General features: G+C 38.6%; 3 protein-coding genes across 12 annotated transcripts; 1 reads left to right on the forward strand and 2 right to left on the reverse strand.

The window, feature by feature from the left end:
- The first annotated feature begins 48913 nt into the window (after nt 1-48913).
- SNN (stannin) lies at nt 48914-59002 on the forward strand. 2 transcript variants are annotated; one of them, XR_013957099.1, is made up of 4 exons: nt 48914-48931; nt 49787-49915; nt 56224-56912; nt 58917-58936. XR_013957099.1 is itself a non-coding variant. In XM_080620083.1 (3 exons), the coding sequence occupies exon 3, from the start codon at nt 56304-56306 to the stop codon at nt 56565-56567; it is 264 nt and encodes an 87-aa protein (XP_080476209.1). In that variant the 5' UTR covers nt 48914-48931; nt 49787-49915; nt 56224-56303; the 3' UTR covers nt 56568-59002. The 2 variants fall into 2 exon arrangements, 1 of the variants encoding a protein (XP_080476209.1); XM_080620083.1 differs by having other exon boundaries at nt 56224-59002.
- A 10-nt stretch (nt 59003-59012) lies between these two features.
- Nucleotides 59013-91115, reverse strand: TXNDC11 (thioredoxin domain containing 11; the record flags this gene model as incomplete). 2 transcript variants are annotated; one of them, XM_080620081.1, is made up of 13 exons in its annotated part: nt 90910-91115; nt 86667-86741; nt 86167-86383; nt 85314-85411; nt 83204-83333; nt 75838-75931; nt 74503-74615; nt 73143-73343; nt 69816-70599; nt 67258-67403; nt 65943-66052; nt 63928-64008; nt 59013-59634 (listed from the first exon to the last, which is right to left on the reverse strand). In XM_080620081.1, the coding sequence occupies exons 1-13, from the start codon at nt 91053-91055 to the stop codon at nt 59013-59015; spliced, it is 2817 nt and encodes a 938-aa protein (XP_080476207.1). In that variant the 5' UTR covers nt 91056-91115. The 2 variants fall into 2 exon arrangements, with proteins under 2 accessions (XP_080476207.1, XP_080476208.1); XM_080620082.1 differs by lacking the exon at nt 86667-86741.
- A 475-nt stretch (nt 91116-91590) lies between these two features.
- ZC3H7A (zinc finger CCCH-type containing 7A) lies at nt 91591-121524 on the reverse strand. Of its 8 annotated transcripts, none has more exons than XM_080619674.1 (23): nt 121341-121524; nt 114751-114854; nt 113545-113584; nt 112506-112703; nt 111793-111951; nt 110044-110124; nt 109922-109963; nt 109109-109136; nt 108337-108611; nt 106374-106581; nt 105345-105409; nt 104399-104591; nt 102550-102711; nt 101375-101571; nt 101045-101142; nt 99907-100088; nt 97902-97978; nt 97231-97364; nt 96774-96879; nt 96156-96264; nt 95330-95463; nt 94855-95018; nt 91591-93543 (listed from the first exon to the last, which is right to left on the reverse strand). In XM_080619674.1, exons 2-23 carry the CDS (start codon nt 114816-114818, stop codon nt 93354-93356), a joined length of 2910 nt encoding a protein of 969 aa, XP_080475800.1. In that variant the 5' UTR covers nt 114819-114854; nt 121341-121524; the 3' UTR covers nt 91591-93353. The 8 variants fall into 8 exon arrangements, 6 of the variants coding, with proteins under 6 accessions (XP_080475800.1, XP_080475799.1, XP_080475797.1 ...); XM_080619673.1 differs by lacking the exon at nt 121341-121524 and adding an exon at nt 121109-121333; XM_080619671.1 differs by lacking the exon at nt 121341-121524 and adding an exon at nt 121053-121141.
- Nucleotides 121525-121896: the final 372 nt, after the last annotated feature.

Genomic DNA, 121896 nt, shown 5'->3' on the forward strand with positions numbered 1-121896 from the left:
CTCCCTCTGACTCTCCAAATACTGGAATTAATGTTGCTCTCAGCTGTATCTGTTCAGTTTCCACATATTAGTGCTGCAGTTAGATCTGCAAGGGCCTTGTTTTGCTCCACTGAAATCAATGCTAAAACAGCAATTTAGTTCAATGATGATGCACACTTAAATAGGCACTCAATCTTTGCTACCTAGTGAAGAGAAAGGCTAGGAAACAGGGTCATGCAGCTCCTGGCTAGCTATCTATGTATGAGCTCCTGCATGACTGCTCCGGTCTTCAGCTTGATGCTATAATGGCAAGAGTATTAGCAAAGAGATGATATTAGAGACAGCTTGCCTCAGAGTTTCTTCAAAATGCCTTGAAAACATCACTGAAGAACTCCTATTCCTTGCATTTTGCTGTTAAACGTACTCAGATATCATCCTATCCTTGGGTTTGCAGAGCTGCTTTTTAATCTCTTGCTGTAGAAGATGCTTTAGAAACCTTTTACTAAGTATAGGTAAAGTTGACAGACCTTCCCCTCTCTCTCTCCTTTAATTCTGTTTTATTCTGACAAAGTACTTTCAGTGCCTGTCAGGGCAAAAATCCTCACACTGTGAAAACCACCAAAATAAGCAGAACAGAATGTTAATGGAATCTTAAAGAGATAAAATCTTGGGAGCACAGTATTATGCTACACTAGTTGCTAGTTTCTCATGCTTCAGAAGTTACTTCATTGCCACAGAACTACTCAGGATTCGTTTCCTTGAGAAATAACCAAATCTACAGTTACAGCCAGTACCAGACTTACCAATAGAAAGATGCAGCTGAACACACCATCCTTCCTTCAACACCCCTGAGGCAGTGAAGACCTAACTAGTGCATCAGGATGGATCCAATGTGAACGTGACACCTGAACCGATTGTGCTCCCCTGATTTCACCACAGTGGCTGCAAGCTATAACCTAGGGTCAAGGGAGGGCTATTGCTGGTCCTGAGATACAGTTTACTGTGTTTCTGAATGACCACCATTTATTTAAAGAAACTTAAAGGAAAAGGAAATTAAATTCATTAATTTTGAGATTCATTGGAGGTCTACTGTAAAAAGCTCCCAAGTCATTGGCATAAGAATTCCCTTTTAATGTGTGGGGTAGAGAAAATGTTATCAGACAGGAAAACTATTGGATCAAGTTACAACTGAGAGATAAGAACCATTAAGATGCCAGGACCGCACCAAACCACAAAAGTGGGAGCATTTAAAAGAAATCTTTGAGTTCATGGCATAATGTCCCGTGCCATGCCACCAGTTATGTAGAGCTGACACTGTCTTTCACGGAGTTTCTGCTATAAAGTATAAAAATTCTGAATGTGAGTTATTACAGAAGAATTTTCTGTGAAGTACTGAAGTTGACATCCGTTGCATGACCACTATTTTCATCTACCTGTATAACATAAGAAGAATCCATTCCCCTATCTCCATTTCCCTTTCTCTATCATGAAAGAGTTAAAGAAGGTGATCCCTTCAGGACACTTTTCGAAGAAAACACAAGGGCCTACCAAGCAGCTTCATCATTTGCGAAGTCAAACTACAACACACAGCACTGTAAAAGCTCAAGGGAAAAAAGAATAAGGGAAAAAGATTAAAAGGAAAAAGAAAAATAACCTCCTCTTTGGACTTAGGCCATTTCCTTACAAATTAGTATTGTGGCATACTGATAAAAGAAGGCAGAAAAAACTGTAGCTGATATTCTGCTAGGAATTATGGGGTGTATCTCTGTAACTTCAGGCACTTCTCTCATGCTCAGCTGGCCATTAACTGTTTACATGGGAAAATGGGAGATGTGCACCTGCTGAAGAGAATGTGTAGAGCCAGACTCCTGCAGAGCTTTTGGCAGGGTAGAATTCATTTGAAAGGAATATCTCTTCTTGTCTTCTTGTGTGCACAGACCTTTACCTTAACAATAGTTAAGCTTCAGTAAGGGAAGCAGATAGAAGAGGAAGTCGCAGTTAAGAGCTCAGTTAACTCAAACCCTGCCAAAACCACATGGCACAAAAACCTCTGGAAAATCTCTGGTTTGGACTTCCATGTCTCCCTGACTTACGACTGGCTGAAGGTACAAAAAGAGAAGAGTACTACCATTCATGTACCACATGGATGCTGACTATGCAGCTCTGCTGTTCCCTCCCCTGCCTGTCAAGGCAATTTATGATAGACTAATGAACACTTGGCCAATCTTTTGCCTTCTGTCCCTTCCCCCACCTACTTGTACAGTATCTGCTTGCATAGTAACCAGAAGCAGCAAACATTCTTATGCTCTCTTGTAATGAAAATTACATTTTGGCTTATCCATCCAGCTATCACTAAGCTATTTCCCTCAAGCATCTGTAGAGATTTCAGCAGCACAGTGCATTTCTACTGTATTTTTCATTTCTTGTGCCTTTATTTTACCTACAGCTGTCTGATCACAACACAGATGGCACTGCATTCACTGAGTATTCAGAAAAGTTTCTTTCCTCTGGGATAGCAAAAGCCTCATTTCTAGTGCAAGTTTATTGCAGTCTGAGAAAGAGCTGTGGGCATTGCCTTCCATGCTCTCCATAAAGGCTGCAGCCAAGAGGCTGAATTGGAAATCAGAACATGACCAAGGAGGTTTGCCACACTGTCTCTCACTTGGGTTCTGCACTTTAGAAATCAGCTATAACAGTACATAAATGGCATATATTTGCTCTTTTTGTAGCCAATGCTTGCTTTCTTGGAAGGTGAATAGTATCTTGTGTGCTTTTTCTGTATATGGCCCTTTGACTTATATAATACTGCCATATTGACACAAAATGTTTTGAAATGGACCTAAAAGCACCATATCAAAACATTTCTCCGCACTAATATTCCACAGAACAACAACTATTATCTACTCACTTTGCCATCATAGATGCACACAGATAGTACTGGACACATGCCAGAAACATTCATGAATCACAGGATCATTTAAGTTGAAAAAGACCCTTAAGATCATTGAGTTCAAATGAAAAAGCTTAGATGCCCTGTGCAACATGTACTCATCTCTTAGTTTAAAATCTTTCCTTCATTCAAGCCATAAAACCATGGAAACTCAGGTAGAAGGAAAGCAAAAAGGGAAGCATTTTCTCTGTACATGACACTCCCAGAAATTCAGGGAGAGATAGACACAACATAATTGACATTAGTATTCTAGGAGGCACTAGTCACTAATCTATCATGTCTCTATATACATATATCTTTATCTGTATATATAGAGAGAGAGACAGTGCAGGTGCCCCTCAGTTTTCTTATGCTAACATAACGTATATGTATACTAACATAACAAAACTAAGGGGCACCTCCACTGTCAGAGCACAGATATCCCAATTTCATGTTAGTTCATTCCTGTTTCCAGTCCTAGGTCCCTCTATAGGAAACCCAGATGTGAAATACAAGACATTTCTCTCTTTGCCTGGCTTTGATGTGTGGGCACTGAAGATATGAGCAACTGACAGTCAGAGCTTACTGGGGACATGGGTCTCAAAGAACAGTTATCACAGTACACACTACAGCTCAGGACAGACACCCTGCAACTCACTCTGCATTGCAAAATCTCTGTCAACAATATCACTACAAATATCAGAAGCTGCTTTGTCAAAAAAAAAAAAACAGGACACCAAAAGCAATAGAAAAACCCCACGGAAGTGCTGACATTATGTGCCCACAGATGGGCTTTGGTCTGTAGGTAAAGCAGCAAAATAGGCTCTGTTAATGAGTAAGTTTTAAGGACTCACAATTTCCACTACAGTTGCTTAGTTTCCACTATCTACTTAATAGAGGAATGACATTTAATTGAGGCTTGGAGTGCTCATAGTGCAAATATTAATTTGGATTCCCTGGCCCCACTGTCTCCAAATACGTTGGCAATACCTGAGCTATCAAATAAATTTAAAAAAAAAAGGCACTAAAATATGTAACGAAATATGTAAGATGTTTGCCTCACATTTTAAAGATATATGCAGACTTTATTAGTCAACAAGTACAATATTAAGTGAAGAAGTCCCTTAAATAATGTGGTACTCCAGCACTAAGTATTACTATTGTTATTTCATTTTTATTCTGTCAAGATATCCAAGCCAAAACAGATCATGGGAATACTTGTAACTTGAAGCATTAGTCATAGCCTTATTCACAGAAATCACATAGAATCATAGAATAGTTAGGGTTGGAAAGGACCTTAAGATCATCTAGTTCCAACCTCCCTGCCATGGGCAGGGACACCCCACACTAAACCATGCCACCCAAGGCCTCATCCAACCTGGCCTTGAACACCACCAGGGATGGAGCATTCACAACCTCCCTGGGCAACCCATTCCAGTGCCTCGCCACCTTCACAGGAAATAATTTCTTCCTTATATCCAATCTAAACTTCCCCTGTTTAAGTTTGAACCCATTACCCCTTGTCCTATCACTACAGTCCCTGATGAATAGTCCATCCCCAGCATCCTTGTAGGCCCCCTTCAGATACTGGAAGGCTGCTATGAGGTCTCCACGCAGCCTTCTCTTCTCCAGGCTGAACAGCCCCAACTTTCTCAGCCTATCTTCATACAGGAGGTGCTCCAGTCCCCTGATCATCCTCGTGGCCCTCCTCTGGACTTGTTCCAACAGTTCCATGTCCTTTTTATGTTGAGGACACCAGAACTGCACACAATACTCCAAGTGAGGTCTCACGAGAGCAGAGTAGAGGGGCAGGATCACATCCTTGATCTCCGCATGTGAGATGACTACGCTGTGCAACTGGTTTTTATGATAAAGTGGTGCAGAGTGGGTTTATAATAGCAAATGATCGCTGCCTGAAATAGCACAATAGAAATAGGTCTATGAATCTTTTATTCTCTGCTATTGGGTCACAAACTGGGTTTTGTTTTGATGCTTCTTACCACTTGGAGGGTAATGGTTAAGGACTCCTTGAACTTTGTACATTAGAATGACACATGTGCATTGTTAAACTTGCAGTAAGATTTACTTCATACATGATTCTATGTATGAATAGAAGCAAGCATTGACTTTGCTCAGGTGGCAGCCTGAGCTATTTGCTTTCTTGTGAGAGAATAAGCAATAGTATTTGTAGGAATCCTGACTGCCTTTAGACCATAAAAGATTAAGCAACAGCAGGAATGAAGATGTGTTTGCATACTCTACTCATTGCTAATAAGCTGCCATTAGGCAACATATTAGCATTAGTTCTTTGGCAAGCTGAAGGTCCATCAGGATTTGATGTGGCTCAGTAGCTGCCAATGGCACAGCAGTGCTATTGAAGTAAGAATCTCATTTTTAGAGACTATCATCAAAGTTTCAAAGGGGCTTGCTTTTAGTGTGGGACTCTGGAAATTTTTACCCAGGGAACTAAAAATTTTTGAACATGAGTTTTTTCTACTCCTAAATCTTTTCTACTCCCAAATGCTTCTGGTGGGGAGAATGACTTCCCTAACACATCCACTGTGGAAGCACAACCAGACTGTCCAGCTCATTACTGTAAATACGAGAGTGACTAGTGGTCTCCATTTCTTAGGAAATCCAGGTCTGCACAGGGATTTTGTGGTAATTGGCATGACTGGGAAGTGAATCAAACACATTTTTTCCTGCTGCATATGATACAATTTCATACAAAATTCATGGGAATTGTAGATCCTCAGCAATCCTATTTAGACACTGTTTATTCAGGTATGAGTGAGTGCTGGGGTAAATTCAAACCAGAGAGAAAATCTGGTTACTATCCTGATGGCATTCATTTATAGCAGTAATCTCTCAGTAATCTAACAGTGACACACCATTAAGATTTGGTTTTGGCTGGGGACTGACACTTAACCAGTGTTTGTTAAGAGAGAGAATATTTGCTATCCCCCACATGTGGTGTTCTGTTGCTAAGCTTCCCAGTAAGATATAAAAAGACTAACTGTAACTGCAAGGTGCTTTCTGCAGTGCTGTGTGAATGCAATGCTTTTGAAGTCAATACACTAAGGGGATATAACACCTTTGAACTCATTTGTTAAATGAATTCAAGCTGTTTATTTTATTTTATATTTGCTTATCACAAATTTACCCATGACGGATGGATACTGAAGAGTTAATTAGGTTTTTAGGAATAAGCATTATATATAAAACAATGCTCGGTTATTTTTGTATATCATTTGCAACTTCTCCTTCTGCTCTGTTCTTTTCTTTCCTTATATATAGTTGTTTGTTTTTTGGTTTGTTTGTTTTTTTAATATAGGAGTAAAGGAGTAAACAGCTGATCCTAGTTTACTTTAATTGCCATATAAATAAATACGTATTTTAGAGCTCTCAGTCATTGTGAGGTGTGAGATGTGAATCACTGTGAGGGTGGTGAGGCACAGGAACAGGCTCCCAAGAGAAGTGGTAAATGCTCCATCCCTGGCAATGTTCAAGGCCAGGTTGGACAGAGCCTTGGGTGACACGGTCTAGTGTGGGCTGTCCCTGCCCATTACAGGGGAGTTGGAACTTGATGATCTTAAGGTCTTTTCCAACCGAAACCATTCTATGATTGTCTGATCCACCTCTTGCTTTAGTTAATGTTTCTCTTAATCTGGCAGTAGGATTACATTATAGTAAAGCCCTTTCCTGCTAGACAGCTATGAGGACATATACCTTCTTTTTAATTTCAAAGTCTTTAAAAGTAGTCAGGTAACTCACAAACTGTGTCTGAAGAGTTTCATCCAATTTTTGCCTTACCTTGTTTCATATGATTACAGTTTTCCGCAGACCCATGAAAATATCAGTAGTATTTAATTAACTAAAATAGCATAACCAACAGAGGTAGAAATAATAATTATTTTAACATTTTCACATGCATTCATCTTCCAAATTCTTTTTTCAATACCTAGAACATTCAGGCTGACATTACCAAAGCCTGAGGCTGCCTGAAGGTGAATTCCTCTAAAACCAAACAAAAGCAACTAAGGACCTCTAAGGATCATGTAAGTGAAAAGAAACTTCACCCACTGTTAAATGCTATGCTATTTAATTTGAATTGGGCAGAAAATCACGTATCAAGAAATGAAGCCTGAAAAAAAGCAAAAGCTTGGGTTTTGTTGAGTAACAAACTTCTGAATGTCACAGATACATTTTTTAGGAAAGCCCCATCTCTAACTTCACAAAAAGCTTAGAATTACCCATGGGTAATTCAACTATATTGTAAAAATATTATAGCAAATTCATTTACAAGATGTGCTTCATTTATTTCATTGTTCAATTTTACTCTTTTGCAAAGTCGATGACATTTCCACTTGTTTATCACCAACCTATCATGAGAAATGCTTTGCAGGATCAATGGAGTAAATCAGTCACTAATCTGGTTTACTATTCTTTTTTCATTACCTGGACCCAGCATGCTAAATTCTGCTCCCAGCTGCCCTGCCATGACCTCAAAGTACATTCCAAAGGGTCAAACTTTGCTAATACAGATCTGTACTGTTATATATTAAAAAAAAAAAAAAGGAACATATTGCCCACCGCTGAAGTGCAAAAGAAGGATGCGGATGTTTATCTCCTTTAGAAAAAATTTCTCTAAGAGTGAGACAGAATGTATGATTTCACTTAAAATTATGATAGCATTGAAAGACTGCGCAAACAAGCTACTTGCTCCAGGAAAGTTTCAGTAAAATAGTATCGTGTCAGAAAAAACAGTCAGCATTCACAGGCGAGTGTAAGTAAGCAGTTTTCTCCTTGGCTCTGACAACCTGTTGTCATCCATGATTTATGGAAATAAATGCCTTTAGCTACTGTTTCCACTACAGGATGATCTAACGCAGTTGGAATTTAGGTGGATATTAAGTGCAATGGCTTACATAAAGATCGGCAGCAGAAAGACTCATTTGTTACAAAATCCAGCTTTCACCTAGAGCTTTCGGTACCGACATAACTTTTCAGTAACAATGCTGGCATGGCCTCTGGTTATAAAAATTTACAGTTACAGTTCTGCTTCTAAGACTATTTATAAACTGCTAGAAAGAGCTGGAAAGAACTTGGATCATCTTTCGAAAGAGTAGAAGACAGAAGGCAGCTCTCATTTAATGACTTTCTTGTGGCTATGTGAAACAGCAGTTACCTGGAAGTCATGCACAGAGGATAAATAAAGTCATCACTTGCATGCATAAAAAAAAGAAAGCAAAAAAGAAAGAAAGCAAAAAAAAAGAAAGCAAAAAAGAAAGAAATTAAAAAAAAAGATAATCTGCTTCTCTTAGGACTAGTGTAAGGCCAGGCCTGTTCAAATTGACTATACCAATACACCAACATGAAAGGCCTGAGCCATGGAGGGCTAACAGAGTACCCAAAGGCACGAGCACACACTGAGCACTGCCAGCCACTGTCATGCACGGGCAGGGACCACAGGGTCCCTGGGAGGCTGCAGCTCAGAAATCAGGAGCAATGTCACCATCACTCAGGGCCAAGACTGGTCTGTTATGTCCTCTTTCAGCCGAAAGATAAATGGATAAAGCCAACAAAGCTGTGAGGTAATCACAGTAGTAAGTAGCAAACCAATCTATAGGAACACAGTGCATAACTCAGAATGCCAAAGCCTAAGTGAGCTAAGTGTGCAAGTAGTACAAATTATCTCCTTTCCAAAAACCTAACTCAAAACAAACAGGGACAATTTTATGTGGTCTTACATACATTGACTTAAATGACTTTTTATTCCTTCCAGATATGACAGCTGCAGAATATAACTTTATTTTATAATTCAGCTCCATCAGTCAGTCTGTGCGTGCTCTCCATTAAGGAACCATAATTAAGGACAGATATCAGAGCTAAGTGAGCTTTAGCATTTGTCACAGAGATGTCAGTAGTTCATATCACAAGGGCTTAATATGTCTCTTCTATTAGAATCATAGAATGGTTAGGGTTGGAAGGGACCTTAAAGATCATCGAGTTCCACACCTCCTCCCGCTTACTCCTGTGCCCCCTTTTGGTATGTAAGAAAAGTCTGTTTGTTCCAAAATCTTAATTATACAATTTCCAACTTTGCTTGATATAAGCAAAATTAACATAAAAGTAATAATAGAATGTACACAAGATTTTTTTTAAATATCTTTTCATAATTACATTCAAAATTAAAAAAGCTCAGTGGTATCAGTGTATCTCCAGGAAGAAAAGGTTCTGCAATCAAAATTCTGTCTTACGGGATAAAAATTTGAATCTTGCTAAATTATTCCAATTACATATTATTCATCTGTCTTTGAATAGTAGACCAGTGAGTGCTGCACTATATTAAGCCATTCATGATTACAGGTTGGTTTAAGATTAATAGGAAAAAAAAAATCAGCTATCATTAAACACTACTAGATTTTCTTGTCATAATACTGTGTCTTCTTCAGGTGAATGCCACAACCTCCATGTGCAATACCCCAGTTTAATTTTCAAGCCAGAGAAGACAAACTAAGCAGTTATATTAATAGGGTTATAGGCAAAGCACCTTACAGACTAAGAGTATTTAGATGAAACCCTTAGAAGGCCTTAACATACAATGAGTCCCTCCCAGGATTTCCCTTCATCTGCCATAACTCAGTTTTTGCTTCAGTCAGATGAAAACAATCTAGAAGGTGGCTTTCTAGTGAGAGAATAGAAGTCTAATTTCCACACTATGACACCATCGGGTTTTTTCTCCTTCATGCCAGCTGCCAGCCCTGGTTCAGACTTCAGCTTTGTCACACTGCTGCAGCAGCCAGGAGCACTTTCAGAGCTGCATGGTTCTCGCTGCTGTTGTGGAGGTTCTTCATGATGAACGGAATAAATGAGTAATTCAAATAATATACAGTCACCTGGATTTCTATCCCTCCCCCGTTGTATTAAGAAGGCACCACAGCCACAAAGCTTATCTTAATTACAAGATGATATTTTTTCTTCTACACCCATCCTTGATCCTTCTCCAGAAAAGCAGTAGCAGCTGCCCTTTTGTAACAGCTTTTAAGGCAAGATGAGAAAGCAGTAAATTATTTTCAGATGATGTATTTACCATGGCCATTTAAAAAAGAAATGCAACACTGGTCTCAAGGCACTCAATTCTTGCTTCTACATTAAAGACCTCTAATAATGTTCTCAGTAATGCATGCATTGCGCAATGCCAATATACGATTACCTGCACTGAGCATGGAGGGCTATTAGACTGGTTACACTCTTGCAATGATTTAATCAATTTTGCATTTTTTTAACCAAATTTTTCTGCTGAATTACAAACAACTACAGTGAAAAAATACAGCTGCAGCAGTAAAAACGTAGACCATCTCTATCCTAACTGTGAAGGTTCATCTGCTGTAGCAAAACTGAGTACCATCATTGTGTGCTGGTGAGGCAGCCAGAGCCCATAGGTTTGAAAGGTGACAATAAATTAAAAAACTCCAAAACCACTAATTCGCCATTTTAACATTTATAAACCACAAGCTCTGATAACACTGCTTTTTATCTTTGCCATCTGATCACTGCTTGCATAGCTGGAAGCTAAGTATATTTTAATCTATAAAATCTTTCTTTTATATGCATATGTACATTATATTAATGAGAGACAAGATAGGAAATTGAATTAAAAAATAGAAAATGCCAAATACGTTATAATATCTTGCTTATGAGGTTGCTGGATGTAAATCAAGGCCATTCTTAGATTCTTTGCAGCATAGTTTTTTTTCCTTAAAAAACTCCTCAGGTTACCATCTACATTATTGAATCAATGAAACCACAAACTGCCGTCTGTTAGGATTCACATTGCATTCCTGAGTATGACTGTGTAATTGAGCCTGACAGAGATGTACATAGCACTGGAGGAAAGTATAGCTTGAGCTCTTGTTAGAATAGTGTATTTTACTGGAGTTTCAGATTGTATCTCTGAAAGTGTATTCTTCTGCAAAGGAACTTCTTTTAAAATCAGGATTTTTATTTCTGGAGGATTTGGCGTGGCTGAATTTCCTCCTCTGGTACACTCTGACAGTTATTTAGTGAAGACTTTTTAGAGTATTTGATATTCACAATACATCCTTCTGTATTTCATACATACGCCAAAATATTTCTTCCTGAGGCACTGACAGAAAGGCTGAAAAATTCCCAAACACAAAGCACAAGAATTTCACTCAAAGGCAAATGTTAGATTTTTTTGTTTGTTTTATTTTGCTGGCCTTATGGTTTTTTTTCCCAAGGAATAGTGGATTAAAGAAAACAAGTGGAATATGTTCTGATCCACAGTACAAGATGATCAAAGTGGCATTGGCTATGTATGGATCCTGCTTAACACGGTTGTAACAAAGCTTAGCTCAGCTTACGGTAGAGACTGAGAAAAGTAAAGAATATCCTTTGAGCAACTGGGCATTTACAATGTTATATGTAATTATACTATGAGAACGTGTGCATGTAAACTTTGTATGAAGAAGATTCAAACACTCAGCAGCAGAGTCGTTACTACTAACTACATATTCAATGTAGTAATGGAAAATGTCTAATACAGGGTCTTTCAAAATTATTTAAATCTGCAGCGTTCCTACAAAGATTTATTCACTGAAGTAAAGCAATGCCAAAAAGTTGGTTATTTTAAGCTGTGAGTGTGAATGTTACCCTGTTCTAAAGCATACTTTCATCTCCTTTGCCCATCCCTTGTGAGATATCACTGTCTGTTTTACATAAACTGAAATTAGGTGCCACACACAACCCATAAAGAGCTATCAATTAAGGTTTTTTTCTCTTGTATTAAATAAGCTGTGATTCTTCATATTAGCTGAGGAGTAATTTTATATCAATGCACCTGTTTCAAAGTGGTTCAAATTTATACATTATGAACAATAAACTCGTGATGACAGTAAGGAGGCAAAAATCTTGCTAATGTCAGACAAGTTGATACCATAGTGCACCAGCTCTTTTTGTATCTAAGTGCACCAGCTCTTTTCATATCTACTCCTAACTTCCAAAAGTTTTGTCTGAAATCTGAAGTTCATCAGTTCAACTAACTGGATAGTTAGATCAGACATGAAGGCACTTCAAACTGAGCATGCATTTTTCTGTACTTCAGGCATATTGATTACACAATGTCCCAAAACAGCCTCCAAATATTTCATACGGTTTCCACAGGCATTCAAAGCAGAGGCCCATCCTGCATCTCCCTTGGCAAGTCCCAAAGTCCACGTGGCGAGTGTCATGTTCTCTGAAGTTAATTTTTTAAAGGAATACATATGATAATGGGTCTCTGTGCACCATTTAAGAAATGAAGGCCTCATTTAAATTAAAATCTGCTTTTAATTTAAATTACTTAACTTAATGGAGAAATGTTGAAAATCTACCAAAAAATGCTTTTGCAGTAGATACAATACAGTGGAATTAATTTTTAATTTGCCTTCCACATCTGGAAAAATTAGACCTCTTAAATGAAGCTCCAATAAGCTGAACATATGTTTTGTGACCTTTAGAAACAATTTGGCAAGTTGTTTAAAAGCATTAATTATCATTAGTCGTGCCATAAATAGAAAGGAACAGATGAAGATTGAACATTGTCCCTTTGGGCACTGACTGGAAAACAAAGTGCAGGGCTGATGTTATTTTCCACAGTGATAGTACCAAAATATATTTTAAACTTTGTCTTTGGTTTAAAAGACTCTCATCTTCTTTGGAGCATTGCAAAAATAGAACAAATATATTGGTTGTAAATCCCCTCTGGTGCTGAACTTCAGATTCTTGTGCAAAGCAGGGCCGGGCAAGTTCTGGGAAACTTCTGCACACTGAACACTTTCTTATCAAGTTCTGTGGAGCAGAAAACACAAAGCAGTGGGTGAGGGGAGGGAAGCAAATAAAAATAGCTTTACTATCATAGCTCTTGAAAGGCTAAAGTGACATACAGCAGGCTGAAAGGTGTTCTGTAGATAACTTAAGAAAAATAAATCTTTTACTCTCTGACATGTGTATTTTACATGGTTTCCTTTGGTTTTGCTGCATATTTTAAGTTAAGCAATGCATTTCACAGGTAAGCTAAATTTACACTGGCAGAGCCCAAATTCACATTAGTCCAGGGGCTTTTCCAGGAATTCCATGGAAAAGGAAGACTTTCATGTGTCATACAGACAGCATCTGCAGTAGACTCCATGTACTTTTGCCCTCCTTTCTGCCACCCTCCTCTCCTCTCCATCAAGTTTAAATTAGTGATGACTGTCTTCAGTCACAGACTGATGAATAACATTTCAGATCTCCTCTTTTTTCTAATGCAGATTGTATTTACAGTTCTGACCTGACGTGAATGACTGAGAGCTATACTTTGCAAAGAATTTGTCAGTTTCAGTACAGTATTTTAGATACTTATCATCAAGTCTTCCTTCTGAATGTATAAACGTAGGTATTAAACCTGGGTATAGATGTTCCCTGAAATTGCAAGTGAAAGTTTTTTATTTGAAAATAAAATCAAATATTAGCATCTGTTGAGACTGCGAAATTAAAGTTTAGTTTGGAACTGGTTCAGGCAAAATAAATCTTTACAAGTGAAGGATAATATGACAGCAGAGGTAAATCTAAGCATTAGGAACCAAGTGGGTCCTTTTCTGGAACTAAGAGATTTGCAGATCTCATACAAGTTCTCTCTTGTCTGGACTTCTCAATACAGTATAAATATTTGGAATTACACATTGTATGGAAAAGAGAGGAAAGGGAAAAATAGCTAATTTTTGATATATGTTGTTCAAAAAGGGCAAGTCATTATTACATAATCTAAATCAGAACTATAAAGCTATGTTTGAAATTTGCATTTTATTTCACTAATTTACCTTATGTTATGTATGGATTCCAGAGGCCAGAGAATCATTATAGACTGTTTTAATTAAAATCCTCTGCACTGACTGAGTGCATGAATCTCCATGTAACACAATAGCTATATTGGTACAGCCAATATAGATTGACCTACCATCCCTGGATAGGGTAGATGGAACACAACCAAAAAGCACATTAGGACAACACAGCTCAATAAATATTGGGTTCCAAGTTCAATCTAGTTCCCTTCTTGCACCAAGTGGTTTAACAAAACTGAAATCTAATTGGTTTAAGAACAAATAAATTATGCATTCTAAAGGAGAGTATTTTACAAATATAAATCTACTCCAGTGAGGACTGAGCTACTCTCTTCACAATTATTTGAACTATATTTTTCCTCTAATCACCCTGGGTTTTAATTCCCACAGGTAGGATTATAGTAACAAAGAGCTGTTCAACACAATTCAGATCTGCTGGCCATTGAGGAATAAGAGTGTTTTGGATAAATAATAATTTAAATTATTCACATTTTACATTGCATGGTCATAAAAATACGTGTGCTTATGATGCCTATGAAGTCAGCATTTCAGTTTCAAGACATTCTTAATGTTCAGAAGGAACATCAGGTACATGTTTACTGACATTGCTGATAAAGAAGTAGGAATACACCTTTCACATTTCATGTTTCTGTTATGTCAGTGGATAGACAAGACAAAACCAGTAAACCTATACTTGGAACTTTTCATTCGAAGGATTGAAAATAAGCATATTTTTAATAGAGCATTTTGCACATCTCTAATTGGTATGTAAATAAACACACTGGTTTATTAACAACTCTTGACAACTCCAGGAAAGGGGAACACTGATGGACAACCTGATTTAAACTAAACCCATGGATAGCAGCATTCAAGGCCAAGTTGGAGAGAGTCTTGGGCAACATAGTCTACGGTGAGGCATCCCTGTCCATGCCAGGGGAGTTGGAACTAAATGGTCTTAAGGTCCTTTCCAACCCAAACGGTTCTATGATTCTATGGTCACATACAGATTATTCTAGGGACAGAATCAGAAAACTCATTGTGCCCAAGTCTTAGCCAAGAACCAAGAGCTATGCCTCCAACAGAAGAGAACTGGGTTGCTTTGCCATTTGCCACACCTGTAAGACAGTCAAGTTAAAACATCTCATGGATGCATCAAGTAAATTTTTAACAGTTATTTGTGAACAAGCCCCGTTTAGGCCATACTTTCTGGAAATATTTAATAAGAGGATAATTTGATTGGATAATGTGAAAACTAGTACCCATTCAAATGAAGTGACCTACTTTCATTTTTATTTAAGGCTCCAAGGAAGGATTAAAGTGTTCTAGCAATATGATATATATCCTTCTCCCTGCTAATAGGGTCATAAAATCATAGAATCACAGAATGGTTAGGGTTGCAAAGGCCCTTAAGATCATCTAGTTCCAACCCCCCTGCCATGGGCAGGGACTCCTCACACTAAAAGTCCTGCATTTTTTAGTTGAATTGAATACTTTCAAAGGTCATAGCTTAGATCCCAGAAGTACATTTTGTTACCTCTTACTTTTTAATTCCTAAGGCAATCTACTGCTCTCCAAATCATCTCCCTTCTCTCTCACCAGCATACTCAAGTCATAGTATATACTTTATCAAATAAACACAGAAATTATCTCAGAGCTTTTTCAGCCTGGACAAGAGAAGGCTCCAGGGAGACCTTAGAGCAGTCTTCCAGTATGTAAAGGAGGCCTGCAAGAAATCTGGAGACAGGCTTTTTACAAAGTTATGTAGTGACAGGACAAGGGTTTGAAGGTGAAAGAGAGGAGATTTAGATTAGATATCAGGTTCTTCCCTGTGAGGGTGGTGAGGCCCTGGCGCAGGGTGCCCAGAGAAGCTGTGGCTGCCCCATCCCTGGCAGTATTCAAGGCCAGGTTGAACGGGGCTTGGAGCCTTAAGATCCCTTCCAACCCAAATCAGTTTGTGATTCTATGATTACCTGTCTTGCCACTTTTATTTTCACTTAACTGTTACTTAGATGCAATTGTAAAAATAAAGGAGTAAAGGTAGCTAGTGTTAACTTTTGAACTTCCAGAATACTTATGCTTAGCAACAAGTTTTCAGGTGGATTTAAATAGTCTCTAACCTGGTTAATTTAGACTCACATCTTCTTGATAATACTTCGGGGGTTTGTGGAATTTTGTGAACAGAATAAATTTAGGTAATGCAGCATTAAAATTCTTATTACTATAATTCAGTATAGAAGAAGTGTCCAGAGGAATCCTAAGTTCTTAGAAGACTCAGATCAGAAATAACACCCAGGCATAACATGACCTAGTGTATTTTTCTAGCCAAGGCTGTCCTGCTATTAACTTCATCCTTCTATAATTTCTGCCTTTCTGGTGGTGGTGTACACATTGCAAATCAGCTGCTTTTCCTATGGCAAATCAGCTCTACCTGAAGACTTTCCTTGTTATTTATAACTTCTGCTGTTATTTTAAAAGGACAGAAAAATCCTTCACTATAAAAAGTCTACAGAGGGGAATGAAAAAAAAAAAAACCACAAGCATTTTGGAAAGACACATTAAACAAAAGAGATACATAGAGCAGTTTTGTAGAAAGAAAAGTGTTTGCTTTTTTATATACATTTTTCATTCTCTTTTACACCAGAGAACTTTGATCATGACCAACCGTATCCAGTTGGCTAGGCAAAAAGAAATAAGGCATTAATGGATATCAAACCCAGAGGAAATTCTTCTGGTTTTAAGAGAATATTATAGTTGTTGGCAGTAAATGCTTTTGTATTGTAACAAAAAATGCTTTTTGTTAATGGTAACTAATTTGAATAATATTAAATCAATCAGATAGCTGGCTATTATCCAGCAGAAAATAGTCAAGGCATTCCCACCCTGTGGTGGACTGGCTGGCACTAGCCACTGAGAAGAATGGTCAAGTTTAAACTTATTTACCTCCTGGGGGGAAAAAAAAGATAGTGGAAAGGGAGATGGAATGTTGATAAACAAGCTTTCCATGATACCCCCTATACACCACCACTGCTGCTCAGACATTCAAGCCCAGATGCTCAGCAAGCACTGTTACAGCCCCAGAAGAAACTGCAGAATATTTTATGTGTATCGATACAAGAATGAAACTGATTAATGAGGTCGAGAGGAATGTGTAGATTTTTCTGTCTAACAACTCACTCCTCCTCTGGACTGACTTATGCACATTGATTTTTTTCTGTGTAATCAATTTCATTTTAAATAGCTTCTAGCAGTTATTTTGTTGCTGTACGAGCTTCCAGGGTCTCTGAGCTATACTGACATGCAGTTCATCTGACTGCTTCATTCAGCTTCTCTTGTTAAGTCCATGATATTGAAATTACCTCAGTCCAAATGTTTTAATTCTCCTGCTTTCTTTGCTTGGCCCCTTGCATGCAAGCATTACAAAAACCTGCCATCCACAGTGGCCTTACTACATTATGGACTTTTCTTGGTTTATTTAAGATTTTATTTTTTAGTTTTGTTTTGCCTTAATACATTAAGGCTATAACTAAACCAGCTACTTCAGCCTCTTCATATTTGTTGACTTTCTTCGACAATACTTTTTACTCTGTTAGTTTTTAATTTATTCAACCAAAAACTGCTTCAAATATGATTTTATGGTTCTCCTATCTGCACTGGATCTTCATTCTCCAAAACCTTTTCCAACCTACCCCTACCTCATTTTCAACTCATATTTTCAAATTATATGCTCCTACCTCTGATCTGCCAATTGTTCATATCCAGATATTCAGTAAGCTTCACTGTTCACCTCTGCAGCCTCCTGTTTTCCTTTCTTTTGTTCATCATGAACAGGAAGGATTCATGCAGAATTCTGCAATGGAATATCATCAAACGTTTACTTAACATTCTACTGTGTGTCTTTAAAAAAGCAGCCAATAGATCTATATAGTTGCAGTTGCATACAGATCACTCCCTAAATCTTGAGCTTTCTTTCTTCATTATCCTCTGCTGTCTTCTGCCTTCAAGAATTTGGGGGCAGCCATGAATTTGTCTGTACAGCACCCAGGATTCATGTCTGAACCTTCTGAAGCCACCAGAAAATCAGTAAATCACAAGCGCTGGTACTATTTGTTGGTAAGTGTGTACCAGCGGAGGACAGCCATATTCTCTTTCTTCCTGAAACAAAGACTTCTTCATTTTCAGAAACAGTTTCCTGATACACACTGTCTGGTTTTTAAAATAATCTATTTTTCCATCTATACAAAATCTGCCCTTTTAATTCAAAACACAATATTTTTGTTCGACATCTTTGCAGAAACAGTTCAACCATTTCCAATAATCCCATACATAATTAAAGTCCTAAGTCCATAATATAATTATGAAACAAGATTGTGCTGTAATAAGACCAACTGAAGTACTTGTCAAGTGCAAACAAAAGCATAAAATACATTTCACGCTGCCTAAAGCTTCTGCAGCCTTCATAACTCTCGGACTGTTTTCTCATTATTTTTCCTAAGATCTTTCTCTAAGCTAAGAAAATTAGTAAACCTCAGACTGTTAGGGAAGAGTATAATGAAAAAAGCCATGTGTGCAGCTTTTGATATGCTATTTAGTGGGACAGAATAATATTGTTATTATCTCTTGGTACAAGAGAAATTAATATTAGATAAAAAAAGGCCTCATTTTGAACAGAATCTCAAACCAGTTTCTCCTTCTGCCTTTATGTCTAGAAACAGCTGGTGGTGTTTGAGATGTTGTTCAAACCTGTAAATTATGCACATAAATATATATTTCAGTTCCAAAGAGGGAGCCAAATCAGTTAAATGTTTAGTAATACATGCAGAGTTATTGACAACATTAGTGTTTGTATACATGCGGCTTTCTGGGGCCTTTTACACATTCACCACAAAACACAAAACAGCCAAGATTTCAGTCCCACAAAGCTCTGCTTAGGCTGACACTTCAGCATGCCTGTAGAAGGCTCCTGCAGGGCAGAGGGCACTAGAAATCAGCTCGTTGTGAGGCAGGACATTGAATCATCACTAGACATAGTGCTGAGATTCCGGAGCTCATACTGGCTAAAAAGGAGGGCAGCAGAGCGATGATTGCTGCTGGCATCCCACAAAGCAAGTATAACTTGACTGGGGAGCCAGCAGGATTGCTTGTCAACAGCCTGCAGTGAAAAATGTATGCCGTCATCCCAGCTGGTAAGCAGAGTCACTGTCTGTCCGTTTTCACTGTTTAATATGGTGAGCTTTCTCACCCTGTGCTAGCAAGTACCCATTCTTCTTAACACGTAGCTTTTTTTTTTTTTTTTTTTTAGAAAAAAAGGTAAAAAAGTTTTCAGCCTTGATGAGTTATTATAGCATATAAAGGATGAAAATGCCTCTCCTTGAACAGTCCCTTCCATTGACTGCCAGCCTAGTCATTTGAAAGTCTTGCAGCTTACATTACCTTAGTGAGCTTAATCGTTTTGGCATAGTTAATTTTCCTGCAAATACAAAATAGGATCTGACAGCCATCAAAACCACCATGATACTTGCGTCACCAATAGAGGACTGAAAAAACCATCTCTGCTCACTGTGCGGGGCTCTGATATTCTAGGCTATCATACAGTGCTGCCACAGTACATCCGCATAGCCCCCTGCCTGCCTGAATTTTGCAGCCATTCACTGAATTATCATTCTTCATCTGCCATATCCCACTTCAGAGCATTGGGAAGAATTTAATCGCTGTTTCTGCCCACTGAAGCCTTAACATCAATGAGAATGCAAAAGCAAATACTGAAGAATAAAAGGGCAAGCCAGCTAAAGCTGACTCACAGATACAGGAAAGAGAATGCAAATCCTTCCTTAGGAATTGTCAGTTTATCTCCCTTTCTGCCAGCAGCAATATTTTAGGCCCTTCTTCAAAAGGATGCTCTGAGTATGAAAATCCTCATGCTATTATCAATTTTTTTTGGACATCAACTGAACGCTTCTGAGCAGTTTCTTGCAAGCACAGGATCAGACATTGGACTATGATCACTAGGGCATGAGATTATCTGGCGCCCTACGCGCTGTGGCTCCAACACAGAGCCTTAAAGGTTTCTGGAAACATTGTAACACAACTATTATTTTTAACCTAGTTACTTCTGCTACTCTGTGTTCTTACCAACGCAGGTAGTAAGAGTATCAGATGAGGGCTTTGGTATTTCCTTAAAATAAATGGTCTACTTAAATATAATTATGATTTGGATTTACGAAGCCATACAACCAGCTTGTGGACAACCTTGGGATAAAAAGTAATACCAGTTTGTTGAGTGCCAAAATACAGAGATGAATGGTTAGAGCTGCCATGCCATGATCAAAAGGTACCAGCTGCAGAAGTACACAGGGATAGGTTGGTGGGTGTTTTCTCTCTTTAGAGAAGCTGGCAGATAGCAGTTTTTCTGGTTTTACATGTAAATTTCTTCACTTAATAGATAATAGGACTGTTTCCTTTAATTTAAGAAGTAGCAGCCTGTGTGCTATTTAACACTCTGCGGCCTCTCTCCAGTGCCCATTTAGGTAGTTAGTTATCCAGGGCAGCCCTGGGTCATTGCAGGCAGAGACTTAGCACAGCTGAGTACGGAACAATCTAGAGAAAATCAAGTAAATCCAGCTTCTATATTTAAATCAAGTAAATCCAACTTCTAATATTTAAAATTAAAATATACCAGTATTGTGCTACTGTAGCACTACTTAAACTCCTCATTATTTTCAGAGAACTTTAAGTTCAGGTCCTTTCAATCAGGTCATTCCAGTAACGCTTATGTCAGCATTTCTATTCTAATAGCCTCCTATTATAGAGGTTTTTTAACTCCCCTACATAGAAAAATATACTTCAGACTCAGGAAGTACAGTCTCCTTTTCTTGGTATTACTTATGAATACAGAACAAATTTAATTTTAACCCAATTCCCCACTAGTTCATAGGTGAGTTACAAAAGCAGAAGTCTTTAAGATGGCATTGAAACAATATCTGTTGGATAAAGAGGGGAAAACAAGTCAGGCAAGAGGAATGAAAAGGAAGGTAATGCCAAATTAGGGTGAAAAAGACGTAAAAAATAAGTGGAAAGAAAAACATTAGGAAATGAAATATTGTTCTCTACACGTTGAAAGTGGTTGTTTTCCAACCATTAACCAGTATCCCCATGCGAGAGATCATTATTCCCTAAGGCAGAAAAGAGAGAGGACCTCCTGTGTGTTAGAAAGAGTCTGAAACATTCAGCACTGTATTGGCAAAGTGACTGGTTCCTAAGCCCTTACCATGCATTAAGTGAAGTCTACACAGAGCTCAGGGCAAACTGCAAGTGAAAGAGGCTTTCCAGAAAAAGCCAACATTACACCCTGTTGCCTGAAGGGCAATGAGTGTTCAAACTTCAGCTTTCTATCTGGCAAAGATTTAAACCCACTGATTGTCTGTTCCATTTACAGGGGACTTAAGATGCCCTAGTAACAACAAATCATTTTATGGAACCTGAAATGACGTAGAGAAAATCTGTCCATTAATTTGCTTTAATAGAGGGCTGAAACAGAAGTAAAGACCTTGCAAAATCCACGAATTATGGAAACTTGACTAAATGAGGGTGCTTGAGGTTTCCAGATGCACTTGCCTGGTACTGAGAAACCCTGTGGGTTTGGCTGTGTAGCTGCTTGTACCTTAAGCTGCCAACCTGGCTTCTCACAAGAAGTTTCCTTCAGCATCAGATGGAGTTGAAATGCCTTAAGTAAATAAGACAGTGACAACAACAAAATCTACTGCTACTTCCCAAGAACTTTGTTGAGATCTTGTAAAGCAAAAGAAATCTGGGCCTAGCATCAAGGCTGCAAAAAATCTGGAAGCCACATCTGAAGTGAAAATGAAGTAAGAAAAGAAAGTATTATTCCACCCATTGGGTTTTGGGTTGTTGGTTTTTTGGTTTGTTGTTTTTTCTTTTCTGAGCTATCCAGAAGGAAAAGCATAATGTTATGCTGCTACAGGGCAAATTGTACACCTTCTGGGAACCTATGTATTAAAAGGAGCAAAATGTATCAACACAGATTCTCCCCCATTGTTTCTGACCATTTGTGTCCTCCATGACACAGATCCTTTCCAATTGCATCTAGGGGGAGGGTCCATAGAAAAGTCTCCTCTCTATCAGCTTTGGCTATTCTTCAAATATCATCTGGAATGCAGAATTTCTATCCCCACTCTGTCCTACTCTAACTGCCATTTTCCTGTTGCTCTATTTTTACATTCCAAGGTCTAGCTTAGCCAGGCAAAAGTGTGCAGCAGTCAAAGTGCAAGTTTAAAATAAAAACCCCCTAGTCCTCACAAACACAGCACAAACAAACTATGTTGTCAGCTCTTGCTCTACTTTTCACATATATTTCTTCTTCAGAAAAGTTCATCATCTCAAGAAAATTCTTTTCTCCCACATAAAAGGACAATTATTATCTTATTTAATGGCATCTTGAAACATGGCAAAAAGCAGGTTTTATTTAAAAGCTTGTAAAATATTTTTCTTCTAGCTAAAGGAAAACTGTGTTAAAATGGGACATTATGAGATCTTTAAGAGATATGCTGCTAAAATGATAGCCTCACATCATGCTCCCCAGTTCAAATTTCTCACCCAGTGTTCCCTTGTCTGTATTTATAGTACAAGGTTTAAAATATTTGTTACAGTGAGGTCTTACCCTGAAACCAAGTAGGCAGAAATTTCTGTACTGGAAGAAATGAATGAAGTTTACAGTAGCTTGATAATGACAATCTCTCTTTGACCTGTCACCAAAATTAACATAAACTGTTCTTTGGACTTTCAATTAGTCTGCTGTGGTGCCAGGAACATGTATTCTTCTTGAGGCCTTGGGCCCTGGGACATCCCTGCCAGGCAGGCTGCCTGCTGGCTCCCTGTGCCATCCTGCAAGCCAGCTGACTCAACAAACTGCTAGCTATAGTCCCTTGGCTACAACAGACTGAGCACTGCTGCCCCTCTTGCTTCATTGCCTGGGAAACTGGAAATAAATAGCATTTTAACTGACATTAGAAGCTGCCCTACTGTTCTACTGGTTTCATCTGAAAATACATTTAAACTAAACCAAGTCCGAATATGACAAATTTTCTGAATTCTGTCCTTTTGTTATGTAGCAGACATCAAACAGTGAGAGAAAATCCTTTTGTTCGTCATCAAATGGAAGACAGTCACTGCACGGTTCTACTATCTGGACTAGGTTATTCAAAAACGTTGTCCTGAAAAGGAAGCCTCAGATTGCAAAACAAGAAAAGCCTCACAGAGAAGCAAGATCTTCAGTCTGGTGTACCTAATATCATGCATTTAGCCACATTTCAGAACCAGAAATATTCTCATTAATGACACAGACTGCCTACTTAGGCAACAGTTGCGTGGATCTTAAAAAAAACCAGCTCTGCCCCCAGCTTGTTTTTTGTCTCTCACAGAAGCTTGGAAAGGTGAGTGTGCAGGTTTACAAGGAATAAATCTCTATTTTAAATAAGGATGTCTTTTATTTCAGTCTCTCAAATACTACCAGCTACTGATACTAAGAGCAAACTTTAGTTCCTGACCCTGGTTCTTTTCTTGTGTAATGAGTGCAAGTGAAATGTCTTCAAGCTTTTAAAGAATTCCCTTGTCTCCTTTTAAATTGTATTTTCAGTTAATGGGAATTTGACCATTAGTCAACAGCTGACACTGGAAAAGTCCTCGTATAAAATAATAAGGGTAAAGACATATTATAGATAAGGATGATAAATATTTCACACCTGAGTTGTCAAACAAAACAATTTGAAGTAAAACTCCTTAAGTCTAGACATTAAGAGACACTAATCTTATTGGGGGTATTGTGTTTTCTAAGGCTGTGCTTTAAAAGATGTCCAATTAAATGGTGATGTCTCACTGGATTTGAAAATAATCTACAAACATCTACCTAACAAACAATCTATGAATAACTTCTTTGAGGATGATCTGCTGCTTTCTGCTTTAGGACAACCTGTGTCCTTTCTTTGAGCATGAGAAGAGAGGCATGAATGAGCAGTTCCCTCACCATATGATTCCTTTTGTCCTCAGCCAGTGCCAAATCACACTGAGAGTCAGGCTAAGGTGAGGATCATTCAGAGGAGGGAACAAGGAACAAATGCCTCTGCATGATAAAAGAATGAATGGAAAAATAAATTTGGATGGGTTTGGCTTTTAACTTGCTGCAATCTACCTCAACCGTAGTCCCTTAGGTAGACTTACTTCATAGGGTTTAGCATTTTTCAGAGTGTCGACTAAGAAAGGTGATTTCAGCAGCAATTTCCTGTCCAAGTTTCCCTACACAGGCAATTATGAGTATGCAATGGCCACACAACTTGTTTAAATACACATTCTTGATAGTTTACTGTATCTTCCTAACCTTTATGACTCAACAAATCGAAAAGGAAAATCACCAAGCAGCATTATAATATGAAGGGAAAGCAAAGGAGTTACATCTCTGCTTCAGGAGACTCTTTAGACTGACATTAGCACTTCTAGAAAGGCTCTCTTCAATGCTGATATAGAGAAGAAGGAATTGCAGTTCAGTTCATCCAACTGGCTAATCTAACCAGTACACTTTGGAAGACCAGGAACCACAAACTGCTACCCCAAACTTCTTTCTCTGGTTCAAAACTCAAAAAAGATCTCATATCCATGGCCAAGCAAGTTTGAGAATATCATTAACAACTTAATCATGTGGTTCAGCCAACGCTCAACTGTTATTTAACTGAATGTATGGTCCCTTTATCCTTCAGCTCTCAGGAGCTTTTTGAAGCATGCTATCAAGTGCAGTATGCAGACAACAGATTTTATAAGTTTAGTGCTTGTCATTTTATCTTCAAAATATTTATATTTGAGGCCAGCCACACATTGGTTTACTGACTAAAACAAAAGAGTGTGTTTATAATATCACCTGCACGTGAGCGTGAAGTGCATTAGTAATTAATCTTTCTGTTTCAAGAGATTAAAGTGTGTTACGTTCATCAAGAGCCCTTTGCTCACATTTAATCCCCTGTTCTCTGTGAAGGAGACAGCAAAATGATGGTAGGAAACTTCAAATGAGCAAAGCTGGTTGGCACTGTTTCCCATTACGATTTATTAAAACCAGCAGAACTGTGTGGCCATAGGTACCGTCCAACAGAAAGCTACAGCATTAATACTAGTTAGCTTTTGCTCTGTTTCAGGTGATTATGACAGTATCCGTGTAGCTTTATTTCTTTTAGTTCCTTCAGGAAAGCAACAGAGAGAAACCTCCTGGATTTTGCTACAGGAGTTTGGAAATAAACATGGTTATAGATCAAAATGAGGGATTTTATAAAAGGAAACTGAAGTGTAAATGAATGTCATGGTCTGAAATAACCTCTCTCTTCAAGTGTCATACTGAAAGCAGATTCCCATTTGTTTGTGATACTGTCTGATAGATATATGTGAGGTATTGGTGTGTGACTCTCTGTAATTAGTCTTTCAGTGTGCACCAACAGTGAGGAAAAGCAAATTCACTGCATATGCAAAACATACCGAGGTCTTACCAAGACTTCCTCAGGGGAACTGCATGTAAATTTTAGGCCCTGCTAACGTATGTTATAGTTTAAACATTTATTTCATAGCAGTACCCAAAGAAGAAATCACACAGTATCTTTCTTGTAGGGAGCATAAATTCTGAGAACTTTATACCTTTCCTGTGAAATTTCCACAATTCAAGTTGTAGATGGAAAAAATATAAACACCAATCTTTTTTAAAAAATAACATCTAATTATTTTCAACTTATAACATTTAAAGAATAGGAATGTCCTTGATTGTGCGTATTAACTATGAAATTCAGCACAACTACTCTGAAGAGTTACTGCTAGTGAAATTAATTTGCTATGTATCTAGAGCCAAACTTAGATGGTCCCAGGTTTCCCCTAAAAATAACATAAAATTAAAATTAGCAAAGGCAGTCACAAATGAATGGTTTGAAAACTAAAAACATACATTTACAAAAGTACCTAGAGGAGAATGCAAAATACAGAGAAATTCATTGGTCTTTATAGAAATTACATGCAGGTTTTAAGTGAAATGCTTCAGAAGCTTCAATTTCAACAAGCAATTTTGGCAATTTAAGTGAAAAAAAAAAAAGAAAAAAAAGACTTTTGATTATAACAGAGTTGAATTTGTACTAGGTACAGTGTGTGTGAAGTTAATGTGAAGTGACATTGATCAGGTCAGTACTCCAGCATGCTAAGCAACAAACATAATTCCTACTCCAAAGAATTTACATACTACAGAGTTGCTACAGCTAAGAAAAGAAGGTGCTTAAGAAAAATACACTGAATTTGGTCTGCAGAGTAGTGTGCAGCAGTGAAAAGAAACAATTATTCAGATGAATAGAAGGATAGACAGAAAAGTTTGAATTTAAGGGCCCTGAACTCGTTTTTCTTCTTGGGCATGTCAGGATGAAAAGGTTGCAGAACTGTCTGAAGTGGCCTTTGGCACTTTGTTCGCAGGTACAGATGCTTTAGAACAGTTCCACTTCTCTTTTGTCCCCACACGTCCCATCAAACAAGTGTTCCAGAGAAAAGTCAAAGCACTTCTAAGTCTCAGTCCTCAGTGCAGAGAGAACAGACTAAGTAAAAGCAGCACTCGGGAAAGCATTTTGAAAACTGACAGCTCAAAGAGAGTCAGGAAGTTCAAAGCTGCAGAGTCGTAAATTAGTAATTTTTCATCCAGCACAAAAGTGCTATGTTTTTACTGTGCTGCTGCTTTTAATGTCAGCAGTCTACCATATCTGTGAAGCACAGCAGCACACAAGTTCATTCCCCATGACAGTAATTTGACACTATTCATTTTGCGCTCTATAGTCCATTTTAGAAATACATAAATGTCACAGCTTCTTTGTGTTGCCATTTTGTTTGAGCAACTGTGATGAAAATAAAATAATGAGCTGTTATTTCCCTCCCCTCCACAGAACACTGATCTTAATTTTGCATATCTTTTATGCTTATGTTAGCATTTGCTTTCCTAATTCATCAAGTTTTCAAGCCTGTCATGTTGCAAAAATAAAGGCATTTTCTATTACTTTCCATAAATTTAATCCCTCTCAGTCATTTTAGTAGCATGTGAGAGGGTTCAGTGTTATTTCTGTGCTGTGTTAGAAACAGAGGAGGAAAATAACTTGCTTTCAAGTAGCAAAAAGTAGCAATGGCTGGGATGATTTTATCTGTATTCTTCTAATTGAGGTCAAAGTAACTTGAATCTGTGTCTGATGTCATGCAGAACAGGGATGTGTTGTGGTTTAGAGTTACATTGCAGTGGGCTGGATTTCTAGATCTGGGCGCCTGAAGGTCTCAGCGGCCTGGGGAGCTGAGAGAGCTCAGCAACTCCAGAAATCAAGATGATTGGGTTCTGTAGGACCACATCAGCAAGCCATTTCATTCATATGAATGTGTGCAATAACACTGTACTGAGTGTGGTACACTACCACCCAAATCTGAATCTCGGGTTAGTAAATCTGTGTTTGAAGTCTCTGTTAGAATGTTGGGGTTTTTTATGGAGCCAGTAAACAGAAACCTAGCTGGCATGTGACATATCGAATAGAAGCACTAGAAAATAGTGTTTATCTATTCATTAATAATATGCATACAACAAATTATTTATGTGCTTGACAATTCTAATTTATAACTGTGGAAAAGTCTGGCTTCCTCTCTCCATAGTTATAATTCACTCTTCATACATCAGACAACCATAGTATCACTCTAATTCTTATTCCAAGCACAACAAATGCACATATTTCTTGTGATTTAAGCTACTGCTTTTAAACCTCTCCATGTTAAGTCACATACAGCAGTCATTAACTTATTTGCTTAATTTAGCAGTATAAAAGTCTGGACAAACTAGCACATAGTATATAAAGGTATATTCCTCCTTTCATACTGCATTTGAACACTTTCTATAGCAAGGAATGTTGGAGTTACAGCCACATTTCCCAGAAAAATCAGTTTCAAGATCGTGTAGTAATTACCTCTTCCATGTAGATTAGAGGGATTTACTCTTATTAAAGCTCTCATTAAAAAGCCAAGTTTCTAACTAGCTAATACTACTTCAAGTTTTCTTTCCTAGAAAAACATGTCATTCAACAATTTGTTTTGCATTTATTATCTGAGTTTCAAAGATATGCTAAATGTTGTAAGAGTGAAAACAATGAGCGTGGAATTGGCATGGCTGTTTCTTTGTACATCCAAACGGAGTCAAACTAACTTTGATAAAAATACAAACAAATTCCTAAACCATGGATGCAGTACATAAAAATTCAGGTATTTTTCTGATGACACACAGAGAAATTAACTGTTAAATGCATTCAAATAGCAAAACTGGGAACAAGATTCCCCTCTCATTCCAGTCATACCAAAGGAGTAACAAAAGTGCCTGCAGAGCAAATCCTTTACCTGGCTTTACTTCATTGTCCTTTTCACTGGAGTTTGAATTTCCTGCTACCTGTCAGCCATTTGCATTCTCATCTTTTCCCCATATTAGTTTTTTGAAAAGGGACCCAAGCAAATGCCACTTCCAAGCAAGTATGGGCAATAGTCAGAGTGAAGGGCTGGAAAGGAAGCCAAAAAAAAATTACACCATTGATAAGGACAGAAACCAATTGGTAGTTGCCCAGTGTACATGAAGGATCACAGAGTGCTCACGTAGCCTGTAGCTTAATTTCACCTAATGATTATGACCAGGAGCTTGTCACCAACATGAATCGCATTTCTTTTTTGTGTATAAAGTCTTAATAAAATAAACAGTTATTCTGGAGGAACTTCTATTTTAATGAGACATGAATTACAAAACCAGAAGATATATCACAGATCTGATAAGCAACCTAAGTCTTACAGTTCCCCTATCATGGTACCGCTGGATCCCAAAGGGAGCTCCACTACACTTTGTCCTGTGTATGGTAGGTTCTGCTCTCTAATCAGTTCGTTCCTGGATGTGTCACCACTCCAAACACTAGTGAAATGCAGAGGTAGCTGGAAATAGCCGAGTTATTTCAAGTTCCTGTAGCAGCATAAAGCTAAAGCTTCCCACATTAAAGCTTGGATAACTCTAGCACTAAGGACAAAGTAGAGGCAAGTTCACTCTTATAGGAAGTGGCAGGTGGGAATGTAGTGTTAAGGTATATTATGTAAAAAAAATAGTAATCACCTGTATTTGCATAGGTCACATCGCAGTCTTTCATGCTGTGAAGAGAATCAGTTTCATTTCTCAGATTAAGGTACAGAAACTAATGTCCCTGTGGGACTTACTGTCAGGCACCTAAATCCATCCAGGGCACTGAAATACTTCAGTGATCGTGTGCAAGGTCACACTGACGCAGAATGGGGAAATAAGTGTCCATGCCCTGACCCCAGTTTCTGAAATTAATGGCACACTCTGTATTTCTCCAGGTTCATGTTCCGGTGAAGTCCTCTTCATAAAAGACTCATTGATAGCAAAGATAATTACAGTAATTTGAAATGGCAATTCAGGATATGTCTTTTGTTATGTAACATACACAGAACTTCTGTTCATATCTGTAATTTATCGCCCCTCAACCTTTCTGAATTACAAATAGAACCACTTATAAAATGGGATTTTCAGACATGAAAACCTATAATCCAGTAAACCCAAGTGAGGACCATGACCTTACTGCAGTAAGGACACTGCAGACTCTGTCCGCATCTGTAGCTAAACACAATCTGTCTTAATACTGTCCTACACCATGCCCATACTTTACAGGACTCTTACTCCAACTTCAAGGACATTATATAATTCTGTGATACCATGACCAGTTCTTTGCCTTCAGAGGCTTGTGTATGCATATAATTCTATTCTTACACACATAATGGAACATTTTGTATGAAAAATCCTTCTCTAGTCACACGTAAAGGAAAAGCATCTTTACAGATATATAGTTGATTAATCGTATTGCTCGTTCACCTAGGTTAATTAAAACATTTAATGTACTTACATTTGATAGTAAATTCTGTGCTTCTGCTTCAAAACCCAAAGTGAAAAACCACAGCAGCTGCAATATTTTAACAGAAACTACAAAAATTTATTAAATGTACAGCCTCAGATAGGCTTCTAATGCACTATTTGGTGTTCTTCTGCATCCGTTTGTAAATTTAAAAGCCAGTATTCATTCCTCTTCAGTATATCAGCATATGGCAACTCCATTTCTGTAAGTGTTAGTGCATAAGTAACTCATCTGACATTAAAATATAAGCTCTCCCAGAAGAACTGTGTATTTTATTAAAAGAAATGCTGCACTAGAGAAAGACATCTCATTCTAACTCAAAGGTTGGAAAAACATCTATAATCACAAGACACACCCGGTCAGGTATTGTTTGGCTGACCAGATGTGCTATATTGAAGAAGGTTTTTCTCAGTGACAGTAAATTATTACAGAGACAGCACTTGATCTAAACTGTTAAGTGTTATGAATGTCTCACAGAGAAAAGGTTAATTAATATAAATGTGAATTTTCCTAATAAAGGCACAAACCCCATCCCTGAACTAAATCTGAAGAGAATGAGTAAAGGAACAGGTAAGTATTCTTACACTCACAATTTCATATATCGGAAAAAGTTTCATTTATCTTCATTTGCACAATATCCACAGAAGGTGAAGTGATGTTTACCACAACTGCAAATTGTTTTGTCCTGTAAAGGGCTATGGAGTAAAGGAATAGGGCAGAAAAACCCCTCTAGGCATGCAGTAACACCAGTCTTTTCAGTACAGATCACACAGTTTGCAAGTACTGAACATTAAGTATAGGAAACAGAAGGAAATTTTATAGCTATATAGGTAATATTGCCTTATTAGCTTGCATAGCAGTGACTAGTTCAAAAAATAGCACTCTAGTGCTATAGTGTAAAAAATTCCATTATTTTGCCAAACAGGTTTTCTTGCAGGATCTGTTCAGTCCAAAAATGTCTCTCTGGTCATATTAATCTTCCTCACAGCTATTTTTTACTGCATGGAGTAGACTGCATTTAGAAGATTTGGTAATATCACCAGCAATTTACCTTTCACAAAGCTTCCTAAATATGCCCCTTTTCCAGACCTATGTTCTCTGGTCTGACTTGAAAATACCAATAAAGGATATGGTTTGGGAAGCTTACACTTTTGTGTGTTTGTTTTATTGAGTGATTTGGACTGCTAGAAAAATTCACTGTGCAGTTTGTCCTGATGTCAGAAACTGCAGGTGGAACACAAGAAATGAATGCAGTCTTAGCTGGCAAATTTCTCTTCTTCCAAAGATCACATTCAACATGAATTGCACTGAAACAGTTGATGTGTTCCTTATGAACAGTTTAGTATGTGAGCTAAAGGAATCACACCAATGGTTGCAATCACAGCTTTCCAAAGCAATGCTGGCAAAACTCTTCAAATGCTAAGTATAGTTTTGAAGAGAAGTATTTTCAAACAATAGGTAGTGTACTGATGGTACAATTTCTGTCAATGCATCAGTTCTAATATTCACTCAAAAGAATGGAATGATCTTGTGCAACAACTGTAAAGTTCCTAATCTAGCCTAGCAAGCATTCCTTGACTTTGCCATTCAAAAAGGATAAGCTATTTTTATTCATTCTAAATAACAGCATTTTCAATAGCACTTAAATATTTTGGTCTTCCAGGCCAATTAATTTGTCAGTTAGATAGTTACTCACTTGCATACATAATGTAGTTAAGGGCTAGATATTTTCTTCTCCATATCTATCACATCCTGAACAATAGGGCAAGATTTTTGCAGGATGAGAGCTTATGAGCTCACTCCATGAAACCTTGCTCTGGCAGCTAGTCCAATGCACAGACCTGAGCCAGCAGATATCAGACTTGTCAGCAAACTATGAAGCCCCTTCAAATAACACAATGTTGCAGTAGTGTTTCTACACCTTCACTATTTGAGGTTGTGTTGTTACCTCTTCTGAGCTGCTCTTTGCACTGATTCTTTGTCCTTGATTCACTCATTGTGTATGCATAGTAATTTGCATTGGCATGGTTCATGTGATTCCTTTAGCTCCTTATGAGCTAAAGGAATGTGCAGAAAATGGAGGTATCATATAAAATATTTTCCAGAAGAGAAGGGATCTTTGTGAGGGCACATCGATTGAAGAGCCTAAGGAAAAGTTTCCATTTATAATAACTGTGCTGCTGATCCAATTTTAATACTGTGCTGATCCAATTTTAAAACTGATTCAGCAACAACCAAAAAGCTGAGGCAATATGGATTTAAGGTGCCACATTCTTCATCTCTGATTCTGCTGTTAAGTGTATCTAGTAATTTGGTGTCTTAATTGCAGCTCTTTCTTTATAGGCTGTTCTCTGCCTATGAGAAGGGAAAGATGAAGCAAACACTGGGAGAAGGGAGAAATGTAGGACCTATGAAAAATGGAAACTGCTTAGGTTCATTGGCATGATTAAATTACTTCAGAACTTACTGGGAAACTAAAGTGGAACACGGCAGGATTTGAGACTTCTACAAAAGAGCTCAGTTGTGCCAGAAGATCTCAATTGCACCATCTGATAAATGTGCTATAAAGAAATAGAAGAAAGTGGTAATTATCACTGGAATCATGTAGCATCTGTTTTATGGCTTTGCAAGCTGTAATAGTAGAGAATTATACAGTCTATGATCCTCACTTTTTTTTCCCTCCTGCTGTCCACTATGAAACACAAGTGACAGCACTTAGGGGAGCATATAATGTGTGGTGAAACTACCTATTATCTCAAATACAACAGTCCCAAAAAACAGTGGTGCTCCTGAAAAGCTTTCCTCCAGGTCCCTGCCCCAGGCATTGCTCCACAGCCAGGTGCAGGCAAAGGCACACCAGCTCTTCTCATAGCCAGTTATGACTACGCTGGCCTGACAGCCTGTGTTACTGTGTGTATATGGTTTCCTGAACAGAATTCTGTCACACTTCACATGCTCAGAACCTAGGTAAATCTAATATGTGGCTATCTCTGCTTGACATGTCCTGAAAGGCTTAAACAGATGAATTGTTTAAAAGTTCCTACATACAACAGGGTAGAATGGCTTGCTGCATAGCAGGGTGGGGTAAGTGTTTAAAGTTGACTCTTCCATGGTGCTAAGGAATCTGTTTGCTGTACCTTTAATTAAGCATACCTCAAAGCTTTCAATTTGCAGTTTGGATTTGCAGAGCACAGCACATGCCATCTTGAAGAAGCATCATGTCATAGTATCTGAACAAAACCATGCTACAGGCAGTGACCTGGAAGATGCAAAACTGAGCGAGTAAAAACCCCACTGCTCCTCAGTTAAATAAGCTTTAAATCCTTTCTACTGTATGCATGGGCACCGTCACCTTATTTTCATGAACTCAATAACAAAGGTTTTGGCTAAGGAAAAAGTAAAAAAAAAACAAAAAAAGAAAAAAGAAAAGGGGGGGAGGGAGGGGAAAGAAAAACCAGGTTTATACTAGTTAACTTTAAATGTGGTCTTCACTGGAAGACCCTCTCATGACTTGCATTTACCAATTTGCCTTTTCAGTACAGTGAAGTAGCTAACATAAGAGTGGGGCCACAGGTTCTGTTACCAGCTGCTGCTATGTAGACAGAGGCAAGTGGTGGGTTTATTTTTACTAGGTTGTGTATTATGTAATCAGAATACAAATGTAATTTGGTTTTGTTCTAGTGTAAGGATAGGTTTGGAGGAAAGGAGAATTAAAACCTCAAATCTCTAAAACTACATACACAATTGATAGTCATCTAATACAATAGGAAAGAGGATTCTAAAAAAATCCCATCCCTAGGTTTGAGTCCACCAATTTCGCTGCAAAACCAGGATTCTGTCTAATTCTAGGGTTGACTAAATATGGTACAACTGCAAACTGATGCGCATGGGAAAGGGAGCTTGAATGCAAAGTCCAAGTATTGTCCAGCTGGTGCCAAAAGCCGCTGCTCTGCCAATTTTTAGTGCACACATAGGGCGTGCTTGGCTCAACACAATCCAGGCTTAGAAGAACGGGGTGTAAGTGGTTGCTTTTAACACAGCCTGAGCATGAGTGTGAACTGTTAGTATCTTGTGGCAGCAATGTAACACTGTGTGGCTGCTGGGCACAAACTGCACCAAGCACTGCAACATACAGCTAATGTCAAGCAGGAGGTGCTATTTCCACTGTAAATCCCTTTGTATTCACACACTTTAAAAAACAGACTTTCAAATTTAATCTTGATAACTACCAGAATGTGTGAAGAGCTTTTGCAATCTTGCTGTTAATCTTCTGAAAGTGTGACAATCACTTTTTTTTATTTAAAAACAGTGTAGGCAAGGATTCCACTCTTCTCACCTTTCTGACACACACAAAATTGTTTGCAAGGAAAAAAGTCAATTTATTCCAGGGAACACAACCAGCCTGCACTGGAATAAAAATGTTTCTGCCAAGAACATACAGATCTGCAGAGAGAGGAGCTAATGCAAAGAAAAGGAACAGCCTAAGGAACAAATAAATTGTCTTTCTAGAAATAACCAGACAATGCCAACAGATCCCTGCATAGATTTGGGTAAGGCTTTTGATTACAATCCATTTACATGTGACTGAAACAAATCAGCAATGGAACCAATTTCATCACTTATTATTAGCCTAGCAGTGACATAGAGCTGCTACCTCATCCACGGTCATTCACTCTACACTTTGGTCAAATACCTTCAAAGACCAAGGCCTTTATCACCAGACTGGGTTCTTCACTCCTTATCAATAAAAAGGGCAAAGCATTAGCTATTGATGTGTTGGAATTCTATTTTTTATTCAGAAGGGTTATCCTCCAAGGTTTGGGCCTGAATTTGCCTGAAGTTAACTATTAATCTTATTTCACAGAATGAGCAGCCTGTACATACTACTGTCAGGTACAGTTAGGAATAAGAAGGGTTAAGTATGAGTCTGCTTTGCTGCTGTGCTGTTTCCCCAACTCTGTTTTTGACAGTTTGTCCATTAACTCCTAATATAGGATTGTTCTTTAAGCAGGAAAAAATCTTAAAGTTGACTAAGGCATAAATCAAGGGGTTTTAGGCACTGCTACAAAAGTTTTCCTGAACAGAAATTCACTGAGTCTTGAAACTCCTTATAGTAGTTAGATACCAATGCCTGAATCTGAAATTGAGAACAACTTAGTCACATTAGATCTTTGGGAAAATTTAGTGTAGCAGCTCTATTTAGAACTGTGGTCTCTTGCTGCTGTCTCAAGCTTTCTGTCTTTTCATTAAGTTCAAGCCCTTGGAAAGACAAGAATCTCAGTATCCATTATTTTCAATGTATTCTTCCAATCTTCCAGATTACAAAAGAAATTTGAACATCTGTTCAAGATAATGCTTTAAATGGAAGGAGATAAGCCATTTTTTTTTTTTTTTTTTTTTCCCCCTGGCATTTAAATCCCCTCTTTAGGGGCATATTGACTCATGGGTTTCTGAGTTTAGCAGTATGGACTGAAATGCACTCCTGTAAGATGATTTCTTACAAATTCTTGTAGGAGAGCTAGAGATGGATTGTCTAGCTCCTGGCAACTTTTGAAGTTAATTGGAGCAAGTCATTAGCTTTCTACAAAATAAACTAGAGAGGGTAAAGTGTCTAGATACACCTAATAGTAGTGGAAGGAAAAGTTGAAGGTTCTGAGCAAGCTACTTTTTAACTGTTATATGCTGCAACTTAAGAGCCAAAACAGTTACGTACATGCTTTTTTGTCATCTTTGAAGCTAATAATAGCTCACAGAATCTTGGCTCATTTTGACTTCGTGATTCTGGCTTCTTCCAACCTGCAAGTACCACTGTGGGCCTCTCAGCAGAGCCTGCAGTTCAGGAAGGCTGTGTCTTACAACACTGAGCAGCCAGGCAATCTTCTTGTTTGTTGCTTGGTTTTATCTGTGGGTTTCAGTTAATCAAAGATGCCAAGGAAATCTGATAGACAGTAAATGTAAGGGACAAACATACACCACCAAGAAAAATAAGACTCAAATAGTTGTCTCTGCAGTTTATTCTGGAAATTCAGTTCTGCTTAGTACTACTCATACTAGAGGTACCAGAGTTTGTAAGACTGGCTGCATTGTTACAAGTCCTAAAATGCTTACTAATTCAGAAGGTGAGACTAAGTTTCCAAAATTGGAATCAGTAGATTTGGGTTCTGTTGCTAGATCTGGCATGGATTTCCTATCTGTACTAGAAAAATTTGCTTCTATAAAAATACTTAAGTGTTGCCAGGGGACTTGGAAACCTACAATAGGACTGGCTTCTAGAAACAAACCCCTTAGTACCATATACTTTTTTCAGAAGTACTGAATATCCACAACTTCTCTATGTTTCTGCTGTTGCATTCATCATCTTTGGCATGCAGTCCTACACACCAAGTTGGGCCTGCAGTTGATGGAACTTCAAAACTGTGAGCTCATACTTATCTGGGTTTTATGATCCATAGCAACTTTGGATCATAACTTTGCCTCATCCAACTTTGCCTCATCCAACACAGAGAGAACACTATTAATTCATTTAACATTGGTAGCAGAAGATTAACTATTAATAATTACAAGTATTGATAACCTTGAATAGTTCTATAGAAATACAGTGGTAGAGCAACTTAGAACCAAGTAACTGCCAAACACACTCTGCACATGTGCCTGGGTAATTTATTTAACCATACTTTTATAAATGGATTTTTAAAGCAAATAAGTACAGGAAACAGTAACTACCAGGAAAGCAATGCATAAAGAGGCTGAGGCTTTTTATGTTCATATAGTTTACAGGATCACCAACTAAAACCAAACTAGTTATGGTAAATAAATACGCAGCTGAGTGGAGAACACTGCAAGAAATGGACATCTTATTTGAATATTCCCATTCAGCATCCAAAAGAAGCAGGATGTCCAGAAGCCTGACTTGCATGTTAATATTACTAAGGTCTGCAGTAACATGTTGGGAGATGCTGATTTCATCAATTTATCATGGAAAATGTGTTGAAAGACACAGAGAAAAGCTGGTGACTTAGGAATTTTTACTATAAAGTTACTTCAGACCATGAGCTCATTTGACATACAATGTAATCTCCTTGGATTTTAAGCAATAAAATGGAATATGGCTGAAGGTGACATGAGATGCAGAAGAGGTTGTAGTGCATATGTACTGGTCACTGCTCAAGAGTGATGAGTGCAATTTTTGCAAGGTTAAGAAGGCGTTATCAGGGTTAGGAACTTAGAACAGGAAAAGGCTGTTAAGTGAACATTTTGTACCTCTGAGAAAATATAACGAGGTCAGAGAACTTAATTTTCCTGTCAGTACAATGGAATAATTCTTCCTCTTCAAGTCAGGTGATGGAAAGTTCTCCCTTACTTGCCACTTTGCTCCCTCTTTTCCTTCACAGGACAAAGAGGAACAGGCACTTTCTGCTTAACCCTTTGAGACAGTTAAATTGTATGACTCTACTGCACAGATTCTGATTTTGGCAAGGTGTGTTTTAGCTAAGGATATACTTTTGATCAAAGACTGAGCTGAAACAAATCAATGCCCCTTAAGTTAGCACATTTACTTTTCCTGAGCAGCCACTCCTAGGCAAGCTTATTCCAACTACAAAAGGCGGGGCTTGGAAGCACTTGATGTGGACTGACCACACATTACAGGACTAGGGCTGGTACTGCAGCACTCCCAAACCCCCATCAGCACAACAGATGAGATGATACAGTTAACTACAGAAGAGAAGGGACCGTGAGGAGTCTGAGCATAGGAGAGAATAATAGAAAACGGAGGTTCAGCAGATCTGTGTGTCTGGTAGGTCTCACTAACTGCCTCGTCTGGCATCTTCCTATCACAGAATAAACACCTTCATATTCTTGGCACATCTACAGTGTGGATGTCTGTAAGTGACACTCCAGATGTCAGATTCCCATTTACAAGGTTTTTTTGTATTAACTCAGTAAGAAACAGGTTTTCCTAGAATGATCTGTTTAGATTTCCACCTAGCAGTGTAAAAAGGATATCAGTTGTGTCTAGGAGGCTTTCCAAGTGTCTTGAAATTAGCTGTAAACCTGGTCTAAGTGCTGTGTTGGGTCTGTGATAATCTCTCATGTCACTTCCAATTTGATTCTTTTGAGAACTGGCTGTCGGAGTCTTCTCTGCCACAAGCTAAAGGTAAAACCACTGGATTCTCTATGTCTACAGATAATACACTGACTTCTATTCCAAACAGTTTTCAGTTTTGTTTGTTTTAAATAAAGCTGAGTAACATTTGAATGGCTGAAGAGCTGTATAATAGATTTCCCCAACAGCTTCCTTTAAGCTTTTCAACCCTCTGAACTGTAGTACTGGCTGGTCCAGAGCTCACATTCATATTCTTAGTGTTTTGACCCACTATGTACACTTAATATCTATCAGCCATTAGAGCACATTGTACCTTCTCCCAGCCACAGCTGTTGATCTGTATTTCGTAAATCAGAAAATACATGACTTGGTCATATACCAGAGGAACCGCAGAAAGAGCATTTCAGGCATGTCTGCATCCTAAGAGGCTGGAATAACAACTCCATCAAAGCTGTTAGTTTAAATTTTATCTCTATATTATTCAAGATTCATAGCCAGGTTAAATGTATCTTTGAAACATATATATGAACACCAATGGGCTAGAGATGCTCTGCACTACTATACAGGCTTGAGTAATGACTAGTAACCTGAATAGAACACTGAAAAGCAGTTTAGGCTATTAATACAATCTAAGCCATATATGTAGACATGCAGATTATTTGTCTACACATTGACACTCTGGCAAAAAGAAGTAACCTATTACTACTTAAAATGAAAATATGAGATACAAATAATCACACTGGTCACAGACCTACTCAGACATTTGATAAGAAATAAGTTCCAAGGAAAACTTCACTTCATAAAGCAAAACTGTTATAAGTGTTCACAGATGGAAATTGCACCTTATTAACACCTTTCATGTTTTCATGCCTACAACTTTTGGTGATTTTTCTGTTAGAAAAATACGTACCTAATGCCAGAAAACTATTTCCAGAGACATCCTATATCCCACCTGAACTATATAGAACCTTTCTATAGTTTATAGAGACTTATTATTTATAGTTTATATAGACTTCCACCAAGAAGTCTAATAGAAAGGGGCTGTCATGGTTGGGATAATCTGCACAAGCTGCTGGGGGTTGTAGTGTCACTGTCTCCCAGTACTCTGTATTCCCTTTCAGCTTTTAAAGTGTTTTTCTTGTCCTTCAGGTTGCCTGTTCTCTGTTTTTCCTGCTAATATTCTCACCATAGAACTCTTGACTCTTGACAAGCTTTAAAGAATTAGGGGGATTGCCCTGTATTCATAAATAACTGCTCTGTCCAGCAGCACCACTCACCATATGTTCTGCTATTCAGTTTGCAATATCCTACAAGCCCCAGTACAGCATGTTGTCTTTGCTAGCACTCAGCCGGAGTCATAGGCCAGCTGCTAGCATGGGAACAACTACAGTGTCTAGCTCTGGAGAGGTCTAATGCTATCCAGACTATCCATTGTTAGTGCAGCTGAAATAATGAATAATAGCAGAGAAACTCCACAGGAAAGTCTAGTAGGGAAGAGACTTTTTAAGAGACACAGAGGTCTCTAAAATGGGGAGCAGGTATTCAGTCAGGCTGTAAGAGCATCCAGGGAATACACAGGAATAGAAGAAATGTCTTCACTGTATTTAAATGATGACAGACTCTTCAATGTAGTAAAGGAATCTGATTTTTTACAGCAATTAATACCAGCTTCAATGAAGTTTTGAATTCTGAAATACAGTGGAAGAAAAAAGTTCAAATACTTCCTATAAATGTTGCCTTCCAGGGAATAACTGCTGATTGAAGGCCTCACCATATGGAACACTGTATAAGTTTTCTTTTACAGAAAAATGCAGCGCTGCTTTGAAGCCTTGTGCATTCACCCTGGGGAATCTGCAGGGTACTTTGCATTGTAAGAAAGATACCTTGTCAGTAACAACTAATGACTGGTGGGTAATGCTTCAGCACAGCCCCTTTATCTGACAGGATTGCACACATGGACGACTTGCAGCGAGATTACTCTAGCATGGTTGCTAGGCAGTGAATGTGCTGCCTAGAAAACATTTGATGCTGACAGCTACTGTAAACTGTTTTGTCAGGAGCAGCTTTACCAGTGCATTAATTCTGCTGCAGTAAAGGACTTTCCAAACCAAAGATATTCCAAACACAAACATCATAAAAGTCAAATTTACACTGAACTTTTGACATATACAATGTAACCTGCATTTCTCAAAAGGAAGATTTATAAAAGCAGAATTCTCTAAAAGCTGAGTCAACAAGACAGCTGGGTCACTATAGGAAAGGCTGCTCTGCTCCCTGCCCACAGATGAGAGGCCTGGATCACAGGCACTCAGAGCTCTGTTCTCCCTGAACTTTGGAGGGAGTTGGCACTGCTCAAATAAGCATATTTGCTGACGAAACAAGGATGTAGAATTTTACTTGCAAAATAGTTAAGAACAAATGCACGCTTCCTGTGCACTGCTCACCATGCAGGGTTAACACCTTGAATTCCTTTGCCTTCAAACTGCCTCTTCCCTAAGAATTTCTGGATGTTGGTAACTACAGTACTCTCCCTAGATTCACACTTTGGACTCTGGTATCCTTGCAGTTTTCCGGCCTTCTTCAGGAGATGTGGTTTTCCACATGGTAACTGATGCACCAACTTCCACTTAACACCCTCTAATGCCCTGCTACTCCCGTCTAAACTGGCTACAGAATACCACCAATAATTGTAATGTAGCAAAAGTCACATAATCTGACATTCAGGATTCAACACAGCATAATGCAGTTAATGCAGAGCAGAATCAGTTCGAATCATGTTCAGCTGCAGATTTTCAGAGGGAGAGTACACCTTAATCTAAAAATGACATAAAAATGTTTTTATGTAAAAGGAAGAGGGGACAGTTACAGATAGATTAAGCTGCAGGAATGCAAAGGAGAATGAAGGCCTTTGCACAAACAGCATCAGAATAACTTACGGCTCACAGCTCCTAGTATAGTGAGTAATACCTTGTATTCAGGAAATTAATCTGAAGATCTTAATTGCAACTAAAACAATTACTCATGATCAGACTACTGTATGGAATAGTCTTTATTACTAATAGATAAAATAGGTATTTCATGTGTTAAATATTGACTATGTTAAATGTTCTGATTGTTCTGACACAATATTCCTGTCCTGGTTTTTGTAGGTTGTCAGTTGCCTTCCAGGATCCCAGAGGAGTAAACAACAATGTCCAGGCAAAATTTACCAAAAACTTACAGAAAAAATTGGTCACCAGAGTTATCAAGGGACTAGATGGAGCCATCTGAATTGATGTGTCAAATCAGGTTTAGGTTTCCAGATCATTTCCACCTTCCCTGTTTACATCACTCAAAAAGCATTTTGTCTGCAAATCTGCTAACAGCAGGTAGATGAGATCATTAAGTACAGTAGCAAATGTTTTCATTAGATTTCTATTCTTTGTAGGTATCAGCATATAGTGTTTCCTGGTTTTCTGTAGTGGCTACTACTACTGTTTACCGTGATTTCATTTCAGGAGTGCTCCTAAAATTCAAAGCAAAATAAGGCAAGTTGGCGCAAATGTTGAGATAACAAGGGATTTATTTTTCTCTTGGCTACAGTAGGGATGGCTCAAACTAGGCTTCGTTTGGAGAGATGTTCCCCTGCAAGGCAATCTGTCACAATGAATGCAATACACTGGTTTAAACTATGATGTGCATTAGTGCATTTACACTGTTTCAGGAAGTGCTTGCTGAAAAAAGCAGAACTCTGGTAATAAAATGTAGTAAGACTGTCAAGAAGTTACTAAACATTTTACTACCCAGCTTCAAAACAATATCACTCCAATATGAATTTATATATGAATGTAAGTCAAGAACACCATGAAGCATATGAACCAAATAACTTATTGTACTCTGTATGCTGAGAAGGTAAAAAAGTGTGTTTTAAACATGCAAATTAGCAATCTAACCAGATTTTCTATGGATTTCCCCAGCTAACACATTCAATACATGCCTTGAAGACCAGACAAGAAATACAGCCCAAGTAGGGGAAGCAGTAAACAAGGGGAGGGCTAAACACCTGGTAGATGTTCAAAATCACGTTTTGTTTATTTGATCAAATGCACGTATAGTGGTAAACTTAAGAGAGAAAAGCTTCAGTTCCAATGTACAGGATAGGCTGTTTGCCTGTCCATATCTTTGAAACTGGCCTCCCTCTTGGGAGAGGGGATGTCACATTTACTAATTTTACAATCCTGATAAATCCACCATGATATTAATATTATCTAGCAAAAGGAGGGTAACGTGCTTTCTCTTTACATATTTCCTAGTATGGAAACATACTAGTGCAGTAGTTTATATGGCCAGCTCTTCCAGAAATTAGCTCAAGCACCCCACTTATCAGGAAATGTTTCTTCATAAAAAATGTAAAAGAAAAAGCCCCAAACCAGCAACCACACTTAACAGCATTGTCATTTTTTAAGACAATTTGTTTAGTTTTGGTTCCTGCCCCTCTAGAGTATCTACAGGCTATGAAGGAGCCTAAAGCTCTTGCTGATGTAATCACACCCACTTCTGCAGTCCCTCAGTTTCATACTAAGAAACTTGTCAGGATCAGATTGCAGACTCTTTGTCCTACAAAAAAGAGACTGCTTTGCCAAAGTAAAAGCATATTCTAGGCCACACTGCTGATGACAGAAGGAAATAGGAGTGTGCTAGGGTCATTAAGAAGGGGAAAAGGCTGCTACATACAGGAACATAAAATATGTGGTCTTTTTCCATGGATGAGAGAAACAACGAAAATAAAAACTTCTTGGCTCTGCCTCCAGTCTTGGAACAGGGTCCAGCTTTGTCACATATGTCTTTGTGGTAAAGTTAAATCAAAGGAAATGCTGAAGAACTCTGCCAAATGTGCTTTCCAAAGGTATATCAAGGAATCTGTTTTTCAGCATAACACAGTTACCTATAGTGCCAAGCAAACACTGCTCCTGCAAAGCAAAGTTTATTAACTGTCAGAGCTTTCAACTAGGAAACTGTCACCTCTCATGTCTACTACAGACCGGTCCTGCAGCCTAATTACAAAGCAACATGTGATTTTGCTCAAACCTGTATGGTGCTATGTTTAAAAGAATGTGTTTCAAAATAACTGTTGAATTCAAAGAAATAACCTGGCATGATGAGAAACTGTCAGTATACACCCTAATATACTGAGTGAGCCTGAGATGGCAACTCTCTCATCACATGCTTTCTTTCAGTAGGCTTTGTGACTCTGGTATAAAGTTCCATGAAGTACTGCTGCAGAAAGAAAATGACTTGTATCTTGCTCATCAGCCTTCACATACAAAACCATCCTCCAAAGCACGGGACGAAGCATACACCAAAAGACAAGAAATTTCTCTTTTGAAGCAGTAGAATTGGAGTTAGCTGTGCTGGAAGCAAAATAAAGACGAGACTTTTCTGTGTCAATATGATGTATAACACTGTTTTCACCTTTCTAATGGTGATTTGTGTAATTACATATAAAAGCTGCTCTTTCAAGACAGAAGGCAAGGTATGCAAGCAGAAACACCTCTTGTCCCAAGCTGGGTGTCAGCCTTAAGAAGCCTGAAGCTAACCTTATACTCAAAGAGGTTTTAAACAACCCAGGCCAATTCCTGGATTGCTAAAGAATGGATCCAATGGCCTGGATTCAAAGTCCATCACCACTTACAGCACTAATCAGAATGAGAGAATTCATCATTGTCATTTCTGCTGTCACGTAAGAACTATCTTTTAAGAGTTTTCTTTTCAACAGATAAGGTGGGTATTCCTGAAGATGGTATTAATGCTGAAGTGAATTGATTCTACTACTCAGATCTACACTGAGTCTATTCTCACACTAATCTTTAAAGTGCTTTTATACTTTGTGAGTAATAGCAAAATGAGAGTAAGGAATGTACATGTATAATTACAAACAGATATTCAGAGATGCACAGGATAACCAGTGATGTTACTTTGTAATGGCTGCCTAACACTTAAAACTACATGCTCATTTCCTTATTCTCAGGAGTATCAATTGCCTTCATCCTCTCATCACTGAATTTTCAGAAAGCAATGGAAAATTAAAACAGTGGCATTAGTGGAACCTGTTTCATAATTCCATTATCCTTCTTTCTTTCCTAGAAAACTGGAAAGTTTCCTTCACTATGGACAAATATCCAGCCATGAGCCTTAAAGTTTATCCATTTGCTATCTAACACACTAGAGCTGCAATAACATTATGTCACTCAGTAGCTTTAGCTTTGCAGGCGTGAAAAAATGTCCCAAGTTTAGTGGACATGCTACAGCAAGCAAACATAAGCAGACAACTTTCTGATATACTACAGAGATCAACAAGCATGTTGGGGGTCAAACAACTAAAATGTGAAAAACAACCTCAAACTTTCAACCAACAGTTGGAGCTGTGGAGATCTCAGCTCCATCCACAATCACAAACACTGACAGATGCTTCCTTAAGCACAAGGCTATGGGAAACTGATAGGGTTCCACAGCAGAAGAATGCAAGAAAAGCTTCTGGGGTTTGTACAGCACACTCTGGCAGAGGAAGCAAGTCTTGCTTTAGTATTACCCTGTAGGGTTTATAAAACTTACAAAAATTAAACTTTGACTTGCACAGACTTTTCCTATACTTTCATTCCCTTTCATCCATAGAGCTGGATGAATAATTTCTCATTCCCTTCTTTCAAGTGAAATGAAAAAAAGATAAACCTTACCTGGCCAACCTGCTGGAGATTACAATCATAGAATCATAGAATCACAGAATAGTTAGGGTTCGAAAGGACCTTAAGATCATCTAGTTCCAACCCCCCTGCCATAGGCAGGGACACCTCACACTAAACCATGCCACCCAAGGCTCTGTACAACCTGGCCTTGAACACCACCAGGGATGGAGCATTCACAACCTCCCTGGGCAACCCATTCCAGTGCCTCACCACCCTCACAGTAAAGAATTTCTTCCTTATATCCAATCTAAACTTCCCCTGTTTAAGCTTTAACCCGTTACCCCTTGTCCTGTCACTACAGTCCCTGATGAATAGTCCCTCCCCAGCATCCTTGTAGGCCCCCTTCAGATACTGGAAGGCTGCTATGAGGTCTCCATGCAGCTTTCTCTTCTCCAGGCTGAACAGCCCCAACTTTCTCAGCCTATCTTCATACGGGAGGTGCTCCAGTCCCCTGATCATCCTCGTGGCCCTCCTCTGGACTTGTTCCAACAGTTCCATGTCCTTTTTATGTTGAGGACACCAGAACTGCACACAATACTGCAAGTGAGGTCTCACAAGAGCAGAGTAGGGGGCAGGATCACCTCCCTCAACCTGCTGGTCACGCTCCTCTTGATGCAGCGCAGGATACGATTTAGCTTGGTCTGCTTTTCTTTGATATATGCTCTCCAGTGGGCTTGTTAAGTAAGGGTGCACGTTGTCAATTACACCTCCTTGAACAGATAGTGGCATTTTGTTCACTTTAACAATCACTCTACAGTCTTGCAAAACAGCCATTTCTAAGGAACAGTTAAAACACATGTAAGAAGATGTCCTGTGTGGACCACTCTTTTTCCCTGATGCACTTTCTAGGGTGTAAAGATGGTTAGTAAATAAAGTTGATTATGTTAGGCTGCAAAGACTGCTACAAATGATCAGAAAATTGAATAGGAATTATAGGTGTAATACATCTGTTGTGTATTTGTTGCCTTTCCAAGTGGGAGTGGAAGAAGCACATGTTTTATATTACTAGTTACCATTTCAGAAGTAACACAATATATGCCCCTAATTAAAGGAACAAATATTGACAGTAACCATTCAAAAATTAAAGTTAATGGATACAGAAAGATTATATTTGAGGACACAGGGTAACTGACAGAAAGAAACTCCAAACCCAGGTACATTTAAAGTAGCCACATCAGCTATCTGAAAGCTGTTGAAAGACAAGGAGTGAGTGACGTGAATTTGCAACAATGGAAAAAATTTCCCTCCAACAAAATAAAACACAGACAAGTCTTAATCTGATCGTTCATTTATCTGACAGTGGTAAGTCTCTGAAGAGAAACCAAAGAATCTCTATAATTAGTAACACTTAAAATCAGCACTGCTGGAAACCTTGCTTCAGGTCAGAGTAGCTCCAGCAGAGATCCAGATGATTGTGACAGTGATTATAACTGACCCCAGAAATCTTCTGCAGATAATTCCCAGTGAAGTCAATAATATTTAATGGTTTAACATATTGAGTGCTGGGATACGAAAACACTGAAGCAAGAGGGTATACTTTAAATGATGCTATAAAATTCAGAACATTTGTTTAGAAAAGTTATGAATATTGGGGCAAAAAAATCTTACTGATAAACATATTCTTTTTTCCAGGAAGAGAAACCTGTACTAGCACATTTTGTGTTCACAGTTGAACATTATGAGTGCACAGCTGAGGAACAATAGTAAAGGAATGAAAAGAAACTCAATTTTCATCCCTAGCACACCTGAAGAGCATTTACTTGGTTGCATTAACTGAATTTGCCAGTATGCTTCACAAGCTCCTGGTGAAATATAAAGTGGGTTCCTTCTGCTCCCCAACTGTGAGGATCAGAGGTCACTAGAGCCTTGTCCCTGCTATAAGCCCTAAACATTCACTGAGGACAGGTGAAGGTGGCAAAGTAAGAGAAGCTTTTAAGCAATTCTGGTGGATCAACAGCCCTGTATGTTCTTCACAGCAGACTAGAAATTTCCCATGCTATGAACCTGCACAGAGCAAGCGGCCCAATTGCAAAGATAAGAAACTGATGTGAATGAACGTGCTTTGTTCTCTGTGCAATATTCTAAATATGAGTTTCAAAATCACTATTTAAAGTTTCTCAAAGGCAAAAAGTTTTCAAATTATGCCAAAAGAGATTGCTGGTCTTCTTTTAAGGCTGTGCTATTACTGGATGACTTTTACCAGTCAGCTCTGTTGTAATTGCATTCATGATTTTTGTACAAAAGGACATGACCCTTCTCACTGAAGTGGATTAGGACACTCATATATGGCAGAGTCTACATCCATAGCTATGTAAGTAATACAGGCATCTCCATAGTGACTCAAATATCTAAATTGGATTTAGACATCTTATTAAAGTACAAGCCCAAAGGCTACCTCTGTGTCTGCTCCCTTGACAGAAAGCTACTACCATGGCCAATATTGCTTTGCCACACAATCCAGACCATTAGCCATTAACAGTGAAAAGTAATCCAGTGTTGGTGCTTGGTGTTCCACCACCTTTCAAAAACAAATTCTGAACTTTCAAGGATGTGTTTAGTAGTGTTTTATCATCTTTTCTATGGTGGCTGATGCATAAAGACTGTAGAAACTGATGCTGGTCTACACTCATTAGGTCCAAACCTTTAACAAAATATTAATTTTACATTAAATAGTGACTTCTCTAAAATGTTCTTAACTGGCTGTGGTATCTCAGGTATCCCATGTCACCATGCATTTCTGATTAAACAAAACTACAAGATGCCATGCTTAGAGCAGTCTGTACTACGGGAAAGCGTATCTGCTAATGCTGCAAACTGGCTAGATAGAATTCAGGAACAGTACCAGAGTTACATGACGTCTCAGGAAGGCCTGAAGCACCAAAATGTGCGAATCGGGCTCTACAACTTCCAGGCAAAATACAGCTCATGTCTGAGTGGTGAGTAGGCTGTGGGTGCACAAGGAGCTGGGAGGTGGAATGGCCAGGACAACTGAATCCAATTGACCCAAGGGATATCCCATACCGTATAGCATCTTGCTCAGCATATAAAGCTGGGGAAGAAGGAGGAAAGGGGAGGGATGTTCAGAGTGATGGCATTTGTTTTCTCAAGTAACTGTTAGTTGTGATGGAAGCAGGCTGTCCCAGAGCTGGCTGAACATCTGTCTGACCATGGGAAGTGGTGACTGAATTCCCTGGTTTGTGTTGCTTGTATGCACAGCTCTTGCTTTCCCTGTTAAACTGCCTTTACCTCAACCCATGACTTTTTTCACTCTTCTGACTCTCTCCCCAGTTCTGCTGGGAACAGTGAGCAAGTGGCTGTGTGGGGTTTAGTTCCCAGCTGGGGTTAAAACACAATGATAAAACCCAGCAAAAATACTGTAAAAACAGGTCTTTATGTAAGTCGTGGTAACTTTAGACCTTGATCTTCTGTCAAGAGTCTATTACCTCAAAACTCCTTTTGCCAGAAACCTCTTAAGACTCTTGAAGAACCTTAGGCAAGCTAGAATCTGTTTTACCACGTCAGAGGAGTTGCGATACCTTTTTGCTCTCTGGCATCTGTGCGGACTTCAGGAGGAAGGGAGACGAAGTTAGGGCAATTTCCTAATGCATTTACACAGTTCCTGCACCACCACGGGGTGGGTTACTAAATATACTGCACGTACTGGCAATGAGATCACTCCAGCCGCTGGAGACACACAGCCGCGCTGAGCGCTGGACGCCTGTCACCTCGCCTGCACGGAGCCCGGCAGAAAGGCCTGGCCCGGGCAGCCGGTGCTCAGCCAGCACCGCGGCTGCTCTGGGACGGCCGTGGCAGACCTGGAGCACGTTCCACATCGCTGCTCGGAAAGTCCAGAACGGGGTGAGGCGGCAGCTGAGGGGTTTTACTCCCACAGAGGCTGGGGCACGGGCAGCGCCCTCTGGCACCCTCAGGCCCAGCGGGGGGCCCCTTCCCGTCCGGCTGCTGCCCCCTCAAGGCGGGGCTGAGGCTGCCGACGGCGAGGACGGGAAGGGGTGCGTCCCCTCAGGGGATCCTTCCGCCTTCCCTGTACCCCCTGGCTCCGTTCCCCAAGACCCGCCAGATTCCCCCGTGAAGGAGCACGAGGCACCATGCGTCCCCCGCGGCTGTCACGCAGAAGGAAGCGAAGGGCTGGCCGCGGTGGGGTGGGCCTTGCTAAGCAGCTTCCCCGCCCATCAGCCGCTGCTGGCCGGGCCCTGCTCGTCGCCCGCCCATTGGCAGCCCCTGGGCTCCTCCCGGCCCCCGATATAAGGCGGCGCGGACGCGGAAAGAGTTATCGCACCCAGCGGTGGTGTTGAAGGGTGAGCCGTAAGGGGTTGGGCCGTGACCACGGGGGGGGGGGGGGGGCGCGATGGGGCCGATCGCGTGAGGGGGAAAACTGGGCCGGGTGTCGTGCGTGGTGAGGAGCGGGGGGTGTGGGCTGCGCCTTAGAGCGGTCCCGAGGGTTGGGGCTCGAGCCTCGGAAGCAGCGGAGGAATCGCTTGTGCCAACCCACTTTGGGCCGGGGCTGCCCTTTCCCGGGCGCCGCCGCGGCGGGCTCCGCTTTTTGTGTCTGCCGCGGCTCGGGGGAGAGGTCTGCTCCCCGCCGGCGGCGGGCTCGGCTCCGGCCCCGCCTCGCTCCCGAGCGGCGCTGGGCTGCCGCAGGCCTCGCTTGGGCCCGAGCGACCCCCTCCGCGTTCGGGCCCCTTCTGCCGCCCCGAGCTGCCAGCTCGTCAGCGGCAGCCTGGGGCCGTGCCCGCCGCCAGTTGGGCTCCTCTCGGCCCGAGGGGGTCGTCCCCGCCGTAAAGCTTAGTGCGAGAAGTTGGGTACGTGCTGCGGAACAAGTCCGAACTGGCCGTTGTGTTGACAGCCTTGGAAGCTCACGGTAACGTGAGTTGTGCAAAGCGCGTCTAGTTCCTTCCTCTGAGCATCTGCAGTGTTCCGTGGTGTCTCGTGCTCTTCCTTTTCCTGACGTGAATGCAGGTGCAGGCAGTAGATGTTGCTTTTGAATGCACTTAAAGAACTCGGGGCAGCTTGTAAGACTCTTGCCTTAATTAGCAGGCATGTGAAAGAGTCTTGTTTCCCTGACTGCACATACCAGAAGCTAATGGTTGGATGTCATTATGTAACTCTGGAAAGCCAGGAGCAAACGGGACCAATGTGATCCCTCTCCACAGGGGAGGAGCGAGGAGGAAGACTTGCCAGACAAGATCCAAAACCAGTGTGACCTTCATATTTCTAATAAGGTGATTCTGAAACTCCAAGTAGAGGATTCCTAGCCTGAGCTCCTGAGCTACTCAGTACAGGTATGTGATAGGCTCTTAAGGTACTTGCAATCTGAAGATTTGAGCCAAGTATAAAAACTGCTTGAATATCAGAAATGTATTGGTGCTATCTTGCTGCTAAGACAATGCCATTAAAAAAAAACCCAAACCACACATTTGGAGAACTACTTGAGTGTGTAAATAGAAAATGGCTTTCATATCTGCAAACTTAATGTTGCCATCTCAGCAATTTTTCTAATACATCAAGAAATAAGCTGTGCCACAGCATATAAACATCATGTTAGTTCTGGTAACTGAATGTCAGAAGTGACCCTGTTATCTTGTCAGGATATACCTCTCGTTAGTGCTCCATGTGGATGTGACACTCATGGGTACAAATCTAGAGTCTGACATGCTTTGCCGACCATGCGACTTCTTCTGAACCAAACATAGTCTTAACACTAGAAACCTGTTCTGCATAAATTGGCTGACTTGCCTGATGGGCAGGTACAGGAGAAACCTATTCCACTTGCTATGCCTGCTCTTGAAATTGTGTTACTGCATCTGGGAAAATTCCCATACTGCTGCTGTCATCTCTCTTCATCTTGCTGTCTTCTGTAAAATATTAACTTCTGTGTGACTTAGCTTGGTGTGAAGTTTTAAAAGTGATTCTTGATTAAGTGTAAGGTGTTCCTACATCTTCTGTGGAAACTAACTGCTGTTCCCGTCAACACTGTTAGGTATCTGTTGTCATTCTAGTGTTTCTAACAGTTGCTGGCATACTAAGTAGCTGAAAGACTGTCCGTAACTAATTAGGCACAGGAGAGCCTTTTTTAGCTGCCTTCCCTGCCCTTTTATTTCTGCTAACAGGTATAATAAGGGTTGGGAAAAGATTTACATTGAAGGTTTTTACTAATATCTCCGTGCTGTTAAAGTAGTCTCAGCCAAACCCCAGTTTGGGCAGGGTCACTTGGTTTTATCAGAAAGAGGTGGTATTAGCTGTAGTTAATTAAAAATAACAGTGATCTCACTTGTTTTTAAGTGGTGTAGCCCAAGCACCCCCGTATTACAAAGGCCCAAGTCTCTATGGCTGGGTGGTGGGGTGATCTATATTAGTATTTGCTCTTGAAGCCTCTTCCTACAGCTTTGGCTCCTTCATTAACATATTTCTTTTCAGAAACATGCCTTCAGGCATTAACAATAGTAAGCTTAACAGCAAATGTCTATAATCATGAAAAACTTGGTTTAGACACTAATGCCAGCCTTGCACTGAATTTGTCCCTTAGCAGTCATCTGCAATTTAAATTGCCTTTTTGTTTGTCCTTTACTTACCGCTTCTCAATTGGATAATGAAACTTCATAAACAAAGTTTGAGCAGAAGCTAGTATTGGGTAAAAAAGGAAAAGAAGCAGTTATTTATGGAAAAATTTATAGCTGTTTTCACTGCTTGATTGCTGTAAGGACTGTGATGGGCTATTTGCAGTTCCCACCAGGGAATCTGACTAATCTTGCTAATGAGTAAATACGCTTAGATGCTTGCTTTGATAGTAAGTGTGGTGGGAAGGGCTGTAGCACTAGGAACACCACTATGTATATATGGATAGTGTTAGCAATCCCTTTGAAGATAGGTATTCAGAGCTTTTAATGTCTTACAGTAAAAGTGATAAATGAAGGCAATGCTGCTCCTGGTATGCTCATGGTCTTTTTTTAGCTCAGGTATGCTTTCAGGGGAAAGTGAGTGTGAAAACTAGCTATAATCCCATTTAGATCAATTTAAGGGGATCTACAGAATGCAATATTTATCCCATCAAGTGGGCTCTGAAGACAACTGACTCCTGGTTTCAATCACTTGCTGATGGAAAAAGTAGTGAAGTTGGAGTTCTGCATCTAGAAAAAAACACAGAAACCAAAGGCCTCTCTGATAGTTCTTACTAGTATAGTTGCAACATGCAAATATAGTGTGCTAAGGATAGAATTAAGGCTGCAGGAGAGCTTTAGCTCTAGGTGTACCATGACCTAAAGCTAGAGAAATAGCACGACCTAGCAACACCATCAGCTTTCAGTGTCAGAACACTGCAGGTGTTTGAAGCAAAACTATCCAAAGCTAACTAGGTAACAGTGCTACCATCCCAGTTACTATAATGCATTATAGACTACTTGTTTGTGCAATTGTAAATCTGTACCTATGCTCAATACCTGACTTCATATAGTCAGTGAATGAATATAGAATGAATATAGAGTGCTGGCTCCAGGCTCCTTGAGTGAGAAGAAGGGGATATGCCTGCAAGAAGGAATGACTTGTACACACTATCTCATTGAGAAGTGGAGTTGAAGTGCTTAGCAAAAGTGACCTTCAATTTCATCTAGTTGTCCTTTTCCTGGAAGGTGAACATCCATTGAATAACCTTTCCAAAGATATGTAGACTTGTTTCCTCCTACAACTCTTAGCATGAACTATGGTACAAAGATGTAAGGACCTTTCCATATGGAAGTTAGAAAGGGCTTCTTGATGCAGCCTGGTTATCTTCTCACTTGCTTCTGTGCCTAGAGGAAGGGAATTTACTGGGCACTACATCCACAGGAAGTTGGGCTTTTTTCTGTCCTAGAGTTCAAAGGATCTGCTTTAGTTTGGATTCTTAAACAAAAAAGCATTCAGATTATTTTAATGTACAGCATATAGATTTGGCCAAGACAGATCTGTAAGAGGAATCTATAAGTTGCTGTGTTGCACTCAAACTTGGACTGGAAACTTTAAGAGTAAATAAAATCTCATGCATCCTGGAGGTCCTAGTTCTTCATCTCAAACACTTTCTACCTTGACATATCAGTAGGAGAGCTTAATCCAGCTAGAAGTAACTTCATGGTATAAAGAGAGTGAGCATTCATATCTAACATCCTGCCCTCAAGGACAAGTCTTGCAACTTCTGTTCTATTTATTTCTACCACTGTCAACATATCAGTTGCCTTAAAGAGTTCTTCTAGTTAGTTGGTCATATAAATACAAACGACTCATTAGACTGGAAGGATGAGCCTGGTAATATCCTTCAATTGTGTATGAAGTTAGGAGCAAGAGTTCTACAAGGAAAGATAATCTGTCAGTTGTTAAATCTGTCCTTTTGTAAAGGATTCATGTGAAACTATTCTAGGAGGAGCTGCCATGACTGGATTGAATTGCTAGAGCAGAGGATAAAGAAACAAAGCTATCATACCCAGAGCAATAAGTATGTTCTTCCTGGCCAGCTCTGCACCTTGAAACTCTACTTAAACTCCTAACTGGCATCTGCTATGGAACTTCCTATACTCTAGAAGCATCAGCTGTGTGGGAGTTGCTGATGACTGAAGTCACCTGCATGTTGCACTGCAGGTTTCTTCCCTGTGCCTGCTAAGAAATAAGACTGATGGAGACTTGAGTCTAGTCTTCATACAGCTTAACATCAGGATTTCAGAACGGTGGAAGGAGGGGTTAAGTTGCCTCACAACTTCAAGCAAGCAGTAGCAGACTTGCTAAGCAGTAATTATGGTGTTAAGCACAAGTGTCCAAGAAAAGTAAACGAAAATTAAGTACTACACAGCTCTTGACACAAGGACAGCAGTAAGTGCCTGCCTCTCATAACTCCTCTGAACTTCTCCTGTGCATGCATTGTTCAGAAAAAGCACTTTCCCAAGCAGTGGACTTCCTGGTCCAGCTGTGCTCCTTAGGATCCGAAAAGAAATGGAAGTGGCAAAAGCCCAGTGTATAACATCAGAAGAGACAGGGATCTGCACACTTAAAAAACCTCAATTTCTTCCTCAAATAGTAATTTACAGACCTGCTTGTATTTTCCAGGTCAAACTGAGACCACTGTAGTTGGTCTGTGGCTATTAGAAAGGGGAGGGAGAAATACATTTTCCTACAGTCCAGATAGATGTAGGTCCTTGGTTACCCCCACCTAGCATCTAGTTCTTGCTTTCAAACTTGTTTCTCAAGACTGCTTGCAAAAGCCTGTGTTGACCTAGCTATTATGCTGAGGTCTAAACCCTGCTTGCCAAAAGATCTTGCTGATACAGAAGACAGTGATATGCAAAGTTTCATATTTTATATAGCTGATTCTGTCTATTCACTTGAAGTCTGGCAGTGGGGTAGCTTCTGCAACGCTAGTTTCCAGTATTAAAAACTATTTTCTATGTGACAGTAACTGTTTAGTTTTAATGTAAGGTTAAGTGCTGCAACAAACTGCTGTGGAGAAATAGCGCTAGTAGGTTGTCACTGCTGCTGGCAATTAAGGAAGCTGCAGAAGAAGGCTTAATGTGGATGTGGAGTGCCTGTAGCAGAAGCAAGGTAAACCATCTTTTATGCTGATGCTATTTATGCTAGATCAAACAATGCTGCAGTTCAGACATGTCCTGAGGAAAATGAATTGCATGAAAGTCATTCTTAATCACCCTCAGCTGATCACCGTGTTGAATAAGCATTGCAGATCCAAGAAGATGATGGCAAATCACATGCCTCTCTGGCTACAGTAGGCACATAGATGTGAGGGTGTGAGGGGTGGTTAGTTTTGTTTATCTTACATAGGTAAATTTGGTCTGTAGGACTTGGTTGCCAGTATCAGGTATGCTACAGGTTATTGGTTGCTGTAGTTGGTATGACTGGAAATGCAGTCAGCGTGTGCGAGTTATGTGCCAGTAGACCCTAATAATACTCATGCTCAACTTCTCTTTAGTGGATGTGTCCTTGAAATATTTATGTGCATTGGTGCGTCACTCCACAAGACGTAAGGGAATAAACTTAAGTCTCTAGCTTGAGTTTTGTTGGTAAAGATACTGCACTGTAATTGCCTTTGACTCTTTCATGTTAAAATGCTGGTGAGATTTTTAGTGCAATGGCTAACATCTGCAATAACCTAATAGTTCTAACTAGTCAGTTAAGATTGACTTCTTTTGTGGGCTTTGTATGAAGATGCTGCTGTTGCAGCTGAGAGACTAGAACACCAATGGTGAGGAAGAGCCTTTCCTGGAGAGGTATGTGGCCCTTGACAGACTGGCATTTTCAGCAAAGAGAAGACACTCCTATTATTCTATTGCCAATCAGTGACTATGCATCAAGTGAAATGCAGATGCTGTTCTGCACTTGCAGGTGACCTTAGAACTATTAGGGAGTATATCTGCAGTACCTGAAATTGTACTGTAGAGCCCTACCGTGATTTCTGCAGGAGTACAGAGGTAAGATATATTCCTGGTTAGGACTGGCTCTGGTCTGATGTCTTCCATGAGGTAAGAGTGAGGGTAGTAGGAAAGAGAAGGTAATGAATGACTTTTTTCTTATGTCCCAGTTGAAGTGGAAGAATGTAAAGCTACTGACTTTTTAAACAGTAGCTCTGAGATTCAAGGCAAGGTTCATGTGTCTCCTTAAATAGTGTTGCGAATTTGGAAGTGGCAGAAGACATTCCCTACGCGCTTTTTTTTTTCTTCTGCCAAAACTGCAGCAGACGAAGGAAGCTGTGGAGTTTCTCCTTTCTTGTTTTCCTGCCTGCTGCCTCTCCTCCAGTTTCTGCTGCAGTCCTGACACTGTCCCTTGCTCTTGTGGTCTGAAAGCCCACAAGCTGCTCCAAGTTAGAGCAACAGAAGCTTAAAATAATGATCTTCCCCCTTTGTGTTTTGGTAGTCCTCAATAAATCCAGCTCTACCTGCTTCTTAACAAAAAAATGCATATAAAGCAAAATCTGTTTTTATCAGCTCAATGAACAACCAGTTAATTACCATGTAGTCAACCCTTCTAAACAGGCCAGTGTTACAGACAGACTTACAGTAGCACTGCAGCTACTTTAGCAATTAGCTTACCAAACCTGGAACTGTTAGTATATGGACGTTTAAAATTAAATTTTAAGAGGCCCAGACTTCAGACTCTCAAATGTACTGTTTCTGTAGGATTCCTTTAGGAAAACTAAAGGTAGCTGAATTGTGACCTTCTCATGGATTTGAGAGCTCACCCATGACTGAGCATTTGTATTAAATAGTATTTAATGTCACTATACTAAACTGTATAACTTCCATGCAGTCTATTTTGTGTGTCTTGTGTCATCTTCTGTCTCCCAGTAAAAATTGTTACCTCTTAGCAGGCTTGACAAGCACATCAAGGGCTGAAATAAGTTTAGTTTTCATTTGTTTTAGTTTGATGTAGAAACCTGCATCTTCAAAGGGAGTTTAAAAAATAGCTTAAAATGAGTAAGAACTGTAGGAGAGTGAGAAGTGCAAAGCACCAACAGCAAGAGGGTCATGTGCCATTGTGAAGGACACCAACCATGAATATAATGTTGCTGAATATGGTAAAAATGCACAGCTTCATGAAGTGCCTATTTTTTCCACTGCAGGAGTTTGAAGATGCAGCAGGCCTGGTAGTGGGGACAGAAAGAATCTCCTTAAAGAAGTCGTGCGGTCTGAAATATTGGCCATGTCTATTACGGATCATAGCCCCACCACTGGAGTGGTGACTGTTATTGTTATTTTGATTGCTATTGCAGCTCTTGGTGCCTTGATACTGGGCTGCTGGTGTTACCTGCGTCTGCAGAGGATCAGCCAGTCCGAAGATGAGGAGAGCATTGTGGGAGAAGGAGAAACCAAAGAGCCCTTTCTTCTGGTGCAGTACTCTGCTAAAGGACCTTGTGTAGAGAGGAAAGCTAAGCTAACTCCAAATGGCACAGAAGTACATAGCTAACTTGGAGCAACACATGTATATGGACTACGCTTATGATGTGTGTAACTGGCAGAAGAATCTCTCCTGTGAAGAACCTGGTCACATGCATGCTACTCATCACAAAATACCCTGATGAGGATTACATAAGCTTTGTTAGCAACTGCATGCACTGAGAAGTTGCACTTTGCATCAACTGTGTATCCCGATTCCTCTGTGACAGGAGCTGACCCACCTGGCATAATGTCCACTGCTGGCAATGGACATAGTGTGAAGAGACTACTAATGTTTTTTGTTACTTGAATGTTTAGCTGAGCCTATTTTAATGGAGCTACTACTGTAATGTGAACTACTTTACAACTGTGAACTGTAAGTTAGCTGCCAGAAGCTTTTTGCTTTGTGTTCCACAGAATATGGAAATACATGATGCAACTGTACATAACACAAGGACTGCTGAACCACAACTGTAGCTGGGATTCCAGACCTTCAAAACCAAATCTGCAGTTAAAGCTTGCTTCTGCTATTAATTTGAGTGCACAGCCATAAAGTCAGAACTCCTCTTAACAGTTTACTGAACTGATGCAGAGTACCTTCAGTAACATGTTGAGGGGAGAAACAGAGGAGCTACGAGAAAGTGACTTTGTTTAGTTGCAGCTAGGTAGGTTAAGCTTTTGGCTGCTAGAACTGAGTCTTCTAACCATGTAGCTACTGCAAGGAAACTGCCATTTTGATGGATACCAGCCTAGGAACTAATGATGGATCCTGAACCCTTGGGGCCAGTCCAGAAGGTTTCCAGGAGTTTGAAATGGCAGTAGAGCAGGCTTTTCTCTTCTGTAGGTCTGCATGCTGCAACTGCAGAAGTGGTTACTTAAGTGCAACTAGTATGAAGTTTTCCTAGAACTCCTGTTTGTGTACTTAGCAGTTATAGTATATGTTAACAGCCTGTTGTAAAAAGGCATTTTAGTCTACAGTTAACTATATAATCCAGTTAACGTATCTTGTAGATATCTTGTAGTAGTGCAGTTAAATCAAGAGAGTTAAGTTTCAGGCTTTCCTATAAAAACAAATGTTGGTATGGGCAAGGGAGATTTGCTATACAGTTTGTAGAAGTTCTTAGTTAGCAATGGCAAAGTCTTTACAAATAAGAACACCCCTTCCAGATCCTGCTTTGTGCTATAGTAAAGCTATAGGAACTCTAACAAGATGTCTTAAAGAGATTGTCCTGACCTCAAAGCTTTAGCAGGAGGAGAGGGGAAAGGGGAGGAGAAAGACCACCACTGAGCCACCACTGGCAGCTTATGTATTCTAAAACTCTTAGGGTATGCACGCTTGCTTTGAGGCCACTGACCTGTTTTCTGTGACTTTATACATAGCTTCCTTTGCCTACTGAAACTTTTAAACACTTAACTGCCTAGTAAAGAAAAATCCTGTAAATCTGTTCCCTGAGATAAGTTACAAATAATGAAGTTCAAGTTCTTCAGCTACACAGACATTGTTAGACTGGCTTCTTGTACGTGTACATATGGAGTAAGTAACATAAGCCTGCAAGCTTGCTTGAGAACTAACTGTATGCAAGACAGTAGCAGCCTAGCCAAAAGTCTTGTCCCTTTCTTCTGCAGTAAGATGTTGACTTAAAAAGGCAAGTGTAGCAGTAAAAAATAACTGAAGGGTATAATTTGAAGTGAAGTTAATGCTGTCAAGTAACAGAAAGCTCCTGCTGTTGCTTCTTGAATATGATACGGGGTACAGCTTTTTACCCTGCCACATGCTCTTCTGGAAGATACTAGTCTCATGAGACTTGCATGTATAGCCAGACTCATATGCTTGAACTGTCATATTCTAGATCATTTACAAATCAAGAAGAAAAGGATTAATTCAGCAAGACTCCTTAGTTTTCAGTAGAGAACAGTTTACACATGGCTGTTGCAGGTTTTAAGACAGTCAAATAACTGGTATACAAAAGTGATACAAAGTGCTGAAGTTCTAGAACAGCATAGTTGTAGCAAGATTACTTTTGTCCATTCAAGTTCACTTGATTACAACAGATGAAGTATCTCTATTTTAATTCAGCAAAGGAAATGCAGTGTAAAGGACAAACTTCAGAAATCATGGAAAAGTAGAAATCAAAGGACTAATTTCTCTTCTAGCAGCTGTTAAGAGAAAGCCAGTGGAAAAATTACTGGTTCTGAGTCAGAAGTGCTTCACACTGCTGCCCTAAAAATCACAATCTTCAATTTAAATGCCAAAATTTGTAAGTTAGTGCAATAGTAAAGTGCAGAAAGTGTTTTCCATTCTCCTCTTCGCTTTAGATGTGGGTATCTAGTAAGTTGTTCAAGTATACAAAAATATTCCATTTGATTTTTCTTTTTCTAGGTCATGTGGGGGAAGAAGCCTTTATTTACAATGAATTTCAATAAAATTTGCATAAATACCTTCCCAATGCTGCATCATTTTACTTTGTGTAAGTAATCATTCTGTCCTGTTTCCACTACTGTGTTCTGTTTCTGTGGTATCAATATTATAAATCTTTTCCTCTAATGTGTCAGTAGCTGTTGAAACTTCAGAATTATCTTTAGAAAGTGTCTGCTCTGACTGAAGGGGTTCTTTAATTTCATCTTGGCTCTGTAGCTTTCCTTCCCTTGATGCTACCAGGATTCTCAGTAAAGTATTCTCTTTAAGGAGGTTTTCTGATGCATCAGCTAATTCTTGAAGCTTTTCAGCCATTGCTAGTAATTCTTGATTCTTCTGGTTATATGTGGCCTGTAACTGCTCACTGTGGAGCTGCAGAGTCTTGTGCTGTTTTTCCAGTGTGTGTTTTTGCTGCTGTAGTCTATGTTCCTCTCTCCTAGCTTCAGAAAGCTGTGCTTCAAGCTGGTCATGGGCCTGATGAAGGGCAGTGATTTCTGATCTTAACTTCTCAATTTCTTTCTCTAAGTGGGAGATATGTCCTTGCTGTAGAACTGTCTCTTTATGTAGGCATTCTTTGGTACAGGGCTCTGATGAAGAAAAACTTGAGTGATGTAAAATAAATTTAAGAAGATTAGGAAGGTTAACTGAAAAGTCTTCAGGGAACTTCACACTTTGTTCCTTCCTAGAAAAACATAACATGAAAACATTAAGATAGGCAAGCAATGATAAAATTATCTAAGCATCTTCTGTTTTTTCATCAAGAATGGCCAATATAGCAGCTATGAAAAACCTGAACTCACGTAATAAAGATAAAGCACACTGTACTTTCTTTCCATTAACCCTTTTACCTGTACTCCAGTCTGGGTGCTGGAAGCTTCTCTGCACTGCATCAATATTCAGATGTATAAAGCTATCTTGGAAATAATTATTTTGAGCCTATTATATGTCCTATATATGCTATCCTGGAAGGAAGTAGCTTACTGTGTTCCAACAGCAGAAAGATATTGCAAGGAGCAGAAAAGTACTGTTTCCTTTGAAAGAGTAAGCAGTCACTTTAGTAAGCAGCAAGGTCCTCTTGCTGTCAAAACCCCAGATCTTTTTACTTGTTCTTCCTGTCTTTCTTTATGCCACTGATGTGATGAAGGAAGCAAGCCACATAAGTGTGGGTTGGGTGTGGTTTTGTGTTTTTTTTTCCTTTCTGAAGCTCATTATATGGCTGTGAATATGAAGAGGCAGGCCTATTGTTTCTGCAACAGCACAAACTGTTACTCTTAACCTGACAAAGAGTCCAAGCTGCTTCAAGACCAGCAAGTACCAAATTTCTTCCTTAAGACTACTAATCACCAAAAGACACCCACAACCTCCAGCTGTGTCAAATGTTGAAGTTACTACCCCTTTTTTAAACCATGTGTATACTTCTATCGCAAAACCTAGGAGGCTAAACTGTCCTCTGAGGATTAGATGGGAAGTTAACACCTAACCTTCTTGTTCAACCTTTCACTCAGCATATTCCAGTGTGACCTAAGTGCTGCCTCCTGACTCTTGGGGTAGAGAGCGCCTTATTTTAACTGGGAAGCTAGCTAACAGTTTATCACTTTGTATGGTCTTTAGTCTTCACAAAAGTTTATTCTCTTTCATTAGGAAGCCATCAAAACAAAGAAAAGCTTGGTTTACTTTCCTTTGATGGCCAAATTCATACCCAGATGAATTGTATATAGCATGTATTCAGACATGGGTAAATTACCCAAGTAGAGAAAGGATAAACATAAACAAAAATTACTGCAAAGCAAGAAAGCCAGATTCAAGTATAATGCCTAAAGCCTCAAAGTCTACCACTGCTGTTCATGTACAACACACACCATGGACAACACTTATGCCCCCCTGCATGTGACATTACATTTCTGAATTGCTCACACTCTGCATCTGGAACATGAGTTACTCAGTTACCAACTACAGTTGCCTCAAAAATGAATATGGGATATAAACATATGCCAATGACATTTACTGAAAGCTACTTATTGTGTTTCAGGTAGCGGACAGATACTGTACTTTATCAGTAATTAAAAAAAAAACTTCAGCCAGATGAGGCTCCTGTTCATCAAAATTAAGTTATTTCTGGAAGCACAAGCAACATGATTTTTCCTCCCCTGCAGACTTCTAGTGATCAACCAAGTTAGTCTTATAATTAGCATGAGCAGTTTCTGAGCTAACAATCAGCTCCCATCCAAGTTTAATGAACCATAACATGATTTAGGCAAAAAATAGTCTACACTAAAGCAAAACTGACTCATTATACCATGGTAATATTTTACTACATCATCATCCATTCTTACTAATCAAAACCACAGTATGTATCAGAAAAGGTAAAAGGCTATTTAGAGCAAAAAGCAAACCAAAATATTAACAGCATGGGGGGAAAGTAACTGAGAACAGTTGGTTTGCAAAAATTGTCTCATAAGGAGCTGCACAGAGAGCCTTAATATGAGGCCCCATTATATCCAAAATTAATATAATGACTACTCTAGTACTGCTACTGATACTACAGATACTATCAAAACCTAATTTTCTTGATTAGATGCAACAAATTATAAAACACACTGGAAAGGAAACGCAGGACAGAAAACAATGACTAGAGGTGAGGTACCTTGATAAAACCAATTGGAATATTATAAAAACAATCTTACTAGAACTATTAAGTCTGTCACACCAGAGACAGTCTAGAGCTCCTTTACAACACAGACCAGGGCAAAATGAGCATCTATGAAAAGAAAAAGGGAATACCAGACATTGTAGTAACGCAGACTCCCAGCTGAGTTGCTGCTCAACTGACCTAGGGAACACAGAAGGACTGGAACTGAGCTGGAGGAATGTGGCAGAGGGAGTCTGATGTGCACGGCTTACTGCAGGGGAAATGATGAGTTGGAACTTGGGATGATAGAAATGAAACTATTTCTGTACTGAATTAAAACATTAATTTAGAATTGAAAAGCTTAAGGCACAGGTTTAAAGATTTTGTGGTACGTAACACTTCACAGTACCAATAATCTGAATTACCATTTGCTGATGATAAAGAGATCTTGAGGGATAAGGGTGGAAATTTTTATTTTACAATGCAAAGAACCTTTATTATAGTGCTTGTTTTTATTTCCTTGCTAAAAGAACTGTAATTGTGTAAGACTGAGTATTAATCTTTTTAAAAAGAAAAACCAAACCCAAGGTCAATCAAGTCTACTGCACAGGGCACACATGTAACACCAGAACTGTAACTGAAACAATAAATTGAGTGCTTTCAAAAGCTCTTTGCTCTCTTGCACCCAAGGTTTCTTTCTTGTTCCTAGCCTATTTGGGGTTGGATGTACCTGCACTGTTTGTACTGGTACAGATTGGACACAACACAAAGGTTTGACACTGCATTTCAGAATTTCTCCCTGCTGCAGAGGAAGAGTAGGATTCAGGGCCCTCATACGCCATTCCAGCATATGCCAGTCCTAAATGCACTCTCCAGCCCTTTTACATCCCTTCAGAGTTCCTTTTTTTCCTGACTCATCCTTTGTGCCTCTCTATCCCACCCTCCTTTTTTCTGCTTATTTTTCTGGTCATCCATTCATGAATCAATTCCCTTCCTCCACCTCAGCTTTCTTTCATCATCCCAGAATTTACTCTCAATCCTGGCTGTCTCTTTGAAACTACACTTCCCTGCCCTCTCTTTCTTCACTCCTTCTTCAAGGTCTTGCTTCCTGTATATAATTTTGCTTCAACAGCATGTACCCCTTCTTTTAATCTCCTTTGGATATTTTCCTCTGTAGGTGTTAAAACTACTACTGAAGCTTAATTTGTTTTCAGTTTTGGAGAAACGATGTAAGGCTTCTAGAATGCCAACAAATCTGCTGATACTTTTCTCCTGTGAAAAAAAATCCAGTGCTTGTTACTGAAATCTGAATGAAAACTAGAACATTTTGGCAATGTACACAAACAATTGCACATGTAATTCTATAGCATCCGTAAATGCAATGCTGTGTTACTTTATTTTTTAAATTACTGCTAAAAACAATCAGTCAGTAGAACACTAATGACAATTAAAGTATCTCTGCTATTTCAATAAAAAAAATTTAGAACTTTGAAAAAAATGTATCAATGCCCAAGTGAAATAGTGAAGTAGTAAGTGTTGTTTTAAGTACGAAAAAAGGTATTTCAATAACCATAGTGTTAGTTTACACTGGAAGTTCTTACATAAGTTTGCATAGGCCCTCCTTTAGTACCGAGATTCTCTACTTTTTAAAGTAAAAAATCTGTCTTAAAAAACCAAAACAAAACACAAAAAAAAACCCCCAACCAAAACCCACATAAAAATCTATCTCCTCCCCTCCGTCACGTCAGGATTGTTTTTGTTCTCTTAAACAAGACCAAGCTTGACCTGGATTACTTTTCATCTGTGCTTATTTTTTTTTCTCTTCATTAAAACACTGCAAGCAAAGCCTTGCATTTTACTGCAAGAATACATTATAATATTATTTGAGATGTCTCTTAGTTTAGCCAATTAGAAGCAATTACATACAAGTAGCACTAGAGCTATGTTGCACCATCATTTACATCATTTTTCCTTTTCCTGCCTCCTGTCGTCACTCACTAATTTATTTGAATCATGCCAAAATAATAACATGAAATACAACCAAATAATACAGAAAAGTAACTGAGGAAGAAGATTAAGAATGGTGCTGCCCATAAAGATAGACTTACAAACAATTAAATTATGACATTTGGCGAGAACATTCACTATCTGCACACCATCAGCTATCCATGTCTGTTAGTTTGGTGGGTTTTTTTGGTTTTTAGATTAGAATACACATGAAGTAAAAATTCATATACAGAAATGAATTTGTTTGGCTTTTTTCTCTATTAAAACAGGTAACCAGGTAATTATTACAACTTAGTAAAATGAAAGTTAGACACCCAAAGAGAAAAAGAGTTACATTACCTCCCATAAGGAAAAAATAAAATGGTTGGGAGACGGTCTGTCATAAATTCCCATGGAAGGTCATTTCGAGTTATATCAATTCTGTTAAGAAAATACACATTAATGAAGAGAACTGGCAGATGAACAATCTGTATTTTCTTGTAAAATGCCATTTTAGGGGTTGGCAAGAAGAAAATGCAAATCTGTGAAAGTAAGTCTAAATGTCAAATTGTGTATTTGAGTCAGCAGAAGTAATTGCTGCTATTCAAAAAGATTAATCTAAGTTTAACAAATATCTGTGGTGGATTTTTTCTAGAAAAAAAGTGTACAGTATTGCAACTGCTCTCACTCAGCAATTAAATTGCACATCACTCATCACATCTTCACTGTGTACCCACCTTCCTTTTCTAAAACAGACAGACCTGCCTAAGAGTTTGAACATGAAATTGAAGTTTTATCTATTCGCTGTTCCTCAAGCCCAACTTTATGAATATTTTCGCCTTGAGTAGTTCTGGGAGTAAACTGCTCCTTCCAAGGACAAGCATATTCTTAAAGGCATAATTTCTTTCTAAAGGAACACAAGATTTTGTGAAGGAAACACTTGTTCAATTACTTATGTTTTTCTCTGCATTTGTTAGATTACAAATAAAATTCTTATTAATTACAACAATTTTATTATAGAAAAATCATAGATGATACACGTAAGTAATACTGCAATAAAAATAATGGAGCAAATGAGAGAACTTCAATGTCAAAAAAGAGAAGGGATACAGATTTGAGAATAGCACTACACCTGTGGGAATAAAGCTGCAATTAGAAACAGGTGATAACTCCAGATTTTTAATCGCATTTTTTTCTTATACATCTCACTCTGCTTTCTGGAGTAAGTTCAGTCAGAATGAAACAAGGATGCAGTCAGAGCAGAGGTTGTAAGTATTGATGTATTATCAAATACATGAACAAGAATGTTTGGGTTGCACTGAAACATTAAAAGCCTTGTGAATGCCAAACAAAAACATGTTTTAATTTACACAAAAATGTATTTTAATATATATAATAATACATATTATATAGATGCATATATAGATATAAATATATGTATATGTCTATAAACTGGATTTGGCTGGGATAGAGTTAATTTTCTTCCTAGTAGCTTGTATGGTGCCACGTTTTAGGTTTGTGATGACAGCTGTCTTCCCTGTTTCTTACTCTACCTCCTCTGTAGAAACTCTACCAGTTTCTGCTCTACAGTGGATACTCTGGGGGTTGGGGACTCAACCTGGCAGATGACCTGAACTAATCAAAGAGATATTCCTTACTTTGTAACATCATGCTCAGCAGTAAAAGGGAAAAGGGGGGGTTTTATGGGATTTACCCATCTTTTACTTGGGAACTGTCTGGACATCGCTCTGCCCACAGGAAGTGGTGAGTAATTGCTGTTACATCACCTGTTTTGCTTTCTTCTCTCTCCTTCCACTTATCCTTCAATCCTAAACAAATCTGTTTTGTTGTCTCATGACCTCCAGATTTTACTGGTTTTATTCTTCCATTCCTCTTCACACATCCCACTGAGGGTGGAGGAGGGAAGTGAGCGAGTAGCTGTGTGATGCTTAGCTGCTCATCAGGATTAACACCCAACAATATGTATTTTTCCTGGTTCAAACACAGTACCCTTCTCAAATACAGTACTACAGGATATTATTATCTGCTACAAATTATCAGATAGAGGAGTAAAAATTATTTTCTGCTGTTGTTTTATTTATTCACTTCCTGAAATCAGGAAGCTTTAAGGTTTAAAAATTGCTAAAACTGTTTAAAAATTCTTTTTAATTAAACTGAATAATTACTACAGTGAGACTGAAACCCACCAAATCTATACAGAGGGAAACTAATGCATTCAAAGAGAAATGAAGCAGGTGACATTCACATCTACCACTGCAAGATTACAGAGAGAAAGAAAAGTAATTATTTTCTAGGCTGATGACCTCAATGAACTTGTATTATTCCAGACAGTTGAAAATAGAATTTTTTTTTACCTTGCCACAATGAAATTATCTGGAGGAAGAAGCCGAGCAAGTTGAATAAAGATGTGATTAAGAGAAGCACAGAATCCACACCACTGTGCATAATAGAGCAGCAAGACATTCTGAAAAATGAAATTGAGAAGAATTTTATTATCTATTGTAGTTAATCCACAGTAAAGGAGCACTAGTCTTCACAACATCTGAAACTTGGAACCCTTCATATGTGACAGGAAACCATACCTTAATGTTAATAAACTTTAAGATATTTACTGATGTCTCTGTCTACCACGTTTATACACAAAAACTTGGTGAATTCTATTTCCATAGGAAAAAGACAAAATGAAGAGGATTAGATGATTTAGTTTAGCATCATTCCCTTTAAGTGGAAGTGCACCAAAGTTTACTACATTTCCCAATATTCTCTTGGAGTCTTAAACTTTTATGTATCCAACAGTGACTGTATACTTCATGGCAAGGGCAGGGAGATGGTATCTAGACCTCTTTTTGCCTCTAACTAGCAAAGCAGGAGTTAGGGCTACTGGAAACAATTACTTGAGATGCATACATTCATTGCAGACCTGACAGATAATAGATATTGATCCTTACTATCGCATCTTTAAGAAATCGAAGTGATTTAATTACTGTTCAGGGTGAGATCTAAAGCAATTTCATGGTATGTAACTAGAAAGCTTTCACCTGTGAGAGTTTTGGGGTATTTTGCTGTGTGCTTTCAAATAATAGTTTAGATTTAAAACCTTTTGGATTTTTTTTTCTTTTTTCTTTTTTTTTTATTATGTCTACTTTGCAATAACTTTTAACTTTTACAAAAGAATGTAACATACAGAAAACAAGTTGTGGTGCCTTCATTTCCTTTGAGGTATAAAACACAAAAATTAGAATATTCTTCACTGTTACTTTAAACCCTAAGTATTTAGGTGTGTTCTTATTACAGTGCGAGAAAGGGAAAAGGCACTTTTTTTTTTTTTAATAAATTAAAATCTATATTTCAAACATACAGGAAGAAAGCCCCCACGCCCTCTCCTCTCCACTGAAAAAGCCCAAGCAGCTCCCCAAAACCCAACAAACCTTGTTGAAACCTTGTCAGGGAATCAGTTGCACTGACTTTTGGATTAACATCATAAGATGATCTTTTGCAGATTTAGTTAAGATCACACTATACCAAACTGCCTTTTGTAAAGAAAAGGTACGTTTTGAATTGTTACAAAATAACGTATTTTATCACATCCATGTCAAAGAAGAATGAGACCCACTTTTCAAAAGTCTGAGCAACAATTTGCAAGAAACCTGGTCAGCAATGAGGTGTTACCTTTTCACTCAAAAACACTGTCTGATGGAAGGTACTAGTAGTCACTTCAGTGATTACATGCTGGTCATGAAGATGGACTGAAGGGTCATCAACAAGATGCCTTTTCAAGGGACTATAGAGAATACTGAAATTTTTTATGAAGTTCTCTGAAATTAAATTGATACATAACAAAGATATTTCAGTTTCATAAATACGATTCTGGCAGTTTTTACTTTGGATTCAGAAGATTTACAGAGAAAATACAAATTCAAACCTGGTTTCATGTAAGTAATTTTTGACAGTTTGGTATCAACTCTTGATTAACCAACAGTGATGTGAAAACAAGATAAGATTTTACTGGTTTTGTTTTGCTCACTACAGTCTTTTCACTTGTCACACTACTCTCTAATCTTGCTTCTACTTTTATTCAGTGTACTATAATAATAATTGTCTACGCTCCTAACCACATATCTGCTAACTCATAAATAGTATCCTCTCACCATTTTTCACTTTCTTTCACTTTCAGGCCCTTATCCTGACAGCTTAATTAAACATTTATTTGCATTTATTCTTTCATTTTTAATTACTGTCCATGTACTTTTCTTTTTCTTCTGACATTTAAATGCTGTGCTGTTCCCATGCTAATATGACCAGCCACCTTTTGTTCACCAGTGACCACCATCCTCTTCATTCAGCTTTCTTCTTAGTTTTAAGGTATTTAACAAGTAGCTGGCCAGTGGTAAAAATGTAAAGCTAGCTCCAAAGCCCTCAACTATCTTCAGCTGCACTACTCTGAGCCTGGACTATGTTCTCTAAATTGCTGCAAGATAGTGACTGTATCCTTCTTTTCAATTTAGATAGAGAAATGTTATTCTGTGCATTATAAGAGTATTCAATAATCAAGACAAAAATATAATATTAAACATGCTAAGAGTAATTATTTCATCAGATAAAAACATTTTGTGCTGATATTTCCAATCCAAAACCTCAGCCAAAGTAAAACTGGCACTTTACATACATACAAAATACCAGAACATCGAGTTTACCTCTGAAATGAAAACAGCAGTACATTTAATCTTACATTTATTAGTCAGCATTTCATTAAATTCTCACATCAGACCAAAACAGTTGTGGGGTTTTTTTTGTCTTTCTAGAGCTCCTGATTTGGAATATCTATGCATGAGTAAGCACTAACTGAAAGGAGAGGGGTAATTAAAAGACTTGGTCCTAAATTTTTAGAAACCATCTGTAAAAACTAAATTGTGTTAAAGGCATTAAATACAAATCTGGATGGTAATTTTACAATGTCAAAAGTTAAGAGGCTTAAGGAAATAAAATAAAACCCACCCACACAAACCCCAAACATAAAATCATAGTCAATCCTTGGAAAGATTATGTAGAAGCAGAAGTCTTCCACAAGTTCAGGTGACCTAGAATAGAAGGAGTTACGCAGTAGAGAAACCTTCATCATGCTCAGGAAATCCCGTGACCTGACAAAAGTTTGACATAGAAAGTACTGGGAGCAGAAAAGGAAAGGAAACGTGTCCTAACTCTGCTCTTAATTTTTCCTAAGCATCCTTTTATGCTCACTGGGGTTTTCGTTTGGATTTCCAGAATGATTTTTTTAGGGGGCTATGATGGAGACAGGATACAGGGCTGGATGAGATCCGTAAGACCAACAAGTCTGTTGTGCATACTTTTGTACTTACAGATTTATGGCAAAACATAATTAATGCTGTAAGAATTCTACTGATATGCCATTTTGAACAATTTATTTTAATGCTATATTCACTGAATTTACTTCCATGTTTGCTTACACTGCTAACACAAAAAATTCCTGCATTTTCCACAGGTGGACTCAGTTTTGCATGTCATCATGATACATAAACACATGTCATTAGGCATGTTGTGCCTAAGTCAGTAACTTGCAAATAAGTCAGAACTGCACTGGATTTGTTATTTTTTTAGTTCTGTTTTGGGTTTGGTTGTTAGGTTTCTTTTTCCTCTGATTCAAGCAGGAAATAAGAGTGTTGAGACATTTGGCCAAAACCATTACAGAGACCTACTTTGAAAACACACATACTTTGCTAAATAAATTTAAAACAATTTCTAAGTTGGTTTCAGAGACAAGAGGAAGGGTTAGTCTCTGCTTACAAGTGGAGACTTGTCCGTGGTATTTCAGTACACAGAATGGGTGAGCAAACATCAACACCACCATTAATATACAAATGTCTTCTGTAATACCAAGTTTGTTGGATACTTAGTAATTTTTTTTTCCCCACAAGCAAATTAGTTTAGATTTTACCAAATCTCACAGTGCTTCAGCCAGTCAAGAATTACACATTTTGTGTTTCACTTTTAACTTCATATACTTTTGGTATATGAAACTTAGTTCTTATATCCTCTAGAACACAAGTCTACTGCTTGATTAACTAATACATAAATCAGAACAGAACAAATTACGATTCACAATGTTGACTGTAGTCTCACTTTTCAAAACGGCATTAAGTTTTCCATTGATAAGCTTACTTGCAAACTTAATTTTCTCATTTCAAACATTTGTATAGTGGATACCATACCCAGGGCAGATCCAACAAGTGACTGATTTTGATCCAAGACATAGTGCACTTCTTCTTTCAGGTCAACAATGGCAGCAAATTCCTTAACATGAGTAGATCTTGATGCTCCTAGTCTCTCTGCATATATCCAAAAAAGATTTGAATCCAGTAGATAGAGATTCAAGGTTTTGTTGGTCCTGCAGCTCAGACCAGTGAAGTTAGTGCCGCTACTATGAACATCAGGAATAAAACAGTTCCTATCCTCAATGTGAGGAACAGAATGTTGGGCGTCATCTTTCTTCCCATGGGAAGAAAATGTTACTTTGGGGGTCTGAAAGATGGTCTTCTCAGAACTAATGAAGCTTAAAAAATGCCTGTTTACTGTCCTGCAACATGCAGTGTAATAGCTAAAGGGACTATAGAAACTTAAGAAATTGCTGCATTCTATGGTATTTGATATAACTTGAAAAAAGGTATGTTCCTGGAGGTAGAAAGAGTCCAAAGCTGCTTCTATCTCAAAAAAATTACAATGTGGCACATGGACTTTATTTGGTTTGACACCAAGTGTCTGGTTAATGCAAAGCTCACAGACATTGTGAGTTCTAGATATTGAATGCCACTGTGGAAGCACCACTGTGTTACAGCATGGGGACTTGGTTATCGAAAATGTTTCTGATAATTTTGTATGTGCATCTGGTGCAGAGGAATCAAAAGCTGGTGAATCAGTGTCTCCTAAGTGCTGAAGATCTGGCTCAGCTGCCTGGCTTTTATTACAGTTGTGGTATTCCAAGGCCACTTTGGTAATCTGCAGGGCAGGGGAGAAAAAAAAGGGAAAAAAAAAAAAAAAAGGCAACATTCACTGTACATAGTTCACTTCAACGCAAGTATCTGTTGCAGGTTTAACAACGTACATGCAATGAGAACATTTCAGAAACTTGAAGTTGACTACTCCTTCATTCTTAGGAGAGATTACAGAAGGCTCTGACTTGATAGCGAAGTTAAATTTTCAGATACTTCAGTGTGTAAGAATTAAATGTACAGAACAAGAAGCCACTTCAAATATTTTTTCAGTCCATGACACTGATCCCAGGGTCCTCTTTTCATCATATCTATCACTACTGCATTTTAAGGCTAAATCCCACTACATGAAGCATTAATCAGTAAAGGTTCCTGAATTTCCCAATACGAGAAGAAAGTAAAAGCATTGCCATATGAAAGGGATTGGAGCTTTTGCCTGCTATAGGTGGTACACAATTTTTGTAGCAATCACTAACAGCGTTGAAGCAATGTTAGTATTTTCCCAGCCACGGGCATATGGTTGTAATACTACTGGCGTACTTTGCATATAGTAATGTGTGACTTACTGGAAGAAAAAACCAAAAAGGAAAATAAAAAAAAAAAAAGAAAAAAAGAAAAGCCTGCCTCTCTGCAAACATTCCTGTGCTGCATCACCACTTTGTTCTTAATCAAGAGGAAACAAGCAGTGAAAAAGGCATTTGTGTGGACCACAGAAGGAATTTTCTTTCCAGGAGTTAAATAACATCACATATAAGAAAGGAAAACAAAAGATGGAGTTTCCCTTCCCTTTAATCTATCACATTAAAAATAATCAAATTACAGAATATACACACATTGCTTACACCAGACCACTTTGATAGGAATCATTATAACTATCAAAGGGATGGCGAAGCATCACATCTAAGGTGCCATGTGTCACAGGACCATCAGCATTAAGATGTGGTTTATACCAAGTTCATTACAGTCTAAGAATTTGTTGTTAGATGTTTTCATCCTGAAAATGCTCAATTAACTACTTAGAATAAACTTGACCCCTCATACCATAATCTAGCCTGATAATTTGGACTACCTATATAGAGGAACATGAACAGAAATTATGACCAGAAAACCAGTTCTGCAGTAAGAAATCTCACTTCAGTGAGCTACTATCAGAAAAAGAAAAATCTGCTCTTAGAGCTTTCAACATACAACTTGACAGCCTTGTTTTTTGTCACTTCCTTCCAGTCAAGTGGTTTCACTGCTTGATGAACTCCACAGAACATCTGCAGTAAACATCTCTTCCTATGGTAAACAAGTTGCGTAATATCTCCCTATGACAGTGAAGCTACACAAGACCAACTGGAATATTTTGTATCATTTCTTGCTTTGTTATAGATAAATACTATTACTTAGAAGAATAAAATCTGAAATGGAACATCTTATGTTGCACTGATTTGCTCTAAATAAGTGGTACCTGTTACTAGAATGTTTAATCTGTAACAAGCATCACTGAATTAGGTCTGCTAAAAACAAGACAGGTTGGTACAAGAATAATCACAGGTTTTTTCCAGTCTTTGTCAAAGATTTCACCAACCCCACTTTGCAGCAATCTAACTTTCATTGTATTTATGTCTAATTTGGCTAAATATTGTATTGTACGTTATTTTCTTTTTCTTCCTCATTGTTTCAGACACTGCAATACTAATTAGGCCTCCTTGTGGAAACCACACATTGAAGGACATAGATGCCATATACGTAAGGCAGCATTGCCACCTAAAATTAGCCCCACTTTTCACCTTCCTCTGATTCTTCTTTCTTTTTCCACACTGTCCTCAGTGCTATGTAATCACCACTGTGATGCGCAGCTTTGTGATGCACCAAATGGGACAGTGCATTAAAGCCTGTGGAAAATCTGTTTTTCAGCCAAGTTGGTTTCTTTATCTCCTTTACTGCAGAGTTACACAAACTCATGTCCTGGGCTGTTCAGAAATAGAAATAATGACAGAGGAAGAGAAAATTGGAAGGCGAATCAGGAATGTACATAATATAAAAATCAGATTAGTTCTGAATAGGTTTTCAATTGGGCTATACTTCAAATAACACTGCCTGGTTTAATAAAAGGTCTGTTCTTCCTTGCATAATCATGTCTGGAAAGATGGAAGGCGAGGAGAAATAGAATGGATGGACAAAACACAGGTCCCGCAATACTCCATACATTCTTACTCTTTCATTTGAGCTTTGTAAACTGGAACAGAAGACCAAAGATCTGCATCTCTCACCCAGCACTCACCACAAGAAGAAGGAAATAAAGGAAAAGAATTAGGTGCTTGTTCTAAACAACAGCTGGCACAAGGCATGTTGTATGGGATGCAAACCAGTGTAAGGGACTTGGGATAATATGGCTTGAGAAAAAGTGTTCTTAAACAAAAGAGAATACTTGGAACAGTGAAATATCTGTCACAATTAAGCTCAGAACCCTGACCAGAGTTCTCAAATTCTAGTATTTTTAAGTAATAAAAAAAAGAAACCATCCCCCCCCCCAAAAAAAAACCTCCACAACATTTCACTTACTTCATCTAAAAGAGGATGAATTTCTGCTAAGGGATTGTAAGGTATAAATATGAGAAGTGCCGGTCCTTTCTTCAGCTCATTGTTTAGAAGAAGGCTTTTTCCACCATGTGGTCTCAGCCAGCGTATGAGCATCTCTCGATTTTCTAGAGCCCACTTGCAAATGTTCTCAGCAGTATAGTTCATGATGTCATTTGGATAGATCTTGAAGGGGGGGAAAATAATTATTTGTCCTCACTTGTTTGTAATTAATGCAGTTCTCAATTACGCCTTTTTAATACAATGCCTAAAAATCCCTAAATTTAATTATACTACTCCTCAAGCTTCAGCATTTCATATACCCATTCCCTTTAGAAAAACTTTCCAAATGTTCATCAGATCATAGTAACACATTAAACCTTTGAGGGAGAAAGTATTCTACCAGGGAACCTCCTCTTTCTTTTACTACATCTTTTTTATCTTTTTCTCACCAATATATATTTTCTTTATAAATGAATAACTCTAAGTTAGTATCATCACGTATCCTGATTTACAGTATATTGGAAAACTTTTTCCTACTACTCGTTCACCAAATTAACTCGTTATAAATTAGTCTTTTAAGATTCCAGCAGGAACACTGAATTTATAGCTGGTATTTCTTATTTCTGAACACACGGAAAAGGCATACATAATAAGAAGCACTCACCACTTCTACAGTCATTTTAATAAATTACGGCAAGTTTATCTTAAATCATTTGCCCAGACAAAAGTAGTTTTATGTTGTTACCAGTAATTTAACCCAAGAAATCCATATTTTCCCTAGTTTCAAATGAATAAAGTACGTATTACAACCACAGAATTTCCACTCATGGTAGCAGTATGGATAGATAAGGTCTCTATGTCACACAGCAAATCTGGAAGTAGGTATTTTCAGTCTCTTCCAAAACCAAGGCATGTGGATCAAGAGTTACTATAAATTTTCAATTAAATTAATTTGCATGATTTTTCTGATCAGTGTAATGTCATATTTTAAACCAAAATACAGTTTTCACTATTCCTATTCTCTCCACAAAATCTCTTTGTCCATATCCTCATTCAAGTAGCCTTCTATTTCTGACCCACTTAAAGAGTTAGAAACCTTAGGAAAAAGTCTTTGTGTAGTAATTTCTGAGATGCTTGGGGCTTTGTGTTATGTTTTGATAGAAGTGAGCAACTTGGGTTGATGTTTAAAATAGCTGCTGACTTCTAGAATGAAAATGTGTGTTACTGTACAAAAATCCTGTATCCTAAAGCTCCGTGAAACAGTTATTCAGGGCCTATAACAACAGAGCTTCACTCTCCATGTACTGGCTCAGAGGCACTACAACATAAATAAAATACTCACAAGAGATGTGTTGACATGTCTGTGCAAGTACACGCTGCCTGAATGCACCAATGAAACCTCCTCTGCAACATGTTTATCTGTGATCACTCCAAAGCGTATTGTTCCAAGGTAATCTGAAAGGGCAATTTTTCAGTTTTTAAATACAATTATACACACTGAAGCTCTCCCCTGAAAGTCTTAGAACACCTTCAAACCAAAACAACAGGACATTACTGTGTAAAGGCACAGAAATCTTACTGAATACAATACTGGTGATTAAGTGAGGAAGACGACAAAAGCAGACAACAAGAATAAATGTGTTCCTCTTCTGCACACAAAGTATAGAGAATGTTAACCTGAATTTGCAGTTTCTTGACTTCCTTATTAAATATAGAATCTGGTATCACAGATGCATCTTGCTATGTGTTATGGCATCTCATAAGCCAAGGTGAGGTATGTGTAAAGAAAAAGTATGAACACTGATTCTTTAGATGATGTACATTTACAGTAAATATGCATTAAATGTATCATAGTATTCCTATATTTATAAATATGTACCCACAAGAATAGAATATTTGTCATCTTTATATTGCAAAAAACTATCCCAGCATATAAATGGGGAAATTACAGAAAACAAATATAAGAGAGCCTGCTCTATATCAGGTACCAAGTTAGCGGCACAGTAAAAATCAGAATAATGGTATAAATTTCCTTCATTTGCTGACAGGAATATCCATAAAATGTGCTAATCTTAACTTTAAGAAAACTCTATCCAGAATTTATGACCCACAAAATAGGTACTAATCATATACAAAGTTGCATATTTAAATGCAAGAAGTTTTATATTTTAGATTATTAATGCAAAACAACAGGGGGAGAAAGTCCTTCTCCTCATGCTACCTTGTACCAGCTCTTTAACTCCATCCACCAAATCATTTTCTTGGATTCAGTTACTAAGTACTGACAAAGCCAAGTTCATCCTAATGCCTCTGAATATGAAATTTCAAATGTTGCACAAGACAAACACTCTTGAGTTCAATTTAAATAAGTGCTACTCTGATTATGGCTCCTGTACAGGTTGCAGCAACATATTTAGGTTTTTGAGGAAACTGTATCTTAACGTATCCTGGAATAGCAGCCTGTCATAGGCTTTATTTCATGATGGCCAATGCCATAATAAGCCTTTTATGTAAGCAATCCTTCCACTGTAGTAAGAGACAGTCTCGTAATTAGGTCAATATCAAGAAACACTCAAAAGGAATTAATTCCCAAGTTACAAAATATTGCAAAAAAATACTGATGTCCATATACATAACTCATTCACAGATGCTTAAATTATGAAAATGAAGCTTTTACCTTTCTTTAATGAATGCAGTGCTGATGTGAAGAATGTTAAATAACCGGGTGGTTGAGGTGAAGCATTGAACTCAAAATATCCCAGAACGCCAGGCTGAAATAAAAAGAATTAGTTAGTTAAGTTATTTTCAAGTGTAAACGTATGGGGCACAGCAACTATTTGCCTACAGTAAAACACAAAATATTTTTAAAAGACAAGAATATTTACGGAAGAACAGTCACTTTGTGCTGCAAGAAAAGTTTTAATATTAAAATACTTAATGGAAATCAGTTCTAAAATTGCCAATCAAAAGCTATGTATGAGAGAGGGCTTTTGTGGATGTAGATGGGTAAGTTTCAAACCACATTATTTCCCATGTTAGCTATTAAAGTTCACTAAAAACACTTAATATTTGCTTTGCAACTATTCTGAGTCAGTTCTAGCACCAACATAAGAACCATAAGCATCATAAAAACTTCTTTTTGAACTGGAGTATCAAACATGTTCACTATGTTGCACACAATTAGAAACTACATTGGATTCACCGTTTTGTGCACGAATACTTGAGCTGCTAGACCGGCTTATCATCCCATCACATCAGTCATTGCAAATTCCTTCAGCATATCCTGCAGAAGTCGGTAAGAAAGCAGCTACACAAAAATAATGAAAGAGCCCCATATCACACCCACATATCCATAAAGTTTTTCAAACTGCCAAACAGACAAATTGAAATTTAAAAGGCTCATCCCTAAATAGGCCTACTGACTTTGCCAGGTATGAAGGCTGCATACCTTCATATGGAATTCAGGAAGAGAACCTGGGAGAAGCTGACTTGGAACACAGAGGTGCATAGTCTTTAGACTTCTCTTATTCCAAAATTTCCATTAAGTTTTGGTTTTAAATATTGAAAATATAATCCATTAACATCATTATTAATTGTGGTTTTTAACATATCATTCAAATTGACCTAATAAATTGTCATGATAGTAAGTGAGGGAAGTTGGTTGCTTTGTGTTGCATGTTTCCTTGTTCTACCCATGCATACAGAAAGAGCATTTGATACACAAAGCAAGAGCACTCCAGGGATTGCTGTGGAACAAAAGATTCCAGACTCACAGACCATCACATGTATTTGTGTGGCAAGTACACTCCCACATAAGCATTTTGATTTGTTTTTTCAGAGCCTGCTTTATTTTTTTTTTTTTGAGTTTTACATATAATACTGAATATTAATTCAGTAATTCGTACCAGCCATGCAAATTGAGCTAATTCAGTATGAATTTGTGATCTTAGGATGCTCACCGATAACAACATTGCCCATTCCAAATGATGACTGCTCTTTTTAGGCAGGACTTCTCTTTCATAAATGAATGCTGAATACAAGACTCTTGTTCATAAAGATTCCTTACAAGGTACCCCAAGAAAAATATCAAGATTATTAAAATACCAGCAATTAGTGAAATTTCTGCAATAAAAACTGTCAAGAAGGAAATAAAAATGGAAATAAAACAGAAGGAAAAAATACAGCAAAATAGCAGCACTCCTTTTTTTAAACAATAAACAGGTTAGTAATTACTGTTCACCTTTTTCTCCTAGTACCGAATTAAGACAGTAAAAGGAAATAATCCCTTATAAAAAACTTGTAAAGCATTCAAGTGAACCAAAATAAAGAGACAGACAAGATGATCCCATTTCCTAGGACTGTTTCTGAGTACCATTACTATATGAATTGAACTTATGGCACCAAATAGTGAATGAGAGTCAGAAGGGTCAGTAAAATGTGACAAGCCAAAACTCAGATGTAGAAATATTTATAAAGATATCAAAAAAGGTGACATTCTGATTCTGACTGCCAGTTTGTTGTACACTAATAGTAGCTTAAAACTTCCACACTGTGAAGAGTAAGATGTTTCCAGGAATCTTTTTGGAAAGTGTTTTTTTCAATAAGAAAAAAATTGTAGTGGAACAACATATATTAATGCTATATGCCTGTTAATTAATGTCCTTTCAGTGATCATCCTAGAATAATTAAAATTTCATTCCTGTTACAGGCTGCATTATAAATAAGAGGAAAGTGTCTAAAGTGCTGTATTTCTTCTCAAGTATCATGCAGATTTTCCTGTTCTCTCAGTGGAGAGAATCACTTGCTAATACCAACTCTGCTTCAACAAAATGGAACACTTCCAGGTGCTAGCAACAAAGAATCTTGCTCCATACAAGTGAGATTCAAGTCTTATGAAGAGATTTATTGATATAAATAAGAGATTCCTAGTTTTGAATACAATTATGCCAAGAGGACCTTGACTGCAGCAACTCCCACTTAATGTAAGAACTTCCACAACAGTAACTGATTTAGCAACAGTACCTGCATGCAGTTTATGTAGGCATCTACATACAAGCTCTTATTGATGATCACCTGCTTCTGGGAAACCATCTCTGTGGAGTTATGGTTAACTACCTACATGCAGGCAGTTAGGAATAACCAGTTGAATGCAATGTGACTTGCTGCTATATCAACTTGGAGAATAAAATACTAGAATGTGGCATAGGAATACTTAGGAGCATTGGCATTGCTAGAATGGAACAATTTCCAGTACCTGCCTCAAATCAAGCATCTGTAGGAAAGGTTTTGGAACAAACCTGAAGATATCAATAGTGAAGAGTCATGAGAATATCTACTGAAATGTATATATGGAAATACAAAGTCACTAATTGTCGTGTAGCTTATTTCTTGCTTAGTTTCTGAACCAGAGCAATGGAAAGTGATGTGTGATGCCAATTAAATCACATAAATAGACTTGACAAGAATCTCAACAATTAAAGAACAGCAAGCTCATAGAAACTTTAAGAATTAACAGAGATCTTCAAGTGAGTAATTTTTACCAGAATGTTTTTATCTCTGAACCATGCCTCATGTCTATCACAGTTCTTTGAAGGAATGAGCAAGCACGTAGATGACTGATCTACTCAATGCAGCATACTGTTTTCCCCAAAAGCCTATAAGAAGTTACCAAACATATTGGAAGAAACTAAGGTGATAAGAAGTAACATGGAAGGTCCTTTTCTAGATTAGTAGAAAAGTTACGAAAAGTACAGGTAGAAGTTCTTGGTTTTCCACAGTCAAAGTCAGCCAGTCAGGATGTGTACTGATATTCATAGAGTTCAACACTTCTATAAACACTTCTGAGAAGGAAGAGAAGGCTGAGGAATAAAATTTCCAAAGCTCATTGATCATCATTGAAGCAGGCTCAGAGGAGCTGCAGAAAGACAGTATTAAATGACTATGTGATGAAAGACCTCTGTAATGTAAAGGCCAGTAAATGAAAAGTAATGTGAATGGAGAACAGAAAAACAACCACCATAGCTGCTGACCGGCTTTTACTATTAGATAAATGCTTCTACTACTCAATTAAGTGACTTCTGTTCCAATTTGTACTTATTTATTTTTATGTTGTGGCTATTTTGCATTGAGGTAAGGGAGATCCCCCCCATCAGAATCTCAGACTTGTGCAGGCAGGCAGTTCCTGCCTCCTTTTACCTGCAAATACAGGAAAGAAAAGAGCAAGAGAAAAGGAATGTGTTACCTCTGGGGAACAGAACCACCAATATTGCATACCACTAATTCTATAATGTAGAAATGCAAAGAAGCACCTGTTGATTGATACTACATAAAATTTACAAGTAGAAGTCTGTTCATCTTTAATGATTAATTAATGATGTTAATTGTGTATCCAGAACTGAAAGCAAATTCTCACACCATCATTTAGCACATATGCACATCAGTACCCACACAAGAGCAAGCTATTAAGTCAAATCCACTTCTGGGTCAGATCCTACACACCTGGTTAATGCTCAGGAAGCATTTCTACACCAACAGAGCAAAGAAGAAAGCTGACACCATGTTAAGACACATAGCAGCTACCTCCCAGAGAGACCAACTCCTCCCTCACTTCTCCGAAAGCCATTAAATGTGCCCTGGGCACACGTAATTTTCTTAAGTGAATGAAGTGTTTTGTCGAACTGAAGAAGCTGCATGTTTTCTTTCTCTGTGCCTTGGGAAGAGGAGGCTGTTTCCAGTAGCTGGGTTAGTTAGATGAACAACGAGACATGCCAGTTTGGATTAAAATGAAACTGTTACATCTCTGCAGTTAAGAAAAGACGAGGTCTGACTATGAGTACTTACAGATAACTGAGTTATGGTAGGAAATGCGTATTTTCTCTTGATGTAACTCAGTTCTTCCTACATATTCCAAGATTAGAACTTCTTTCCAAGTGGGAATTTTTTCCCTTCTCTCAAAAATTAAATTCTAATTCTTACCCAGTTCTAGTTTTGCACTAGTATCAGTCCACAATCACATGCACAAAAAACCTCAACCTTACACAGTATCAGAAAATGCAGAATCTGTACTTTTTTTCTTCAACCAGAATTTTTTTCATGGGGTTTGAGCGCCCTCCTGTGAGAGCAATACAGCATCTCCAAATAGTCATGATTTGGTTGAGGAATGGATATAACAAACACCATGTCACTAACACCACAATCTCTCTATAAGTATTTCTTCTAGTATTACTATCTATTTATTAGTATTTCTTCAAAATAAAAACATGCTAATTAACAGGTGAATATAATATACAATACTGCTGGATTTCAGTATCTCTTGGTATGTTTCAACTTACAAAAATTTTCTGAATGTTTATCTTTGTACCTTTACAGTCCTGATTGTTGAGGCATGCTAACATGTTTAATTGATTGCAATATTCAGCTGAATGGGGACAGAGCTCCTGGTTTTCTCTGCTAGACCCTTTTCTGTGAAAAGCTGGCTACTGGAATTTGAACACAAGATTAAAGCATAAAAGCTTCACAGATTAGATGGAAAAGGACAACTATGGGCTTGAAGTCCTCCCTATCAGCAAACTGACGGGCAGCAACAAAACGCCCTTGAAACAAGAAAAGAAGGGTGCAGTAGTTCTTTTAAGTATGAAGAAAAGAGAATTTCAGCTCAACACGATGCCCTGCAAATGAATCACTCATCTACTTATAGCTTGCCAACCTACTGCATATTCCAGATTATACACAGTGCTTGGACACCAATTATTATACACCAACCCTTGGACAGGGAAACAAAACAATGAGGACTAAAAGTGAGTGACGGGCAACTGCTCTGTGACCTACTGCTTCCTTAATATGAGAGACCTTAATCCCAAAGTAGAATGAAAAAGCCAAGGAACAGACTGGGCACTAAGGAACTGTCGAAGCGCAGGCTGGGGATCAGCTACAAAGCAGTTCTTTTCTACTGAAATTTTCAAGTCAAAAGTAAATACCCCTTACATAAGTCTGTAGAACCCATTCCCTACCAGAACACAGGACTGCAAATTAGATACTGATGATAAATCTTTCAGAAAATATTCTGAGATTCAAATTAATAATCTTTTTAATGAAGAAATCACAAAAGCCTGATCAAGCAGCAGTAATCAAAATTCCAATGATCCATCCTTTACTGTCTTCTCTCTCCTCTGCTAAAAATTAGCATTTTTAATATCTGAAGGATCAAAAATCAAAGGAAAACATTAGCCAAGGCTCTCAAAATAGCAATTTGTGCCATACATGAGCTTCCTGTAACCTACTCTAAACTTAACACTTTCTACTAAAACAGGAGTCACCTCCTGGATTATATATTCACCTGCAAAAGGTATAAAGTTCCTCAACTTATATGAGAAATACCAGAAAAGTATTAACATTTCTAACCGGTTAAAATGATGAAACTAAGTGCTTATTTCTGGTTTAAAAGGAATTTTTCCTTTGTGCCTATATTTCCCTCTCTATCCATCTTCATGTACAATACTCTGTATCCCAGCTCGTGATCCTCAGCATTCTCCTGCTGCACTCCTCTGGACTTGCCCTGTTTCCTTAACTTTACAAGGGTAACAAACTCAGCACCTACTGTCACGGTCTGGGAAATAAACTCAGCCATAAATGATTGCAGGGCAGCACGAAGATCCGACTATATGCTTAGTCCATTTCAGAAAAAAGAACTAACAAATGCTGAACATAAACACAGATTAGGCATTTGGAGCCACAGAATTTAAAGCACAGGGAGGGGGGAGCTTGAACATAGCAATAAAGTCATCTATTCAATTGCTAAGCAGTATTTAAAAAAATATTTTCTGTTTCCTCCATAAATTTGTCTTTTATCTTAGTATTTTTCCAGAAGAAAGGTCCTGCTGGAAAGCAAATATAAGCTTAATGACACTGTGCTTATTAGTTACCTTTTTCACACTACTAAGAAATAATTCACGTAACACAGACCAAAACCCAAGCATGGCTGTTTTAAAATCTCTATAAGAGGCAAAAAAGTAACAAGAGTTTTAGAATGGCAAAACCAAAGCAGTGAAAGGATCACAGAAAGCATCAGCATCAGACAGACACACAATTCCTGACTCACAGTCCCCGCTTGAAACACTGGAAAACTAAACCCACAAAAAGCTCCTGAGTGTGAACAGCACAGCACCTACCCATGCTAACTACCACTGCGCATCCCCTTACACTGTAGCAGCTTTCATCTACCAGCACTTCTTATGCTCCAGCATGCAGCAGAACCAGTCATTAGGACAAGTGCTAATTCAAAGAGGACCTCTGCTTTGTTCTGAAACACTGGAAAGCCCCTCATTTGGTTTGGACACTGCTACAGCATCAGTCTGTTGATCAGGTGTTTCATTCTGCCCTAATAGCTTAGGGTTTAGTAAGATTATAGTTGTGCACTACAGAAATGAACAGTTATAAAGGGATTATAAATGCTTCTGTTGTTAAGAGCATTTTGTCTAATTGGAGGTTCTTAATCCACTAGTATTGCTACCACTCTTGGCACTTCTGAACACAATTGACCAAAAATTAATAAAACACAATATACCAGTGGATTAAAATCACAAAGTTACAGCACACAAAGTGGTTAGGAGCCATTATTTCAACTGATTTCACTTTTTTTTTTACTTAACAGACTTATTAGAAAGGTTCACTATTTCTTTAAAAATTTAAGCAATTGTTACATATTTCTCAAATAATTTCCCAACTTAGACTGCAAGATTATTGTTAAAAGATTTCTCCCTTCTTTCTTGTTCACATGTAACTTTTTGGTGAGGTAACAACTTCAATTGTTGTCTCTACATACTAAAGTACTTTAAGAGCATTACTAAATCGTAAGAGTAACTATACAGGGAACGAACATTATGAATTTGTCATTTCATATTTTTATGATTTGAGCAAACTTACAGGGCACTGATTTCAGGATCCTGGAAATAAACTAGTACTTTGGAGCAGATCAAATTTAACTGTGAAACAAATCAAACTCTTTCTGAACCACAGTGGTAAAGCTAGAGAAGAGAGACAAGTACCTCATAATTTGAGAGGAAATCTAGTAATTTTGATCGAGACGAGATGTAGAGTAGTGGTGTCATCACCCGGCGAACAAACTTTTCAATATAAACAGCACTCATTGGGCCTTTGTATTCAATTGGTCCAAAACTAGTACCAAAAAAAATAATAAATCATTAAGACTTAAATTAACAATAGAGTCAGTCCCTCCTGGGGGTGGCAGAGATAGGAGTTACACGGACAGCATGCTCAGTCTCTAGGGAACTGATCTCTGTGTTAACTAACAGTGCCTTCTGTAGCTAATAGACAAGTTGTGTTACCAGGCTTGAAGTACAGTGCAGACATTGCAGTGACTCTAACACAGCGTCTATGAGTAGGTGCAGTGTGTTGGTGGGGACAAAAGGATGGAGACCACCTCTCAGTCCCATTGCAGAAATTGGTAAAATGCAAGTATAAATCATATAGATACCTTTCTGCTTTATCCAAAGTAAATACATGTGACTTAAAAATACAGATCTGAAAAATGTCACTATTTTCCCTTGATTCTTTCTTAAACCTTAGAAAGTTCAAACAATATCAATCTGAAAAGGTGCAGTATTTTTTACACAGACTTTTACAAGTAGCAGTCAATAAACAGGGACAAATACAGTCACACTGCTGATGAACAGGTCCAACAAGTCTACAGTTTCTGCCCTAGCCATCTGACAAAACAGCTCATACCACATTCGGTAGTGCTAAAACAGAAGGCTAGCTGGGCTTGTGGGGCTACAATTTCCAGAGCTTCTGCCTCATCCCCTTGAAATCCTGCATCTATTATTAGGTTGAACAAAGCATCACAGTCCAAAATGAAATCAAACACAGAAACTGTGAAGAATTAGGCCATTCCTACTGAAGAATGTAATGTGATGCATTTTTAAATATAGTTTGTATCTGTAGACACACTGCAAAAATATTAAACTCACAGTGAGATTCCTATATTCAGATGCTTTGAAATGGTCTTCTACAGCCCACTAGATTATTCTACATCCTATACTTGGCTTATTACTAAACTTTGTTTTAACAGCAACATGCACTGCTTCACCATGTCACATGTACAGCATGCAACATTCAAGGTTTAATATCTCAGGCATGAGGGGGTTCATTGCCCTTTGGGGGTTTTATGAAGTATCAATATGAATTTACGTCTCGTCTTGTTGCAACTCTGTTTAAGGTTACCGATAATACCCAAGTGCTCCATCTATTATGGTGTTATTTCAAGATCAAGTAAATTTAAGTCAATGTGCATCCAAGTGGGATTGCTGGGATTTTTTATTACAGTTTGAATTACACCAGTGCCCTCTGTGTCTATTCGAAGTTTAGCTGACAAAGGTCAGGATTGTTCCTCCTCAACACATAAATCCCCTCCAAAAAAACCAAAATCAGCCTCTGTAATGGAAGAGAGCTGTAGTTCAAGACTAAAATGTACAAGAATAAAGTACAAGAATAAAATGCAAGCGATAAACTACACAGCATACAGCTCTTTTGTACCTAAGATTGGAAAGTGCATCCTTACCTTCTGCTTCACAGAGGAGAAAAAAAAAAAAACCAAAACATACAAATACTAAAAGAAACAAAAATGACATTATATAGAATTTTATACAATGATATCTCAATATCTGGAGCATAAAAAAGTGAGTGTGAAGTTCAAATTTAAAAGGAAGTCTTTGATATATAGTGCCATTTAAATACGCACTTAAATTCCACTAACTTAACAGTCTTTAAGTACATACTTTATTGCTGTCACAAATTGGGACAAGTTGATATAATCCATCTACAGAGCAAGCAGACAACTGAAATTTATATAAAAGTCTGAGCTGTTTACTTTTCATTGAAGGCAGAACTTCCAGGAGATGCATAGGCAAAAGAAAATTTCCTTAAAATAAAGAATTGTGCAGCATGTCATTTAACTGACATTTACAGCCCTTCTTGACACGCAAGTAGCATACAGGACGAGCTTCACCCAGAATCTCCTCCTCTACAACTATTTACTATAGCCATAAATATAACATTTTCAAAATGCAATATTTTACGCAATATCTCTGTTTCTCAAAACAACAATAAAAACCCCAGACTGGACTTATGAAACCTTACCTCCGATGGTACAAGTGTATCACAGGAAAATAAAAGAAATGCTTCTGCTTCCTGCATTTTCCCTGGTTCCACCAGCAATTTACAGCCACAAACAGCACCTACAAAGCAGGTAAAAATTCACAGCTAACAAAGTACATTACTGTGTCCTTCTTCATATAACAAGCATTTTTTCCAATCTGTTCCATCTGCTATTTTCAGTGTCTTTTCAACTCAGTATTCTACATCTGTTCCTCTTCACTCTCATACACAGGATTTTATTTTTGTTTGTCATTTTCCAACAGAAATCCTTCTGGTCACTTTTGAGTCTAGTTTTTAAGATTCTTAATCAAAATTCTTCAAATTTACTAACCTATAATCCACATTCATTACTTTTTTCTGCAGAGTGGAGTGCAACAAGCAGAGGTTTCTGACAGCAGTGCCTGTGAAGTGTTCATAGGTAACTAACCTCTAGAAAGCAGTGCTATGGCTGCAATCTTAGACAATTACTAGGGTCTCCAAGGATCCTGGAACTGGAAGTAAACTTGCAATTGCCGTCTGAAGGCAGGTGAATAAATCTGGAAACACTTTACAAGAAGAAACTTCTAGAGTTTCCCATTCAGGAGTAGAAATAACAGACAACCAAGAAGGAAACACAGGTTGCTTCCACTTATTCTACCGCTCTGTATGTTAAATTAAAATAAAGACAATTGGCTGAGTCACCCTAAACTGTAAGCATTCAAGTCCTACTGGTTCTCAGAGTCACCCTAAACTGTAAGCATTCAAGTCCTACTGGTTCTCAAAGGATGCCAGAAATTAGCATCATCTTGGAGACAAAAAAGGTCATGTTTAAGATTTGTATCTTCCCCGGAGTTACCTGGTCTGACAATCTGCTGGCCACATGTTCTATTTCTTCTCTTGCTGCAATGGACTGGCCACACCACGGCGCATAGAAGAAATACAGCACAATTTCTGAATCCTGACGAAGGTGATCTGCATAGTCTAACTGTCCCCGAAAAAGATCAATGACTGGAGATCTTGTGGAGAAAAAATTCACTGGAAGTTTTGCTGGCATCGTTACATCTTTTGCTCGGCTGCAGGCAAGAAATTAAGAGTCGTTATTGAGACTGTACAGCAGGAGTTAAAAAAGTGTGCCCAAAGCCCTAATTTTTAATCTTAGCAAAGGTCATGCAATGACAAAATTCAGAAATTGATGCGAATGACTACAATTATCTGAGTTAGTTTCATGACATACCATAAAAACCTAAAGATCACCCTTCACAAGCTTTAGAAAGTCACACCGTGATTCCATGCACTCTGTTTATGGGTATGTTAGCTCACACTCATACTGCTGGTTCCTATAGAGCATAAAATTACCAGGAAGAGTGATTTCTTTGGATTTCTTCCCTGGCCTCATCCACTTTTAACACTTGTACTTTAGGTAACAGCACCCTGATAAAAGAAGAGACGCTGGTCATAAAGTTTTGTGATGTGATGTTTATATAAATAGAAACTATTACCCTCTCTTACACTTTGCTTTAAAGTATTTTATATTTATTTTATACTGTATTAAGTAAAAACATGTAAATGTGTCTTGGTTTATTTTACTGAAGAGAGCAGGGATGGCAAGCTGTTCAAGGCACATTTCCTCTTCAATGTAAGGACAGTATCAACAAATAGGAGTCTTGATTTAAAGAGATTGTGACAGGTTAATTTTCTTAACAGAAATTTGTTTAACCAGCAATACCAAGTATATAAACCAAATACTCAGGAAACCATTTTCTATCAAATCAGCAATCAAACAATCCAGAACTCCACATTTCCAAGGTGTCTGGAAGTTGTTATGGTATAAATTGCCTTAAGTACAAGTTAATGATCATATTTGCTTTTTTTTACATTCTCCGAATTCCAAAATTTTCCACTAGCTTTATTTACACCAGAGTAAGTCAGGTGATAGAACTGGACTGCACCACTGTAATGCTCTAGTTTGCAATGGTTCCTTATCTGACAGGGGATTTTATGAAACACTGTGCATTCCTTTACCTTGTAACACAATAAAAAACTAATGCAAAAAATCTTTTGACCTGATATTTGATCCTTCTTAGGTTACAATTTTGAAATAATGATAAAAATTACTGAGCCCCAAACACTGTCAAACTCATATGTTAAGGAACCTCCTAACAACACTGTGACATTTTCAAATTTCAAAACCATTTTTAAACCTTTGCTTTTACAATACAGACTTAAAAAACTCTCATTTCCATGTAATAAAGCACACACTTAAAGCTCAACATTTAAGAATTACTCCCAATACATCTTCTAAAAGTTACGGAAATTCTTAATTCATCCATAAAAGGCTATTTGCTTCAAAGCCCAGAATTCGGAAAATATTAACTGGTTCCTCATGTTTGCAATTCATTAATTCCACTGTTCACAAAATTATATTTTCACACAGATGGCAAAAAAAAAATCTCATTTTCTTCCATCGATTTCTAGCTTTGCTCCTTCCCTTCTCCCCCCTCTGTCAGCAACCCAGCACCTTCTTCCCCAACCCTTAGGTTCTCATGTCACCTCACAACCAACGCCTCTGGTTCCCTCCTATTCCTGCACCCTGTGCTTGTCCAAACTGCCCACTTCTTCCTGTGGCTTCTAACTGCCAGCTAGACAGGCCCCAATACTGGTGCGCAACAGCTCTAACTCACAGGTCAGCACACACACCCATCAGCTGCAGAAAGTGAAACACGGCAGCGCAGTGTTGATCTCACACTTAACGCATACTTCTGCAGAGACATTAACTAAAATGTCTCTTCCTTAATGAAAAGGGACAACCTAAATGCGTTTAAAACCTCTGCTTTCTGCACTTAATTAAACTGAAAGCTGTCCATTGGTTGTTACAGTGTAAGTCTTAAAAATTAGATACGAAATTGGCTCTAAATTGCAAGAAGGTATAACCAGATCAACAGAAGGCCCATAACATGAATGGGTCAGGAACTACATGGCTACCTTCAAATATGAAAAAGAGCTCCAGTACTTATTAAAAACCAAAACACAATAAATCAATAGCTACCTTAATAGCTTCTTAAGCTGATTTCCACAGCAGTGAATACCACACATAACTCTGTAATACCAAATGCACAACAGAGTACTTTACGCAATGCCCAGGTTTGCAAAGAGAATAGTACTCTGAACCCCTAAAAATTGAAAAAGTATAAACTGAGGATTACATAATAAACGATTATACAAAGATAATAATTACATACTGTTTATTAAAACACTGATTGTGTTGTTTATGTGCTGCACAGAGCCTATAAAGAACTCATTTCTACTGAACAAGCAGGTAATACAGGAAAACACATGCAAGTGCATGTAGGATCAGCCCTTTGACTGCAAGGCCCTTAAAGTGCCATTGCCTCGAGAGACATTTGTGTACTGCCACAAACAACTCAGGTTCTAAACCACAGGCTTTTCATAACAGTACACATTAGGCTTCATTTGGCTATTTCTTGAGCCACTATAAACATTCAATACCCCAAACTCCACTAACAGATTGCCTTGTAGTAAAGGAATTTTCCCTTTCCATACTTTTTACCCATCAGGCTCAAAAGTTACACGTTGTAAGCATAGGGGTACTAACTGGACTCTGGCACCAAGACTTGCTTGCAAATTGCACTGATGTGTGGTAAGAAATCATGTACTGTAGCCACAGTGTACATATGCAATTAACCATCCTTCAAATTTCTACACTTGAATTTTCTATGTTTCTGACAGCAACAGAAGAAGGGTTATTTTTCTGATGTTTCTCCATTTAACTACAATCTGAAAAGCCAAATCCCTTTAATCAAACATCCTGTACAGAGTACAGGGTGGTAAGAAGCACACACCAAGCACATTCTATTTGTGAGGTTTCAAACACAGCTAGCAGTAAAACGAAAGGAGCATGAGGGTTTTAAGTAAAGGACAGCAGGAAGAAAACAGAAGCTTCAATGTAAACGTGGAAAAGAAAAATAACAATTTTAGTAAAAGACAGCAAAATGGGAGGTGATTAACCCTTCATCATACATTCAGTAATATGGCAAGAGATTTACACTTTCATCTACATGGTCACTGTGAGAGACAGACTGCTGTAGAGAAGGCTGCATGGAGACCTCAACAGCAATCTTTCAGTATGTGAAGAGGGCCTACAAGGATGCCAGAGAGGGACTCCTCGTTAGCGACTGTAGCAATAGACGAAAACAGGATGGGTTTAAACTGAAACAAGGAAAATTCTGACTAGATATAAGGCAGAAATTCTTCCCTGTGAGCGTGCTGAGGTGCTGGCACAGGTCGCTCAGAGAAGCTGTGGCTGCCCCATCCCTGGCAGTGCCCAAGGCCAGGCTGGATGGGTTTGGGTGACACAGTCTAGTGTGATACATCCCTGTCCATGGCAGGGGATCTGAACTAGATGATCTTAAGGCCCTTTCCAACCCTAACTATCCCATGATTCTATGAACAGAGAGGCACTGCTGCCCACAAAGCAACTCCACCAGAGACTTAAAATTCGAATAATAGATCCTCTGTGGACAGGTGAGACAAGGCAGCCTTAGTACTTTTCAGAAGCCTTACCTGTGAATCAAGTGTTTCTCAAAACAAAAATGCCTCAGATTCTGCAGAACAGGAAAGTGATCGGATCCTTGTAGCCATGTCCCACCCCTCAAAGTGAACCCCAAATGCAGTAAACGTTCTCACATTAACACAGTGTGACTTGAAACACATAATGGTGACCTTGACCTAAAACCCATCCGGAACATTCAGATCCCAGTTCAGGCTCCAGGAACGTGCTGCCCCATGCAGCACACGCACGTGCCCGCCGTCCATGGCCAACCCTGCCTGTGCTCCAGCTACAAATCCTGCTAGGCTCCGCTCAGGGTTGGTTGTTGTCAGCAAACAGCAACCACAAGACTTCCGCAATGAACAAAGTGGCAGCTCCCAAGAGTGACACAAGATATCAAACGAGAAAAAAAAAAAACAAACAGCAAAACCCAAGCAACAACAAATCATCTTTCTGTCTGAAGCAGGTGCAAGTAATGGGGTGTTGGCACTAACAAGCACCACTTCCCCTCACTTGGTACCCCCACACCGACACAGCCGTCTGAGTGCTGAGGGAAGGGTTTCAACCCTGTGCTTTCTCACTCCTTCTGAGGTACAGGCGAGGTATGAGTAATTCGCTGGAGAGGAGGACAAACATCTTCCTCCACAACGCGCCCGTCCCTCGGGTGCCTGTGCGCCCGCGTACCTACCGCCACAATCCGACATCCCGCTGAGGCAGACGTGCCCTGACAACGCCGCCGCTTCCTCCCCACCGCGCACGAACGCGGGGAGCGGGGCCTGCTCCGGCCCTACACGGGTCACCAGGCCCCGTGCCCCCCAAGACAGGCTCACGGCCGCCGTTGCTATGGGGACTGCGTGTCAGTCACCCACCGCGGAGCGGCCGTGCAAGCCCCCTCACACAGCCCGACCACAGAGCGCTGGGGCGACCGCGGCTAGACCGGGATCAAGGGCCGCGCCCCGGCCGGACTCCCGCGGGCAGCTCTGCCCCAAGCCTCCGCACACGCGCCTCCTGCCCCCACCCCGCCACCGTTACCTGCAGGTGACTTTGAGGGCGACGAGGAAAGCGCAGCCCAGCAGGATGGCGGCGCCGCAAAGCAGCTCGGGTCGCCGCGCCATCTGGGCGGCACGAGGCCGCAGCCGCGGGGCAGCCGCGGGGCCAGAGTCGCCGCATAGCGACATCGGCGCGGCCGAGGCGGGGAAGGGTGCGGGCCGCCCGGCCGCTCCCGCTCGCACACGTCTCCCTACCGCCCGCCTGTCAGCCGCGCCGGGGAGGGGCCCTCCGCCGGCGAACCCGCCGCCGCCACGTCGCACCGCGCCGAGCAGGCGCACAGGCGGCCGGGCACACCCGGGGCAGCGGGGGGAGGGCTGGCGCGCAAACCGCGGCGGCTGACGGGACGCGTCGGGGCAGTGAAGGCAGAGTGGGGCCCACTGGCGGTGCTGGGAGCGCTTTGAGGCCGCCAGTCCTCACTTGCACCGCGGCCTCGGGAAAACCGTGTTAAGAATACCTTTGATGGCCCCCTCCTATGTGTGCAGGGCAGTTACAATCCCCGTCCCCGGGATAAGTGAGGGGGAAGTAATTCCCCAGTAACTCCTCCGTTCCTGCGAGGACCTAGCCCTCAACCCCGGCAGCTGTCCCCGGCAGCCCCTTGCCGCAGTTATTAAAGATCTCACACCGTTCGTACAGAACAAGGATTTCATGTTTAGTTTTGTCTAGAATTACTTCGAGTAATTTACAGAGCAGTTACATTAAACAATGAAAGCATAAAATTGAGAAAACAATTCAGAAAGGCACACGATACAATCAGGTTTTGTCACAGAAATAACTGTCCATAATACTCTATTTCAAGCTCAGTTCATTACAAACAATGTAAAAAACTAGCACTGCAGCAGGTGGTATTTCAAGCACCAAGCTATGCCTGTACACACACTGTACATCATATTCAAATAGCCTTCAGCCTTGCTGGGAAAGAACAGCTCTCCCTCGCTCTGGCTGAAGCGTAAGGTGGTGTTCCCGTGACTGTTGTGCTTTTACTTTGTGAAGTGAAAGGCACACGGCCTCCAGGCTCATCCTCTGCATGGGCATCACTGAACTTTGGTTCAACACGTTTTACATACACACGATGTGGCCAATGGCTACATTCAAACTACTGAAGTCATCCTTAAAGCTCTTCTAATGATAGAAGGTCAGCCAATAACAGAAAAAATACTATTAAGAGAGAGAAGCATGGGGAAAAGAAGGAAACTAGCTTCAGCTATTTTGAATGACTAAATAAAGCTTGTTTTGGCGGAAAAAGAAAATTAAAAAGGACATTAAGTGACCACACAAAGCAAGCTGAAAGCACAATCTGCAGAGAAGTCAAAACACAACAGAAGCTCTGGCTACTGTAAAGCCAAAGGGCTCATCAGGCCAAAAGCACCTCAGCCCATGGATGGTTTCCCTTTGCTGTGGGCTGCAGGAAATGCAGTCCCGTCCACCTTGCAGATGAGGTGGGGGTCCTTCATGCCCAAGTCAAAAGGCTGAAAACATGTCCCAGCTCCAAAATGGTGTCTCTGCTTCACAAGTGAGCTGGCTATTCTTGCTATTTAGTGATGCAATGAGCTAATGACAGTACAGAAGACTGCAAATGAGAAGCTAGAGATACAAATACCAACTTAGTAAATTTTTAGCTACAGGTGCTCAAGCTTTTGCTAATAATGAAATAATTGTTAGTTTGTTTCTACAAAATCTCAGTCCTGAGAGGCTACATGCAGAAAACAGCTTTGTGTAAAGTTCTCTTTATTACAGGCAACATTAGTCCATACAATAGTACACAATACTGACATACAAGTGAAATCTTACAAAATCATCATTTAAACAGCAAAGACCAAGAAACAGAATTTTAACTACTTCGTTTTTTTCTTTCCAAGATCCTTTTTCAGTAAATTATATTGAAACATACAAATAGAGAAAAAATACCCATTCAACATATACTGTAGTTAAATGGTTATTTTGTGTAAAATCTTTAATAAGAAAAATCCTTTTTAGCAACCTACATATAGATAAGTAGCAAACTTTGTTTTAAACAAATCCTCTCCATTAAAAGATCTGAAGAATTTTCATCCATCATTTTCTTCTTAGCCCGTAACACTCTGTTTTGCAATACCTTGATACCTTAAAAGTTTTTCAACTGAAGGACTGATGCTAGGGGGCTTCCTAGATTATAACTTCTCTTCTCCCCTTCTATTTCCTAACTTTCTGTCCAACAGAAAGTGAGTAAGCGCATAATACTTCAGATTTTTTTAATCACCACTCTGTTTCATGAGAGCACAGACAGGTCTGCTCAATCCTCCTAAATCTACTATATTTTGCTGTTCAGGAGGAACAAGATATGCCAATAAAAGCAGAAAACCTGCAGCTTATCTGTCACATGCTTTTTATTATTCTCAAATTTTCTGGTTTATGCTTCCAGCTGATAACATGTATGTGTCACCTCAGTATTAGTTTAAATCTTTAAACAAAAAACTATATTTTCCAAAGTCATTATCACTGGGAGCAATCAAGTGATCTTTCCTTGCTTTGCTGAGCTTCATTCTTAAAACTTGTCTTCGTTCTTCCCACTCATGGAGTTCAGCATTTCCATGGGCAAATTTACAGTTGCTTCCTTCAGTACAAGTACCAGCCATATATCTGTTAAGACAGATTTCAAATAGTGTTTTCACAGAATCATCGCAATCACTACTGCATCTAGGTATTTTCTTCTTGTCATGCTTCTCAAATACACTACAACATTAAGGATAAAAATAAAATACTAGAAGAGAATTTACTTTTTAAGACAATACTAACTCTGTTTAGCATTTGATTACATTTTTCTTTCCCAGCTGTCAAGTATTTATAGAGGACAAGAGATGGCTCTCTCCTTTCTGTTCTTCATGTTCCTACTTTACTAAGTCATTTAATTTGTGATACCTTTAACTTATCAGGTTAAATTACCAGGTAAATGAATACATTATCACTTAATTCATTAAACTAAAGCACTACTATTGTTGAAAAAAAAAAAAATCCAACTAATTGATTACCTTTTGTTAACTAAATTTGGATTGTAAGTACTCAGGATGACTTAAGATTTTATCCTAGTATTTTTGTTCTAAGCATGCCAGTTTGTATTCGCTTTACGTAAGTCTACATGAGGTCTGTTAGTGTTCAAAACATCAAATACTTTAGCATGTTAATTAAAAATTTAGTAAAGGGGGCATGTAAGCTTCCATGCAAAGGCTGCAAACAAAAAATAACTTGCTTTATATCCTGTGTAATTTCCCAAGATCTCTAAGGCATTCAAAATCTTTAACTTGAAACAGAGTTACAAAGGCATCTATATCAGCAAATTGAATCTTTAACTCCAGAATGCAGATTCTAAAGTTTTCAGCCTTTCAAAAAGATACCAGCAGTGTAAAGAACTTTCAACGTATTTGTGACTGCAGTCAGGTAAACAGGCTGCATTGAAGAATTAAAGGGACCAGCAAAACATACAACCAATACTTGGGAAAACCAGTAGGTCTTGGAAGTTCTCTTCCACATATTCATAAATGACTTTCAGTAACAAATACTCAACTTAAACAAATTTGCTTTGATGCTAACATTTTTACTTGCCTTACAGCTCCAATATCATGTCCAGCTAGGTACTGTTCTTGTGTTCGACAGCGAATTAACAGGCAGATGCTTAAGTAAATTTGTAATAATACCAACAATATTTCACACAGCTGCAATAAACTAGCTTAACATCACACAAACGTTAATTTGGTTCCACAATTGGGCACATTGTCACTCCCTGAGTTCTAAAAGCATGCGTTAAAATCCTGTACATTACTCAATTTCTTGTTCAAAGATTTATGCAAAGCAAGAAATACTAGAAGCATCTGTCAAAATGAATAACCACTTTAATTATTGACACTACAAACTTTTTCATTTTTCAGCATTTTTGACATCTTAAAAGCCACATACCTATCACAAATGCTAAAATTTCCGGTTGGAAAGCGATACTGCCAGCAGTTTTGATCATCTTCGGTGTGGAAAACCTTCTCTTTATGCTTTTCAGAAGAAATGTGACCCTGCCATTGCTTCTCACTATTACAGTTCTTCCCACACATCCAACAGTGAAAATCCACCTGATTTACAGTGAATTTGAAAACAAAACATTGAGAATTCAATACTGTAAGCACAGAACTGCCCCTAATACATTTTGAATGTTTGCTTTATGTTGGCCTGTAAATCACCTGAAGTTTATGATCTCTACTGGCTTTAGAGGATTCAGAAGTGCTTTACAGTGTCAGTTAAAAGTCTCCAATCAGCATAGCCCTATAATCTAAGGAAGTACCAAAAAAATAAGGACAACAATGCATATTACTGATTGGGGGGATGTGACACCGCAACAAAAACCCCACATGTTGAATTTAGAATTATACCTATGATTACTTACTGTAACTTCAGCATAGTCAGTCGGCATGTGAATTTGCTTCCCATTCTCTTTGTTTGCCTGAGCAGCTGTATCATCTCCCTTTTCTGGTTTTTGACTTTTTAGCCATATGTCATACAACTGCTCCAAGTCTTGAACTAATGAGAGCAGAAGCTAAAATAAGTAATTAGCAATTGAGGCAAGAGTTTGAGAATACTAGATAAATGAGTGAGTCTGCAAGTATAATTCAGTCCCCACCTGTTGTAAGAATCAAAAAGGAAGGACACAATGTAGAAAGTTACACAGTGTAGAGATAAGAGCTTAGAGAAATACCAGTCTCTGGCTACTTACTAAGACCCATTGTGCATATCTAGGGGAAAGTAAGATGTTGCACACTTCTGAACAGGCACCCAAAGTACAGGTAACAACTGTGCCACTGAATAATAACTGTTGCTGTTATTATGGGGGTGGAATTCTTCTGCTAATAGCTTGCCCCCATGTTATCAGAAGAATCCTAGTGCGTGCACATGGCAATACAGAGTATAAACACCAAACAATATTGCAGCATGGATCAATATACTGTTTCTAAGACATCTAAAAAAAATTATACAAACTATTGTTAAAAACCACAAAAGCAACAAATATATAATGTAGCTATTTTTATTTAATACTGGTTTTGAATACCCAGTCTGGGTCTATTCAAATTAACACACCCCCCCAAAAAAAAAGGCACCTGCAAGGCTTACTACGAAAGACAGTGAAAGAAAGTGGATTAAAAAGTAATTGAGGAACAAGAATGAAAAGCAGAACAATTAGATTTACAAGGTTTAAGATTTACTCTTCTACTTACTGCTGTTCTCCTTCATATAGGTCCACATCTCTCTCTCCTCAGGACTGTGAGCAAATGAGCAGTTTCCATCATACTGACATTTCTTGCCCGAAGTAATATGATTGCACAACTGTAATATGAATTAAAAAATATATCCTTATGAATATAAAATAAAACAGATGATAGTAAAAAATGGGAGGGGGGGGAAGTTCAGTCTTTGCTAGTGTTTTCCCTCCCGATCAGCCATTTATATCACATGAAAAATAAAATCATATTTACTTTATAAAAAAACTCATACATTGTAGTTACAAAAATCAAACTGCTGGAAGCAAGCACCGTGACTGCTTTTTGCCTCCTATCAGATTACCAGTCTACAGATATGTTTAAGCTATTTCTGAAATATTTTATGGAAATAGAACTTAGAACTTCCACAGAGAAGGTACTTCAGTAATAACAGTGAGATCAGCGCTTTTCTAAGGCTGAAACTCTGTATAAACACTATAAACATATTCCCACCAACTATAAACAAATTCCCAACCAATAGGAATTTCTGCAGAGCTGAGGAAACCAGACCAACACCTAGTATTTTCCGGTTAGCCTATTTTCTGAACTAAAACGTTAAGTTTTAGATTAACATACATCAAATTGCAGAGGCACTTGTTTCTTTGCTGGAAGAGGACGAATGGTCATCCACTTTTTACGTTCATTAGACATTACTAGCACCACACGGCGATCTTTGGTCCATCTAAAAACCAGAAAGTACTATTAAAAAATACATAACGTGTACACAGAAGCAGAACCATGAAAGCCCAGAAAGGTTTTTTTATAAAGCTTTTTTCTAAATTCAGCTGAATTCTGCTGAAACTTTACCACAATTGCATAAGTGATAATTAAAAAATCCAACACAAAAAATCCCCAACCAGCCACCAAAGTGTTTCTCACTGCCAATTATTAACACACAACAAGAAGATGACAGTGTTCTGCTTCAATGTATTTTTTATATTCCTCATATGACTCTTTCCCAAGCAGTAACAAGGTCTCCCAATAGAGGTTTTAACTGGCTGATGTAACACTTTCACTGTGTCTTCTTACTTACGGGTGTCTTGCCTTTGCACTACAGTACTTTTTGTTTCTGTCTGGCTCATTAACTTGACCATTTCTCCAGCACTGACCACAAACAAACTTCATTTTCAAATTAAGTGATCCATATTTCATTTGGTTCCCAAGGATCTTAAGTCAAAAAAATAACAACAACAATAAAAGATATTTTGTATCTGCAAAGAAACCCATACATAATTATGAATTACCCCCTACCATAAGAGTTTCAACACATGTCTGGAAGCAGGTGTTACACTTTAATAGTTCAGCTTGTAATTTCAAACTAAACATTTCTTAACAAATGCCTTTTTATTTAACTTATTTCTGATTTCACAACCCAGAAGTTGTGATAATATATACAAACTAAACATATAAAAGTCCCCACATTTTGAAAAGATAATTCATTGCCCTATGGCAGCTGACTTTAAAATTGTATTTAGGTTTTATGTTCTGCCTATGATAGAATAAGCAAAGCAAAAAAAGAATTGCACAAAAGCAAAGCAGCATTCTAGTGTAAATGGAGTGAGCCAAAGAAAGCCTACAAAGAGATTATTTGAAGAGAGCATTAAAAAAAGTAATTTCTAAGGTAAGATACATTATACACAGATATAGAAAAAGAACAATCACCAAATTCACTGCAGAATTAGTTTAATGGAAACCCAAAAATACCTGTGATCCATGTGCACTAGCTTCCATGTTCTGCCAGTACTTCTTTGATTCTTGAACAATAGTATCATGTGAAATACCTGTAAAGGAAGCGGAAAAGTTCTTGAGCACTTACGACTGTTGTAGCATTGCAGGCATGCTCTAACAGGAATATTTCTGAAGCCCCAAAGCTTTTATCTATTTTTCTTTTTATATATTGTACACATATACACACACTCACGTGGGGGTATAGATATACATTTACATCATACATACACATATAGGCCTTCAAAACAGAAATACTGTATATGTCATCACATGAAAAGCAAACATAAACATTTTTTTAAATTACATATTGCTTAAATAAGTTAAGGCCCATCTTTGAGTATTTATTTAAACATAAAGTACTAAACCTGTAATGTCACTCAGAAAAACTACCCAAAAGTCAAGCTGACAGACAGATAACCCCTGCCTTATTTATAAAGACTGTAAACAAGCCCCGTTAATTAGGTTTTGCTTCAGAAGAAAACCACAAAACATTCTTATAAATATTTTGACTAAGGTTCCTATAGCAGCTATACAGTGTTCACACATACTGTAATTCCACACAAATACAGACTGTCATCTATGTTTTGATTTGAGGGTTGGTAAAACAATTCTTTCCTGAAGTAGCATTCCTTTATTTCCCACACCTTACATTCAGAACAGGAACCTCATTCAAAGAGTAGAGGGACTTCGACGAAGCATGAAAGCAGCATGAACACATCATAAAATACAAAACATGCCTTCTGTGGCAAATCAGGTTTCTTGGACACCCCAACCCTCACTCCCAAATAGAAGTTACAGTGTTAATTATTTGCTATCCTTGACTTTGTAGGAACAGCTGGTGAGAAAATAACTGTTTTACTTTCACACAGAAACTTCTAAAGGCTCTTGCAAGGAAGGACAGAACAGAAAAAAAATCAGCAAAGAAACAGTTATCTCTTGTCTCTATTTGACTTTCTTCCTCCAAAATTTTCAAGTCAGCATGACATCTCGTGTCAGTATACCTATACAAGAATCTAGATAGAAAGCTGAAGCAACAAGGAACCTCTTCTTCAAAGAGGGGACAAGTGAGGATAAATCTCAGACATAAAGGGGCAAAAATGCCAGAGAGGCTGTTAACACACTGGAATTGCCAAGTTTCCCTTTTTCCTCCACATACCACAATGATCCAAGGTGATTACTTAATATCTAAAGTACTGCTGTCATACAGAGCAAGATAGGAATAATGAGCAACTATTACATGGTAAAAATCACTTCCTATTAACAGTTCAATTGCTTGGAACTCCTGACCAAATAATGGACTGTGAGAGACATACTGTTCAAAAGCTGTCAGCTAGAAACGAAGTAGTAAACTTTGTTATCCTCAAAGAAGCCAACAAAAACTAGCGAGATCAACAAAAAGCAGCCTAAATGTCCTATGTAAGCAAGAACAGAAAAACAATTAAGTTTTATCAACACATACGCTAATGATAGAAGAGCAAACTGGAAGGATTTATTTTCTGGCTCGCTATGTAAGAATACCAGAATGGCACTAAGCTGAAAGAAAGGTTTAGCTGCAGAAAAATTTGATCTTTTACTGGGGGATGGAGGGAAACAATGGCATAAATAAAATATTTCAAGCTGGAAAAAAATTTGATCAAGATCTTCCAAATTTTGAAGGTTTAAAAATAAAACCAAATCTAGTTTGACTTGGATTTAAATCTGCTCAAGACTCCTAGTTGTATTTCAAGACAAAATAATGTGATCATAATGAGCAGTTTTGACATTTTTTACTCTCAAAAACTTGCTGATTTTGAATAGCTAGTAGCCTACTCAAAACTTTTTATCTTATCTACATTACTGTTTATTGACTATGCTTTATGCAAAACTCCAGCAAATTGTAAGTGAATGCACTGGGCCCAGGTTGCTGATTTCAGAAAGGGGTTGAGACAAGGAAGAAGTGGCATTTCAGTGAAGAGTAAAGCGAGCATTTTACCAAACGTACCTGTTTCCTTTTGCATTATCCAGACTTTAAGCTCTACCAGGCTGTGAGCATAAAAGCATTTATCCTCTCGTAAGCAGCCATAATGCACCTCATGTCTGCACAGGTCAAGCTGGCATCGAACTTGAAAAGGGCGAATTTTGGAATATTTCACCATAGTTTCACGCAGACTGTGGACAAGGCACCTGTTTTGGAAGCAGTTCCCAGAAGGAAGGAGCATCTAATTATCATTTATTTCTAGGCTGAGTAAACCAACATCACAAAACAGTACTCTTGTGAAATCTAGAAGTCTCTCTTCTGCAAAGCATTACTGAATTCAATCCAACTGCATCACTGGTTTCCAAGAGGGAAAGTGTATCACGTCCACTTTCAAGTGCATATCCTGAGCTAATTACAAAAAGCAAGTACTTATTCTTTTGTAGAGCACCATTAAAGAAAGAGCTGATGCATCACAGTAGTAGCCTAGCTGTTACAACTGTAGTGTTTCCTCAATATAGGGAAGTGGAAGACAAGTAAAGGATTAAAAATGCTCCCACTTACGTTTCCATTGTATAAAAATGTAAGTCTATTAATTCTCCAAAACTTAATTAACACCACTGCCACTATGCCACTTTGCTAACTTTCAAAGAATAATTATAAACACTTCTCTCACACTATTTTTTACCAACTGAATTTATAAGGACTACAGTCTATTTCAGACCCTGGAATTAAGGCAAACCTGTTCTTAACCAGCTGAGTTAAAACTACAGCAAAATAAGCAAAACAGACTGAACAAAGAGCAAACTTACGAATTCCTCCTGTATTAATTTACCATCACACATCTGTGTGTGTGACATCACACATCAATTCTCACTAGATAGAAAAGCTATTAACAGACTGACATCAAAACAAGTAAGATTCAAATACAAGGGTGGATACCACTATTTTTGAATGTGTTGATAAAGAAATAGTTCACTTTCAATTTAGTTACATGACACAATCCTTGTTCAGCAAGTTTGTCTTAGCAATACCACCAAATCGTAACAGTTAACAAGGAAGAGAAGTTAATCAACAGGTAAGAAATGAAAATCAGTATTAAACAGAATGCCCTAAAACCATTGCTTTTAATTTGAAACTTAAAGAGATGGGATTTCAGACATACTTGTTATCTTCAAAGTCATGCATAGCAGGGTGAGAACAAGAAGATGAGTTATCCTTGTTCCTTTTGCTTATTATTCTCGGTTTGTGATCAAAACATTTCTGGAATACAAAAACCAGGTCATTATAGAGTATGTATTTTATATATTTTAAAATATACCTTACCTTAAAGATTTTAACAGACTTCAACTACTCGCTAATCTAAAGCTAGCCAGATTACTGAACATGCATTTCAAAATTTAAGAAATAGTCATGCATGAACCAAAGCATTTCTTTCCAAGTAATTTTCTTATTTATTATAATTTTTATTGTGTCATTAGAAATAAAGCAGCACCTCACAAAGAAACATAAATAATCCATGATGTTCTTGAAGAAGTTGGGACACGGTCAAGTTGATCTTTCCATTTCCCCCAAAAAGAGACTCTCGACTGAAGGCTCCTTTGCGCTCCAGCGTCCACACATCAATCTCCTCTTGGCAATACGCAAATGTGCAATGACCTGGATATCTGCATTCCTCTTCAGCAGCAACATCTAGAATGGTAACATTGAATATGACATTGCTTTTACACAACTTTTATCTTATTTATCTTAAAACATCCACTACCTCAATTTCAGATGTTTTTAATAAAGAAGCTACATTCGTTGTGAAAGGATCACAGAAGTCCTCTTGAAAGAAGAAAACCTTACGCTGAAAGAAATTAGAAAGGCTGAAGCACAACTCCATCAACTGTCCTTCTCTGGTCTAGGCAACAATGCTCAGAACTCAGAATACCTTTTGCTTAAACACAGCTGTTAATTCATCCAAGAGTTATCTTGCTTAGATCGTAAGTAAAGGCTCATACTGCAGAAGCCTAACAAGGATGCTCTTCTTTTTTTGCTGCCTTTTCTTTTACAAATAATAGCCCAGCACTAGGATGCAATGTTATTCATGGAGAACAGTACAGAAGTACAGTGCACGTTCTCTAAATAATCCCATTAATGGTCAAAATATGGCTCTCTACAGCCTCGGAAAATATAAACAACCCAGTGAACTTCCTTCTCTGCCTCCTGTGAGCAAGTATAAAAACTCACTCTGTACTTCATGCGGAAAAGCTAAACTATGTTATTTTGAGTGGAGACATTGATTGACTGATTGATGGCTTAGCTTCGCGAACGAAGATTTGGGAAGGGCTTTACCCATGCTTACTACAAGCACGATGAGTACTAAAAGGGCAATGCGGGATAGGGAAATCCAGTTGGAAAGAAGGCTGCTTGGTCATTCAGGATGTTTCTGAACAAGACTATCATCTCCTGGGTCAATCTCGAGCAACCAATGTCCTGAACTGCCTGCATGCAGGGTTGGGTCTGCAGCTTCCAGTGCACCTTGTCATCTGCCGATTCGTCCCTCGCCTGTCACTACAGGGGTTTGCAAGTGAGTAAACCCTTCGGGCCTGTGCAGTGGATTTTTTTAGGTGAGACACAGCGTGCACGGAGTGCAGACATTACCATTTTACTATATGTAACACGTACCTTTACATATATAATACGGTCCCACGTACTGTGTCTTTGTTGGTCTGGGACGTATTTTTTTCCATGATTTATCTTCAGAGTTTTTTATCCTGCCAATTAGAATATCCTTCTTACATTTATGTTCTAAACTGGGATGGTAAGCGTAATCCAATAATTTAGGACCTGAAACAACCACAGATAATTGCTTATATTTGCATATACTGCAACATACTTTTAATATTTCCATACACAGGCTGGCACATAAGCCCAAAGCAAAATACACAAATACATTGAACAGAGTTCCTACTTGCACCAGCAACTCTGAAGAACCAAAAGTCATTAACAGCCATGTTGAGCAGAATAGAAAAAGACTGAATACTTACAAAAGGACCAGTCTCGGCAAGGGAAAAAACAGCAGTTATGTGGGGAGGGATAATGTGTTACAACCTTAAGATTACTTTGGAACACCAACAAATTGCCACTTTTTTCCAAATTCCAAAGTATACATTTACTTTGTATAATGTATAATTTAAAACTTAACTTGCTTATTTATAAGTTGTCAATGCAGATGAGTTCCAAGGATCAGTAAATGGCTCTCTTAACCTTCAGCTTTTATTGTATTAGAATAGTTACTATGTTTAGAGATAAAACACGCTAGGTAATGAGTATGCACGTGCCAAAAATATAAATGCCAATACCAGAATTTTGTGATTTTGGAAACAAAAATACATTTAGCTTTAAATTCTGTCTTTAGGATGATACTACAGTGAAAATTACATTACCACCAAAATGAAGAAATAAGGGAGAGAGTCTTAAGACAAGCAATGCTCAGTGAATTTTGCTGTTTAAGGGACTGCAAAACCAAGAATGTGACTGTTCCCCTGGACAAGAAGCTGATGAAGAGTACAATTTCAAAAGTAGGTAGTAAAAGCAAGAGACACTTAATGGCTTTGATAGAGATGCAATGAAACAGAAGAAATAGATGCTTTGATGCAAAAAGTGAAGCTAGGAACATGCTATGTGCTTCCACAAGTATTTCATAAGCACCTGCTTTTAGCAGAACATAGGGGGCTTTCAAATATCACTTCATGGATTTTTCTTATAAAAAAACCAAAAAACCCGATACGTAAGTTCTTAAAACTACAGCAGTCATCCCCTAAGTGTCTTGATACAATTCTTTACAGCATATCAATATCAGTGACACCTATAACATGAAGCAAGATGCTCGTTTTTAAGATTTGTCTTAATAAAAGCTATTGTCTCTAGAATATGGTTCTATTTAACAGCAGCAGCTCAGGCCTAAAAAGATTAGTTATATTAAAGCCCAATATTGGTTAAGATACTTTCAGTCAATACAGTGGCGTTAATAATTACAAAGGTTTGGAAGCCTCAGATTATGATTTAGAATTAGTTTGAAAGAACAATAAAACAGATGGGATGTGAAGGTTACCAGGCACTTTGAACTGCAGTTCAATTCCCCATGGCCAATCAGAGAGAGTATTGCAAGTATTTTTTAGTCTTGAGCAAAGGTGTCATTCTTCACAGTACCCTGGGGGCTGGGAGGAAAGCGAATACAGAGTGTGAATGACCTTACATACAGGTGGGTGAAAGCGTGTGGTGATTTGTGATGGGTTTAGGAATCAAGAATCTATTAGGACAAGAAATAAAGACAAGAAGAAAGATGATAAAACAGTTGTTGAAACATTTTACCAGTTCCTTAACCATAAGATCATACTACATCTGCAAAGAACAAGTCAGGATTAGCACTACTTAGAAGCCAACAGTATTTTAACTTAAGAACACTGAAGTTCTAAATGTATGCTTTTATATTTTTTAAAAATGAACCCGATTGAGTCCAAAAGCCCCTTACCTTTTTTGACAAAACATAACTGGCAGGCCTGTCTTAGCTCATGTGTGCCTTCTAGTGGGTTTCTTCCCGCAAGTGCTGGAGATACAGGTATGTTAGCAGTTGCACTGCTAAAAACATTTGAAAAGTCATTTCTAGTTTGGCCTGCAATTCCCATGTAATTTTCTGACCCAAACAAACTACTAGGGCCATTTATCTGTTGGAAGAAAGCATGTTTTACTTGATCCATATAGTTTATCTACAACTAACATTTAATCTACTGAATTATTCTTTAAAGCATATGAAAGACTACACACACACAAAAAAAATATCAAAATACAAATTTAACCACAGGTCTAAGAAGGGGACACAGAGATTTTACAAAAGCCATACACCCAGCACAGACTAAGCACATAATGAGATCCAACCAGGTACAGGGAGAAGAACAGGCTGATTATTACTACATCCTGGCTCACAAGGATGCAATCCTTCAAGCACCCTTCCCCACATAATCAATGGCCAGCAGCATGACTGAAAATATACAGCATGACTAGAATACAGAGACCAGAAGGATTTTCAGACACAAGGCGATCTTTGCTCTGCTCCTGCATTAAGACAGTTCACCAGTATTCCTAGTCTTTGGCACTTGGATCATAAGAGATTTCCTCTCTCTTAGGTTGGTTATTTTACACTTCCACAGTCTTTTACAAGTTCCTCAGAGCGGATAAGTGGCTATGACAGTAGTCAAGGTTTGCATTTATAGAACAAGCTTTGCAGATTTTCTCCTATGTTCAGTTACTGCTGCTGTGAGCTACTGTACAACTGTCTTTCAGCCAGAATCACATTTTAATGGTACAAGTGCCATATTTTTAAAAATAGAAACTTCTACTGTGAAAACTATGATCTTAGTTTAAGCCTTCAAACTGTTAACATTTGAACTGATGTGAAAGAAAACACAGAAAACACTTACAAACAAGGGGGAATTATTGCTGGTAAGTGTTGGTGTTCCATCTCTAGAAGCTGAACTTGAGAGGTCTAAAGGAACACAAAGAAGTTTTAATTATTTCAGTTCCCAAAATATCCTATGCAAAAAATTATTTATCATTCCTAAGAAGTATCAAAGGTTTGGTTTTTTTGTCAAACATCAAAGGGGCTTCTTTGTTTGCTATGACTATGTTTTGTATTCTGTAAAAGCCCCTTTTAAACATCTGGGCTAAAAACTTACTAGGTAATCATCTTCCATTTAACTATCTGATTAACATCAACAGTAGCTTCACAGGCATATGCTGAAGCAACATGAAGCTGCTTGTGCAGTACAAGAACAGTAGCTAAATAAGCAAGCAGTACCTGCCTATCAAAAATGAGATGAAAGACAGGTAAGAGGATTGTTCTATTTTTAGCCTTATTTTGTGAACTTGGCTTTGTTCTAAAGAGAGCACACTCCTGTAAGACTAGTAAATTAGAGACAGAACTTCATTTTATCTTTTCTAGTTCACTGACTGTTTGTATCTTGTTATTTTACTACATAGTAACAGTCTCCAGAGTTTGAATTCAAACATGTATTACTGGTATCTTTTCAGAGCACACAGTTTTATTAGTCTTTTAGAATTCTTGTTTATTGCTAAATCATGAGAAATAGTTTAAGCTGTAAGAACACCTTTGTTTAAAGGAAAAAAAAAGTTTGAAAGAAAATGGTTCCTTCGTCCTACTTATTCACCTGAAACAAATGACTTGCACAATAAATGCAGTAAAAACTTAATAGAGGGAGCTTGGAGTATGCTTATGCAGACCCCAAGTAAACAAAAGCTTCATTTATAAATTCTTGTGTACAACTAATGTTGATTATCAATACTCTCAAAAATTGTGAGCACAGATCAAATGTTAAATGTAAGTGTTAAATAATAGTGAATAGTTGTGAAAACTCATTTAAAAGAAGAAGCCAGTTGGCTCATGCACAACTCTCATCATAAAAGGTTAAATATTGAGACTCATTTCTTACCTCTTTTTGGGTCACTGATTGAAAAGCTGCTTAATGGTGAGCAAAAATTTTCCAGTGAAGAAGCCAAAGGCTGTGAAAAGATTTCTGAAAGAGAAGGTGAAGGAACAAATCCTGCGCTAACTGGTAGCGTCCCCAACAAGGAGGCAGAGAAAGGTACAGTAGGAGCCACGCTTCCTGTGGGAATTGGTCCTCTGACTCCTGCAGTTTGCTGGGGAAAAAAAAAAAAATGGAATTTAAAGAAAATGTTCACACAGAAAAAAAAAAATTCTCAAGAACACAATCTGCAATAGCATTTCTTTTAGTAACATTAACGCAAAGCTTTTATAAACCTACTGAAAAGCAACAATAAAAGGCACACTACAGTACAAACCCTAAACCTGTCCTAATGCAAGGAACTACCCCCGACTCAACCACTTCATAGTTCAGTTAGCTGAAGTTCATTAACTTATTAAGTTTTGGAGTTATTCATGAATCAGATCAGAGCTAAATTTCCAAATTGTTAAAAATATAAGACAAGAGGGAAGAGTAGGAAGAGTCAGGAATCAACATGATTTTTTTTCTAAATAAAGAGGATTCAAATTGCAGTAGAGTTAGCTTTGAAATAAATCCTCAGAAAAAATAAAATGGTACTATACTCTGCAAAGGGCAGATCACCTTCTCCCATCCACTCCGAAAAAGAACCTATCCTTCTGTATATCTCTGCTAAAAACATATCAAGTAGGGAAGTTTTCCTTCCCTCTCTCTGTCATCCCGAGGCTTCCTCCTTGTCTGGAGGTTGAACAAATACATCTGCACAGAGTCTAGCCAACGTGAAATTCCCTATGTTCCCCAAGTCAGCCTACAACTCACTCAAGATTCTACACTACACAGGACTGCAGTCAACCTTGGAAGACTGTATGCTTCCTGGTTTTCACTACGGCAAACTTCCTAGGCTTTATTAAAAGCAATTAATTGCTACATTTCCAAAATACTTTCTACAAAACAAAGTGCATAAAACAGAAAATTAGAAGTCCAAGCATTTTTTATTTTAAGATTTCCAATTGCATCCACATCTGAATGAACTGAAATCACAACTAACTGAAGAATTAAATATGCCACAGCCTCATTCAACATTGCATGCTAATACTAACGGCTCCAAATGACTGACAGGGCCACAGCAGACAGTCAGTAACCTTGCTAATAAGTTCAGACATCTCTGCTCATCAATCAGAGCCCTCATTTTGACTAATAGTTGAGGAACTCTGTACGCTTCACAGTCTGTTCTAGCTCTGGAATGGTGGTGTAATTAAGAACAACTCTTCATGTGCCTAAATTAACAATCTCTTCTAAAAAGTATTAAAAATTAGACTCATGATGGTATAACTATTATCCAGGACGTGGATCTGAACAATGCTCTGACTGGAGAGATACTAACAAATGCATTAGAAGACCACAGCACAAGTACTACTGTCCTGCAAAGCTAATAGCATATGTTTAACTATGGTTTCTACTCCTACAGGGTCAGCACTCCAACACACTCTCAGGTTCTGAGAGGGTTTATTTCCTCAAAAATACTCTGACAGAAGAAAACAAAAACACCTCCCAAAAACACCAACATACTAGCCCGTACTTCAAATTATCTATGTCACTCTTTCCTGGAAGTAGTATCCCTCCCACTGTGGTAGTACTGGTAGTAGTGTAGCAGTATTTCCAAAGTAGTGTCCCTCCCCCAGCAACCTCACTCATGTCTTCCATCACACAAAAGCAATGTAATTGTCCCTGGAGCTCTGCTGGGCCCTGGTATGTCTACAGCCACATTTGCAAGACTCTGCACCTGAGAAAATCAACCTGACTGTGCACATACAGAGCTCAACGTAACCAGAAGAGGAAACTCACATTTCACTGCTAGCCCACTTGATAAAAATACAAGATCCTACTCACAAGGACGATCTTTTGAGAATGAAAACAAACAAAAAAGTCTTACCATTACACTTTCATCTGGATCAGGCACAGAATCAAGTAATTCATCAAGTTCTTCCCCAATAATTATATCTCCATCTCCATAATCTAAACATGGTTCTGACATAGAGAAAGAAACATTTCCTCCATTTGCCAGCACTGCAGATGGCAAAGAAACCTTTTCCACTTGAAGAGGCATAATAGAACATAAAGATGGTACAGGTACTGATGACACTTTAGACACTTCAAAGTTTGTTGAAGAAGCAGCAGAAACCATCTCTTGCTTCTGGTCAGATAAATCTGAAACAGTTAAGATCGGAATGACTGGAACTTTTGTTCAAAGATGTAAAAATACCTTGGATAACTTTTACTCTGAGGGGTGAGGGAGTGGAGAAACATGAAGAATTTTTAAGCAAAGCCACATTAAATATTGCTAACTTCCATTAACTGCCAGTTCATGTGTACCTGTATCTCAAGTGTTTATATATTACTCAAACTAAAAAAGACAGGAAAAGTTACAGACCTGATACTCCACTAAATCTCTGGCGTATTCTCCCCTCCCTATTTTTCCAACTTGAAGAGAACAGTATGAGACAAATGCTATAGGAGGAGTTACAATCGTATCGAGGTGAGGAGACTGAAAGGAAATTTGCTTAGGCACTTAAATATGTAGTTTTAAAGATAAACAGATCAGAGTTTTTACCACAAATCTTTCAAATGACAAGATGAATTTTCTCAACAAATACAACATATATGTATGGCACACCTAGCTTCCTAGGTTGTAACACAAGACTCACCTAACTCAATATCTTCTACAGAAGAATTCTGTAAGTGAGAAAAAAAAATACCTCTCAGCACTTTTTGTAAGAGCAATTAAAAATCTTCAAATAAATATTCAGATTAAGAATATAAGTCCTCACACTTAGATTTTATAAAATCTTAAATTTGTGAAGTATAATGGAACTTAGATAATTTTTTTAGACAAAGCATTCATTTGCAGACTGAAGTCAACTCACAGGGTCACTAAAAATCTGCAACCAACCACTCCAAGGAATTAAAAAAGCCTAAATAGGACCTTAAATGAGCTGTTCCTACATGTCCTCATTCATTTACAGCTAAATTGTCTACGCTCCCATGAAAAAAGTCTGTAAGATGAGCTCCTCTTCATTACTGCTGCTCAGACACAGAACAAACAGCAAGATAAATGCAAGTTCAGCTGCTAATAAAGGTTGTATTTGGACAAATGCATAAATCAAAAGGGATTTTATGGCAGTACGCTTCACTTTGATAACTGTCAACAAAGTGAAATAAATAAATAAATTGGCATATTAACTATACCCTTGCCTCAAGGCATTAAAAGTAAATATATTCATTGCACTGGATTTAATGATTTAGCTAACATTTATTCTACAAAGCTAACGTGCATCCTAGTCTGCCTTACATATACAGCAAAACTGAACAGAGAGATCAACAGAACCCTAAAGACCAAATTAACAGCATCTGACATAAAATGTGAGTTGCACCATTTTCACTTCATCATCATGAAATTATGAAACAATTATTCCCTGCACTCTAAAGTCAGCTTGCACTTTGAGCATGTAAAACCTTACCTGAGTTGATACGTTGCTAGAAACTGAATTGGAGGAGGGTAGCTGCAATGAGAAGATGCCTTCATTAAATACAAAGTGGTTATTAAGACAGGGAAACCTCAATGTTAAAATAAAAATCTTACCTTTGCTCTTACATATGCTTTCCTTATTTTTAACCCTAGTTTTTGAGCTAGTTCCTGGGTAAGCTTAATCACACTTTCATCCTAAAAGACATAAATAAAGTTTCATAATTTACATGTATTGTCATCTAGTCAAGATATCTGTTTACATCTCGGTCTGTATTCTGCAATATTCCTACATGCAGGATGTCTCTTAATGCACTTTTATTCTTTCACAAAAGTATGCAAGCTAATGCTGAAAAATACTACTACCTTCAAGCAAAACTTCTAAAATATCTGGAACTAAAGGAAGAAAAAAAAAAAAAAAAGGCCAGAAAATAGACAGAATCCTTCTCTTCCATTTAACTGATTTTAAAATAATGTAAAGATTTTTGCCAAAACCAGAGAAATGGGATTTTTTTGTGGGTGGGTATTTTTTGTTTAGTCATTTGGGGAGGGTGTTTGTTCTTAGAGTGGATGTGGGGGGGTTGTTTTGTTTTTATACAAACTGAGAGCCACATCTCCGATTACCATAATGTCAGCTCCTACATAACACTACTGAATATGTAACGGCAACTCCGTATGTTGGCAGTAATTGCATCATACAGTAAGAAAAGTGGAGTTAAAAGCCTGTTCATATTTCACTCTGTCCTATAGTTATAATAATGATTCAGTTAAATGATTTTAAGATTTAGCTTCCAGAGTGTGTCCTACAGCTAGGAAAGGCTATTTATAGAACTTATATTAAGGCGTATTAACTCGAAGTGAAAACATTCAGATCTAGAGGTGCAAAGTGAAAATCCAAAGTCCAATATTACACATTCAGATAAACCACTTATGTCTTTGGAAACACAACTGAAACCCACTCTGAATCAAGAGGTAAACCTATGCTCAACAGTTTGTCTAACTGTAATTTTGATATAATATTCTGTTCTGTGATCAGTCTATTTTAAGCAAAGCATGTAAAGTTTTCATCAGCATTTTAGTTCAAATCTGAAATGCATTTCTGAAGTGAAATCTCTGTATCCTCCTTATTCACTGTATTTTAGTTTGCATTACAAAGGTCTCAGAAAGCCAAATTAGATTAATTTTGGATGAAATTAAATTGAAGGTGCTGTAGGAGTGTTCTTGAAAAAAACAAAACCAAACAAAAAAAAACCCCAGAAATGAAACCAAAAACAAAACCAAAACACATACCAGAAAAAACCTAAACAAAATCACCATGAACAATCATGGGATCCTCAGGACCAGCATTTCAGTTTACAGATCCTCTCCTATTATACCACACACTGCTTGCTAATATAGATATAAGCCTAAGAGTAGAGGTGCATAGCAAGCTATTCAGATGAGGACAATGCACAGGTAAGAATGTTACTAGGTGCTTGGAAACCTAAAATACAGTTTTCAAAAGAATCAATATTGTACATTATAATTATGAGGGGTTGTTCCTTTATGTTGTAAGTACATCTCTGACTGTAGAGAATTTGAAACTATTAATTCAGTGGTTCCAGTGTTTATTTCAAAAGTTTTTGGCACTTGACCCCCACTGCAAAGTGACTATTTCTTTTGCTGAAAGTTAACATAACAAACTGATCTTGGGGATGATAATCTCTGCTATCAGTCTTCACTTCCATAACAAAAAATAATTCTTAGAAGAATAAAAAATACTGCATTAAAAAAAACAAAAGAAAAAAACCTTAAATGGTCTTGATGTAAGTATGTGTTTTCTGTATTAAATATTTAAAAACAATCATCAATATATAATTTACCTACCTGTGGCACAGCAAGAGAACATTTTGCTACAGCATCATAAGCCTTCTTGTACCTTCCCAGTTCGTTCAAAGCTTTTGCTTTCCTATAGAGAGCTCTGAAACTGTTTTCATTCAATCTTAATGCTATTTCACAGTCTTCTAGAACTTTTTCATGCAATCCCTATGAGGAGGAAAAAAAGAAAAAGTAATAAGGCATTAATCAGAACTTTATCATCAAAATACCAAATTGAAACTATTACATAAAGGTACTGAAACACTGTAAAATATGCAGCGAGGCCACTCACACTGCATGTGTAAGTTTTGCTAAGCCAACAACTTGCACAATTAAAAACAAGCAGGGATGTCATTCATGTAAAATCCAGTGACATTTATGAAGACAATTCAGCTCTTTCATAAGAGCCATCTTATTCTACAGAGAAAGCAGTAGACTCGGGTGGAATCAGTAGTATAAATAGATAAAAACACTGGTCTACCAACTTCCAAGCCTAGTATGACTCCTTTATATTAATATTCTAGTGTTAGTAACCAAAAAATATCTCAAGGATTACACTTGTAAAAGGAAGATATTAAAGAATATGGCAAAATGATGATTTGAAACATGCCAGTACTCAACCCAACACCAAAAGCTTTCCACTCACTAGGAAACTTCCTATGTCTTCGTACTCTGTTAGCACACTGTTCTAGAGAAATCATACGGTTTAAACAGAAGCTTACCATATTTGAAAAACATGCTATCCTGTTCACGTGCAGCTTCTCCAAAATATCATCAGAAACATGGATTTCTTCAGAATTAGCATAATCAGCTACATTTATAGCTTCTGTATAGTGACTCAGTGATCCTCTCCAATCACCTTCTCGATATACATCATTCCCCTCATTAAAAAGATTTCTAACAAGCTCTCGTATAAATAACTGGAACAAAGAAAAGAAACACCCATCAGCAGTTTTGTTGTTTATCTTCCATGTTTCCAAACACATTTTTAAATAGAAAATTTATACTGGTGGCTTCAGGGAATCAAAATGAAATGCCAAACTCCTGTCTATATTAGTATGTTTCTTCTGACATTTGTCCAAGACAATTTCTAATATTCAACACCCCCATACAAGTAAATAAGAGAGCAGCTGAACTACTGATAACAGAATTACTTTGTATAATTAACTTAAAAAACCCATATATGTTCCATACATTCTTTTAGCGAGTAGCAGCCATAGCAACTGGCAGACCACTAGTATATAAAGGTTGCAAATTAAATGCTTTTCTTAATGTAAAATGTGAAAGATTGCATTTTTATCTAATATGTTCTCAAATCCAATGAAACCACCTACCATTGAATAAAAATGCTAAGAAGATGAGTCTGAGCCTATAAGTGAAAAATTATGCAAAATAACAACATGTACAGAAACAAAATATGCTTTTAACATTTATGTGACTGAGGTCCTTTCATCTTACTTTTGCTCTGCTACCCTAAATTTTACTCAGAATAGCATATTGCTTTATCCAATGAATGCCCCACATTCATCTCTAACATCAACAGAAAAAGAGTTAATCTGAACTGTTATAGGAGTGAATTATAGGCATCAAATATCTGAACACTTGTATCACAATGTAATTAGTCCTCCTGTTCCAATATTAAGACACTGTAATTTACCATTCATACTATATCATTACTTAAATGATTAAAACCAAGAACAAATAAAATAAGATACGCCCACATTAAAAACTCTTCTGGAAATGCAAAAGTAATTTCATTACCTCATATTGTTCTTGTGTCCCTGGATAGGGCAAAGTAGATCTAGAAAAAAGAAATTACAGACTGTTACAAACATTCCTTAAAGACAATCACATTGGAGAATACTGGTTCTTACTAAAAACAATCTCACTTGCTGCAACAGGCAAATCTTTCAATACTGTCTACTGCCTATCCTGAAAAAGGGGAGAGTGCTGTAGATTAGTTTTGATTAAACAACTGTGTTTTCTTATTACTGATAACTTATTTTCATTTGAAGTCACATAGCCAGCCTTAACTCTGCTGTTCAAAATGTATTAAGGTTTTGAATGCTTTAAAACCTCAATTTAAAAACAATTTCCTTACTCCCCTCCACTGCAGAGAAACAGATTACACATGAGGAGAACTGCAATCTTCTTGTAAGTATTTTCAAGTGACAGATTATCTGTCAAAAGAACACATCAATTTTAATTAAGCCATACCAGTGATACTACAGGAATTTTAAGAGTTCTTTTGTAGGACAGAAAATAGATTTTCTCCGGCACAGAACAAAGGTACCTACTTCTAACTTTTCAGGACGAAAACCAGGAACCCTTTCCCTTACCATATCTGAGAATCTGTTTCAAAATGATTTGTAAACAGGCAAGTTTCTTTTTCCTTGGATTTTTTTTTGTTTTGGATTTTTTTTTTCTTTTTAAGAATGCTTTACATGAGCAGTGAATTAGTGTGAAATTTTGCAATGATTTTAAGCTATCCTGGAACGTTTTGAGAAGAATCTGGCATAGACACAAATGAAAATTAGCTATTAAGATAATTTTTCATTAGGTTAACTTTTAGCTCCAGTGTTGAAACATTTAGGTAGTTGTGAAAAACCCATCCCTTTCAGTAGCAACCTAGTCTTATGTGTAGCTGTCCAGAAGTATAAGGTGTATTTTCAGGCTATCAGCATTTTCCACCCACCAGAAAAATTCAGTGCTGGTATTTCTCAAAGGCAGAGAAGGAATGCCCTCCCACTTTCAATCTGCTCTGTTTTAGAACAACTAGGGGTTCTGTCTTTTCTTCAAGACTGCTCCCCATTTCTATATTAGTGTTAGCAAATATTCTGAGGAGAAACACAGGTCCTCCTCTTTCTCCTTCCTCCACTGGTAACACATTAAAAGGACTTTCCCAGAGCTATCCATCTCATGTATATACATGTATAAGCGTAAAAGAATAAAACCACAAAATCATACTCTATAAATTGGAGTCCCTTCTTAATGTCCTGTTGTCTAGTGCTTCTCTCTTCCGACACATTGGACATGTTATCCTGAACATCCACTTTTTGGATATGCCACTCCTCAAAAAGGAAGAAAGATAAATGGCTGTTAATACACAGCAGTTTGCATTTGGACCAAAAAGACCCAACCTCACATCAACACTAAGTCCATCATGCAAAACTTAGCAACAGCACTGAACAGCAACATAGGGAGAAGCCCCAGGTCAGAATCAACACCTCCTTCGTAAGTGCCCAGTTACACAACACTTCTACAGAAAATATTTATTCCAATTTCTACTTTATCTTTAGGTTTCCACTTATTTACTTTTGATGATGCAGAGTCATGTTAGTGAAACTGAACCACATTACAAGTGCAGATTGCATGGATTACTGCTAAACCAACCTAAGGTTCCACACTGTCCCCTTTTTAATAGCTTTATACTTCTTTTATTTGTTTGCTGAAGTAGAAATAAACTCAAGAACCCAGTATGTTTATTAATAAAATCCACAGAAAACTACCATTAAGTCTCATTCTAGAGTCTCTCATCGTCACCCATCCGCTAAGGTGTAACTAGAAGCAAAACACTACTGCTTTAATAACGTCTACCAATTGCAGGTAGTTTCCAATGTGAAAACCCTGGAAACTACCAGCAGCAAAGGCTACCTACTTCATTTGAAAAAATGATCAGCTTGACATTTCCATCCAATTTAAGTAGCCTGGATCAGTGATTTTTTTTTTTTCCTTCATGTCTTTCACTTACTGGACTTACAAATATTCAGGTTAAACAAGCTAAGCCCATCTGTATAACCTTCAAGAGAATGCTATAAGTCTGGTTTCAGAGCTGCACAGTTGTGACTAATTGCAATGTAAGAACACAACTTTTTTACAACAAAGATCAGTAAGACAAAGTTTTCTTCTGAAAACACTGAAATTTAGAAAAAGGCTTTTAGCTTGAGGAAATACTTTTTTTTCTGAAAATTACTTTTTGTAGGAATTTATAGGGGTTTGTTTTGTTTTGTTTTTAAAAAAAGGATTGCATGCAGTACATTCCTGTTAGTCTAAAAATAGCCAGTATTTTGTGCCAGGTTACAATTTTACATCAGTGACAGAAGAATGAAAACAAAGTAAACCAAAAACCAAAATAACCCCCAGCAAACTCAACAAAATCCCAACTGAGAACAGAAACTGGTTGGAGAAGATACCCTGCTTTCTCCAAATGACCTGGAATAATGAAACAATCTGATGAGCTTTCAGATCTAATATTTGCAAACCTTTCCAAAACACCTTAAACAACTATAAGAAGCCTGCACCATTTAAAGTGACAGAGTTAGTCCTACTGTAGCACATTCCTAAAATGGGCATTAGAAACCAAGTAATTTTCTTCAGGTCACTAAGCAAATTAATGGAAGTACTCCAAGGCCCCCATTTCACCTCACTTCCCACCAAGACATCTAGTATCAACAAGTTTTGAAAAAGTAAAAGTAAAATCAGTCTGTAGATAAATAAATCAGTCTGCATCATGGGCAGCTACAATAGCTCACTACCAGGAATTGTTCAGATACTGCTTGTTTAGGTATATAAACAGCACTCGCTAATCTATTCTCCAAAAGGAAATAACCATTAACACCTTTCGTAAATGTTTTTCAGTTCCACAAGTTAGTAATACATACTCTGCTTTTGGCATACATATGAAAGACTTATAAATGTTTTAATGTGTAACGACAACATATCTATGAAGAAATCTAAATATAAATGGCAAATTTATGTGGTATCTGAGTATTTTTTATTTACGTGTTCATGATTCACATTTTAAGAATTCAAAGAATAAGAAATTTTCACACTAGCCAAAGACAGCAGCAATATCAGCATATGCTTTCCCATCAAAATAGCAAGCTATGTAAAACATGCTTTAGTCCCCTGAATTAAAAACTGAGAAAGTAATACCTTGCCAACACAAGAGTCTTTCATACATCAAGATCTGGGCAAGTGTTAAGATCAGGTTTACTAATTTTAAGCAAGCCCAGTACTCCAAACCAACAACTTGAAAACAGATGAAAAACATCCAACACAGTAACAACTATATTTACCACCTCTAGTATAAATATTAAGGAATAAATGATATATTGAAACTTGAGGATTTGCAGATCCTATTTCTCTATAACAATGAAGTTAATGGAAACATTACAGACTGGCATCATAGATAAAAGAATAGCTAGCAAGTGATGAACATATGTGAGTGGTGTAATTTATTATTCAAAGCAGTTTTCTATTTTTTTCCTACTTACTCATTTGCACCCATAAAATGTTCAGGCAAAAATTATCTTTCCTTAACATACTCTGACAGTCACATTGCCCCAACATTTGATGATTTTTTCAGAGATAATTTTTTCAGATAGCACCTCTAACAGTATCTCTCCCATTCAAATTATCCTTAGATCCTCTTCAGCAACCAGGAACACATTAAACTCAGTTATTATACAAGGCAGACGATCACATCTTGACTTTTAACGCCATTCACTTTTAAAGTGTAAAAAGACCCACCTATTTAGCAACAGCTTTTCTCTTCCATCTGCAGGGGCAGAATTTAAAACAAATATACATATGTGCATACATTTAAAAAGTTAAAATTTTGCTTTGATGCTTGTAATAATTACTAGACGAGCAAAACCTATACTGTTGTTTTACTCTGTGCAATTCACTGAAAGAGGGAATGGGAAGGAAAGGGAAAGGAAATAGTATGGGATCTTAAAAAGTAAAAAAGCAGACTAATGTGTCAGTAATTAAGGTCATGGGCAGAACAGACTGTTGCACTCCTGAGGCATTCAAGGTAAGTTTGAAAGGACATGCACAATATTTAGCATACGCTTGGCACCATCTTTCAGGCACAAGGGCTTTGAATACAATGACTGCTAGATTATCTTGCAAAGCAGAACTGATCTTTGGAATACAAGTCAATAAATTCATAAAGAATGCAGATAATTGAGTTTTTCCATAGAATGAATACAGGCCTTGGTTATTCTTAAAAGGAAGGTCATACTCCTTAAAACTTTGGCCTAGTCTTTCCATTTCTGAATTGCAAATCCAGGCAGCAAGTATTTACAGTTTGCCAGGCATACAAGTTCCCTCAACTGAAAACTCAGTCCCAAAGGAGAGGGAACTGGGCAGGACTGATCCTTTCTTCTGCTACATACAGCTGTGCAGACAGCTTATGTAGAGATGAATGGAGAACAGAGGAAAATTTATTAACATTATCTGGGGATGAGAACTACTACCACTGGGAATTACTGAGCTTCGTCTGACCATGTAATTCTGTTATTGCTCGTTACTGACATTAATGGCTTCAGCTATTATAAATACTTCAAATAAGCATTCTTTGCACCTGCAGGCTTAAATGCTGCAAACAACTGGATGTCAGTGGTCCTTGCTACACTTCCTTCTCCACAGAACCAAAACTTAAAAACTAAGTGCAGTGTGTAGACACATTCTTTAAAGATACAGAGGCATATCCCCTTGCCATACATCACTGAGTTCACTATTAATACAATTAGTGGGTTACAGGAATCTCAAATTAGATCTTGAACAGTACAAAGCACACTGAAAATGTTATCATGATTGCTGCTGATAGATCTCTGCCAGCCTCAGCGATTCAGCTGAATTATGAACCTTGGGGCTGGCATGAGTCTAGCGAAGATCACAGTGAGCACAGAGATCCCTTATGTATTCTAGCATCAGCCTTCTCCCCCTCTTCATGACAGAGGCAGGAGAGAAGGCAAGAAGCTCAAAATATTGTATCAACTTTGTCAAAAATTAACCCATCATCTACAGCATCATATGTCAAAACTTTGATCAGCAATCAGAAATTGTGAATCCAGATGTCTGTCTGTAAAATGAAAACATAAACAGTTCACCAATGTTTCCACATAGCTAAACTGTACCCCAGAAAGAGACGTTACACCCTTGGTGCTAGAATAATTGGAACACTGCGAAGAGAGCAGGGAAGACTGAAACAGAACAAGAGTGAATATAAAAGGCAGACAGTATAAAACACTTCTGCCTTTCATTATGAAATGAAAGCTCATCTGTCCTGGGTTCAGCTGTAACAGTTATTTTTTCTCCTTCTTAGTAGCTAGTGCAGTGCTGTGTTTTTGACTTTAGCCTCAGAACAATGCTGATAACATACCAGTGGTTTTAGTTGTTGCTAAGCAATATTTACTCTGATCAAGGACTTTTCAGTCTCATGCTCTAAAAGTGAGGAGGGGCACGTGAAGCCAGGAGGAAGCAGAGACAAGACACCTGACCCAGACTAGCCAAAGGGGTATTCCATACTACAGCACGTCATACTCAGTATATAAACTGCGAAGAGTCACCCGGAAGCCCTAGATCGCTGCTCGGGTCACACTGGGTATTGGTCGGCGGGTGGTGAACAATTGTATTGTGCGTCACTTGTGTTTATTGTTTTCTTTTCCCTTTCCCCTTTTATATTCTCTTCCCTCGTTATTCCCCTTATCATTATTATTATTGGTGGTAGCAGCAGTGGTTTGTGTTATACCTTAGTTACTGGACTGCTCTTATCTCAACCCGCGGGAGTTACATTCTTCCGATTCTCTTCCCCATTCCCCCAGGAGCGGGAGGAGGAAGCTGGGGGACTGAGCCAGCGGCTGCGCAGTTCTGAGTTACCGGCTGAGCTTAAACCACGACACCATCTCTGCCGCTACCTCCCGCTCCCGTAAACGCAGCAACAAGCATAATGTGCTCAGGCATCTGGATCCAAACAGCTCTCCGTATACGTATGGTTCCCACCCGGGGCACAGGACAGCAGACCCTGATCTCAGCAGAGACAAGTGAGAACAGGAGACGGCGCCCGTGCAGCTACATCGCAACTGCTGCCTAGAGAGGAGTCACTGACCAAACCAGCTCCAACCCAGCCAAGAATCAAAGTGGACGTCAAGCACCTACCCAACACAGAACAAGCCTGACCTAAGCAGATGTTTCAAAGCAGTTTTATTGCCCACCCTAACCTCCCCGACAGTTTAAATGAATAATTGCAGATAATAAACTACAGTGCAGATTATATCATGCTTTACAGAGACTGTAAACTGCTCAACAAGACTTGGACTGGCATCAAGATGAGGAAAGGAAAATAGAAATCTTAATACAAAGCCCTTTTAGAAATATCTCCCTCAGACAGCAAAACCACAAAACATTCCATGTGCCAGCTCGTGCATCACTGGGCCGTTACATGAGGCATTTCAAACATGCAACACGCTTTGGGAAACAGGGAAAGCAGCATATGACACGTTTCAACCGTTTTAATTCTTCTGCTTAATCTAACACTTCTGGACACGACCACACAATTCTATCAGCTGAAATAAATCACTTAACACAGACATAACTCGGTTTCAGTTCTTATTTTTGTAAAGAGAAACAAACTTGACTGCTGTCAAAATTAAACACCTAAATAAAACAAATGAAACCGAATACACAGCAACAGTTTAACAACTTTTCGTCTCACATTCTTTATCTTAACTGTTTAGTTGCATCTCCTCCCACCTGTTCCCTACCCACAAAACAATGAGATACTGTTCAAGGTTTGCTTTCTATTTTCATAGGTTTCCTACTTTTTTTTTTTTAAATCCATGAAAGAAACAGGAGAGAACAAAGACACTCTATAAAGTAGCTTCATTCCCTAGCAAATTAAGGAGGGTGGAAAACTTTGGTTTACAGTTCCCTTGGACATTTCATTTACAACAGACCCACAATTTGAGCAGAATGAGGGTCGTAACAATAAATCCAGATCTATCAACAGAATGTACACCAGGATAAGCTTTGGTAATCGACTTTGATGACTGTAATTGAGAATCTTGGGGCTGGTTTTTTGTTTGGTTTTTACTACCCGCAATACAGTTATGACTCTGTTACAACATCAGCGCTGCCTCACCGGGAACACTGTTTAACACGTAGCAGCAACGGAAAACGGCGTTGCTTTTCCCCTCAGCCGCACGAACGCGAGCACAAATAACAGCGCGCACAGAACTACTGAAAAACTCGTCCCGGCCGAAGCGGCCGCGGCGGCTGCCCGGGAGGACACGGGGAAGGGCCGGACACCGTCCCGCTGCGGGCAGCTGTCAGCGCTTCCGTCTCCACTTTCCCCGCCAAGCGTCAGGGCTCATTCCCATCCCAGCGCAACAGGCGAGTTCTTAAACCACCCGCTTTCCCACAGAGAGGCCGCCGCCAGCCCGCCAGGCCCGACCCCCGCCAACGAACCGTGAGCCCCTTACCGCCGCCCGCCCCTCACCGGCACCGGCCCGCCCGCCACTGCCGCCTTTGTTCGCACCAACCGGCTCCTGATCGCCGCCGGAGAGCCTTCCCCAGGGGCGCCCGCCGCCAGCTCCTCCAGCGGAACCGACAAGGGCCGCAGCCGGCCGCGCCCGCCGGAGAGCCGCCCCTCAGGCGGAGGGGGCCCACCGCGCGCGGGGGACCGGAGCGCGGATCTCACACTCACACTCACACACACAAACGCAAGCACTCGCGCCCGCGCACACACCCACTCAGCCGCGCGGCCCTACCTGCCCCTCAAGCCCGCGGGAGCGCAGCGCCGCGGAAGGTGGAGCCAGCGAGCCGGGAGCGCGACCGCAGCAGCGGCGATAACAGCGACAGCACCTCCCCCGCCCCGCTCTCGCAGCGCCACCGCCTCCTGCCCGCCCCGGAGCGCGCCCTCTGCCGCTGGGAGGCCGCGGGCATGGCTCGCACTCGATTGGCAGAACTCTGGCGGCTCAGGGTTTTCCCGTTGGCTCGTCACCCTTGTTTTGGAAACTGGCACTTCTGATTGGTAGCGGCTGTCTGAAGGACTTGCTGCTAATTGGTTGGCTGTCTAGGGCCTCCTTGCCGTCCTTCCCCAGGCCTCGCCATAGCCCTGTGTGGGCAGCGCGCGCACCTTCCGGCCCCTCACTAGCTCTTCCGGAAGCCGCCTGACGCGGCCCCCCCACTCGCGGCGCCCTATGGGAGACCCCACGCCCAGGGATGTCACTCTCCGCTTGTTGCTCTGGCGTAAGGATTAAGGCGAGTGATCCGCGCTGGCATCGGAGCTCTCTCGCCGCCCTGCATGCGCTCGGGGCCCCCGCC

Source organism: Psittacula echo, assembly GCF_963264785.1.
Source record: "Psittacula echo genome assembly, chromosome: 5".
Taxonomy (NCBI): domain Eukaryota; kingdom Metazoa; phylum Chordata; class Aves; order Psittaciformes; family Psittacidae; genus Psittacula; species Psittacula echo.

Coding starts and splice junctions, on each gene's coding strand:
- ZC3H7A (XM_080619674.1), bottom strand. CDS start 114,818: ATGTCCAATGTGTCGGAAGAGAGAAGCACTAGACAACAGGACATTAAG. Junction 97,365..97,901: donor CTAGTGCACATGGATCACAG/GTATTTTTGGGT, acceptor TTTTGACTTAAG/ATCCTTGGGAACCAAATGAA. Junction 93,544..94,854: donor AATTTTAGCATTTGTGATAG/GTATGTGGCTTT, acceptor CTGTCTTAACAG/ATATATGGCTGGTACTTGTA.
- SNN (XM_080620083.1), top strand. CDS start 56,304: ATGTCTATTACGGATCATAGCCCCACCACTGGAGTGGTGACTGTTATT.